This window comes from Macaca nemestrina, chromosome 8 (genome assembly GCF_043159975.1).
Source record: "Macaca nemestrina isolate mMacNem1 chromosome 8, mMacNem.hap1, whole genome shotgun sequence".
NCBI lineage: Eukaryota > Metazoa > Chordata > Mammalia > Primates > Cercopithecidae > Macaca > Macaca nemestrina.
Genome location: NC_092132.1, coordinates 63,526,822 through 63,643,895, shown reverse-complemented (window position 1 = coordinate 63,643,895; position 117,074 = coordinate 63,526,822). Strand labels below are relative to the sequence as shown.

Below are 117,074 nucleotides of genomic sequence, written 5' to 3'. Positions count from 1 at the left end.
CTGAAAGAGTGCTTTTAGCATTGGTATCTTTTAAAGAAAGAGAAGAAACTGAGACTGGATAGAGGAAAAGTTGCATCTCAAAGGAGGCCTCTGAGCTGACTTCATGAGATGTTCTGAATTGACAACCCAGTTGAGGTAATCTCTCCTAGGGGTCAGTCATTGAACTTGCCTAGAGGGCATAGCCTTGGGTAAAGAGTACCATGGACAACAGTTCACACAGATGAGGCAGTAAGGCCTTTTTTCTTTCCTTCCCTTCCCTCCCTCCCTCCCTCCCTCTCTCTCTCTCTCTCTTTCTTTCTTTCTCTCTCTCTTTTCTTTTCTTTTCTTTTCCTTTTCTTTTCTTTTTTTGTGAGATGAGGTCTTGCTCTTGTCGCCCAGGCTGGAGTGTTATGGCATGATCTCAGGTCACTGCAACCTCCGCCTCCCAGGGTTAAGCAATTTTTCTGCCTCAGCCTCCCGAGTAGCTAGGATTACAGGTGCCCACCAAACTCCCAGTTAATTTTGGTATTTTTAGTAGAGATGGGGTTTCACCATGTTGGCCAGGCTGCCTCAAACTACTGACTTCAGGTGATCCATCTGCCTCGGACTCCCACACTGCTGGGATAATGGGCTTGAGCTACCATGCCTGTCTGGTCTTTTCTTGAAGGAGGATTTGGAAGGTACAGTACAGCTTCCACCATGGTGACCTCAGATAATTTAACTTTGTTGACCCTTTGTTGACTTTGTTGGCCCTCATTTTCTTCATTTATAAAACAAACGTTAAAAATATCTTCATAGGGTCGGTATGAAGATTAAATATAGCCATACATGTAACATCTTTGTAGTGCTTAGCAGAGGGTAATAAGTGTTCTCCATTATCATATTTTCTCAACTTCTCCAACAAATATAACAATCTCTCTGTAGGGCATTAGGTTTTCAGAAATGAACATCAACAGTTTCTGCCCTCAAGAAATCTAGTAGGGGAAGAGGCAGACACATAAAGACAATGGAATGCAATGTAATCTGTGTTCTAATGTTGCCTGCATGCCTTAAGCTGACCTCCTGGATGACCTGTTGCCTAAGCTGAGGACTGAAGGAACTAGCCTGAGGAAGTGGTGAGCAGTAGCTAAGGCAAGGAGATGTGGAAAGGAATGTTGATGTCTAGGATGGCTGGAAGCTTGGGTGAACAATGGCGAGTGGGAAGAGATGAAGCTGGGAGGTTCTAGGAGCCAGACGATAAAGGTCTTGATATCCTCATGTAGAAGTTTGAATTGAGGTTGAAAGCACTGGGGAGTCAACGATGGATTTTTAGGTGGTGATCAATTTGCATCGTACAGAGCTCAATCTATCACCGAAAAACAGAATTTACTGGAAAGGGACAACAGGGAGAACCACTGAGAAACATGATGTAGAAATCATCATGGCAGAAGATGATGAAAGAGTGAACTGAGAGTGGCAATAGGATTTGGGGGAGGTCAACGCGGAGGGAGGAATTATAGTTATCCCCCAATTCCGGTTTGGGTGGTGCAGCAGATGGTGGTACCATTTTCTATGAGATAAAGGATTTTAGGAGGAGAAGCAGATGTACGTGGGAGGAAGAGGATCCGTTTGGTTTTCAACATTGAAGTGGAGATGTTTAATGCCAGTTTATTACTGTAGGGCTGGCACTCAGGGGATAATCTGTAGAACAGACAGGGTTTGGAGTCAGCAAATTACTTCTGTGTAGAGAAGAGGATAGAGTGGAGGGGGATGGCTAACATCCAGTTAGTGGAAATTGCAACCAAGGAAGAGAAGTTGGATAAGTAGTATAAAATCCAGCAAGTTTCTCAGTTTCTATGATGTGTTTTGACATTATAGAAAAATGTCCAGTTTTCAGCTAGTCAAGTAGCAGCTTTCTATATTTAAAATTCTTTGAGCAAAATCACTTCTTTCAATATACTCTTCCTCTAAAGAAAGGTACGGAGTAAATAAGAGAGATTTTATTTTTCCAAAATAAGGTGACAAAAAGTTATTAAATATAACCCTTTCAGAAAACTAGTTGAAGTAAAAAAAATTGAGCTAAAGAATAAGGAAAATTTTCAGAAATTAAACAGAATGTGAGAGAATAGAAAAGGGTAATATAGGGAATAGTTCTGCTATAGAATTATTAAAATCTGTTTGAAACAAACATATCTCAATGGTGTGTAGCTGGATTCCTAGTGAAAAACAGATAAAACAATAGAAATGAATAAACTTAAAGTTTATTAAAATTCAACATTCTCAGTAATAACCTTTAATATTTCGAATATGAAAATTTCTAAGGAAAAGGTCAATTTCATGTTTCTGCCTTATGAAAATAAAGGGGGAAAATTTACCAAAATATTCTACAGTAAATGAAATACACTACTATTTAGGATGTTTGAGACCTAGATAAGATGAATATCCTGATGCAACTAGGACGCCTTTTTAGATGAGCTAGTCACCTTGGGATATGGCTCATTTAGGTCAAGCAAGCGCATAAAACAGCAGCCCATCACCAGGACCTTGGGACTTTCTATTTATAACGTTCCCGATGTCTCCCTTCATAGTTTTTTCCTCTACAAAATGTTGTCACTGCTGCCTCTCATTGTTCCCACTAGGCGGCGCTCTAAACTCATCGTCAATGCGAGGACCAAGCGCCAGCTAAAACCGGCTGCAGGCATCTCCGTTGTGCAAAATTGGATTTATTCATCGAAACTTTAGAATGGAAAATAACTATTTCTAAACGAGGCAACAAGGCAGGCCATATGGTTTAACTGAGTCTGAGAGTATATGGTCTTTGGAATCCTGTTACTGGTCGTCTCCCTCTAGAGTGTATCATCTCAGACCAGGAAGGCAAAGCTGCAGGGGCCAATAACAGGGCTGCGGTGACACCTGGGGGTGGCCCGCTCCTCCTCAGTGCTGGTGCTTTGGGACTATAGAACATGGGAGATGCCTTGGTCGCCTGGGAAGTCTACTATTGCTTCTCAAACAGTTTATGAGACCCAAGGATCTTGCCCAGCCCTGCGCATGCGAATAGAGGTGACTTCTCTAACCAGCATCCTCAGAAAGAACGCTTTTCACCCCAGGAGAACAGAGGGGAGGCCAACTACGGGACTGTAAGTGGCTGTGGGGCTCACATCCCAGTTAATTCAGAGAACAGCTCCCCTCACTTCGGAGGTTGCAGGCACTGAATTAAGCTTTCTGCATTTTTCATTGCATTTCATCTTCACAGGAGTCTTTTAGCGTGTATTATCTCTACTTTTATAGATGAGGAAATGCAAGTTCAGAGAGCTTCCTTCTAGCTTGTGAGTTGCTAGGGTTTGGGTTATGTATGGTTTTTCTGTTGTTGCTATAACCAATTACCGCAGACATAGTGGCTTAAAACGACACCAATACATTATCTGACATCTCTGTAGATCCGGGTTCCCTTGGCTAAAATCAAGGTGAGGTAGCATGCATTCCCTAGGGGAGGATCTGTTTCCTAGGGCAGGATCTGTTTCCTGGCCTTTTCCAGCTTGTAGAGGACATCCGCATTCCTTGGCTCATGGCTACTTCCTCCCATATTCAAAGCCAGCAGCTCTCTGAATCTTCCTTCCATGGTCATATCGCTCCACAACCATAGCCAGGAAATGTTCTCTGCTTTTAAAGACCTATACAGTTTAATGAGGCCCACCCAGTTAATCCAGAATAATCTCTCAATCTCAAAGTCCTTAACTTTTATCAAATTGTCCAAATTCCTTTTGGCAAGTAAGGCCACATATTTACAGGTTCTGGGGATAAGGATGTGAACATCTATGGGGGGGAGGAGACATTATTCTGTCTACCATAAGCAGGAACGGTTTTTTTTTTTTCTTTTTTCTTTTTTTTTAAATTTTAGAACTTACTTCTTAAAGCATATAAGCATTAAAATCGAGTCATAGAAAGAAAACCGATAGGGTCAAATCTTTTATGCCAACGATGAAGTGTGAACAAATAAACAGGAAAATTACAAGATCCTGTAAGTAAAATACATGATACGACTTGAGTACAAATCACAAAAATTTGAAGCAAGAATAGGATAGCCAGGAAAAACTGAATTCATTTGTGATTTAACGCTCAGTCAAATGTGGAGGAATTGACTGTGAAGACAAAAACAATTATTCTCACAATTTAAATATATTTAAAGACGAGGTCCATGCAGAGAACAACACATACTGGTCTTCAATCTTTCTTTCTTTCTTCTTTCTCTCTCTCTTTCTCTTTCTCTCTCTTTCTCTTCCTTCCTTCCTTCCTTTCTTTCTTTCTTTCTTTCTTTCTTTCTTTCTTTCTTTCTTTCTTTCTTTCTTTCTTTCTTTCTTTCTTTCTTTCTTTCTCTTTCTTTTTTCTTCCTTCCTTCTTCCTTCCTTCCTTCTTGCTTTCTCTTTCTCCTTTCTTCCTTCCTTCCTGCTTGCTTTCTCACTCTCTCTCTCCTTCCCTTCTTCCCTCCTTCCTTCCTTCCTTCCTTCCTTCCTTCCTTCCTTCCTTCCTTCCTTCCTTCCTTCTTTCCTTCCTTCCTTCCTTCCTTCTTTCCTTCCTTCCTTCCTTCCTTCTGACTTTTACGTTCAGAGGGTACATGTGGAGGCTTATTTTATAGGTGAGTTGTATGTCTCAAGGATTTGGTGTACAGAGTATTTCATCACCCAGGTAATAAGCATAGTACTGACTGGTAGTTTCTTGATCCTCACCCTTCTTCCGCCCTCCACCTTAAAGTAAGCCCTGGTGTCTGTTGATCCTCCACTCCTTTTTTTTTTTTTGGCCTTGTGTACTCAATGTTTAGCTCCCATTTGGAATTGAGAACACAGTTACTTAGTTTTCTGTTCCAAGCAGTGAAGTTTAAACAGAGAATTGTAGTTTATTTTCATGAGTTGTAGTCAGTTTATGAGAGTAAGATTCTGTTTAGTATTTTGATTTTATATAAACATGGAGATAAGATGTAAGACTTATTTCTTGTTAACATGAAAGCTTCTAACCAATCTGTATAGTACCTTCTGAAAATCTAGCTAAATGTGATTATACAAGATTTATTTATTAAACTCCTACTGTCTCTCAGGTATATTAATTAGGTCGTGGTCATACAATGGTAAAAAGATAAGGTCTTATCCTTTAATACAGTTGAAAAAAGGGAATTATATAAACAGATAAGTGTAATGAAGTAATATTGGTGCCACAAGAGAAACCTGCACTAAAGAAAGTTACATCGAAAGAGAGTTTAAGACTAATATTCTACAAGTTCTCACTCAACCATCTTCTCACTGTGCTTAGTCAACGTCTCACTTGTAGCCCCTGTGACAAGGAGGAATGAACCTTCCCTAGAATGTGTTATATCCACCTTAAACTATCATAACCTTTGATTACTATGTCTCTGTTCTAAATGTTGAATGTCCTGTCTGAATTTGGAAGGAATCTCTGCAGATTGATAAGAGGGTGGAAGGTTCATCTTCTGGTTTGTCTGCAGGAGGAAAACAATTCTTAGATGAAGATTCCTTCACTGAGATAAGTCATGATCCACCCATGGTGTGCCTCCTGCATTTGTGCCTGTTGGGTCTTTGTTCTTCAGCTGAGGCTATGACGTGCTCATGGGGCAACCACTACATTGGCTTGTTAACCCTCTCCCAAGACCTGGCACAGAGAGGGTGAAGAGCACTGGCTCACTCTCTGCTGCTAAACCTGAAGAGCAGGGGCCTCAATCCTTCTTCAGGAACCTGTCCTGGAAGTGAACGTTGAGTCTGGGGACAGAAGTGGGGAGTTGTGAAGAGAGAGACCTTTTTAAGAGTGGCTGTGAGGCCGGGCGCGGTGGCTCAAGCCTGTAATCCCAGCACTTTGGGAGGCCGAGATGGGCGGATCACGAGGTCAGGAGATCAAGACCATCCTGGCTAACAAGGTGAAACCCCGTCTCTACTAAAAATACAAAAAACTAGCCGGGCGAGGTAGCGGGCATCTGTAGTCCCAGCTACTCGGGAGGCTGAGGCAGGAGAATGGCGTAAACCTGGGAGGCCGAGCTTGAAGTGAGCTGAGATCCGGCCACTGCACTCCAGCCTGGGCGACAGAGCGAGACTCCGTCTCAAAAAAAAAAAAGAGTGCCTGTGATGTCAGGGGAGGGTGCTGGATATCGTCTTGCCCCACCTTTTTCCTATGTCTGGTGGAGTTTCCTAAGTAGTCATTTTATTCTGCTGACTCACCCTCTGACTCCTGGCCTTATTCCATCCTGGCTCAGGGTCCATGGTGTAGTCATAGCACCTAATGAGGTAGCGTTTGTTTTAGTGAGATCAGGATGACTCTTCATTCAAAAGCTTTTGGGCCAGTGCGTGCGTGAATGGCATTGGAATGGGCAGCAGTTTCACTGTAGGGAGGTGGGTATGATGCCTGCAGCTTCCTCAGGCTGGGTGGAAGTTGTTGACCCTTGGTTGATGGTATTAAAATGTGACTCACCAATCTCCTTCATCATCCCAGGCCCAAGAGGTAGAACTGGAACCTGGAATCAGGGACAAGACTGAGAACTCTCCTTCCACTGGCTGTGGTGGGAGTATAATTCACAGATAACTGTCCTGATCCATCACCCATGAAATGTTCACAGATATAACCAAATACAGGAGACATTTGTATGAAATAAAGTATCATGAGGCTGGGAGCCAGAGAGCTTTGTTTTCCACTCACTGTGTTCATGTCACCTTGCTGGTTTGTGATTTCATCTGTAAAATGAGAGGTTTGGAGCAGAAGACTTGGCAGGCTTCTCAGGCATGACTGTTCTAGGGTTTGAATCTGGCAAGGTAGATGGTGTCGGCAAACTGTCACCCTACAGCCACTTCAGGAGAACTTTCCAAATCACAGTTACTTCTGTGGAAATGGCAGGTTTGCTATGAAAGGAATTTTTGCCCTGAGGGTCAGTGTTGACATCTACTTTCTAAACCATTTCTAGTTATGAGAGCCCCTAGATCCATGTTACTTGAGAGCAGATTATAAAGTATTAATTGACTGGGATCTAAGACTTCCATATACCCTATTTTGAAATATTGGATACTGGCCACAATCTGCTTGTGTAACAAATATCTATTGAGCCTCTGTGGTGTACACGCCAGCACTGTGATGCAATAAGCAGTGAAGGGTTGCTCAGAGTCAGCCTTCAGTGGTAATGGACTCAAGATAAATGAGTTCAGCCCAAGGTAGTAAGTGGTCCACCACAGGAGGAGGTTACGGGTGCTACAGGGCTAACTTCCTGGTTATTATGGAGTGAACAGAGCATGCAGCACTGGGATACAGCATGTCCCGAGCTGGGGCGCTGGGTGAGGATTGGTTGGCAGAGGAGACTGGAGAAGTAGCAGGTTAACAAAGGGCCTTGTTCATCATAGCAAATGTCAAGCCCATGCCCTACCATGCAGTAGATGGTCAGTAATGTTTGCTGATTGAATGTCTGAATGTATACAGATTATAGAGTGTTGAGTAATTGAAAGCAATGCCTAAAATGTTTCTGAGGTCTTTGTAGACAGAACCCAAGGTCAGCAGACATTGTGTTTTTGTTGCCATCATTTTTCTAGAAACTCCATGCACATGAACAGTAATCTCAACATGTACAGGTATATTGATTGAATTGAAGGGAATTCTTATTTCAATATCTTTAAATTCAATTAACTTTCTTAGAGTGTACCCTTCCACTTCAACAGAAGCTAGTGACCAAAAAAGTGGAAACAAGTATACTCAAATAATATTTACTTTTAAACATTTTAAAGTTTAAAACTCCTGATGTAATTGGGTGAGGAACCAACTAATGCAGAAAGGCACACCGTATGCTTAGTCACAGTGACCATTTTGTATCTTGAAAAATTTAGAAAGTGCCTTCCATATCAGCTTTTTACGCCTTGACAATACACAAAATCAATATTATTTTTCTGATATGTTTGAAAGGTGAGACTGAGCCAAAAGAAAAGTGTTTCCAAGAAAAAGCTTGAGGGAATTTGTTACCTGACCTTAAATAGATCAACTTCCTTAATTTTACTATTTCTTTATGTCCTTAAATACCATTCTTGTTTGATGCATTTACATAGGAAGTTTCATTTTAACTTTCAGTTAAATAAAATAATTATTAAGCATCGCTTAATAAAACAAGATTTACTGGAAAGCCTTCAGAACCAGGAGGTTGAGATTTCCCTAGCTTTTTGGCTTTCTTCTTCTACAGAAAGAAAACGTACAGCAAATGTTGTGTTTGAGGGGTTTGAGGTGGGAAAATGTTTGGAACACCCATTGAACTGAAAAAGACTAGTATGGCCAGTGAATCAGAAAAAGCATGACAGGAGATGAGATTGAAATGATGAGCTCCAATGTATTGTCAACATGGGTGCAATGAAAATGTATTTCTGTGAAGTTATTTATTCAAACACAGAGACCATCATCACCAAGTAGGTCTACAAGCTACTATAGGACTGTGGATAATTCAGCATTGCAGGTAGCTTTTTCTTGTTTCCAGACTGTGACTGAATTGTTATCTTTTCATAGCAGCTTAGCGGGCACTGGATGAGGCATAAATCTCTGACTGGCAAACATTTTTATGTGGGCATGGAAAACACACACTGCCTCACTTAGCACATGCACAGCGTCCACACTGACCTGCGGCTGCAGTGCTGTTTCCTGAGCCACAGCAGATGCCAAGTGCTCTGTTGAATACTTTACATTCTCTTTACCTGTTCTTCTTTCAATAAACCAGACTGGTGGGCACTAGTATTGCCTCCCTTTAAGTGAGGACAGAGGCTCAGAAATGCAAAGGAATTTGCCCCACTTGTTAGAAAACAGAGTCCAGACTTGAAATCTGTGGAATTTTAAAGTATACTCTGAGCTAGAACTAGACTAAGAGGCAGGTGAGCTTGGAAGGTTGTGGGCTGTAAGAACTGGGGAAAATCAGAAAACAGTTTACAGACATAAAATGCTTAAAAAAGTAAAGTAAACTCAACAGATTTTTCTTTTTTTGGGGGGGGATGGAATCTTGCTCTGTCACCCAGTGTGGAGTGCAGTGGAGCAATCTCGGCCCACTGCAACTTCCGCCTCCCGGGTTCAAGTGATTCTCCTGCCTCAGCTTCTTGAGTAGCTGGGATTACAGGCCTGCGCCATCATGCCAGACTAATATATATACATATATATATGTGTATGTGTGTATATATATATATATATTTGTATTTTTAGTAGAGACAGAATTTCACCATGTTGGCCAGGCTGGTCTCGAACTCCCAACCTCAAGTGATCTTCCCTCCTCGGCCTCCCAAAGTACTGGGATTACAGGCGTGAGCCACCAAGCCTGGCCTCAAAAGATTTTTTTAAAAGGTGTTGAACAAGGTATTGTAAATATATCCATGTAAGCAACATCAACCCTTAATGAGTAATTATCATCTAGCTGAAAAAGAAAAGGCAACTGCCTTTTATTTTATTTATATTTTTTAGTACATACAATAAAGGTCTTATTTAGAACGTAAAGTTGTTAACATACTACTAAAGCAATTTCTCTAAGATCCTACTAAATAAATCCCTGACACACCAAGTTGAAGGATAGAGGGCTGGCACATACCGGATTATAAACTTTCCGGACTGAATGAGTGCTCCCTTGCTTTTGTCTGGCGCAATTTTATCTGCCATATTCTCCTGGTCATCTTTCTTTTCTCGCAGCTGCTTGAGTACACGTGATATTGTAACTTTTGTCTTATTTTACCATGCATACTTTTATTAATTCAATTGGAGGCAAACTCTCACTTCTTCCTCTGTCTTCTAACTCCTCTTCAGCCACCACAGGAATATTTTTATTCCATTTTAAGTAAAGGCACAGCCCTCATTTTGATTAACAAGCATAAAATTAAAGCTAGTGATTGATAGACTTATGCAAAAAAAAAAAAAAAATTAAAACCCTGTGCGATGTTTTCATAAGCCCCTGTGCAGCAGACCATGATATAAAAGAAGCCCTTACAAGGCACTAGGTCAGCCCTTTAGGGTTGATATGCTTCACCCCAGGCTCATTACACAAAAGGCAGGGAAGGACGCAGTGGTTGCGTTGCTTCTGTGCACTGTGGGAACCACCAAACTTGCAGTCAGCTTCCATGAGGAACCAGGAAGGATTTGGGAAGCTATCTCTTTGCTTACTTGTATCCTCAAGGCCTAAATCTTTTGCCTTGTTTGTTGAACTATTAAGTTGAGGTGGACAACTCTGCCCTACTGTAAAAACTCTTTGTGTTTGACGTAGCTTACTCTGAAATCCCCCATTAAATTCTTCACACAAGTCTCCACTTACCTTTTATTTCGAATTAAACTGCTTTTTCCAAGCCTCATGCATCTAGATAAATATCTGTAACTATTATTTCATTATTCTTGTTTAATTGCTAGTTCAAAGCCATTGTGTCCTATTGAAAACATTACACAGATTTCCAGTATTTCATAGATTAAAAAGGTGTTTTAAGTTTAGTTTGAGAAAGCACTATTTACTAATGTGTAACTTGGAAATGAAGTTAGAACAAAAGTCATTTGTAACCTGGGTAGACCCTGTTTAAGCCTTCAAAATTTAAGATTAGGGTGAACAACTGAAATAAAATGGTTAGTTAATGAATGACATTAGATCTGTTCACCAATATCAGTTTAATAAAATATTTATGCCATGTAGTTTAGGCATACAGATGGACGACTCTTCTGAATGGCCAAAGATAATGGTAGTCAGGACAGGCTGAATGTCAGATTCTACCCATTCGTGAGTGCCTACCATGAGACAGGCTGGGTTTAGCATATTCACACTTTATTTAGGCCACAGCAATGCTATAGCTTGGATGGCATTATCTTCCTTTTATAGGAAACAGACATGTTGAGGAATTTGCCATAAGTCAGCAGATGGTGGGGCAATATACATATTAGTTTTTATTAGTTTAAAAGTAATATTTACAAATTATGAACATGCATATTGTAGAAATTGAGAAAATACAGATTTATGAAAAGAAGAAAATAAAACTTCATAATTTCATCAAGTGGAGATAACCACAGGTATTATTATATTTATTCTTTCTGTATACAAATATATACATGTATATCTTTTTACTTGTAAAACTGAAATTATAGTTTTGTAACTTGCTTCTTTAATTTAGTGGTTGTCTTAGTCTGTTTTCTGTTGCTACAACAGAATACCACAGACTGGGTAACTTATAATGGAAAGAAATTTATTTGGCTCGTGGTACTGGGTACTAGAGGCTGGGAAGCCCAAGAGCATGGCACTGGCATCTAGTAAGAACCTTCTTGCTGCATCACAACGTGGCAAAAGACATCACATGGCAAGAGAGAGCAAGGAATTAAATTCAACCTCAAGTCCTTTTGTAATCAGCATCAATCTATCAATGAGGGTGAAGCCCTCTTGACCTAAACACCTCCCATTAGGCCCCACCTCCTAACATCATTGCAGTGAGGATTAAATGTCCAATGACTGCTTCTTTGGGAACACATTGAAACCACAGAAGTAGTGTATCGTGAATATCTTTAATCCTCATTTTTTATTTTTTAAACTTTTATTTTAGGTTCGGGGGTACATGTGCAGGTTTCATGTATAAGTAAACTTGTGTCATGGAGGTTTGTTGTACAGATTATTCTGTCATCCAGGTACTAAGCCTAGTACCCATCGTTATTTTTTCTAATCCTCCCTCTTCTCACCCTCCACCCACAAGTAGGACCCAGTGTCTGTTGTTTTTCTCTTTGGGTCCATGTGTTTTCATTGTTTAGCTCCCAGTTAAAACTGAGAACATGCAGTATTTGGTTTTCTGTTCCTGTGTTAGCTTGCTAAGGATAATGGCCTCCAGTTCCATCTGTATTCCTGCAAAGGATATGATCTTATTCTTTTTTATGACTGCATAGTATTCCATGGTGTAAATGGACCACACTTTCTTTATCCAATCTGCCATTGATGAATATTTAGGTTGATTCTATGTCTTTGCTATTGTAAATAGTGCTGCAGTGAACATACACATGGTATGTCTTTATGGCAGAATGATTTGTATTCCTTTGGGTATACACCCAGTAATGGGATTGCTGGGTTGAATGGTATTTCTGTTTTTTCTTTGAGGAATCTCCACACTACTTTCCACAGTGGCTGAACTGGTTTACACTCCCAACAACAGTGTATAAGCATTCCCTTTGCTCTGCAATTTTGCCATCATCTGTTGTTTTTTGACTTTTTAATTATAGCCATTCTGACTGGTTGAGATGGTATCTCACTGTGGTTTTAATTTGCATTTCTCTAATGATCAGCGATATTGAGCTTTTTTTCATCTGTTGGCTATATGTAAGACTTCATTTTATTGGGTACAAAAGAGTTTGCAATTTTATATGCCATACAGTATTTAACAAATCCTCTAAATTCTTGCAACTTTTTAGTTGAAGTATTTGTGATAAATGTAATACACATCCTTTGAATTAAATCTTTACATATCACATATATGTCATTAGTTTAAGTTCATAGAAATGTAATTGCTATGTTAAGGCTATGAATGTTTTTAATGGTTTTGCTACATATTGCTAAATCAGCTCCAGAAATATACTTAAAGAAATTTGCACTCCCATCAGCAACGCACAGAGTTCATTTCCACATACTCTAGTGAGAATACTGTTTTCACAACACATTCTTGCCAATGTAGTGTCTTCTTGTAGTTGCAATTATATTTATTTGATTGCTAGTGAGATCAGTTTTTTTCATTCTTTAAATTTCCTCTTTAAAGTTTGCTTTATTTCTTTATTGATACATTGCAATTATACATATTCATGGAGTAAAATTTGATGTTTTGGTACATATATGTTATATAATAATCAAAACAGAGTATTTAGCATATTCATTTTTACCTCATATATTTATCATTTCTTTGTGGTGAGAACATTCAAAAGCCTCTCTTATAGTTATTTTATAATATACATTGACTTACTCTTAACTATTGTTAACTATTGTCACCCCGCTTGCAATAAAACTCCACAACATATTGCTTCTATCTAATTGTAACTTTCTCCCAGTTGACCAACAGTTTTCTGTCTTCCTTTGCTTCCTCTCCTCCTCAGTCTCTACTTCTAGGATATCAACTCCTCTTTTTTTCAAGATTCCACATATGGTGAAACCCCGTCTCTTCTAAAAATACAAAAATTAACTGAGCATGGTGGCGCGTGCCTGTAGTCCCAGCTACTCGAGAGGCTGAGACAGGAGAATAGCCTGAACCAGGGAGTCGGAGGTTGCAGTGAGCCGAGATCATGCCACAGCACTCCAGCCTGGCGACAGAGCCAGACTCTGTCTCAAAAAAAAAAAAAAAAAAAAAAAGAAAGAAAAAGAAAAAGAAAAAAGAAAAAGGAAAAGACTATTGTAATCGTTCATTTGAGATAGTTTTGTGACAGTGGAGATGAAAAGAAATGGATCGATTTAAGGTATAAGGGAAATAATCCCCACACTCTCCAACCCTGAAATACACACATAATAGGCCTGCCACAGTTTTCCCTTTCTCTATAAAACATGCTGCTCACACTCATGGCACCCTGAATGCTTGTGACTAGTAGCATCCTTTTTAGGACACCTAGGTATTCCTATTCCCCCCAAGAGAGATGGATGATTACCACGAATTTGGTTTGTTTCCAAATTTATGCATATCAGCTGTATTTTAAAAATTTTAAATAAGTTTATTAATAGTATATGAACAATACTACTTGAGTAGACTGGAGCCAAACTTTCTGCTGGGTATGGTCTTCTATCTTTTAAGAAAGTAACTAAAATGTGCTAGAATTCTGCTTTTTGACAATCTTTGTCCTCCTTTTTGGCCCTCACATCTCTATAGTTTACCAAGCTTACCTCTATGAATTTACCATGAATATCTGTGCCACATTAACCACAGTGATGCACAGTCATAATGTGGTTTGCTGGAAAGACTCTCAGAAGTTAAGGCACCTTTGATTAGTCTAAAAGATATTTTGCTTTCCTTTGGCTTTCAAGAGAAACAACTTTTCTCCTTCGCTAACAAAATGTAAACTATTTTCCCAGACAGATGTTTGTTTCACATAGATTATCCTGTAGAAAAAGCCATATCTGAACTCCTTGAAGGGATCATGTGTTTCTTAATAATTTTTATTAAGTTGTGCCAAAACATGTTTGTTGAATGAACAAATAAAGGAATAAACTAATCTTTGGAACTGAGAAACATCTTTGTAAACATTTAACGATGCTATATGCATACTCTACTGTTACGGACTGTTTATGTCTCCTCCCCAATTTTATGTTAAAGCACTAACCTCCAGTGTGACTGTATTGTAGATAGGGCCACTAAGGAGATAAATAATTAAGGTTAAATGAAGTAATAAGGGTGGGTCCCTGATCTGATAGGAACCATCTAATTATAAGAAACACAAAAATGTTTGTTCAACGCTTCACTCACACAAAGAATAGATTATTTGAATGCACAGTAAAATGGTGGCGGCCTACAAGCTAGGAGAAGATAGTTCAGAATGAAACTTACCTTGCCATCACCTTGATCTTGGACTTCCCAATCTTTAGAACTATGAGAAAATAGATTTCTGTTGTATAATCCACCCAGAATGTGGCATTTTGTTATAGCCATCTGAGTAGACTAATACACATACACACATACACACACACACACACAGAAAATACAATAGACTGCTTTCTGTTTCATACATATTTTGTTTACCAAAAGGAACCTCAGAGGTAAGAGACTTTGAATGTCTGATATTCTCTCCTCTTTAGCTTTCAAGAAAACCATTTTTTTCCCTCCTATTGTCTTTGCTAACAAAATGTCATAGACATTTGTCATAGACAAAATAGACTTTTTTTGAAAAACTTTCTTTTTTCTGAAGCTTTAATCAAAAATACAATTTTAAGATAGTCTTTATCTTGGTACAATTGACAAAAAACCTACAACTTCCAGCTGCTTGGCAAGTGGCCAGAATCTTTGTGATTCTCTTACCCTTCCCTCAGACTCGTCACACTCATGTTTGCAGATGGTTGCCATAGGAGCTCTGAACATCATCTGAGATCAAAATGAGAGGAAGGGGGAAAGGCTGTATCAGCAGCATGCTTGCCTTATGGGAACAGACTTCCCAGAAGCTACCAGCAGACTTCCATTTATCTCATTGGTCGTAACTGTGACAAGGTCAAAGCTAACTGCAAGTGCAGCTGCAAAAACGAGTATTTAGTTTTTCTCATTCCTATCTAAGAGGTGGCAAAGCAGAAGAGGAATATAAGTATCTGTAGTGTTAGCCAGTGAACAGTCTGCTATTCAAAGGAACTGTTATAGAAGCGTGGACTAGCAGATCAGCTCATTCTAGAGTCCTCCAGAGTTATAGGCTTAATAACCCAAATGTGGGGCTTTATATTTCACACCTTAATCACTATTTGACTACTGCTAATGTCTTTGATTACAATTAGCTAGGCTGCAAACATTATTTAAGGTCTATACTTACTCTCACCATGTCTACTATAATAAAACATTATTGAGTATACATTGGTTGCATTGCTTATTATTTTATGTTGAGATGACACTGATCTAATTTTCTCTAATTATATACATAAGAAAGTGACAAGTGAGGTCTGTTTTGATTTGAGGCTGAAAACCATGATCGTGACTTCATACTGTGTTCTAGTCAAAAATCCACCTATAGCTTACCATTAGCTAGCATTTCTAAGTGCATTCCATATTATTCAGTGATCTTCTTTCAAGGCGTTTTCTTTTTTTTTTTTTTAATAGTATTTTGCTCTGATGCCTGGGCTGGAGGGCAATGGTGCAGTCACAGCTCACTGCAGCCTCAACTCTGGTGCTCAGGTGATTCTTCCACCTCAGGAGCTGGGACTACAGGCACAGGCCACCACATCTGACTAGTTTTTTGTAGGGATGGAGTTTCTCCATGCATGCTATCCAGGCTGGTCTCCTGAGCTCAAGCAATTCACCCACCTTGGCCTCCCAAAGTGTTGGAATTACAGGCATGAGACACTGCACCTGGCCCCCAAAATATGTATGTTCTAATAGAACTAAAATAGGGGGAAAAAATGGAAGAAGATAAAAAATAAAGTCATGATTACAACAGAAAAGCATAACCATACAAGTGAACTACAATTTGGCCTAGAGCTGCCCAAAAGAGAAAGAGGAGCAACAAAGAGAGCTGCCCAAAAGACAAAGAGAGCAACCAAAAGACTCTTTAAGATGAAAACAAATCCCAAATGCCCATCAATGATAGACCGGATAAAGAAAATGTGGCACATATACACCATGGAATACTATGCAGCCATAAAAAAGGGGTGAGTTCATGTTCTTTGCAGGGACATGAAGCCGGAAACTAATTCTCAGCAAACACGAACAGAAAACGAAAAACTGCATGTTCTCACTCATAAGTGGGAGTTGGAACAATGAGAACACATGGACACAGGGAGGGGAACATCACACACTGGGGTCTGTTGGGGGGTGGGAGGCTAGGGGAGGGATAGCATTAGGAGAAATACCTAACGTAGATGATGGGTTGAGGGGTGCAGCAAACCACCATGGCACGTGTATACCTATGTAATAAACCTGCATGTTCTGCATGTGTATTCCAGAACTTAAAGTATAATAAAAATAAAATAAAAAACTGCTAATAGAAAAAAGAGAGAAAAACAAATTAGGCTGGTTGGAGTGGCTCACACCTGTAATCCCAGCACTTTGGGAGGTTGAGGCAGGTGGATCACCTGAGGTCAGGAATTTCAGACTAGCCTGACCAATATGGTGAAACCCTGTCTCTACTAAAAATACAAAAATTAGTTGGACATGGTGATGTGTACCTGTAGTCCCAGTGACTTGGGAGGCTGAGACAGGAGAATTGTTTGAACCTGGGAGGCAGAGGCTGCAGTGAGCCAAGATTGTGCCACTGCACTCCAGCCTGGGCGACAGAGTGACTTCGTCTCAAAAAAAAAACCAAACAAACAAACAAACAAAAAAAAAACAAAGAAAAAAAACCCCACACTACCCCCACTGAAAATCAACTGTTTAGGAGAAGCACATATTTTGCTGAGATCAAGACCCAAGAGAACTTTCTCCTCTGGGTCTTCATAAAAGGCACACTATGTGATATATTTAATAGTAGCCATTAGCCTTAAAAACACATGTCTTGAAAATATGTTTTGATGACTGTGTTTGCTATTAGGAGCCAACAGCATAGAAACAAAGTGTAACGCAGTAACAGTAATTCTATGAAGAGCCAAAATGGGGATCACATATGTAGCTCTCTGAAGATTTCCTGGAGGATAAAATTTAGATTCCTCTCTCTGCTAGTTGGGAATACAAACTTGTCTTATCATAATCTCCAAACTCATGTGTTTCTATAAGTAACAAAATCCATTTCAAAACCAAATTATTTTTTATATGTAAAGCCACTATTCCCTTTTAATATCACAGACTGAAGTAGACCACATAATTTATCTAAGCATGGTTTTCTAAATAAATGTGCTGTAAATGGCTGATCTCAGTGTAGTAGATATATTTTAAAATGCTGTCTTATGGTTGTACTAACTATATGTAAACTTATTTTTAAAAGGTTAAGTTAAAAGATTGTCCACAAAAATGTTATGTTTCAGTTGCATTCAATTTTTAAAATTATTAATACAGGTTATGTTAAAGTGCATTGCAACTATTCACAAAGACTTTCAAAAAATGATCAGCAACATAAAGTGTAAACCTAGAAAGAAAATCAGACTCATTCCACATCTGTGAAATTCACCACTTAAATATAATTCAATTTACAATAATTGTAAAAGATAGGGAGAATATAGAAAATGGAGGGGGAAAACGGTATTCAACATATGAACAACACTGCTACTGTTGTAGTGAAAAAATAATTTATTAAATGAACATAATACTGGGAGTAAAATGCATTACAAAAGTAAAAAAAAAGTAAATTATAAATATAAATAATAGTGGTTTACCTAATTAACAGATTTTTTTCTTCATCCTTGCAGAACTTTAAATACAATCTTCCAAAAAGCCAGATTGAAAAAGTAGGTGGTTCACTTTAGAACAGTCAGTCAACACTATAATATCTAGAATTTGGCAAAGATCTGTTATATAAGATTCAGAATTGTACTTATTAAATGATTGTTCTTTTTAAGCCTTTTGCAAGTCCAGAATAATAATTTTAATAAATAAGCAGATCAACTTGTTATATTCATTTCTGTCTCTAAGGATAGCAAACATATTTCTAATATACATTGTGAAAAATGTTCTGAGAGCATACCTGTGCACTTTGATAAAGACTAAAAATTTTTGGTTATTTGGTAAAAAGTTATCTCCTTTTTACTCCAAAGGTTAACAACAGCCATTGGATGTGTTGATATATGTCAGTAGAATTTTAAACAGCCACACCTTAATATATACATCAAGATACTGATAAACTTTTAGATAGTGAAGAAAAAAATGGAGGTTGTTATTCTACTTCTTCAGTAAGTTTCCCTCAGTTTTTAGAAAGCATACCGACTGGGACTGCAAAATGCCAGCATGATTACAATGCATATTAACAGCAATATGCAAAACAGTGAAAACAGAAAATAAATAACTTCACACTATAAAAATCAAACAAGGCACTTTCAATGACTGTACACAAAGCTGAAATAAACAAACATTTTTTCATAAAGCTGACTCATAGACTCTAGGAGACTTTTGTAGAAAGTGAAATAGTAAAGGCACTACATAATTCTTTCTCCTAACTCTACTTACTAAAGAAATCCACCAATTAAACTTGGCACAAAAGAGTTTAATGATCATAAAGTGCATCACTTGGCTAAATATATTAAAAAGAAAATCAGCCATAATACAGTATAATAACATCTTCACATATATAGAAATAAAAATGCAATGTCAGGAATCAAGCCAGTTAGGAACTTTGCAGTATATATGGCTTTTTATTTTTTTTGTATAAGCCCCTATTTATATAGAATCTATATTTTCAAAAGAATATGCCTTAACAAAAGGAGGTAGTATTCTGAAAGAGGCAAACTCACTAAATCTAGGTAGGTAGAGATAAAGATTATGTGGAAACTAAACAAATGCAACATATTAATAACCATGACACTTATTAAAGTATTTTGACATTAATGAATCAGCTTTTAAAATCAAGGCTTTCTTATCATGTTAGCTATATGATCACAGCTCTTTCAAGTAGTTTTCCTTTGGTACTAGAAAGTCATTTTTTTTTCTGAAGAGCATTAACATTTCAAATAAGCAAATTTTATTTAGAGATGGTAAACATGTAAACATTAAAAACTCAACTAAATTTTATCTTTACTATGATGGTCACTGATTTATACCATTAATGAAAATATGTCATGTCAGAGATATAAAGAAGAATATATCACCCAGATAGTAACATGCAATTAATTTCCATTTGATTAATATAATTGGTGATTTAACACACATACATATATACACAGTAGTTTGGAGCAATATATAGGCAAAACACCATAATAATTTATGCACAGTATTTAAGAATGTGGGCCTTGATAACAGAATTCCAACAAGATTTTTTTTTAGTGTATTAAATATAATTGGATAAAATTAAAAGCAGCAGTGAATATATTTCCTATCTTAATAACTTAAAAAAATTCTTTATGTAAACTTCATACATGTGCATTCTTGCTCTTTTCTATATGTTTTACAGTTCTTTTTTGCTTTTAAAATAGTATTTGCCACTCTTCTAAATTTGCTGAATAGTCTAAATGGAGGGAACCGCTTGTGATATATTAGTCTTCTTCAACATCATATGCCACTTCTGCTACTTCTATCTCTGATACAGCATTTTCAGGTTCACTAAAACTTAAGCATGGTTTATTATCAGCTCTGCAAAAAAAAAAAAAAAAAAAGCAACGTGTCAATGACAGGATTGGATGCATGCTATTATTTCATTTCACTATTACCTTTAAAAATCTTCTACCTTATAGAAAGAATATTTACGTATTTAGTGTGAAAGTATTTAATGTAAAAGAATATTTAAACATTCAATCAGAAATTTAATATTTTTAAGTTGTCATTGCCAGGTAAGACCCTTGGAGATAGGTTTTAAACACTTTCAGCTCTCCAAACTACCATTTACCAATAAAAATCTACTTGGTAATTACCTTTATCAACATAAAATTGTTCTCAGAATTACAGTCGACCATTACCACTAAACTATTAACAATTACCTTGGATTTGTATGCAATAAAAACTCTATGTGCTTTTAAATACATTACCTTTTCATCATTCCTATTAGGTAGGAAGGGTAGTTTGCTATTATAGTGTCCTATTTTTTGAAAGGAAAAAGGGTGATATTGAGGGAGATTAAGGTAATCTGTCAATATTTTAAAAATTAATTAATTACCCGAGTCAGAGGCCAGTTAATGCAGACACAGCTCTAAAGTAAGTAATGAGAAAACTTACAGCCTGATGTCAAAGATACTTTTTTAGGAAGAGCCTAAAATATCTCCAATCATTCTCTGCTTGCTTAGTAGATTCGTGATACAGTAACACTGAGTTCATAAAAAAATACTCTATAGAGTATCAGAATCACTTTCCTCCAATTATTCAAAGGATTAACCTATCATAAACGAAATATTATGTACCTAGATTCTTCATCCAGGACATCCTGATCAACCTCAAGTGCAGAGGACTTCACCTTTAGGATCTGTTCACCTTCTGTTTCTGACACATCCAGTGATTCTTCAGGTTCTACAGACAATGTTCTAAAAGTATGTTATAGCAACAAGTTATTTTCTATGAACAAAACAGGCATATGTTTAATGTTGTGAATACATGTAGCTATCGCAGTCTTTAGCTGTTAAGGCTTAATGTAGTCACATAGCTAATAAACAGCTTACTCTGGAAGTCAACAGAGAAATTAGTAGCTGTGATTAATTTAAAATGACTTTAGCATCAATTCAAGATATGCTGATGAGATGGCAAACTAGAGCTTTCATATGTGAAAAGTTGGCATAAATGCCTAAAAACTAAAATATTACTTAAATAAAATAATGGTATTCCATTTAATAGTGATTATTTATTTAATAATGATTTAACAATGATTAAAATGAATAATGTTTATCTTGTTGAACAGTTAGCGGCTTATTTTCCTGATGTTTCCCATCCTTCAATGTTCAAAATTTATTTAGCAAAATTAAATTATGCTAAATAAAGTATACTTTTCCCAATGAAGTATGCCAAAAGCCTACAACTTTCAGAATCAGAAAATTCCTAAATCATATTAAAATATAAAGGGCATTTAGCCCAAAGTATTAAGGGTTGAATTAGTTAGAGTAGAAATTCAAGTATCACAACACACCTGATTCTGTTCTCTAAAGTGTCTATATGAAGTTGCTTCTCACTGAGCAGTTTCTTTAGTGATTCCATCTCCTTTTGTTTTTCAAGTAGTTCTTTCTGTAAGCGGTAGTTAGTCTCTTCTAAAGTTTCACAGAATGCCTTAAAAAAAACAACAAACAAAACTAAACACATGCAGAAAAAGAATACAATTAATTACAAATGCAGTATCTTTCTCAAGGGCATTATTGAAGAGTCAAAGAACACAGATAATCAAAATAAAGTATGAAACTCCAAATGATTTGTTCTCTACTCTCATCTTTTTAGGTCACTGGTATGTTAACTTTCTTAGCCCCATCCAGCAGGGGGACATAACTACAAGTTCTTTTTCTTAAGATTTATAGTAGTAAGCTAGTGTGCCTGAAGTGAGTATGTGATATCCCTTTAGTGTAGAACTGGGATAAAAAATAATCAGCAACTATTGCTTTAGTTTTTATTCTCCTTAATCTACTTTTGCCTAGTCATACATGATTACACTTAAAAAAAGTCAATTGTGGTTGATTCCATCTGTATTAGCTCAGTAGACATACTACTGTAACAGCATTTTGGTAATATTGACACTTGGGATGCAGTAACAGGATGGTGCAAGAAATGAGGAGTCAGGTACATTTTGGGAAGTGAGTGACAAAAAATGGTAGATTCAGGAATAAAGCAAAGAACCTAAAGAGCAAAGCCATTAATAAAAGTCACTCAACAACACAGGAATACATCAAGAAAGACTGTTTGTTTCAATCTGGTCTCTAGGTGGGCGAGGTAAAGTCTCTCCTGAAGAATCTAATCTAAAAAGCCTCGTACGGATTTTGGGAAAAATAATGTATCCCAAGGAAGACAAATAAAAACAAATACATACATAAATACAGGATACTGAAATTGCAAATACCAAAATCAAATAGAAGATCTCTAAAACACCAGGAAGACAAACCAGTTTACTATAAAATTGTAGGACAGTAGGGGACTGAGAATAGATGTCATAAAACAGTCTATGTCAAAGGCAGTGGAAAACACTTTAAAGCACTGAGAAAAATAACTATCAAGGTAGAATTCTACACTCAGTTAAATCACACTTCAGGAATGAGAACAAAATTAAAACACATTTGAACATCAAAGATCTAAACATTACCAATACACATTCACTGAAAGAACTATTAAATTACATACTTTAAGACGAAGTTAACTGAATCCCAAAGGAAAGAGAAAGATGAAAGTAGGAATGGTGAGGAATGAAAGTGGCAAACACTCAGGTAAATCAAAAGAAACACTGTGTGAAATGATAATGATGGCCAACTTTGAGGAGGGCTGTAAACAATCTGTTTCCAAAATATGAGAACATATGACCATTAAATAAAAGACAATGACTACAGAACTTAAAAACCAAGAGCAGAGAACAAAGAGAAAAACTCATTAAATAACATGAAAGGAAAGAAAGAAGGAAAAAAGCATTTTATAAAGCAGAATAAAAAGCACAAAATAATAGAAATAAATACAAATATATTGGTAATTGCCATATATAAAATAAACTCAAAACTTAACAGATTTTTCAGATTGTATTAAAAAAACTATGATGTTTAAAACAGACATATTTAAAATACAAAAGTAGAAACATACTTATCAGGCAACAGACAAATGTTAGCCTTTTCTCCCCTACCAAAAGTAGTTTTCTTAATATCTGACAGAATGCAGTTCAAGATGATAAACATTATTAGGCACAAAGAGTCTCTATCTAATAGTAAGAGTAATAATTCACCAGGAATATTTTAAATGCATAATTACAAGAAATTGAACAAATCCACACCATAAGGGGTAAATTTGACATAACTCTTGGCAATTAATGGATTAAACAAAAAAAGAGTTAAGATTAAAAAAATTTAACAATACAAATTAGTAAGTTTGATCTGATGAACATATATTGAACTCAGAGTCTAACAATTAAGAAAGAAATACATATTCTTTTGAAGCACACATGGAAAATTTAGAAAATTTATCACATATATGCAGATCCCAAAGACTGCAGAACACTGTCAACAATAACCAAAACTGGTGTCAGAGAGAACATAATCTCTGAAAAAAATGCAGAGACTAAAAAACAGTCAATAATGTATGAAAAAAATGTTTGAAAAATTAAAGAGAATTCTAAATTTATGGAGCAAACAAGATATTAGAAGGAACAATATAAGATATGAATGATAATGAAAATATTAAGACTTGTGAGATGCAATTTGACTGTTATATAAAAGAACTGTATAATACTAGAAACAACTGAGAAAGCATCCAATTCAAGAAGTCAAAGAACATACTAAAACCAAGTATAAGAAAGGAATTAAGAGAGAGGAAAAGAATTTAATCAAGAGAATCAAAAAGGCAAAAAGTGGTTCTTTGAGAAGACTATTAAAATACACCCAACCCAAGGAAAAAAGACCAGTGGAAACAATAGTGAGATTGAAAGTGTATATATAACTAAAGATAGCTTAAGAGATTTTAAAAAGTCATGTGATACTACTAAGAACAACAGTCTCACGGTGGCTCATGCCTGTAACCCCAGCACTTTGGGAGGCTGAGGTGGGCGGATCACGAGGTCAGGCGATCAAGACCATCCCGGCTAACACAGTGAAACCCCGTCTCTACTAAAAAATACAATAAAATTAGCCGGGCATGGTGGCTGGCGCCTATAGTCCCAGCTACTCAGGAGACTGAGGCAGGAGAATGGCGTGAACCCGGAAGGCGGAGCTTGCAGTGAGCAGAGATGGCGCCACTGCACTCCAGCCTGGCGACAGAGCGAGACTCTATCTCAAAAAAGGAAAAAAAAAAAAAAAGAAAAAAAATGTATTTTAAAATCTAAACAAAATGGTCAATTTCCAGAAAAATACAAATTTTCAAAGCTGAAACTCCCGCCCCCAAATAATCTGAATACACCACAGACATTAAAGAAACAATCAGTTGTTAAAAGTCTACTATAAGACAAACTAAAGAAAATATCAAATCCAGATTGTTTTACAGGTGAATTCTAACAAACATTTAGGGAACAACCAATACGCATTTATTCAAATGGTTCTGGATAACAGAAAAAGAGGGACTATTCCTTGTTTTATAAAACTGGTATAATTTTGATGCCAGACCCAACAAAGGGTAGTAACAGAAACAAATATTATATACGCCAAAATTCTAAATAAAATCATTACAATTCAAATCCAGTAATTTAAAAAATGCTGAATTTGAGTTAATCTCATAAATGTTTTATCATCTGAAAATCTATGAATGTAATTTACTACACCAATAAAAAAACCCATATGATCATCTATACAGATGCAAGTGAAAGCATTCACACAGACACACGCATACACACACACACACACCCCTACAACCTCTTAACTAGAAATAGAACTTCTTTAATCTAAAAACAACAAACATGATAAACAAATCAACATAACTCACAACTACCACTAGCCAAGAGAAAACACCATATCCAACAGCAAAATACAGGATCATTTTCATTAAAGTTAGGATGAGAGGAAAAGGATGTCCACCTTAATGGCTTCAATTAACGTTGAAAGAACCTATCTAGCAAAATAATACAGAAAAATGAAATGAAAGATATTAAGTATTAGGAAAAAATACATTGTTTTTTTTTTTGTTTTTTTTTTTTTGAGACGGAGTCTCGCTCTGTCGCCCAGGCTGGAGTGCAGTGGCGCGATCTCGGCTCACTGCAAGCTCCCCCTCCCGGGTTCACGCCATTCTCCTGCCTCAGCCTCCCGAGTAGCTGGGACTACAGGCGCCCACAACCGCGCCCGGCTAATTTTTTGTATTTTTAGTAGAGACGGGGTTTCACCGTGGTCTCGATCTCCTGACCTTGTGATCCGCCCGCCTCGGCCTCCCAAAGTGCTGGGATTACAGGCGTGAGCCACCGCGCCCGGCCCCCAAAAAATACATTGTTAATATTGTAGGGGATATGATTACCTATATGGAAAATCCAAACAGATCTATAAACTAATGAGAGAATGAGACATACAAAATAGATATATAAAAATCAATAATAAAACCAATGGCTTACAATGCAATAAAAATACCAATTATTTCATCAACAAAAATGATGAGAAATCCTATGACTTTCTTAAACTTAGAAGTTTAAGAAAAAAATGTAAACTTTTATTGAAGAACTTAAAAAAAACCTTCTATATGCAAAGATCTATTAATAAGAGGATTCAATACTATAAAGATACTCTTCAAAATTAATAAATAAATGAATTAAAATTCCAAACAAAATGGCAATAGGGTTTTTTCATGGAACTCACGAAGTTGTTCTAAAATTCATATGGAAAAGTGAATAACCAACTTGGAAGAATAAGGGCACCCTTGTTCTGCCAGTTAATAGGATTATTTAATTATAGTACTTAACACAATATAGTACTAGCAGAGGGATGAGACTACTAAAAATGAACTGAGTGGCCAGGCATGGTGGCTCATGCCTGTAATCCCAGCACTTTGGGAGGCTGAGGCAGGCAGATCACCTGAGGTCAGGAGTTCAAGGCCAGCCTGGCCAACATGAAGAAACTCCCCCTCTACTAAAAATACAAAAATTAGCTGGGGGTGGTGGTGCACGCCTGTAATCGCAGCTACTCAGGAGGCTGAGGCAGGAGAATCACTGGAATCTGGGAGGCAGAGGTTGCAGTGAGACAAGATGGTGCCACTGCACTCCAGCCTGGGTGACAGTGAGAGACTCTGTCTCAAAAAAAAAAGAACTGAGTGATCATAAACAGACCTGTTCACACTGAACTATTTAGAATAGAACCATTACTAATCAGTGAGGTAGGGATGAACTTTTAAATACATGAGGTTGGGATCACTGGTCATCCATACAGAAAAAGTTAAATCAATTAAAAGACCTGAGGTCAGCTTGCTCCTTTCTGCCCGTCGATGCTGCCGAAGCAGCATCATTAAAGTCTCTCTTCTCCCTGCCGTCATGTCTAAGTCAGAGTCTCCTAAAGAGCCCAAACAGCTGAGGAAGCTCTTCATTGGAGGGTTGAGCTTTGAAACAACTGATGAGAGTCTGAGGAGCCATTTTGAGCAATGGGGAACCCTCACGTACTGTGTGGTAATAAGAGACCCAAACACCAGGCGCTCCAGGGCTTTGGGTTTGTCACATATGCCACTGTGGGGGAGGTGGATGCAGCCGTGAATGCAAGGCCACAGAAGGTGGATGGAAGAGTTGTGGAACCAAAGAGAGCTGTCTCAAGGGAAGATTCTCAAAGACCAGGTGCCTACTTAACTGTGAAAAGGATATTTATTGGTGGCATTAAAGAAGACACTGAAGAACATCACCTAAGAGATTATTTTGAACAGTGTGGAAAAATGGAAGTGACTGAAATCATGACTGACCGAGGCAGTGGCAAGAAAAGGGGCTTTGCCTTTGTAACCTTTGACAACCATGACTCTGTGGATAAGATTGTCATTCAGAAATACTATACTGTGAATGGCCACAACTGTGAAGTTAGGAAGCCGTGTAAAAGTAAGAGATAGAGATGGTAAGCTACAATGATTTTGGCAGTTATAAAAATCAGTTTTCAAATTTTGGACCCATGAAGAGAGGAGGCTTTGGAGGCAGAAGCTCTGGCCCCTATGGTGGTGGAGGCCAATACTTTGCCAAACCATGAAACCAAGGTGGATATGGCGGTTCCAGGAGCAGCAGTAGCTATGGCAGTGGCAGAAGATTTTAATTAGGAAACAAAGCTCAGTCGGAGAGGAGAGCCAGAGAAGTAACAGGGAAGCTGCAGGTTGCAACAAATTTGTGAACTCAGCCAAGCACAGTGGTGGCAGGGCCTAGCTGCTACAAAGAAGACATGTTTTAGACAAATACTCATGTGCATGGGCAAAAAACTGGACGACTGTATTTCTTACTAATTGTATAACAGGTTATTTTAGTTTCTGTTCTGTAGAAAGTGTAAAGCATTCCAACAAAGGGTTTTAAAGTATATATATATATATATATATATATATATATATTTTTTTTTTTGCATCCAGGCTGTTGATTGCTAAATGTAATAGTCTGACTGTAACGCTGAATAAATGTCTTTTTTTAATGTGCTGTGTAAGGTTAGTCTACTCTGAAGCCACCCTGGTAAATTTCCCCAACAGTGTGAAGTTAGATTTCCTTCAGAGTCATGACAGGTTCTATTTGGAATTTATACACAACCTGCTTGGGTGGAGAAGTCATTGTCTTCAGAAACCTTGTTGTAGTTAAACTGATGGTTACTGTTGTGACCTGAAGTTCACCATTAAAAGGGATTAAAGCAAAATCGTGGAATTATTGGTTATAAAAATGATTGTTGGCACATCCTATGCAATATATCTAAATTGAATAATGGTATCAGATAAAATTATAGATGGGAATGAAGTTTGTGTATCATCCATTATTAGGTGTAATCAATAAATGATTTAATTCCCTTAAAAAAAAAAAAAGACCTAAGTGTGAAAAGCAAAAGTTTACACTCATGAGGAGGAAATTTAGGAGAAATATTTTTATGTGCTGGTGTGTAGGGAACAACAGGAGCCATAGAAAATGTGACAAAGAATGTGGAGCAGGATATTTACAGAAGTCTCAAACAGCTACTATGGAAGATGCCAGAGCTGGCTGGTAATCAAGAAAATTAGGCTAAAATAACAATAAGATACTATTTTATACCCATCAGACTGACAAAAATTAAAAGATTGACAAACAAATTGTATTTGTGGTGATATAGAGCAAAAGGAAAATATATTGCTGGTAAAAGTACAAACTGCTATAACCAATGCACTCTTTAGCATATGCAGTGAAGCTGAAGAGGAAAATATCTAACAATGAAACAATTGTATTCCTAGGAAAGTACCTTATATAAGTCCTTGGGTTTTTTCCAAGATTAACATCCATCCCTATGAGGGAGGTACCTTAGGAAAGATGTATATAGAAATGGAAACTGTCCTTAGAATAATCATTGGAAGGCTATATTGATATAAATTTCCTTCTGGGATAGAGATCAAACAGTTCCATTAGGACTGGAAAATCTGCTAACAAGTGATTCTAAGAAAACAGCTTAATTATATATTACAATTCTCACTGCATTTTTAATCTGCCTTTCTGGGTTTCTCACACTTAGGAACAAGAAAATTAAGTTCTTAACCTGTAGCATAACTGAAGATTAAAATTTAGGTAGAGGATAGATGGCTTAAGAATTCTGCTTTATTTGTACTTATAATTCATATAAAATATTAAAAATTATAATTTTTTAAAATTATAATCTATTCATTAATGCTAATACAGTAAGACCTCATTTCTTCCAATTATATTATCTCCATACAAGTAATATATTTGAATTTTCCCAAAAAAAGGTAGACTAATTTATATCCCTAACCTTAATTCCCTCTTTTAGTACAAGTATATGAGGGGTAGAAATGACTACTTTAAATAGAGAACAGAGAAAAGTAGGTTAAAGATTTGCTGAACTGAGGATCTTTTGAATAAGTTTAATTTTACACTCCAAGAAATGTGGGTTAATAAGTCATTTTGGGATTTTTCTTAAAATGAGAGGCTGCTTAAGTAAGTCTGCAGACAAAAGAGATATATATCTCATTAGGTTACTGTAGATTTTACTTTGAAGCAGAGGAGCAAGCACAGAATTTTTTCATTCACTGTTCAAACAAACACATATTTTCAAATACACCTGTAGGAAAATGCATTTATTTTAGAGAAAGAGTCTAGGAGATACATTCCACAGTACTCTGTTGAGTATATAAACTTAATATTGCCTTGGTGATTTATTTAAATCAGTGGTTCTACACCCGGAGTGATTTTAAACTCAGAAGACACTTGGTAATGTCTGGAGACATTTTTACTTGTCATGAGTGGGTATGCTATTGGTGTCTAATATGTAGAGGCCAAGGATGCTGCTAAATATTTTCAAGGCACAGGTCAGGCTGTGCCCTAGCCATGGCCACCAAAAAGTTATCCATCTCTAAATGCCAGTATCATGGATGAGAAATCCTAACTCAAATCAGTTAGGATTCCACTCTTCCCCTGCCCATTATGATACTTGACACTTACTAACTAGCATATATTTTGAACTAAGAACACTAAAAAGATATTCAAATTATTATTATTTTTGTAAAAGGGCTAATTTAAAAATTAAAAATGAACTAAAGGCTGTCTTGCAAGAAGAAAGAATACTATACTTTAAAGGAATAAAAATCCTGGAATCCTTGAGCTGGAAAGGAGTGATAAACACTTAGCTTCGTTAGCCCAATGTTCACTTAAAATATAAGTCAATTTTCTAAACAGATTCTGAATTGAAGTGACAAAATGGTAGCCAAAAGGCTGAATGAAACCTAGAAGCAATGATCTAGCCAGGATTTAACAGGGAGTTCTGGAAAATGATATATCTATGGGGCCTTGATAAGCTCTCCACAGATCCTGGGACCACATATCCTAGGACAACAGAGCCCATATATGTGTATAGAATAGGAGATGGGAGAGGATTCAGCAGAAACTAAAATCTATGGCATATCTGAAAATGACCTTAACCTTAAATGCACTCCTTAGACTATATACAGATCCATTACCAGAGTGTAAAAATCTTACTAGTTCAAGGTATATAAGCAAAATTTATGACCAACTGTTGACTGAACATTAAGCTATGCAGAAACACAAGAAAGGCTTAAAAATAAAATGAGGAAAAAAACACTGAGAAAAGACAACAGTGACCATACATTGCTGAGGAGACAAATTTCACAGATTTAGTCCAGTCAAGTTACTAAACAGACAGACAAAATAATAACAACCACTATAAGAGGCAGAAATCAGAGTCAAGAGTTACTAGAGTGTATCACCAAAAACATCTTGTATTCAAAAAAAATGTATAAAACACTCAAAGAAACAAGGTCAATCTAAGCATACTCAGGAAAAAAGGTAGTCAGTTGAAGCCATCTCTAAATGGTCCCAAATGTTAGGCATATCAGGCAGTGATTTTTAATGCAACCATTATATACAGGAAATACACTAGAAAAAATTGAATTAATGATAAGGATAATGATAATGACTCAACAAATAGAAAAATCTCAATAAACAGAAAGAACAGTTAAAAAATAAGCAATTGAGAATTCTGGAGTTGAAAAGCACAGTAACTGAAAAACTAACAAGAGGGGCTCAACAGGAGATTTAATATGACCAAAAAATAAATCTGTGAATCTGAAGATCAATAGAAATTTTCCAATCTGAAGATCAGAGAAAAAAGCAATTGGAGAAAAATGAACACCACTTCAGAGACATTTTGCACAACATAGGGTGTACAAATATACAAGTAATGAGAGTCCTAGAAGGAGAAGGGAGAGAAAAAGGGAGTGAAAAAGTATTTGAAGAAATAATGGCTAACAAATTCCAAAGTTTGATAAAAAACATTAATCTGCCAAGTCCAAAAAGCTCAATGAAGCCAAAGTATGAGAAACAGAAAGAGATCCACATCCCAATACATCATAATCAAACTGCTGAAAGTCAAACAAACAGAATATCTTGAAAGCAGCAAGGGCAAAACGGCTCATCATGCACATGGAAACAATATAATTAAAGGTTGATTTTTTTTTTCTCAGAAATAATAGAGGCCAGAAGGCAGTGGAATGACACATTCAAAGTGCTGGAAGAAAAAAATCTGTCAGTAAAACTATCTTTCAAAAATGATCATTTCCAGATAAACGAAGACTGGGAATTTGTTGCTAGCAGACCTGTCTTACAAGAAAAACTAAAGGAAGATTATGAGACTGAAAGGAAGTGATACCAGATGATCACATCAACCTACATGAACAAATGAAGAGGGCCAGAAATAGTAAACATGTGAATTAAATAATAATCTATGAAATATATTTTCCCATTTCTTAAGTTCTTTAAAGCACAAAAGATTGTATAAAGAAATAATTATTGCACTGTATTGTTAGGTTTATAAGATATACGTAAACTAGATAACAATAGCAACACAAAGAAAGAGGGAGGAAATGGAGATATATTGGAGCCAAGTTTATATTTCACTGAAATATAATACCTTGAGCAGTCACTGAAAAATAAGAAAAAGTAAAAAATTCTATAGAAGAATCAAAATGGCATACTAAAAATTATTTTACACAAGAAAAAAAGAGGAACAGGATGGAGACAGAGAAACAGAAAACAAATTGCAAAATGGCAGATGTAAAAGACAGATGTCAGAAAGAATAAAAGATCAAGACCCAATTACATGCTATGTAGAAGGGATGGATCTCGAGTTGAAAGATACAAACAGACTGAAAGTAAAAGAATGGGAAAAGATATGCTATGCAAACAGTAACGATAATACAGTTGCAGTAAACAAGACAGTATCATACTGGCACAGGGATAGGAAAAAAGATCAATAGATAGAACTAAGAGTCTAGAAACAAACCCTTCTTTTCATGGTCATTCGATTTCTGACAGAAGTGTCAACATAATTAAACAAAAGGAACTAAAAAAAAATTAAGATACATATAGGAACTTAAGTCCCTTACTTAACACCTTATAAAAAAATTAACCCAAAACAGACCATAAACCTAACTGTAAGAGCTAAAATATAAAATTAAAAAAATATGAGAAAATATTTGTAATGTTGGGTTAGGCAAAGAGTTTTTATAATACAATAGTAAAAGCATAAGCCATTTTAAAAAGTGATAAAATAAACTTCATTAAAATTAAAAACTTTTGCACTTAAAGAATGCCATTAAGAGGATGAAAAGACACCTACAGACTGGAAGAAAATATCTACAAATTGTATGTCTGATAAAGGATTAATATCTAAAGTAAAGATTTTATAACTGAATAAGATAAACAGTTCAAGTTTTAAAAAAATGGGCAAGACGTGAACAGATATTTCATTGAAGAAAACATGAATGGCTAAAAAGCATGTGACATGATGATGAATATCAAAAAATCATTAGAAACATGAAAATTAAAGCTATAATGAAATATCAATACCTATCCAAGAGAATGGCTATAATCCAAAAGACAGATAATATCAAATGTTTGTGAGGACATAGAAAAACTGGAACTCTCGTACAGTACAAGTGAGAATGTAATACAGGAACTTTCAAAAACTTTATTGGTTTCTTTAAAAAGTTAAACTTGTTACATGATCAAACACTCTACTCTCAGGGAAGTAGAATTTCTCAGTCCATGAGAAATAAAAACATATGTTCATACAGAACATTATATGAAATTGTTCATAGCATTACTCATATCACAAAACTGGAAACAATCTAAGTATCCCTCAACGGGTGACTGGATAAACAAAATCTGGTATATGCAAACAATGAAAAATCATTTAGTAATGAAGTAATTATAGAGGATAACATGGAATACCCTAAAAAGCATGCTAAGCGAAATAAATCAGGTGTAAAACATTATAATACTATATATTAGGCAGAATGTATATCTAAAAGTTATGTATATGGTAAACTAATACACATATACAAACACACATTGTATGATTTTATTTATATGAAATATCCAGAAAGGGCAAATGTAGAGAATGAAAGCAGATCAGTGGTTGCCTTGGGCTGGAACTGCAGACTGTAAAATGGCTTATAGGAATTCTTTTTGAGGTGATGAAAATATTCTAAAATTGGGTTACAGTGATGATGGTGTTAACTGCTCTATAAATTTACTAAAAAGTATTAAATTGTACCTTTTCAGTAGAATAGCAAACAACAAATTAGTGAATACTATAGATGAAAATCTTACTCCAATAAAGCTGTTTTAAAAAAGGCCATAGCATTCAATCTAACACAAAGAACTGACTCAGCTTGAGTGAAAAACATCACAAACCTACCAATTAAATCTGTTCCATTTAAATACCATTAAACATTTGGGGAAAAAACTTGCACAAAATCCTAGGTAATCTACTATTACCAAATCTGTTTTGTGAATCTAGGCTACTGCTTCAAGAAATAGGACACTTTAACATGTCAATTAATGTAATTTGAGAAGCATCAGGCATGAGCTAAACCGATAAGACAATCACTCCTACCCCTGAAGTTTTAAATTTGATTTTAGCTGTAGGTTCCTTATTTTGACACTCAAATGGAAGAAAACTCAGTTTGCACATAGTATTATTAAATATAAAAAGGTTCCCCAAATCATTTTATTTTGAAACAGTAAAAATAAATGAAAGGGGATTTAATTTTAGAGCTTTATTGACTATATGACATGTATGAATTTTTACTTTTTCCTTGAACTAAGTCTATGTATTTCAATGAAAGAAACCTTTGACTCAAACATTGAAAGCTTTCTGTGCAAAACTACCATAGCTTGAAATTATAACATTTTGCTGTTTGCTATTCCATTCAAGAAACAATGTAGTTATTGTACTGTATTATTTGTTCCTCTTTTCATGTGCTATATAATACAGCACTTACCCTGCTTTCTTCTAGGCTATCAAATGGACCCGGTGGATCATCCAAACAAAGAAATTCTCTCACTGCAAGGCTTTTCAAAGGAAAAAAAAATTATCTGAAGTACAAGTAAGTTTGCAAAAGACAGCAAAAAGCAAAAGTTACTTTGAAGCAATACAGTGTTTTAAACAAGTTGGTTATGTGCTTTCATACAAGTAACTAAATATAAATATAAAACTATAGAAGATGCAAAGATCTTAAGGTGTTTTGTAAGATCTTAGAACATAAATATCACAAATTTATTGTTACATACAAACTATTGGACATAAAACATACTTCACAATAATGGTTCAAGAGACCAACATAGTGAATAGCCTCTTTATGATTTTTCAAAGAAATATCAGTCTGAACTAGTCTAACAGTCATTATCCTTTTATGAATAAATGCAATTTCTAATTTATACCTCACTTGTTTTTGTTTGAGTAGATGCTTCTAAAGTGACTGAAAAGCATTTATTCTTAAACAAGTTAAAGACTGACCTTGCTATCATGTTTATTATATTAATTTCCTTATTTTCCCCAGATAGTTCGAGAGAAAAAATTCTAACCATCCTATCTCTAAATGACCACAAATTTTAAAATTATTATTAAAAAATGATATTGTTATGCTTATACTTTGCTATTATCAGAGAAACAGGTTAAGGAGGTAGATAACCAAACTTCCTTATAATAAAAATGCTTCCCTGCCTTTCTAAAAAGCAATTCTGGACTGAGAGACAATTCTATGTACACATCAAAATATAAATGTGGATCCTTATTTTAGATTTGCAAAATAAAATCTTTACAAATTTCCTTTCACAAAGGTTTTTTTTTTTTTTTTTAAGACCAAGTCTCGCACTGTTGCCCAGGCTGAAGTCTGGAGTGTGGTGATGGGATCTCGGCTCACTGCAACCTCTGCCTCCTGGGTTCAAGTGACTCTCCTGTGTCAACCAGCCTTCCAAGTAGCTGGGATTACAGGCTCCCATCACCATGCCCAGCTAATTTTTGTATTTTTAGTAGAGACAGGGTTTCTCCATATTGGCCAGGCTGGTCTCCAACTCCTGACCTTGGGCGATCCGCCCGCCTCCACTTCCCAAAGGGCTGGGGTTACAGACGCAAGCCACTGTGCCCAGCCAGGATTTCTTGATATACTACACAGGGGATGTCAACTTATTCTGAAAAGGGAATGGGGCTTTTGGGATCAGATTAGGCCAGACAGTTTGATGATGTCAGGAGGTGTCCATGAAGAGATAAATGGAATTTTACATATCCTATTGTATTTAATATGCTCACGTATTCAACTGCATTTAATTTTCACAATAATCATGTAAGATTCGATAAGTATTGGATCTCCATTTCACAAATGATACCAAATTTCAGAGAGGTGAAATTACTTGCCTATTGTCAAAAAGTGCAGGTGGTAGAGCTGTACCTTCAATCTGTTCCCTGAGTGTGAATATGTGTCCTTTTCTACCTTTAAATTCTTTTGTCTTATGCTTTGGTTCATTTGGATTCTCCTTGCTGGACACTTCTCTCTGAAAATATTCTATTTATCTGCATCCCTCTCTAGTCGTGGCCTCTAGTAGAACACTGCAGTTGGTCTGATAGCACAGAGTAGAACAAGGTCTTCTGATGTAGATATTATACTTCTATCCACCCATTATTTATACTGGGACACCTGCTATTACATACAAATGACTCCTAGGAAATCAATTGATCTGGGATTGAGAGGTCAAATTTGTATGAAACCCTGAGGAAATAGCACTTAAGACTGAAAGCAAACTGCTAAGAAATATATGGAAGGGTCCTGTTTAATACTTTCAGTATATGACAAATGTGAGACATTATTTTCTTACAGTTTTATATCCAAATTCCCTCATGCTTTAATGTTGTTTTTATGTTTACAAATTACTCTATTGGACTGCTGCTGCTAGGAAAGAAAAAGTGGGTAAAGGAGTACACATATATCCCTTTTTATATCTTTGGTTTACAGTAGAAATTTAGCCAAGATCGACAGTGAATGTTGACCATGTATCCAGCTGGAGAAATCTGTTTTTGGAGTGGTTATTCTGTTTCATTCACCTTCCCTAAAAATCTTTACAATGTATGGCTCACTAGAGTTCTACTTAAACGAAATCCAATGGATTCTCTAAGTTTTTATCCATATAGTTCCAAGGTTATAGTCTATGCTTTACTTTCTTTAATCAGTAGCAGAATACAATTTGAAACTGGCTTTACAACTTTAATTTACATAAAACCTTTTCAGTGGTTCATTACATTTCCTCTGCTTCAGCAAGACTCAGTCAGAAAAGGAAGTAGTCAATACCCTCAAACTCTATTTTCTATCTAAGGAGAGGCCACACAAGAATCTCTGGAAGATGGTAGTATTTGAGAAAACAATTCATTTCTTCTTAGAAATTCTGATACATTTTTTCCCCTAGGAAAGGAAACCCTCATCCTTGCTTGAGAATCACTGACTACATAACTTTACTTAGATCCAGTGAATATTTATTGACTGTCTATGTGTGCCATTATTCCTTTTATTACCTGGAATACATTTTTACTGTGTTTGGGAAAACTATTTTAAAATTGGGATCAGGTGTTGACTTAAATTTACTAAAGGTAGATAAGGAAACCACCTATGGTATCCCTCAGCATTGTTTTAATTATCAGAGCAAATCTGTGTTGTAAGTTCACCTCTTTCTTTGAGTCTCTTGAAGTTTTTTTTTTTTTTAAAAGAGTTTTACTGTATTTTCAAATTATGCTCTTAAGAACAACATATTTGACTTTATTGCAAATTTTATAACTATCTGTAATTTAATTTCTATCAAACTAACATTTTGTAACAAAAACCATCCAACCAACCTTGGTAATGTGTGGATTCTCATGAGATAGCATTATATGAACTACTGTATAGATAACTGAATTCTTCTTTCATTTTATATAAATACTAAGATTAACTTCCCTGAATATCTTAAATTTTCTTTTTTTAAATTAAAAAAATATAAAAACAACTTAGAGACATTAATGATTACATTTCCTGTGAAAAGATAGTTCAGGTTGCAAATGTACAAAAGTTATCTTTAAGTATTCTTGTTCAAGTAGAGAATTATTGAATTTTAAGTAGAAGAGACCTAACTTGTCATCTAATCAAACATATTCCATTTAATAATTCCCTCTTTGATACCACTGATAGTTATTTACTCTCTTCAAATAGTTAAGATAAAGAGAAATCTACTTTTTCAAAAGGCAGAACATTTTTATATTGGACAGCTTGAAATGACGGTAACTTTTTAAAATCTGAGCTGATAGTGCCTTCCTCTAATTTCTTGCCATTATTCTTATTTTATATGTTGGCCTTGCTATTCAAAATGAGGTTATTAGACCAGTCAGTCTCATCATCAGCTAGAAACCTGTTAGAAATATAAAATCTTCAGTTCAAGCTTGCTGAATCAGGGTCAGCATTAACAAATGCCAGGTGATTCACAGTCACACTACAGTTGGAGAAGCACTACTCTTAAATATACATGATAAATCCTTCCTTCCAGAAACAATCTTTCAAATCTTTCAAACACGTAAAGATAGCTATCATATCTCCCAAGCAGTTTTTTAAGGCGGAGCTTGCAGTGAGCCGAGATCACGCCACTGCACTCCAGCCTGGGAGACACAGCGAGACTCCGTCTCAAAAAAAAAAAAAAAAAAAAAAGGATATTCTCATTTCTTTCAATTGTTCTGTCATATTAATGTTTGGATACTATTTTCTTTTCTTTAAAGTCATGAACCGCTATTAATCCAGATCGATCCTGAACTTTTTTTTTTTTTTAAATGTAGAAATAAAAATACTGAATTTTGGTACTGAACCCCTTACAGATAAATGAGAATGTGAAGACAAATACATAAGTTTAACTTTTGAATTTTGAAAAATAAAAAAGAAAAAAATGGCAAATAAGATATATGTGAAGTACTTCTAAAAATGGAGAATTGGAAAATATTTGCTGTGCTGATTGATGTAATAATTTAAAAGTAGTTCAAGGCAGTGTAAAACAAATAGCTATACTTTAACTAAGACTGTGCAATGTAAGGCTATATTCAGCTTGATAAACTGACTTGTGTGTTGTTACTGGTACAAGACCTGTACCTTCTTGCTTCTGAGTTTTGATTATGATATTTCCTATCATTTGCAAAGTCCTTCTTCATCTTTCCTTGCTCGTCCAATTATCACTAATTCTTTAAAGTGCAGTTCAACTATCACCCTCTGCGAAGCCTTTTCTACTTTTCCTAGTCAAAAGTTCTCTTTTCCACCTTTAAGAGGTCTAATTCTCTATCCATTATGATTTCTGGGGGTATGTCTTCTTTCTATTCAGTTTCTTTTAATAGGATGAGTATCTAACTCATTTTTATATAGTCAAAACATCTTTTAAATAGTAAGTCCTAAATAAATATTTATTGAACAGATAAAATCTCTAAATCTGTTTATTATGTAAATGTTAATATTTTTATCTGCATCCTTACTTTGAACTTTCTAAATAAATCTGGAAACAACATTCTTTTAAAGTATTCAAATCAATAGTCCTTAATATTCATTCAGTTCGTATTTTCTTCCATTTCTGCTTTGTTAAGAGTTGGAGAATATGTAACATTAAGAGTTGCCCATTGTGTAACGGTAAGTGCTTAGCCAAGAGGAAGGTTAAAAATTAACCTTGTAAGGTGATAAGGATATAAAAAGTGAAAGAACAATTAATAAACAATTAATATTAATGTATAAACAATATCAAATAATTATTTGGCCAGCTAAAGATACTGAGTTTTTTCTATGTTGCCATTCCAACTGTACCAAAATGCTAACAGGCATCCCAGCAGGTAAGTGCAACTAACTGATGTTTTTATGTAGTGATTCTTACATGCAGTTTTATGTTTTCATAAAGAAATGTTGAGATTTTGTCTTTTTTCCTTTTCTCCCTTAGGAGGGATTTCCCCACTTCCTTTTCAATTGTAAAAAATGAGAGAATCTTCTTTCACTCTTCTCCTACATTGTTGGATACAAATAGTAGTTGGAGCTTTTGTCTGATGAACTACCTTACGCTCCAACTACTATTTGAATTTAGATTGCAGAGATAGTTAAAATCTTGGCTATGCAGTACAACAGTAATACTGATGACAGAATCACTGCAATAATTTAGTCTGTGATACATTTAGAATTAGGTATGTATTTTATAGAAGCAACAGTACTAAGGGATGAAAAGATAAAATCTCAAAAAATGTAGGCAAGTACTCTGCTAGTTTTTTAATGGATCAACCATCAATTCATAAATATTTGGCAACCTCAGACTTTCTATACACTTTCTAATTATTTGTTTCTGACTCATATCCATCTTCCTACCCATAATCTTAAGCATTCCAGGCTCTCAAAATCCCACTCCCAGTATTGCTTGATCATTGCAAACAGCACTGATCTCCCCGCTTCTTTGAGTTCTTGTTACTTTTATAAACTGTATCATACCAGTAGCAATTCCCAAATGTCATTATTTTGTTCAAACAGGAGTCTATTTTTCTAAGTGATTTTTAAAACCACTGAGTATATCCCCTCTTTTATACCCTATGATACAGGGCAAATGCATAAGATTTGCTCTGTATCAGTAACCCTTCCTCCTCTTCCCCAACTCACATTTTAAGCAATATGTTATTAAGAAGTTTCTAACATTGTGAAATAAAAAATGCTACCTATCACCTATAAAAAAGATAGTGGGTACCAAGGCACAAGTACCATGTTTTTAATTGAATTGAAGTTATCTTCCTGCATTCCCTAAATATCTGATGATATATGACAAAGGCAGGTAGGCAAACAAATGCAAGGCATATTAGATTCTTTCATGCAAGATTTTTTAGAACCTTTAATCCTCTAGGAATATCAAATGAAACCCTCCCCCAACTTATTTGGCCAATAAACCTTTCTTTCTCTAAAACGCCTATTTTATGAATTGAGCAAGACCATTACCACTGTTCTGAGCTATGCAGCTTTAGAAATGACAGGATCTCAAATGGCCCTAGTAATCTCTACTTTAGCAACTAAGATCTATTATCAGTATTTTAAAAACAGAGAATTCATTTATAGAATACATTTGATTTTAATTCGCCACAACATCTTAAATATAGAGACATAAAGGTTTACTGAACAAGGGGAAAGAGAAAAGGGGAGAGGATATGTCGATTTCTTGGTGGTAGTAAAAATCCTCTTTTATGGTATGCTATCAAATATATTTTCTTCCAAGGCTTTTTCTATAAGTTTGGTGTTTACTGGTTTTTATTCCTGCTTTGTGTGTCTGAATTAACACTAATCTTTTCTCTTTTTTCCTTTGAGATGTAAAAAGATATACATATATGTATAGAAAAGTGGGGAGCACTATGTTCTCACCACCTAGACCACATAATCGCTAACTCTGTCACACTGGCTTCAATTTTTTTTTCTAATACACAGTATATCAGTGAATATCAATAGTTCTATCATTCATTCAAGAAGTACTTATTGAGAACCAACTATGTTAGCACTGTGCTAAACATTAGAGATTGGATGGTGAAAATAGCCACACGACCTGTTGTTATACATCTTATAATCTGGTGGGAGAAAGACAAATATTGACAGAAAAAATTATAAGCTGAAGTGCATTGACAGTGAAGTACCAATTAGCCTTTCTCAACTGAGATTCCAAGAGAGAACTGACCCCTACTGATAATGATTTAAGTGATTATTGTCTCAATTCTATTGAGACTGGCACATAGCTAGTATCATCTTAGAATACAGGAAATAAGTTAATTCATTACCTATGGGTGATGAATGGTGTCTTAAAGCATCAGAGCCAGTTGAGAAGGGAAGGTACAGACTCTGTGATAAAGAACTGACCTAGTGTTTGGTGGTGGTAGTGGTGGTGAGTGGTCAGTCAGGAGGCCAGTTACCTAAGGAAGTGAAGTTTGTGTTGAAAACTGAAGGATGGGTAAGGTATGAGGTCAGGGTTGGGTGGGGTAGAAGTGTGAAATGTTGCCTTTTCAGGAAATAGCATATTTGAAGGCTCTGAGAGACAAGGAGCAAGCTGATTTTGGAGAATTAAAAGAAGACCAATATGGCAAATATACAGAGAATGGGAGGTGGGTAGGAATAACAAAACCCAAGGTTGGAAAGAAGGCAGGTAGGCAGGGACCAGAAAGAATACTTTAAGTCAAACTGAAGCACAAAGATCACTGTGGCTTTACTGGGCTATAGTAATAACAGTGGAGGAGGAAAACCAGTGAGAAAGCATCTACAGTAATTAAGGTGAGGGATACCTGCTTGGACTAGGGTAGTGATGGCAGGGATGGAGAAAAGTAGACAGACTTGAGTGGTACTTGCAAGGGAAATGTTAAGGGTAGTGAGGGATGTGTTAAAGATGACTCACAGGTTCTGGGTAGATGATGCTGCTTGTGCAAATTGGAGGAAAAAATGTCTGCAGACTAAACTTTCAAATGTATTTTATGTTTGAGGTAATTTTCAGATATCTGAAGGAGATGTCGAGGAGGCAATTGCATGTATCAATCTGGAGTAGAAAGAAAGGGTTTGGCTTGCAGTTCCTTCATTAAGAGAAAAAGGAGGATGGGCAGAGACCTTGAGAAGCCATCAGGCTTATGTGGCACACATTGACAAGTAAGATGTGTATATATATATATACATATCTGTATATATATATATATGTGTGTTTGTGTGTGTGTGTGTGTGTGTATATATATATATATATCGCATGTGTGTTATGCAGGAAAAAACTTGATACATGCAAAGGGTGAGAAAAAGAGATAGAAAAAATTAGATAGAATGGTTTTCTTAATTTGTTTTCCATCCTCATGTAAAAAACTGCTCAAGACAGTTATGGGCCCAAGTTATCTATAAGCTATTGCTGCATTATAAATGCTCTCTAATTTTTTTTTCGAAATAGTTTTAATTTATCTGCTAACATGAGTTCCAAAATTAGATACTCAGCTAATACTAAACCACCATGCAATTTTCTTGTAAATATACTCTGAAGCAAAAAACCCATATAGCTCTGTTCTTTTCCTTTTTTAACGCTGTTTGGTATTTTCACTCTACCTTCTATGTAAATTAAGCCAACTTCACAATTTTAATATTTTTGCACTACTTTGGAGAAATATAAAGAATATTACCCTTACAATTACATATTATCATATTAACCAAAATTTTACTAATATGTAAGTGGTTTTGTTTAAGTCATTGCTAAAATACAAAATACTAAAAGTTTACCTTTGGGTGGTTTTAGTACATGGTACACTGGATTTTTCACTTTACTGACTGTTTAAAATAAGCTTTGATAAAAATGAAATGTCAAATGATAAAAATGAAATGTCAAATAAAGTCCTTATTGAAAGAAAGCAAGAAAATCCCTTGTAGTACTTTGTTAAAGAAGACAATTATACTCCAACTCTGTATTTTTGTTCTTAAATAACTATGATCATAGATTTATTCTTTAATTTACACCAGTTATTGGGATGCTTTTATAATTTCTTATTTTAATTCGTTACATACCAGTTAGCAATGTCCTTGTGAGCTACTAAATTTTGAAGAAACGCTTGTAATCCTAATTGTCTATCTTCTAAAAAGTCGGCATTGTAATTGTCTTTAAACCAGCGTTTTGGAGGAAGTGCTAGTCGAAAACCAGGAAACATCTCTTTTAACTGAAAAAGAAATAAAGAGCAAATACAACGTTTAACTCAAGCACTATCAATTCTACAAAATCTATCCTGTTGACTACATGAATTATTCATGAAATAAGTTTAAAATAAAAGAATTAAATTCAGTTAAGCTTCGTATGCCTTATTTCTTGTTTTCTACCAGTTGTGTACACAGAAGAGTTCCAGTCTTTCCACATCCTTGCCAGAACTTGGCATTGTCCATCTTTTGAATGTTAACCATTTTATTGGGGGTGTAGAACCATTTCATTCTGGTTGTAATTTGCATTTCTTTGCTGACAAATGTTGTTGAATATCTTCTCATCTGCTCATTTGCATTTGAATATCTTCAATGGTGAATTATGTATTAAATTTTGTAGCACCTTACCTTTTAAAAAATTAGGTTGCCTTTTTATTAAGTTAGAAGAGTTCTTTATATATTTCAGATACAAGTCCTCTGTCAGATATATGTATTACAAATATTTTCTCCCAACTTGCCCTGACTTTTCAATTTAAGTCTAAACAGAGCAGATGTTTTTTTAATTTTAATGTTATTTAATTCATCCATTGTTTCTTTTATGGTTTATGCTTTTTTTTTAATCATAAAAAATTTTTTGCTTACTCCAAGGCTGTAAAGATTTTCTTCTATGTTTCTTTCCTAAAAGTTTAGTTTTAACTTTTATATTTTGATTATGACCTATTTTATACATTCGGCTTAAATTTTACTTTCTTAGGGAAGACTTTCCCAACCCTGTAAACTAGGTTAAGTCTTCCCTTCTACATTCTGCTCAAGTTACCACAATGTGTAACAAATTACCTGAAATCTCAGTGATATAAGATAACCACTTATTAATATTAAGCTCACAGATTTTTTTAGGCCAATAATTCATATGAGGTACAGTGAGAACAATATATCTCTATCATACAATGAATTCAGGCCTCAGCTGAAAGACTTGAAAGCTGGGTGCTGGAATTGTCTGAAGTTCACTCACTTACATCTATAGTGGATGATGCTGGCTGCTGGCTGAGAACTTTGCCAAGGTTGTCAGCCATAAGCCTAACACTGGCCTCTCCAGGTATCCTGGACTTTTCTTGCAGCATGGAGGCTGGCTTCAAAAGGGAGCATTCCAAGAAAGCAAGCCAGAATGAAACTGTGTACTTCTTGTAATCCAGGCTTAAAAGTCACACAGCATTATTTCCACTGACCTCTATTGGGTTGAGTAGTCGCAAGACCATCCAGGTTCAAGGGGAGGGGAAATGTATTCTACCTCTTGATGGGCCGTGGCAAGATTCAGGAAGAGCATATGGGACTGAAGATACTGCTGTGGTAACTTTTAGAAAAGACAATTTGATACACATTGTCAAATCATAAATTTATTTCTTTAATGACATCATTCACAATGTAAACAGCACATTTAATTTAGGCTCTCTTATTAGACCAGTGATTCTAAACTTTGACTGCACATTAGAATCACCCAAGGAGTTTTAAAAGATATTAATGATTGTTTCCCATCTCTGATAGATTAGGATTTAATTAGTTGAAATGAGGCCTGGGCATTGTAATTTTAAAAAGCTTTCCAGGGGAATCCAAAGTGTAATTAAGATTGAGAACCCTTTTACTACACTACAATTATTACGCATGCCTTTGTCATAGTTGCATCTTTTATGTCTAGTATAGTGACTGTGACATAACAAGCAGTCAACAATATATGTTCAATAAATGAATGACTGAAATGAATCCGTGTACATTTGCATTTCTATACTTAAATATAAAATGAATATCATAACTAAAAAGGAAAAATGCACTGGATAAAATAGTGGAAAAATGGAAAAATTATAATATTCTGTCTATATTTCTATACACATGTGAAGATAAAACAAATAGGGCAAAAACTACAGAGTAACTTAGATAACTAAAAACCTTAATTTGATTTCAAGATGTAACTAGATATTTATGGCCTTGGAGCTTTGTTATTTAATGTATCTGGAAAGAAAATAAAATGACAAAAGTCATAAGGGAAATGAAAATAGTCTTTTTATTAATTTTAAGCTTTATAATTTAAATGGTTAGATTTTTTTCGCCCCTGAAAAAATTATCCGCAGAAAAGGAGTTGTCCCACAATTGGGTAATTCAAGAAGAGGAAGATAAGGGATAGAGAAAATAAGATCCAACAAAGGAGACAAATGAAAAAAAAATCACCAGAAAGACGGTGATTTTTTCAAGGCAATCTCAGGATGCCACTTATGAAGCTCATATGGTGGGCAGATCAGTTTAAGAGAGAGCAGCGTGACTCAAGAGACAGACATGTGGAAGAATATCACTGAACTTGTTTTTAATGTAAGGACTGAATGCCTGGTTGAATCTGCCATGGACTTTTTATATGAACCTGGAATGTCTTGACAATGAGTTGGTAAGGTCCTGCTCTCTCCTCCCTAAGCTCTGCTGCCTGGAAGCAACTGAGAACAGTAATTTTACCTCACAGAAATGTTCAGCTTTGTCCTACTGCTGTAACCTGGAAGTAGAAATATTGAGCTTAAATTTTAAATAGAATTTAGAGAAAAACTCACTTCTTATGGCCATATTTCTACAATCAATACATCTCCCAGCCCAACCTAAAACCCTGCCTGGTTGCCCCAACTCTGATAAGCCCTGTGCATTCCAGAATTTGCTCATGACTTTGTCCTCTGACTTCCTCAGCAGAGGCTTTTATCACTCCCAGAGAAGCTGAAGTCAGACCATAACCCAGGAAATAAAAATAAAACAAAAAGAAAATATTAATGTTCTATATAAATGTTCTTTTTCTAAGCAGTGTTATTTTAGTTATGTTCAATAATGTTTGTATCACCAATTAGCTATTTTTACTTCATAACTATATAACTGTGAAATGTAAATTCCTTAAAGTTAGTCATATCTATATAGTTTCTACATAACAGTAACTCCAAATTCCTAGCACAATGCTGAACTCAATCTACTCATTTCATAAATACTTCATGATTGATTTTATAAAATGAAAGATCCTAAGCTTTTATTTTTTACAATTATGTCAATAATAACTACAATTTAAACTGTGTGCCTCTTGGTGTTTGACATACTTTTAAAAAATATTGCCACTAAAAGCAAGTGACAGGTAGAGCTCTTTCTGATACCTATAACACCGACATAAACATTTGTTAATTTTAAATGCCCATCTTGGAGGATCAAGGAGATATTTACTAAATTTAAATTAAACTGCTATCATCTTTTTTCAAAAAGATTTATCTAAATTTCAGCTTGCCTAAGAAAATATTTCAGCAATAAAGATGAAAACTAAAGAGATAATAGGAAGTAAACACTAAATAACAGTGGAGTCTGAAAAGAAAAATAATGTTATATAGGGTTAAATAGGTCTACAATGAAACTGTTTGAAATCAGTCTGCATGATAAAAATTGTAATAATTTCATTAAAAGCTAAGTATTCCACTTAACTATCAGGTAACTTCATGAATTGCTTTTATCTTTCTATTTATTTAGTCATTTCAAAAAATTAACAGAAGTACAGAATTATAAATTTTAAATTCATCAGTATAATATATGAAGCTCAGGAACAGTAAATAAAATACATACATAATGGTAGGTATGCATTAGAAATAACACTTTATTTTGGCATATTACAAGAAAGCATCTTAACCAAAACTTAAAATGGATAAAATATTTTAGCATTCTATATTTTACCTTTTCATTTAACCTGAGGTTTTTAGAGTGGCAGAAAAATTTGGCAGCTAAATAACTACAAAGTTACATGGGTTTCCCATCACCAAACACTATAAAAATATACTAACTTTAAAGTTTCAAGGAGTCCAAAGAAGGAGGAAAGGAAAAGTGGCAAATGGGAGAGAACAGGACCAGTAAAACTTTCTTATTAAACACCTGTCAAAATTGGAGAGTAATTTCTGTATGTTCTAAGATCATCTTACGTGGCCTCTCAAAAGCATAATAAATGGCTTGCTTCTTTTAGATAAATGATTTTTCACTTGGCTTCCAAAATATCACACTCTCTGCCTATTGCCCCATCTAAATTTTCTCTAGCTCTGGGGACAAGGCAGCTCTTCTTTTGCTATTAAATTCTAATAATAATTTACTTAATTCTTCACTTTGAGAAATTTAGGTTGCTTCCAACTTTTAACTACTAAAAACAAAGTAAAACATAGATAAACGAAACAATATACAAAACAATGAGGTAAGTGTCCTTAAAGCTAAATATTTCCCATGTTTATGACTACTTATATAGGATAAATCCTAGAAATGTGATTATAATGTTAAATTATGCAAAACTTTTGGGTGTCCTCTAGGAAGATTCATACTTCTAACACTGGGTATTATCATTTAAATATCAGTCAGCTTGACAGGTGAAAAACAGTGTCTTAATTTCCTTTTCTTGGAGTATCTGTGATATTAAGTGTTTTCCAGGTTTATTGGTCATTTATATTTCTTCTGTGAATTATCCTGCTCATACTGTTTGTTGCATTTTTTACTCTGGGGTTCACTTTCCTAATTTAGTTTTAAGGGTTCTTAATACACTGAGGTTTCTTATTCTGTTTCGTAAGCACAGTAGACAGAATTCTAGATGTTCCATGACCTTTGCCTCTGGTATTACTTCTGTGATTTTATTATGTTACATAGAAAAAGGGATTTTGCAGCTGTAATTAAGGTTACTAATCAATTGACTTTAAGATAGGAAGATTACCTGGGTGAGCTTTATCTTACCACATGACTCCTTTAGACTGTTTTCTCTAGTTGGTGGCAGAGAAGAAAGCTGGAGAGCTTCAAAGCACAGGAAGAACTTGGCTCACTGTTGCTGGCTTTGAAGACGGAGGGGCTATGTGCAAGGACTGGAGGGCACCCTCTATGACAAACTATGAATGATTTTTGGCTGACAATGAGCCAGGAAACAGAAATTTTGGCCCTACAACTTCAAGAAACTAAATTCTGCCAACAACCTGAATAAGCTTGGAAGGTAATTCTTCCCCAGAGCCTCCATGTAAGTGCCTAGCACAGCTAACAGCTTGATTTTGACCATGCTTGATGCTAAGCAATAAACACAGCTGAACCCACCCAAAAAACTAAATAATCAACAGGTGTCATTTTAAGCAACAAAGTTTATGGTAATTTATTATGCAGTAATAAGAAAATAATATAATATGTTAAATATGTTTTTGTTCATTATCTTATAGACATATATAATTTTATAATAATTCAAAAGATCTTATACATGTCTTTTTCAAACTCACAATTATTTATATTTCTGTTGGCAATTTTAAAGTTTCATATTTTTATACTAAAAATTTTTTATAAAAAATTTTTATTTTTTAAATTTTTAATTTAAAAATTTAATTTTCTTATGAACTAGAAAGGATTTGATTGACTCAATTAAAAAGAAGAAAAAATATAACAGAAGTATAGGAAATAGAAAAGAATTCAAAACTGAAATGTTAGTTTGGATTTATTATAGTACTTACTTTGTCATTAAGCCTAGAGAAGTCAGTGTATCTTCTGAAAACTACCCAGCTTTCTTCTGGGGTTTTCTTTACTAGTATTTTGTACACCTATGCACAGGAAGAAAAAGAGACAGAGAGAAATATAAAAGTAAAGATATTTAAAAATTCAAGCCAAATATTTTAAAAACTTTTACTTGATAACCCAGTCTATAACAATTATTATGTAAAAAATATCAAAAATCATTTAAATCATCAAAAGTACAAATAATCAATGCAGGCACCAAAAGCCAGATTTTTTCCTTAAGTATATAAATATAACAGATTTGAGACAAAATGCTTTTTCTGTGCACAATAACAATAAACTCATCAGCTTCCAAAACATGATTTATGTCAACATATTCTAAAATTGATAAAGGAATTACACTTGAAGAAGCTATGAAAAATAGCCACTTTTGTTCTACACAATGTTTAAACTTAATAACTTCAAGCAAAGTTTTCAAATAAGTGTAATGTTTTTATTGTCAAGAATAAAATATGGAAGTCCTAGCCACAGCAATCAGGCAAAATATATAAATAAAAGGCATCCAAATAGGGAAAAAAGAGGTCAAACTATGTGATTCTATGCCTAGAAAATCCTAAAGACTCTGCCAAAAGTCTCCCGGAACTGATAAAGGACTTCAGTAAAGTTTCAGGCTATAAAATCAATGTTTAAAAATGAACAGCATTTCCATACACCCATAACATTCAAGCTGAGAGCCAAATCAAGAATGCAGTCCCATTTACAGTAGCCGCACACACACACAAACACCTAGGAATACATCTAATCATGAAGGGGAAAGATCTCTACAAGGAGAACTACAAAACATTGCTGAAAGAAATCACAGACAACACAAAGAAACAGAAGAACATCCCATGCTCATGAATTGGAAGAATCAATATTGTTAAAATGGCCACACTGCCCAGAGCAGTCTACAGATTCAACAGTATTCCTATCAAACTACCAACATCATTCTCCACAGAATTAGAAAAAAACTACTCTAAAATCCACATGGCACCAAAAAAGAGCTGAAATAGCCAAAGCAATCCTAAGTGAAAAGAACAAAGCCAGCGGCATCACATTACCTGATTTCAAATTATACTATAAGGCTACAATAACCAAAACAGCATGGTACTGGTACAAATACAGACATCTAAACCAATGGAAGAGAATAGAGAACCCAGAAATAAAACTGCACACCTACAGCCATCTGATCTCTGATAAAGTTGACAAAAGAAAGAAACAGGGAAAGGATCCCCTGTTCAATAAATAGGGCTTGGATAACTGGCTAGCTCTATGCAGAAAAATGAAAGCAGAGCTCTATCTTTCACTATATATAAAAACTAACTCAGTATGGATTAAAGATTTAAAGGTAAGGTCACAAACTGTAAGAATCCCAGAAGAAAACCTAGGAAACACCATTCTGGACATTGGCCTTGGAAAAGAATTTATGACTAAGTTCTCAAAAGCAATTGCAACAAAAACAAAAATTGATCTAATTAAAATAAAGAGTTTCTACACAGCAAAAAAACTATCAATGGAGTAAAGAGATAACCTACAGAATGGGAGAAAATATTTGTACACTATGTATCTGAGAAAGGTCTAATATCCAGAATCCATATGGAACATAAACAATTCAAGGCTGGGCACAGTGGCTCACACCTGTAATCTCAGTTCTTTGGGATGCCAGGGAAGGTGGGTCACTTGAGGTCAGGGGTTTGAGACCAGACTGGCCAACATGGTATGGTGAAACTCCGCCTCTACTAAAAATACAAAAATTAATCAGATGTGGTGGGTGCCTGTAATCCTAGCTGCTCGGAAGGCTGAGACGGGAGAACTGCTTGAACCTGGGAGGCAGAGGTTGCAGTGAGCCAAGATCATACTACCGCACTCAAGTGAGTGACAGAGTGAGATTCTATCAAAAAAAAAAAAAAACAAACAATAAAAATAACTTAAAAAATTCAACAAATAACCTCATTAAAAGTAGGCAAAAGACATGAACAGACACTTCTTAAAAGATACACAAACAGCCAAGAAACATTAAAAAATGTTCAACAATACTACTCATCAGAAAAATGTAAATCAAAACCACAATGAGATACCATTTCACAGAAGTCAGAATGGCTATCAGTCATTATCACAACAGATGTTGATGATGTTATGGAGAAAAGAGGACACTTATACACTGCCGGTGGAATTGTAACTTAATTCAGCCACTGTGGAAAGCAGTTTGGAGATTTCTCAAAGAACTTAAAACAGAACTCCCATTTGACAAAGCAGTCCCATTCCTGGGTATATACCAAAAAGAAAATAAATTGTTCTACCAAAAAGATACATGCACTTGCATGTTCACTGCAGGAACTACTCACAATAGCAAAGACATGGAATCATTCTAGCTGTCCATCAAAGATGGATTTGATAAAGAAAATATGGTACATACACACCATGGAATACTAATGGATTTGAAAAAGAAAATATGGTACATATACACCATGGAATACTATGCAGCCATAAAAAAGAATGAAATCATGTCCTTTGCAGGAACATGTATGGAGGTACAGGCCATTATCCTAAGCGAATTAATGCAGGAACAGAAAACCAAATAAATAATGTTCTCACTTATAAGTGGGAGGTAAATATTGGGTACTCATGGACATAAAGATAGCAACAATAGACACTGGGGACTCTTAGTCGGGAGGATGAGAGGAGAATGAGTTGAAAAACTGTTGGGTACTATGCTCACTACTTGGGTGATGGGTTCACTAGTATTTCAAACCTCAGCATCACGCAATATACCTATGTAATAAATCTGAGCATGTAATCCTTGAATCTAAAAATGAAAGTTGAAATTATTGTAAAAAAGGGCAAAATATAAGCTTGAAATACCAAAAAACCCCAACTGAATAAAATTTACATTTTTGTAATTATGTACTATTATGTAGGCTACTGAATAGAAAAACCTGAAGCAAGTCAATATATTTTTAAAAGCGCTTAAGAAAAAAGTGGATTCTATTTTTTAAAAGCATAATTTTAGAACGTATTATGAGAAAGTGTTATTTATGATAGAATCTCAGAGAAACATCTAGTAGTTTTTGATAAGGTATTTTGCACTAAACTAGATATAGGCACATACGAGATATTCAATAACTATCTGCTGGATAAGAAAATCTCTTTTAAAAAGTAACTTCTTTCCTGGACATTTGCTGTCCAATAATTTCCAAGTGTAGCTCTAGGGCTGCACTTTTGGTCACACATGGCAATTCAGCATTCAATGTGTCACTAGTCAAAACTAAGATGTGCTAAGAGTGCAACATATACATTGAATTTCAAAGATTTAATGTGAAAAAAGATGTAAATGGCATTTATTAAAATGGTCTAATACTAACTACATGTTAAAATAATATTTTGGACATATTTGGTTGAATAAGATATATTAATAAAATAATTTCACCTATTTGTTTTTAATGTGGCTCCTAAGAAATTTAAAATTACAGATGTGATTCACAATTATGGCTCACATTATACTTCTATTGGACAGTGCTGCCCTAAAGATAACTCATTAGTTAGGGACTACAGATTATCCTTATCCTTTGATTTTTCTCCCATACAAACTTCTCTTTCAGCTTTTAAGGGGAGAATAAGGAGGAGTTAAGGATTAATCATTTAGCTTTGAAGTAAAAAAAATAAGCAATTTATCTTTGTAACATATAAGGGTGGGAAACAAGGTTATTTGGATACTCTTTAAAGTCAGCAGAAGGTTCTGATCTAAAAAAGTTGCAATCGGGATACAAAAGAAATTCTTTTTAGTAGTCACTCATTAAAAGAAGAGAGAAGTCGACTTTAAAACTTTTCAGTATGAATGACTGATACAGCATAAAAGTGCATTTCATATAATAATTAGGTTTATCTACAAATAATACATACTGACTTTATTTACTTGTCTTAGAAAATGAACTCCCTCTTCTAAATAAGTTACTCTCCACTGTGGCCACTGAATACCCCTGTTTCTCTAGGCAAGATACAGACTTTTGTGTTTTATCTCTTCCAGAAAGTGCTCTTTCTGCTTGTTTGAGTAGTGCTTTCAATGAAAACTTTATGAACAGTACTGATCATTCCCTTCTCTATATTCCAATAACTGTTGTTTCTACTTTTTACTTGAAGCTTCCTATGTATTCTTTTACTGTTTTTATTTTAATGTAGTTGTTTTTGAATTACAAAATATATACAAAAAAGTATGCAATTCATAAGCATACAACTTGACAAGTTTTCACAAAATGAACACACCTATGTAACTAGTACCATGAGCGTATTAATCCATTTCATGTTGCTGATAAAGACATACCTGAGACGGGGCAATTTACAAAAGAAAGAGGTTTACTGGACTTACAGTTCCATGTGGCTGGGGAGGCCTTATAATCATGGCAGAAAGTGAAGGCACACCTCTTTCGAAAGAAGAAGGCACATCAGACGAAAGAAGAGAGTTTGTGAAGGGAGATTCCCATTTTTAAAACCATCAGATCTCATGAGACTGTCACAAGAACAGCATGGGAAAGACCTGCCCCCATTGTTCAATTACCTCCCACTGGGTCCCTCCCACAACATGTGGGAACTCAAGATGTGGTTTGGGTGGGGACATAGCCAAACCATATTATTCTGCCCCTGGCCCCTCTCAAATCTCATGTCCTCACATTTCAAAACCAATCATGCCTTCCTGACAGTCCCCCAAATTCTTAACTCATTTCAGCATTAACTCAAAGGTCCACAGTCCAAAGTCTTATACGAGACAAGAAGTCCCTTCTGTCTATGAGTCCGTAAAATCAAAAGCAAGCTAGTTACTTCCTAGATACAATGGCGATACAGGCATTGGGTAAATACAGGCATTCTGAGTGGGAGAAACTGGCCAAAACAAAGGGGCTACAGGCCCAATGCAAGTCTGAAATTCAGTGGGTCAGTCAATCTGAAAGCTCCAAAATACCCTCCTTTGACTCCATGTCTCATTCATGTCCAGGTCATGCTGATGCAAGAAGTGGGCTCCCATGGCCTTGGGCAGTTCCACCCCTGTGGCTTTGCAGGGTATAGCCCTCCTCCTGACTGCTTTTATAAGCTGTGGCTTTTCCAGGTGCATGGTGCAAGCTGTTGGTGGATCTACCATTCTAGGATCTGGAGGACGATGGCCCTCTTCTCACAGCTCCACTAGGCAGTGCCCCAGTATGGACTCTGTATGGGGGCTCTGACCCCACATTTTCCTTCCACACAGCCCTAGCAGAGGTTCTTCATGAGGGTCCCACCCCTACAGCAAACTTCTATCTGGGCATCCAGGTATTTCCATACATCGTCTGAAATCTAGGCAGAGGTTCTCAAACCTCAATTCTTGACTTCTGTGTACTTGCAGGCTCAACACTATGTGGCAGCTGCCAAGGCTTGGGGATTGCACCCTCTGAAGCCATGGCCTGAGCTCTATCTTGGCCCCTTTCAGCCACGGCTGGAGCAGCTGGGATGCAGGGCACCAAGCCTTCTAGGCTGCACACAGCACAGGGACCCTGGGCCCAGTCCACAAAACCACATTTTCTTCCTAGGCCTTTGGGCCTGTGATGGGAGGGGCTGCCATGAAGACCTCTCATATACCCTGGAGACATTTTTCCCATTGTCTTGGGGGTTAACATTGGGCTCCTTATTACTTATGCAAATATTTATAGCCAGCTTGAATTCCTCCTCAGAAAATGGGATTTTACTTTCTATTGCACTGTCAGGCTGTACATTTTCTAAACTTTTATGCTCTGCTTCCCTTATAAAACTGAATGCCTTTAGTAGCACCCAAGTCACCTCTTGAATGCTTTGCTGCTTAGAAATTTCTTCCACCAGATACCCTAAATAATCCTTCTCAAGTTCAAAGTTCCACAAAACTCTTGGGCAGGGGTAAAATGTCGCCAGTTTCTTTGCTAAAACATAAGAAGAGTTACCTTTGCTCCATTTCCCAACAAGTTCCTCATCTGTAACTGAGACTACCTCAGCCTGGACTTTATTGTTCATATTACTATCAGCATTTTGGGAAAAGCCATTCAACAAGTCTGTAGGAAGCTCCAAACTTTCCCACATTTTCCTATCTTCTTCTGAGCCCTCCAAACTCTTCCAAGTTCCAAAGTCGCTTCCATATTTTCGGGTATCTTTTTAGCAGCACCCCACTCTACTGGTACCAACTTACTGTATTAGTCCGTTTTCACACTGCTGATAAAGACATACATGAGACTGGGCAATTTACAAAAGAAAGAGGTTTATTGGACTTATAGTTCCACATGGCTGGGAGGCCTCATAATCACGATGGAAGGTGAAAGGCAAGTCTCACATGGTGGCAGACAAGAGAAGACAGCTTGTGCAGGGAGACTCCCATTTTTAAAACCATCAGATCTCATGAGACTTATTCACTATCATAAGAACAGTATGGGAAAGACCTGCCCCAATGACTGCCTCTTGCCCCTCATCTGAGACAAGGTAAGTCCTTTCTGCCCATCAGCTTGTAAAATCAAAAGCAAGTTAGCTATACTTCCTAATTACCTCCCACCAGGTCCCTCCCACAACACGTGGGAATTAAAGATGAGATTTAGGTGGGGACACAGTCAAACCATATCAGTGAGCAAGAAACAAAACATTACCAAAGAGGTCTACAGCATGCTTCCTTCCCAATCCTACTCACTACCCATCCTAGTCAATTTTTGTCTTTAAACATCCTTTTTAAAGACTAGACACTTTATATATTATCAGATCAACAATGAGTCCTAATACTTTTTTAGTTACGAGATCAATTCAAAAGACTACATCTAGAAAAAATTATTTTACAAACCTAACATTATCAAGCTTGTATCTCCAGCTCATACCACTCCCTTAAACTCAGCTTATGTGTATACACACACACAATACATATATGTGTACACATTAACACATGTAACGTCTCCATTTCAATGTCAAACAGACATATCAAATTTAGCATATCTAAAAACAAATCTTGATCATCCCCTCAAAACCTGTCATTTAATTAAATGGCAGCCATATTCTTCCCATTGCTTAGGCCAAAACTTTTGAAGTCATCTTTGACTTCTCTTTCTTCCACACTCCACTTCCAAATCATTAGGAAATATTGCTGGTTCTACATTTAAAATAGATCTAGAAACTGATTACTTCTCAGGACCTCCTCCACCATCCCAGTTCACAATACCATCACGTCTCTCTTGGATTGCTACAAGAACCTACTAACTGCTTCCTGCTTTGACTGTTCTCCATCTTGACCAAACCAGTCTCAATTCAGTAGCCAGAAGGAACTTTCTAAAACATTAAGTCAGATCACATGACTCTTGTTTTAAAAACCTTTTCAAAGATTCCCATCTCATGCAGAGTAAAATCCAAAGACTTTACAGTGCCTCCTTCCCTATGTGATCTGTGTGCCACACTTCCCTGCCTGTCATCTCATTCCCTACACCTCCCACAGCTTACTCTGCTGTCAGCCACAAGGATCTTTGTAGTTGTCCCATCTGTGCTGAAAACACATTCTCATGGCTCATTCCCTGTTAGTACTAACATCTTTTTTGTGAGGCCACGACTGACAGTGCTATTTAAATCCCAACCCCAGATTTGAGGAAATTCCCTTTCTTTCTTCTCTATCTTATTTCTCTCAATAGTGCTTATCACCATGTGACATATCAGGCGTCTTGTTATTTACTTACTTATCATGCTTTCATTCAAATTGCTGTACCACTACTACCCAGAACAGTGCCTGAGGCATAATAGGTAATTAAAAAAAAAGTTGAGTTAATAAATGAATATGACTAATTTCATCTCTGTCATTTACTTCCTCCTCTCCAGTCTCTTGAAATGCTTTATGTAATACCACCTTGTATTTGGCCACATACCTGCATCTTCACACATATCATCTGTCTTAGTCTGTTAGGTCTGTTATAACAAAATACGACAAATTCGGTAGCCTGTAAACAACAGAAATTTATTTCTCAAAGTTCTAGAGTCTGAGAAGTCCAAGATCAAGACAGTAACAGATTTGGTATCTGGAGAGGGCCTGCTTTCTGGTTTATAGATGGTGCCTTATAGCTATGTCCTCACATGTGGAAAGGACAAGAAAGCTCTCGGGGGCGTCTTTTTAAGGGTCCTAATCCTATTTATGGGGGCTCTGCTCCCATGACCTACTGGCTTCCAAAAGCTCCATCTCTTAATACTATCACCTTGAAGGTTAGGTTTCAACATTTGAATTTTGAAGGAACACACATTCAGACCATAGTATCAACTCAATAAATGCCTATTCCTTAATTCAGGAAATTGGCCATCAGTTTATTATAATTTCTAAAAATTTTCTAAAAAAAAGAGAGAGAGTTCTCTGCAGATTTCCTATATCACAGTCTTATGATAATTTTAAAGACCATCTCTTCATAAATTATCAACAATTTTTCCTTGGAGGTCATCCTATCGTGTCATAAATTTGCAGCAGGAAACACTGAAGTAAACATAAAACTTTATTAAAAGAACAAACTCTTACCAAAAAAGTAAACCTCTTGAGTTAATAAGTGAGTTAAGCAAGGTTGCTGGATACATAAACATAAAAGGTCAAAATATATAAAATAGCAGTAAATAGAAAACAAAAATAGATGTCTCTCACAAGAACATCAAACAACATCCATAACCTGAAACAAATCTAACCGAAAGATGTAAGAATCCTGCACCAGAAACAACAAAACATTACTAGAAAAAATTAAAGCCTTAAGTCAATGATGAGGTTCATAGATTTAAAGACTCAGTATTGTAAAGATGTCAGTTCTCCCCAGATTAATCTATAGATCTAACAAAATCTCAATGCAAAGGGCCAAGAATAGCGAAGGCCATCCTGAAGAAAAAAGCTAGAGTACTTACACTGCTAGATATCAAGACCTATTACAAGATTTTACTAATTAAGACAGTGTGAAATTAGTAAAGGATGGAAAAACAGAACACAGAAGCAGACCCATGCATTTATGGTCACATGATTTATGACACAGACAACACTGAAAATGAAGAGGAGAAAGAGGTATTTTAAATAAGTCTGATTAATTGATCCTATCTGGGAAAAAAAAAAAATACTTGACCCTCATCTCACACCATGGACAAAAATCAATTCCAGTGGTTTACAAATGTGAAAGGCCCAACAGTAAAGATTTTAGAAGAAAACAAAGGACAATATCTCTGTAACCTTGGAGTAGGCAAAGATTTCAAAAAGTGATAGCCATTCAAAAAATTAACAAATCAAACCAAATTAAAATTAAGAACTTTTGTTTATCAAAGGTATTATCAAGGAATTGGAAAGGCAAAGCAGAGTGAGGAGGATAGTCGTAATACATTATCTGAAAAAAACATATCCAAAATGCGTAGAAAACTACAAATCAAAAGGGAGACTTCGCAAAAGAAAAATCAACAAAAATCATGCACAGATATTTCACAAGAGAATATCCAAACAGCCAAAAAAATTTTTTAATCCAAATTAATTAGTCATTAAGAAAATTCAAAAACCACAACCAATTACTCTATACCCATGAGAATAGCTGAAATGATAAAAATGTTAAAATATCACATGTGAGGAAGCTATGGATCAACTTAAACTCTTATATACTGCTTTTAGGAGTATAAATCAGTACAACCATTCTGAAACACTGTTCATCAATATCTTTTAAAGCTGGGCATGTAATTTGGCAATGCTAAAGAAAAGAGACCAGATGCAAAAAGAGTATGTAATTCCATTTAGATAAAGTACAAAAATAGGCAAAATTAATCTAGGCTATACAAAAGTATCGGGTGAATGGGTCCTGACTGGCAGAAAACCCAGAGCATTTAAGATTCTAGTAACGTCCTTTTCCTTGATTTATGTGCTATTAATAGTTACATAGGTGTGTCTGGTTTGTGAAAATTTATTAAGGTAAAGCAAAAGTTTACAACAATATGATAGAATTCCGTGGTGTAAAAACCATTAGAATTTCATATTCAAGAAATTATAAGTACAGGTTTACATTAATTTAACACTGGTTTAAACACACAGATTAGCCAATCTTTCACTTTGTACTGGTATACAGCAGAAGTCAATACTTACAGTAAATTTAGCTCTTTCTTCCATCACTTCATAACCCAGTATAGTAGGTGTAGATGGTCTATCTTCCCAAATCACTGTTTCCGGATTTTGCTCTTCAGTTTCTCTTGGTCTAGTAGAATACTCAATGGAAGAAGCTGCACCTGTAAATTTAGTCCTAATGAGGGGACTGCTACAGACAGGTGAAGTATTATCCATTTGATCAGGAACACTTGTCTGTTTAAAATTACCCATATTTGCGTCTTCTAACTGGCCTTTAGAAGAGTTTGAGCTTGTTGAGACACTGCCAAAAGAAGAACTTCTTTGATTTCTGTTGGTCGTAAAACTGGAAGCAGAGTTTCCTATGGGCATAGGAACTGGGACATAAGGAGTTGCCATCTTCTCTTGGCTTTTGCAACAAGCTTGCACACTGTTGAGTCCACTTAGAGAATAACTAATATGCAATCCATTATTTTCTTCTTAGGAATTCACTATCTAAAAATGAAAAGGACATATTAAAAGATTAGTCTTTAATCTGCAGCAGGATCCAAAAGAACAATGTTCTTTTCAATTTTATGACACTCTATTATTTTATTTGGAATGAAAACATACCTCAAACCCCTTTTTTTAATCCCAGTTGTCTTTAAGGACTCCTATTTGCAAGGTAGAGAGAGCAAAACTGCTTCATACTCTTTTTCCTTCACCCCATGTTACATGTTATCCCTTTTCCCCTACTTTATTCCATTGTGAAGTATTTCTGTAATGTTCATTTTAACCTGATTTCATCTATGTAAAATTGGTAGGAGAAAGATTGGTAAAGACCCTTCTGAAGCTTTATTCCACGCTTATCATCCTGACAGTATTACATTTCAGTACAAGAGAGAAAAAGAGAAGGAGGAAAACTATTTACATTACCTCTGGATTTAATCAGAAAGAGGGGAAATCTATTCACATTATCTTTCAATTTAATTAGTGAAACTACGAAAACTTACACAGAGTAGTAACAATGAACCTGATGCTTACATGCTACATAGTATAATTTTATAGAACCCAGGATTAAAAATACACTTAGTCAAGTTACTAAAATAAAACCCAGTAAACATTAAACTTATACGCATCAAAATTAAATAGCGAAAAGTGTAACCGTTCTTCACAGCTTACAGGTCATCACTAATTCTGCTCTGCGATAAACTGAGGGTATTTAAATCTTTATAACTTACACTCAAGGATCTGTTATCAAAAGGACTAGTATATCTTGTGTCAAAATAGTATCATAACACAAAGAAGAAACGGTTTGCTATTACGTTGTTAAATAAACTCATAAGAAACTGTAATAACTACAGACCAACAAAATGACAAGACTACACACAATAACTGCCCAACTTTTCATACGAAACTCTGCTAGTGGGAGAGGTAAGAAATGAGTCGCCTGGACTTGGAAAGATGCTGAAATAAGATTTTTAACTCTGGGCTGGGCGCGGTGGCTCAACGCCTGTAATCCCAGCACTTTGGGAGGCCGAGGCGGGTGGATCACCTGAGGTCAGGAGTTCTTGGCTAGCCTGGACAACATGGTGAAACCCCGGCTCTACTAAAAATACAAAAATTAGCCGGGCGTGGTGGCGCGCACCTGTAACCCCAGCTACTCGGGAGGCTGAGGCAGGAGAATGGCTTGAACCCTGGAGGTGGAGGTTGCGGTGAGCCGAGATCGTGCCATTGCACTCCAGCCTGGGCTACAAGAGCGAAACTCCATCTCAAAAAAAAAAAAAAAAAAAAAAAAAAAGATTTTTAACTCAAGTGACTCGGTAACCTTTCCCCATTATCAAAGATTTATGAAACTTTAGCTGCTGATTCACCGCTCCTCAGTTCCGCCTGACGGCCTCCCCCAAAATAAGTTAAGTCTGAAATCTCAACCTTCTCAAGGTCCGAGGGATCCACCTGGCCTTTGCCACTCTTCTACCTGAGGCCGCCTGGCTGGGGGAGGTCGCATATCAATACAACCACTGACGTCCGAAGATGTGAGCGCTACCCAAGCGTTAAAAACAAAACAAAACAAAACAAAACAAAACAAAACAAAGCAAAACACGTGCTGTGCTCATTAGGGGCGTCTTCGCCTCTGCCCTGGTGCGGAGTTGCTCCCAGGACGACCAGTTCAGTCTCACTCTGGAAAACCTCAGGTGAGATGGCCCGACTCTGAGCAACCCCGTGGGCTGGAGGAAAGAGGCAAATACCCGGCATAGTTCGACCCTCGGAAGGTAAGGCCGGGGTCCGCGCCGGCCACGGGTCTTCCACACTGCAGGCGGCGAGACCCGCCGCTCCCCGGGCTCCCAGACTCTCCCGCCTCCGCTGCCCGGTGCGCGCCCAGCGCCTCCCAGACGCACAGTGGGGTCGGCGGTGGCCTGAAGGTGGCTGGGCTTCCTGCGGCGCCTCTCCACTCTCCCGCGGAGCCTCTCGCCGCCCGCCAGACATCGAGGTTGCAGGTGTCACCCGTACGAGAACCCGGGACAGCGACCGCCTGTCCTGAGGTAACGACCCAGTCCTTACCTCAGCCCACTCCGCGATCCCGAACGAGCTCGCTTCCCGGTGACGGTTAAACCGGACTCTCCTTAACCGCAGCTTTCCACCTCCTCCCTCAGCAGCGAGAAGCCTCACGTGACACCCCCGCCCCAAAAGCAGCTGCTCCCCGCCTCAGCCTGTCTCTGCCCGGCTGCCGGGCCCGAGATCCCTGCCGTGTGGAAGGAGGGGCCGAACTTGGGACAGCTCTGCCGGAAGTGATGTCACGCCAAGGGTGCCCGCCCACCAGAGGCGCGACTGGAGTTGTCCGGCCGGGCCCTCAGATAGCGAAGATAAACGTAAACCTGTGGCAGGAAGTCGACATTCTCTGCACTATCTTTACTTTTCCAACCGAACTTCTGAGAAATGGAGGCTACAATACCTAGTTTGCAAAACAGGAGATTAGAAGACTACAATTCCCAGAAGGAACTACGAGCAACATTGGTCCGCGCTCATACTTTGCATCATGGGACTTGTAGTTATCACCAGCTTGCGCTGGTTCTAACAGGTTATAGATTGTTTTCTAGAATTAGCAGCGCTTTAAGGGATAACAATCGATTAGAAGAATAGGAAGATAGAACACTGCTTAGTAGCTGCTCCATTCTACATAATTCAAAAGTCCTCACTGGCAGAGAACCCCTGAAATTCTGTAGTGTCTTTTTACTACCTGGTGAGCAATTTGATCCGATGATGGAATATTAGCCTTGTTAGACATGCGCTTCTGAAGACCTATGAAGTCGGGAAAGCCGAGCTTTTTGATAGGCAAATTCCAAGATTCAGACCGGTCTACAGGTCATTTCATCATTAGAATCAGATAATGTGGTTGAAAAATCATTCCATGATTTCTGAGGCTTTGGTGTAGTCCCAGTGTTACTCATGGAGGGTCTTGACTACACGTCGTCCAGGTTCTTGGTGTTCTGAACAAAGAATTGGACAAAACGCACAAAGAAAGCAAGGAAAGAATGAAGCAAGGAAAGCAGAGATTTATTGAAATGACAGTACATACACTCTACAGAGTGGAAGTGGCCTCCAGCAAGTGGCTCAAGAGCCCTGGTTACAGGATTTTCTGGAGTTTAAATATCCTCTAGAGATTTCCCATTGGTTACTTGGTTCCCACCCTCTGTAAATTAAGGAGTAGCCTGCAACCAATCAGAGGCAAAAGTTACAAAGTTATTCTCCTATGCAAATGAAGACTAGGCCCAGATACCAGGGGCCTAGAAGGTTGGGCAGGGGGTTGCAAAGGGAATTGCCTCTGGTCCTTTTGTTACTTGAGCTTGGAAAGTTGGAGTTTTCCTTTTGATTTACTTTTAGAAAGTCAGCATGAATGGGCCTTAGGTTCCCTGCCTCCAGACCCTATTCTACTGCCCAACTAAGAGTAGGAAAATATGATAGTGGTCATTTTGAAATGAAGGTTGGAAAATAGTCTGGTTTGTGACATGATGATGGTTTTGGTTTGAGAGATTCTGCCCTTTCAGTGTGAATGAAATAAAAATAGAATTCTATAGAAACAATGTTAGGTAGGAGAATAGGGTCTGGAGGCAGGGGACCTAAGGCTGATTCATGCTGACTGGATATCAGAGGCGACTCCATTTTCAACCCCTCCTTTTCCTGCGTGGCAGTCGCTGCATGGCAGTTGCAACCCTCCTTTCTTCCGGCGGCAGTTGAAAAATGAAAGTACCTCTGATAGGTCCCCTCCCACAACCAATCAGACTGGTTGAGGGCCTACTTTTCACTCTCATTGGTCTCCTTCCACAACCACTCCGATTGGGCATGGGCCAATGGGACATCTCTAGAGGGTATTTAAGCCCCAGAAAATTCTGTAGTTGATGCTCTTGAATCACTTGCTTAAGCCTGTTCTCCCTCTGTGGAATATACTTTCCTTTAAAATAAATCTCTGCTTTCCTTGCCTTGTTTGTGTGTTCTGTCCAATTCTTTGTTCAAAACACCAAGAACCTGGACAACTACCCTCAACTGGTAACATATTTTGGCGAGCCAGCCAGGAGGTAAGCCCAAAGTTTGGGATTTGTTTTTTTCTTTTTCCTCTTTCTCTCTCTCTTTTCCTTTCCAAGTTGGGACCCTTGACGGGCAGTGCCTAAGCATGGAGGCAACTGCAGGTTTCTGGCTGGGGCCACTCTCTGGTGAAACTAAAAGGTCTATGTGGAAGCACCTGACTACCACCACCTGGTTCAGATGAGGAACCTGAGTCCTTTTATTTTTGTCTTTCAGTGGGTGTTTCCTAGTAGCCCCTTGGTAATTGAAGGCAACCGGGGCCACTCTCTGGTGTTAACTGAAGGCCCAGGAGTGAATGGGGATAGCTGCCTTGCCCAGAAGGTGGAAGGACTCTTTTCTGTCTTTTCCAGTTACAGTCCCTGATGCCTGTGAGTGATCCAACTGGCAGTGGCAGCCTGTCCAGGGAAAATTCACACACGTTTCAGATGACTTAAGCCTTCTTTCCTTATGTTAAATTCTTCCCTTCCTCTACTCGACTGGCTAAGGATAAGTCACAGGGTTTGGGCATATTTGTGGTCTGTGTAACTCATGGAGGGGATTCATGAAAGGGAATCTATGTACAATTTAATCTTGTCCAAATTTAGAAGGTTAAAGAATTGTTTTAAGTGGGATAGGAAAAAAATCCAAAGGTTTGTCTGAAAGTTAATTCTAGAAGTAGAGACCTACATCCAGGGGCAAGAGGGAAAGCTCATAGTGGGTCATCAGTGGTGATCGGAATGGGTCCCTGGCACCCATCTAAGGTCAGAGACGTCTGATGGACTAAGAGGGGTCCCTGGCACTAGAGGATTGACTGCTCCCGCTCCCAGCAAGGGGCTCAGTTAGGCAAAACTCTAGCAGTGTGAAAGGAGGAATTAGATGAAGACTGAAGGGGCCTAGAGTCTTCCTCACTGGTCCGGGAATATCATAATTACTATTGCAGAGCTCTGGGTAACTAGATGTCATGGGCACCTAAATTCAGTATTGTTTTTCCCCCATACAGGGGAGAATTACTCTTTCCTTACTGCTTATGCAGGAAAACTTTCCTCCCAGTCCAAGAGTGTTATGGGAACGGAAGGAAAGCCACAAATGAGATTCTTTACTCCTCCTTTGTCAATTTGAGAAACAAATCTTCCAACAGAAATCTTTAGTAGTTCCAAGCTGTCCCATCCATCTGTTGGGAAGAGATATTATCATTAAAATAGGGGTACTAATACAATTTAAGCATCACCCAGTAAAATTGCTAATAGTCAAAAATACAGGCAATATCCCAGACCACATTAATAAACACGTTAACCTGCTAGCATGGTATGCTGGGAAACCAGGTGTATTAGTCCATTTTCACACTGCTGATAAGGACAAACCTGAGACTGGACAATTTACAAAAGAAATACATTTAATGAACTTGCAGTTCCACATAGCTGGGAAGGCCTCCAATCATGGTGGAAGGCAAGGAGGAGCAAGTCACATCCTACGTGGATGGTAGCAGGCAAAGAGAGAAGTTGTGCAGGGAAACTCCCCCTTATAAAACTTTCAGATCTTGTGAGACTTGTTCATAATCATGAAAACAGCACAGGAAAAACCTGCCCCTATGATTCAATTACCTCCCACTGGGTGTCTCCTATAACATGTGGGAATTCAAGATGAGATTTGGGTGGAGACACAGCCAAACCATATCACCAGGGAAAGCTAAAACAGTAGTGCCAGTCAAAATACCCATTTAAAGACCTCAGCTATTTCCCCAATTGAAAACAATGCCCAATTAAGCTGGAAGCAAGAAAAGGCCTGACATTGATAGTTGAGATATTACTTATCCATGGGCTCTAAAAACCCTGCAATTCTCTCTTAAAAAGCCGCATCCTAACCATTCTAAAGCCCTTGAGGGAATACCTGCTAGTACAGGATTTCGGAATAGTTTGTGAGACTGTTATCCCTGTCCACCCATTGGTGGTAGATCCATATACCCTCCTGGCTCAGGTGCCAGGGGATGCAAAATGTTTCTCCTAGACCTAAAAGATGCTTTCATCTCTATTCCTCTGGCCCCAGAATCCCAATACCTTTTTGCCTTTGAATGGGAAAATCTTAATACCAGAAAAAAATAATGCACTTGGACAGTGTTCCCTCAGGGCTTTCGGCTTAGCCCTGATTTCTTAGCCTGATCTGTGGAGAGGGATCTGAGGGATCTGCAATTGGAGAACAGGAGTATATTCCAGTATGTGGATGAACTTACTGTGTGTAGCCCAACCCAGGAGGCTTCTGACCAAAATACTGTAAAAATCTTGAATTTCCTGACTGACAGAGGATATGAAGTATCCAAAAAAAAGGCTCAGATTACCTTCCAATGGGTCCAATATTTAGGGTATGTCTTAACACTGGGAACCCGGCAAATATCCCCAGAATGAGTGTAAGCCGTATGTGGTTCCCCCGCTACCACCAAGCAGCAGCTTTGTTCTTTCTGGGAAATGGCTGGGTTTTGCAGAATACTGGTACCAAATTTTGGGCTTGTAGCAAAGCTCGTATATGAAGCAAAAAGGAGGCCTGAAAATGAGCTAATGGAATCAACCCCAGAAATGAGAAGCCTTCACCAAGCTAAAACAGGCCCTTACCCAGGCTCCTGCTCTTGGCATCCCAGACATAACTAAGCCCTTCTCCTTGTATGTAGCTGAGAAGGGCATAGCTGTGGGAGTGCTAGCCTAGAAATTAGAACCAGAACCTAGACCAACTGCCTGCTTTTCAAGGAAGTTGGATGGAGTAGCCTTGAGATGGCCAAGTTTCCTGCAGGCAATAGCCATTGCTGTGTTTGTGGAGGAAGCCACTAAAATCACCCTGGGTCAGCCACTGGACGTTCTAACCCACCATCAGGTAAAGCCAGTCTTAGAGATAAAAGGACACATGTGGATGATGGAGGAAAAGTTAAACATATACCAGGCCACGCTCCTAGACAATCCAAATGTAGCCCTTAAAACCTGTAACACCTTGAATCCATCTTTATTGCTACCCACAGGCCCAATAACTGATCATTCCTGTGAGCAGGTCATTGTACACACATATATTAGCTGGCCTGATTTAAAAGATTAGCCTCTCCCAGATTCTGAGGATAACTGGTTCACAGATGGCAGTAGTTTTGTGTCAAATGGGGAGCGCTGAGCTGGATATGCAGTAGTAAATCACAACACCATTATTGAAGCAGTCACTGCCCCCTGGCACATCAGCACAAAATACTGAAATCATTGTTCTTACCTGAGCATTAATGTTGGGACAAACGAAAAAGCTTAACATACATACAGATTCTAAATATGAATTCCTTATGTTTCATGCGCATGCTACAATCTGGAAAGAAAGGGGATTACTAAATAGCAAATACTCTCCAATAAGGCATGGGCCTGAAATTCCTCAGCTATTGGAAGCAATACACCTGTCAAAGGCTGTAGCTATAATCCACTGTAGGGGCGTCAAAGGGACTTACTCCCTACAGCACAAGGGAACAGAAGGGCTGATAGAGAAGCCAAAGCCACATCCCTCAGGGTGCAATCCCAACAAATCCTAGCACTGCTTCCTTTCTATGATTCCCCAATGGATCCTGATACACACTACAGGAAGAACAGTTAATAAAGGAACAAGGGGGACAAAAATAAGAATCCTGGTGGTATATGGAATCAAACTAAATCTCCCTCAAACAGCCCAATGGAGATGCCACCCTGACCGTGGTTAACAGGCTCTTCATTGGGCCTATCTTAGATTCAGTGGTTAAGCAGGTCTGTCAAGCCTGCTCACTGTGTGCACTTAACAGTCCAGGAAACAAAATGCTTCCTCTAATAGAATCAGTCCTGAGGAGAGGAACTTACCCAGGGGAAGACTGTCAATTAGACTTCACCCAAATGCCCACTTGTAGAGGATACAAGTTTTTGTTGGTGCTAATAGATACCTTTACTGGTTGGGTTGAAACTTACCCTACCAGAATAGAGAAGGCTAATGAGGTTATAAAGTTTCTCTTACAATAAATAGTCCCCTAGTTTGGGTAACCTCAGGGTCTCCAAAGTGATAATGGCCCATCCTTTAACTCCCAAATAACTCAAGGGGTCGCTAAGACCTTCAGGATCAAATACTATTTACATTCAGCGTGGAGGCCTCAATCCTTCGGGAAAGTAGAAAGGGCTAACCAAACTCTAAAAAAAGCATTAGGTAAGCTATGTTAGGAAACATCAGAAATTTCACTGACTATATCCCTCTTAAGGATCTGCAATACCCCTGGAGCAAAAATTAATATAAACCCATACAAAATGTTATATGGGAGGCCATTCTCAACTAACGATCTAATTACTGATCCAGAAACAGCTGGTTTAGTAAAATACCTAGTTAACGGACAATTTCAGCAGGCTTTAACAAAAGTTTGGAACTCAAAGACTCCCCATACCAGGAGCTAACCAGCATCCCAAAATCAGGCCAAGAGATAAGGTACTCGTTAAAACTTGGAAGGAGGTATCACCTGCTCAACAACTACAGCCCAAATGAAAGGGATCATTTTCAGTGGTACTGGCCATGATTTCCATGGTCAAAGTATTAGGATTAAATAATTGGATACAACTTTCAAGGATCAAGTCTGTGATCCTGAAGCCTTGGACCTGGAACCTGAAGTTTCCATCAGCCACTACACCTGTGAACCAGTGGAAGACCTGAAGTACCTGTTTAGAAGACAGCCAAAAGGTAAGTAAATGCCTACCAACTTTCCTTGGTGTTTTTGTTGCATAGTTACTGTAGGCTGGATAATAGTAGCCATATTTTTATATATTTTTGCAGTTTTTCTTTTTTCAAATATTTGGAATCACTTCCTTTGGAGCAATTAAGCAGAATGTTTGAATTTCTCCCTATAACAAACATTCCTGATAGCATAGGTATCAACCCCCTGAAGTTCCCATTAGATCTTTTAACCAAATACATTTCCTCTCACCTAGAGACCATCGAGCTTCATATGATCATGCAACAAGATTGCCAGGCAGTTTTAAATGAAGATTTAGCACCCCCGGCGATCAATAAACTACCTTGCCTCCACTAGATAGAGCAGGGAAAAAGTTCCATGATCTCCAATAGGTAGGGACTGCTCCCCAAGTTAACTTGAAGCAGTTACAGAAGAAAGACCATCAGTCCCTCTGCTTCCCATAAAGATTTATGGCAATCACATCTCTCAGGGGGAAAATAGGGTCTGGAGGCAGGGAACCTAAGGCTGATTCATGCTGACTAGGTGTCAGAGGCTACTCCCTTTACGACCTCTCCTTCTGTGTGGCAGTTGAAAAATGAGACCAATATCCCTGATGAACATTGATGTGAAAATCCACAATAAAATACTGGCAAACCAAATCCAGCAGCACATCAAAAACTTATCCGCCACAATCAAGTCAGCTGCTTCCCTGGGATGCAAGACTCATTCAACATATGCAAATCAATAAATGTAATCCATCATATAAACAGAACCAACGACAAAAACCACATGATTATCTTAATAGAAAAGGCCTTCGACAAAATTCAGCAGCCCTTCATGCTAAAAACTCTTAATAAACTAGGTATTGATGGAATGTATCTCAAAATAATAAGAGCTATTTGTGACAAACTCACAGCCAATACCATACTGAATGGGCAAAAACTGGAAGCATTCCCTTTGAAAACTGGCACAAGACAAGGATGTCCTCTCTCAACATAGTGTTGGAAGTTCTGGCCAGGGCAATCAGGCAAGAGAAAGAAATAAAGTGTATTCAATTAGGAAAAGAGGAAGTCAAATTGTCCCTGTTTGCGGGTGACATGATTGTATATTTAGAAAACCCCATCGTCTCAACCCAAAATCTCCTTAAGCTGATAAGCAACTTCAGCAAAGTCTCGGGATACAAAATCAATGTGCAAAAATCACAAGCTTTCTTATACACCAATAACAGACAAACAGAGAACCAAATCATGAGTGAACTCCCATTCACAATTGCTACAAAGAGAATAAAATACCTAGGAATCCAACTCACAAGGGATGTGAAGGACCTCTTCAAGGAGAACTAAAAACCACTGCTCAACAAAATAAAAGAGGACACAAACAAATGGAAGAACATTCCATGCTCATGGACAGGAAGAATCAATGTTGTGAAAATGGCCATACTGCCCAAAGTAATTTATAGATTCAATGCCATTTCCATCAAGCTACCAATGACTTTCTTCACAGAATTGGAAAAAACTTCTTTAAAGTTCATAGGGAATCAAAAAAGAGCCTGCATAGGCAAGACAATCCTAAGCAAAAAGAACAAAGCTGGAGGCATCATGCTACCTGACTTCAAACTATACTACAAGACTACAGTAACCAAAACAGCATGGTACTGATACCAAAACAGAGATATAGACCAATGGAACAGAACAGAGGCCTCAGAAATAACACCACACATCTGCAACCATCTGATCTTTGACAAACCTGACAAAAACCAGAAATGGAGAAAGGATTCACTATTTAATAAATGGTTCTTGGAAAACTGGCTAGCCATATGTAGAAAGCTGAAACCGGATCCCTTCCTTACACTATATACAAAAATTAACTCAAGATGGATTAAAGATTTAAGTGTAAGACCTAAAACCATAAAAATCCTAGAAGAAAACTTAGGCAATACCATTCAGGACATAGGCATGGGCAAAGACTTCATGACTAAAACACCAAAAGCAATGGCAACAAAAGCCAAAATAGACAAATGGGATCTAATTAAACTAAAGTGCTTCTGTACAGCAAAAGAAACTATCATCAGAGTGAACAGGCAACTTACAGAATGGAAGAAAATCTTTGCAATCTACCCATCTGACAAAGGGCTAATATCCAGAATCTACAAAAAACTTAAATTTACCAGAAAAAAACAACTCCATCAAAAAGTGGGCAAAGGATATGAACAGACACTTCTCAAAAGAAGACAGTTATGCAGCCAACAGACACATGAAAAAATGTTCATCATCACTGGTCGTCAGAGAAATGCAAATCAAAACCACAATGAGATACCATCTCATGACAGAAGAGTGATCATTAAAAAGTTAGGAAACAACAGATGCTGGAGAGGATGTGGAGAAATAGGAATTATTTTATACTGTTGGGCGTGTAAATTAGTTCAACCATTGTGGAAGACAGTGTGGCGATTCCTCAACGATTTAGAACTAGAAATATCATTTGACTCAGCGATACCATTACTGGGTATATAGCCAAAGGATCATAAATCATGCTACTATAAAAACACATGCACACGTATGTTTATTGCAGCACTATTCACAATAGCAAAGACTTGGAACCAACCCAAATGTCCATCAATGATAGACTGGATTAAGAAAATGTGGCACATATACACCATGGAATACTAAGCAGCCATGAAAAAGGATTAGTTTATGTCCTTTGCAGGGACATGGATGAAGCTGGAAACCATCATTCTCAGCAAACTATCACAATGACAGAAAACCAAACACTGCATATTCTCACTCATAGGTGGGAATTGAACAATGAGATCACTTGGACACAGGGCAGGGAACATCACACACCAGGGCCTGTTGGGAGGTGGGAGCCTGGGGGAGGGATAGCATTAGGAGAAATACCTACTGTAAATGACGAGTTGATGGGGGCAGCAAACCGACATGGCACATGTATACCTATGTAACAAACCTGCACGTTGTGCCCATGTACCCTAGAACTTAAAGTATAATAAAATAAAATTTAAAAAATAGATTAATGGATAAAGGAAAAAAAAAGGAAAAATGAAAGTACCTCTGATTTGTTCCCTCCCACAAGGAATCAGACTGGTCATGGGTCTATTCTTTATTCTGATGTGTCCCCTCCCACAACAAATCAGATTGGTTGTGGGCCAATGGGAAATCTCTAGAAGGTATTTAACCCAAGAAAATTCTGTAACAGATGCGCTTGAGCCACTTGCTCATGCACACATCCACCCTGTGGAGTGTACTTTCATTAAAATTCTCTGCTTTCACTGCCTTGCTTTGTGCATTTTGTCCAGTTCTTTGTTCAAAACATCAAGAACCTGGATAACTACCCTCAAGCAGTGACAAGTAGACTAAAACATAGGTAGTTTTCAGGATAGACTTAGCAGTCTTGGCCTTGAGGTGGCAATTATATCCTTGAGTTCTGTGAGTAACTAAGAGTAAAAGAGACCAGGCGCCGTGGCTCACACCTGTAATCCCAGCAGTTTGGGAGGCTGAGGCTGGCGGATCAAGAGGTCAGGAGATGGAGACCATCCAGGCTAATGTGGTGAAACCCCATCTCTACTAAAAATACAAAATAAATAAATAAATAAATAAATAAATAAATAAATAAATAAATAAAATTATCCAGGCATGGTGGCATGCGCCTGTAGTCCCAGCTACTTGGGATGCTAAGGCAGGAGAATTGCTTGAACCCGGGAGGCGGAGGTTGCAGTGAGCCGAGATCACGCCACTGCACTCTAGCCTGGGCGACAGAGTGAGACTCCATCTCAAAAAAAAAAACAAAAAAAAATTAAAAAATTAAAAAAATAAAAATGAGAGAGAGAGTAAAAAAAAAGCGAAGATAAAAACAAGCCTTGGAATATGTCCTTCGTTTGTGAACAGGAATGAATGTGGTAGCAAAAGAGACCCGTGATGAGGAAAACTTGATAGTCCAATGTCTAGGAAGCCAAGGAGAATTATACTTTCAAGAAGTAAGGGTATACAGATAACAGGAGGAGGATAAAGATCTAGGTCTTTGAAACTGTCCTTCACAAACTATTGAAGGGAGTATAACATACATACTACATGTTTTCTTTATCTTTCTGAATATCTGGTATTGATAAATGTTTTTGATTTTACTTTCAAGAAATGAAGTAAACACCTTTGGTAATCAAGAAAGATTATTCTGTGATTGGTCAAAATTATTAGACAAATTTATTATTATAAAAGTTATTAGATTTTCATAGACTATATCTGATGATTAGTCCCTATCTTTGTAATATTTTAGTCTAGCTTCTGGATGCCTCTGTATGGTACAATCAAACATAATTGTTTATATTTTCACTTATAGAATAACAGAAGATTGTTTATTCTGCCCCTTTCATTATTTTAATTTTATATAAAATATATACTTCTAGAAGGACAAGGTACAGTTTTATACAGTTATATATAAATATGGATAACTGGGGAAGGGAAGAAGGAAGTAAAAATCACACCAGAAAAAAACCTGTGCAATGGGCAGGCATCGTTTGAGGTGCTTTGCTGGATACCAACATTTCTCCCTTTCTCAAACATTGGTGTCTTCTACAAGGCACGGTTTCTGATGGCCGTGTTTGTAATATATCACTCTTTTGATGTATGTTTTTGTCATAGTTGGTTGTGCTTGAGCAGGACATTTGACCCAAGTTGTGTTCAACATATGCTCTTTCCTAGAAATTAAAATTTGGGGACAGGAGGAGAGATACAGGAGGGAGTCACAGAAACTAAAGTCAAACTAAAGGAAAATCTGTGGCAAGAATGTCCATGAAGTTCTACTGCTAAGGTCCCTGAAGCTGATCTGATTCCTCCCACTTCTGGACCTTTCCTTGGACTCCATGAGATAATCTAATGTTTTTTCAATAGATTAGCCTTTGCTTAAATCTAGCTGAAGTTGGTTCTTTTGCTGAAAACCAAAAGTACAACTAATGCAGCCAGTTGGAATGAGGCAAATTGACAATAAATAGTAGATGCTAAGAAAATACCTTCCTAGTTTTTGCAAATAGCTGTCAGCAATTTATCATCTAAGATCTTAAAACAAAGTATGGTATTTCATAACCTGTTGTCTGTTTATAACATAAATAATGCTTCCATAATTACTAAAATAACACAACAGTTTCATTAATTATTTTGGTTTAATTCCATAGATTCTTTAATTCATGTATGTTGTTTTTCATAGGCAGTCTTTCTTTAATCTTAATATTCAGAATCTGTAGTCCACCTGCCTCTATCTTCTTACTACCGTGAAATTGCAGGTCCAGAGGAAGAACCACAATCTATTTTTAATGTTAGCGAGGTAACCAAAACAGTAACAGGGTAACATGACAGTTGATATTTTCTCAATGAACCTGTGACCTATGCAACTCTTGAAACCCAGGGTAAGAGTTATATTTATAATGGCACAGAAATGATACTCTTCAATAGTGCTACCATTGATGAGTGATTTTATACTGATCATATTACACAGAAAAATTCTGAAAACGTGTGGAAATCCTACTGGAAACATAAGAGATCACATTGTTCTTCAAAGTCAGAGTCATAATCTTAGAATTGAAAGGAAGCATAATGACCATGAGGATTAAGTATCCATTTTTCTAGCTAAGAAAACTGAGGCAAACACAGGCTAGATAATCTGCTGAGGTCACAGAGCCAATTACTCCTTGACTCCCAAATCCATAAATTTCTCACTACACACAAGAAAACCATCTTTCCTGAGCACTTCTACACTCTGCTGTGTCATATGTGTCTTTCAGCTTTCCAGTATATCCAGCCTCTGGTATGTTCTCAATTAGCATTTGGTACCTGGGAAGTCTTCAAGGATTTTATGGTTGAGGAAGGTCTGCACTGGGTCTTTAAGGGTTGGTAAAAATTGAGTAAGTAAAGAAGGCAGAGCACACCAGGCAAAGTGAAAGACTTGAGAGAGGACATGGGAGTGTGGGGTGTTGCAGGACAGTTAGGAGACAAACCTGATTGGAATGCAGGGAGTATGTTGGAGTATAGCTAGAAATAGATAGATGAGCTTCTGCTTATTCCTCAAGTACACCCAAATAAAATATCAGTAATATCTTCCTGCTTCCCTGAGATCAATTAAGTAAGCCCTTCTCTATGATCTTATTGCTTTTGGTACATAAATGGAGACAAATCATCATGTTATATTGTTTGTACTTATTTATGTGTGTAGCCTAAGTGCCAGGAGTATGTATGAGACATTCATGTGTTGACAATAGTAAGGTGTAGTCTTCATAATTACTTTCTTTTTTACACCTGGCCAACTTATTCACATTTTTCAAGATCCCTGTAGACGTTTGCATTTTCAGGTCCTAGATTAGAGAATAAATCCAAATTATTTGGGTACACCCGTAAGCCCCTTCATGAACTGACTTTCACACGCTTATTTCCTCCAGAATAATAATGTAGTTGGTAAATGAATTAACCAGCTATTTATTGAGGGCTTACCATACGCAATTAACCTCAAAGTACAGCTACATCAATTATTTCCCATTCTGAGCTCTCTGTTTTTTTCTGTTGCTAGCTTTTGTTGTTGCTTTTGTGTGTAATTCTTGCACTTCTCTCATCGTATTAATTAGGCTCAGCCCTAGGTCATATCCTTTCTGAAACTTTGTCCAAATCTCCCTCCACCATGTCCTCATAGTGTTACTGGTGGATGGTCTTGACTACAAGTCATCCAGATTCTTGACATTTTGAACAAATAATTGGACAACATGCACAAACAAAGCAATGAAAGAATGAAGCAACAAAAGCACAGATTTATTGAAATGAAAGTACACATCACAGAGTGGAAGCAGGCTTGAGCAAGTCACTCAAGAGCCCTAATTACAGAATAGAATTTTCTGGGGTTTAAATACCCTCTAGAGGTTTCCCGTTGATTACTTGGTTTTACCCTATGTAAATGAAGATTTGGCCCATGACCAGTCTGATTGGTTGTGGGAGAGACCAATCAGAGTTACATTCCATTTTTCATCTGTGCACAGTGGAAGTGGGGGCATGTTGCAAAGGAGTAGCCTCTGACCCTTTTGTTACTTGGGTGTGGAGAGGTGGGATTTTCTTTTTGATTCAGTTCTAGGAAGTCAGCATGAATTGACCTTAGATTCCCTGCCTCCAGACCCTATTCTCCTGCCTAAATTATTTCTTCGGTAAGCCTCTGCTATGGCCTTACTCCCATCAATACGGTTATCTCTGTATGTCTGCCTTCCTGACTAGAACAGTAAGGCCTTAAGGCTGAGAGAGTGTCTTTTTTTTTTCTTCACTAGCTGAAAGAAACATGGGCACTTAGTGGTGCTAAACTGAATGATTAAATAAATGAAAATGAGTAAAGTTTTCTTATTAGATCAGTGTGATGGTTTAATATAAATAAACCTATACACACACATTCTCAGTGAAATTATGTTTGGTGAAACAATAAATGGAAGCTCATTCCATAAAACAAAAGTGAAGCAGCTCCTGTTAAAGAGAAAGAACACCTTTAATTATTTGAGTAATCTGTAAACCAGTGGACTATATAGATACTTTCTAAGGTCCACTTCAGATCTAACTCTTGAGTTTATGTCTATCAATGGAAATCTGAAGTCAATAACAAAACAAATATTACAGCCTAGTTAGCATTGCTAATATCCGTAAAAGGCACTAGGAAGAGCCAAAATAAAATTTTAAAAAAGTTTAAACTTCTGAAATTAAATAGACCAATGAATCAGACATTATTGTATATTTAAGTATTTGTCTTAAGTAAGTTTGAGATAACTCGTGGCATATGTGTAGAGAATAATATATACATTCTCTGAGTTCCCAGTGCTAGGGGTTTTAACACCCCAGTTTATAAGAGACTCTTCCAAAAAAGAAAAAAAAAGTTTCCAAGGAGAAAACAGCCGTGAAAAGGAAGCAAGTCTAACCCATCAACACCAGGATTCCTGCTTATCTTCTAGAGGAGCTTGATACCTCTTCAGGGAGGACTTAACCATCTGGCTTACCCACAGGTCTTTTGTCTGGGTTACTTTTGATGTTTTTCATGTGAAATATGGGGCAATAATAGTTCTTATGAGGTTATTTTGAAAAATAAAAACAATCCTGCTTGTTAAATGCTTAGCAAAGTGACTGCCAAAAAAACCCAATAACTATTATCATTACCTCCTGAGTCAACTAGGAAACTCAGCTACTTTAAAAGATGTAAACAATATTAGTAATAATGTATATAGATATTTGTTAAATGAACAAATAGCAATTAAGAGCAGAGAACTGTGCTGTTGACCATGTCCATTAATTTTTGACCTATATTTCTGTTTTTTCCTACTGACTTTTATTTATTTGTTTTTTTCCGGTTTTATTTAGATTCAATGGACAAATAAAATCATATGAATTTAAGGTGTACAACATGATGATTCAATATTTGTATAAGTTGTGAAATGAGTTCCATAATAAATTAACACATTGCATTGATTTATTTAACCCTCACAATAATCCAATGAGATGGTACTACTAATATAATTGTATTTCACAGATTTGAGTTGCTGAGAGGTTGATTAGCTTGTCCTTTGGGAAAGTTATTCTGAGCAGTTATCTTGTTTGACATCGTTAGGACTCAAAACCAGTTCTGTCTATCTCCAAAACCCATGCTCAGATTCCCACTCCACCTTACATTCTCCTTCACTCTTGGAAGTGGAGCCTGTACCTTTAAAAAGCCACACTTGGCAAGACACTGGTTGAAAACTAAGTCTCTGAACTTAATTCCAGGAAGCCCTGGGTTCTGCACACCATTTAATACACATGGTATCTAGCCCAAATGATTTCAGTTTTTTTCTTTCACTTTGACTATTAGTGAGTTCTAGCATAATTTATGCACCCTAGCTTTGGCCCCTTATTTCACCTTGGTAAACTGATGTTATCCTGTGCCTATTCTGTCCTCTAGTCTTCTGCTGTTTTTCTGACTTACTCTCTGGTATTAGTTCTGATGTCTCACTTCTTTCATTTTCCATGTTGAAAGATTGGATTAACTGGACAGATTGGAAGATGTTGATCAGACGAAGCATGTTTCTGGAGAGGAGATGAGGAATATAGTTGGGTAGCAGAGTGTCCCAGGCAGAAATCTGTAAAGGATATTATATAGAAGTTGCTTAATAATGAGACAATATTGTTTGAATTGAAATAAAGACCTGCAAGCATAAAATTGGAATTTTTATATGGTTATAATAATGGACTTAGTTCTATGAGGAGCCAGATCCTAATATTCATTTAACAAATATTTCTCAAGCGTCTACCATATGTGCCAGTTATTGTTCTAAAACTGCAGGAATTTACTAGTAACAAGATATGCAAGTTCACTGTTCTCATGAGGTCCATATTCTGGTGGACTCTGGTGAAGGCTTATGCAGGAGCAGTCATAAACATAATAACTAAGTTTTAAGAATTTAGATTCATATTCTTTGCAGAAAATAAAATAGAGTAATATAAGAGTTGCTTAGGTGGGGCAAGTGAAGCAATTATAGATTGGGGTATCAAATCAAGTTTTTCTGAGAGTGTGTCATGACTGCTGAAATTTTAGTTTCTACAAGAAAACAACTTTGCAAAAATCTGGTGGCTGAGCTTCCAGAAAAACTGCCTCACAAGAAAAAGGGAAACTTTTTATCAAAAGTGCTCCCTTTTCCTTCTTGTAAGAGCTCTGATTCCAGGAAGTAAATGCTAGATGTTTTTCTAATCACATATGTGATACATATGTCCCTGAGACATTAGATTTCTAAATTTAATACCCAATTCCTTCTCATTTCAAACCCTGACTTCCTTGTTAAGGAATTCAGGCCCTTGTAGATTTTTCTTTTCCTGAGTATTCTTGGCATCCCTAAAAGGCATATTCAATGCTCTGGGGAATCTGTTCTGGTTATTGTTCCCTGTCACAGTTGCTGGATGAGCTGCTGTCACTGCCTTTGCTGCTGGCTGAGTCACTGCTTGCCTTGACAGCTCTGCACTGGCCTTTGCCCTAACAGAGATTAGTCATGCAGTGTCTCTTGAGTTCAACTCTGACACTATGGATGCAAGCTGGAGAGCTGTCGTTAATGCTACCTACCTCCACTAAGCTGGAGACTCAGTACAAGTCAACTGAAATGGAGAAGCTTCTTTAATTTTTACATGAATCCTAAAGTGTTACAGAGTTTGGTGAGCCAGTTCTTTCAGTTCTGTTCACAATCCTCTTTTCCTCAGGGAGCACCATACTATGTGGGTGGCTGAATTGGCAGAAGCTTCTGTAACAACTGTCAAATGGACCTTATTGGCAGCCAACTCTCTGAATCCTTTTTTGTGTCTAGGGAATACTTGCCCTCTCTATTTTGGTAAGAGGTCAGAACCCACTTCCCACTATAAAATTGTAAATTGTAACATACTTGCTTTCTCAGCCTCCTCTGAAGCTAATGTATAATAGATACATGCCCTAGGCATTGCTAATCAAATGAACCTACTTGGTGTCTGAAGTACAGGGTCTAATGTTCAGTGGTAAAAGCATCCTCACAAGACTAGTTTGTGGTTTGGTTTGAAGCTTTGTTTCTGGCTGCATTGTCCCCAAGCTTTCTAGAATTTCTATGAGCTAGTCAATATCTTTAATATCTTCTTTAAATAGGACAGAGCCACTTTTCGCTGCTTGTTACATAAGCTTGTGAAGAAAAGAGCCAAGAAAGAGGCTAAGAGAAGGGAAGTACTTATTTCTTGTGCTTGGGGGAGAATATTCTCCTCTTCTCTTCAATTGCATCTGAACAAAAAAAGCACAGAGTCCTGATTGCCTTTGGCAGTCATCTTGCAATTGCAAGGAAATCACTTCCGAATGAAGCCAATATGACGACAGCAGAGTGAAGAATGATAAAGCATTTAGATAATATCATTGAGCCTTTGATTGTACTGTACCTAGAGTGTACTCTGCTTTTGAATTTGAAATTACATGAGATAATATGTTTTCTATTGATAAGCAAGCTTAAGTTAGGATTTTGTGCTGTAACTATCTATACTGCGATAGATACAATAGATGCAAATAATAATGGCTAGCCTTTATTGAGAATTTAAAATTTTGCAGGAAACTTTTATTTATCTGACAAATATTAATTGAGCATCTACTTATATTTAACTTTATTTAACAGTTATTATAGTTCTAATGTTACAACAATACAGGATAGTCATGTGTCTCATAACAATATTTTGATCATGATGAACTGCATATCTGATGGTGGTCCCATAACATCATTTTGGAGCTGAAAAATTCCTATCACCTAGAGATGTTGTAGCCATTATAATGTCATAGCACAACACAGTACCTTTTCTATATTTAGAGATGTTTTTATATACAGACACCATAGTGCTACAATTACCTGTATTTAGTACAGTGACATGCTGTATAGGTTTGTAGCACAGGAGCAATAGGCTATACCATGTAGCCTAGTTGTGTAACAAGTCTAGGTGTGACAGAAGCTCACATAACAACTCTCTAACAGACCTTATTGGTAGCCAACTCTCTGAATCTTTTGCTGTGCCTAGGGAATTTCTGCCCTATGTATCTTCGTAAGAGGTCAGAGCCCACTTCCCAATATAAAATTGTAAATTGTCATATACTTGCTTTCTCAGCCTCCTTGCTATTTAGGTTTGTGTAAGTATACTCTATGTTTGCACAATGACAAAATCACGTAATGATGCATTTATCAGAATGTATATCTGCTGCTAAGTGATGCATAACTGTATTATGTATGCAGCTGGATGTATATATTTATACATAGACATATACATAAATATGGATATATATGTGCATAAATATAGACATGAGCATGTATATGGATATACATATAGGTATAGGTATGGCTATGGCTATAAGTATAGATAAACATATAAACATGGAGATAAAGATTATGCAACTAGGCGACAAATGAGATTTCTATGTTGTCCTGAAATAACTAAAATACAAACCTGAAGATACAAGTTGCTAAGCATCCCCATGTCCTAAGAGTATAGTGCATAAGTAGTTAAATCTGCCAATATTTTCCAAAATTTGTATTGAGGAGTGCCAGTTCAGAGAACTGGCCCAATCACCAACATCACCCAGGTACTGTTAGAGGAGGTCTTAATATAGGCTGGTGTGCCCTTTTGGAGGATGCAGTATTTATAAAGTATGGCTATTTCTTCCCCATCAAAGCAGTTAACAGTTTAAACAACAGTTATTTTTTCTACCTCATAATCAGGATAGCCTACTACTCAATAGAAGATATTGCCCTGTACCCTGCCTCTCTCACTGAGCCCATTTCATCTTTTAATACCACATCCTGAATTAGTATGCTTTGGGGCTGTAAATAATAGAAACTATGGCTTAAACTTGCTGAAACATTAGTAAGAAAATTTTTGGTTTAATTCTCTGAAAAGTCCAGAAATAGGACAAATTTCAGGTTTGGATGATTGTGAGACTTTCTGTTCCCCTTTCTGTGGTGTTAGGTTAATTAGCCTCATGGATGTAGAATGACTGCCAGTAGTAATCAAGCATATGTGTTTCTCTGGTTAGTCCAGTGAGAAAGAACTTTTTTTCTAAATATGCCAACCAAGAGTCCTGAGATTCATGCTGACTAAACTGTTTAAGTCACATGCCCAACAATACACCAGTGACTTTGGTCAGGGGAATAGATCATGCTTGCTGTTTTAGGTCAACCAAAGTCTACCCCTGAGGTTGGAGAATCTGAATCAGCTTTACATAAAATATGTAGGTTACATGGGCACGAATATGGATATCTAAATTAAAACCTGAAAGCTGTTAGGAAGGGAGAATAGAACATGAATGTTGAAAAACAATCAATAATGTTTCCTCCAAGGAGAGTTAATGACCTAATGAGAGTGATCAATAGTAAGAATCTATGTACGCCCTAGATAAGAGGCAGAAAAATTCGGTATCTCAAATAATAGGTAACAGATGTGCAGCTTTTAGAGCAAGGTTGGGATAGCTTTGAAGAATTCTTTCTCAATAAAGATCTTGTTACCCTTTAGCTGGCATCTGTATTTATTTGTGGAAAGTCAGGTTAGGTGGTATCGAGAACAGGTGGAGGAAGGCTATTCCTTATAGTGATCCATTGGTAGAATCACCGACTTTATTGTAGCTGCTTAGTGATGAGGATCATCTGCCCACTCACAACAGTTCAGCTGGAGAAACGGTAATGTTGGCCCCTGCCTCCAGTTTTCTCTTCTCTAGAAGAGAATAGGCACACTCTGTGGAACAGAACAGGAAGGAGCACACCACCTAGGCTTATTTCCAAAAGCTGGTTGAATGTTTCTGTCTGAATGTTCCATCAGTACTTTAAAGTAATCATTTCTTTAGTGCCCTCTCCTCTCTACCTAGCTATTCCCTCTCCTCTCTACTTTGGTGATGATATCGCTGCCTACCAGGCCACCCAAAGTCAAAAACTTGGGAATTGTCCTAGATTTCCCTACCTGTATTACTTCCCCTTGTCAGAAGCAATCCCTGTTGATTGGTTTCTAAATATCAGCTAAAACTATTTTCTCTTCCAGCATCACCACAAATACATACCTTAGGTATTTACATATATTGCCTTGGACTCATACAGTTAGATCCAGATTAATCTCCCAGACACTGGATACCCTTTCTTGACTTTGCTACTAAAGTGAGCATTCTGGATTCTGGAACACAAACCTACATGCATTATAATTCATCTCTCAAAATTCTTTATTATTTCAGTCATTTAAGTTGGAGCCTCTACCAATGAAGATAAAATGAAAAACCCTTTATTCTGGCAGCTGGCACCCAAGGACCTTTATAATATGGCTCCTGCCTACCCACTCTAGCCATATCAATTCTTATTTTCTTTTTCTCTCCTCTTAGTCCAGGTCCTGGATCAATCACTTTTCATAAATGTGAAATGTCTCCTTTCCTTGGTCTGTGCTGTTTCTTTCCTATTCTCTGAAGACCTCCATTTATAAAGCTTACATTTTAAATCCTCTGTGTGTGTGTGTGTGTGTGTGTGTGTGTTTCACAAATTTTCCAAGCTTACTTGACATTTCTTCTTCTATGTTCCTGTTAGCTTTTGTAGAGAGTTTGGTCTTTGTCACACTGCATTGAAATTGTTTCCATGTTTGTTTCCCCATTCAGTCAGCCAACATTTCCTGAACACATTTTGTCTGTGAAGAATAATTCTAGGTGCTGGTCACATAAAAGTAAATACTTTGTACATATTGACTTCAATCAGCAGTTAGGTAGAGAAAGGCATTTAAATCAGTAAAGATGATAAAAGTGTTCTAGATGCTCAGATGTGTCTTTCAACAGAGTATCTGGTCATAAAGAAGCATAAAGAAGATAGGGGCAATTTTGCTTGGAGTTGGAAATTGTGTATCAGATCAGAGCTAGTTAACTTTACATGTGTTATCTCATTTATTCTTTTCACCAACAAAAGATATTTAGTGGGGATTGGGGAAAAGATGGCCAATGAGATGCAGCCAGCAGGTGTCACTCCCTCCAAGAAAGACCAAATTGTTGAGTAAACCAACATAATTTGGGCAGATCTTCAGAGAGAAAATGCCAAGAGTGGATGGAGAGATGATGCTGAAGCTGTAGCTGAAGGAAGAGGAAGCTGGGAACCCTGCATAGGGCACCTGAATGCGAGGGCTAACTCCCAGCCTTGAATGGCTCCTGGGAAAGTGGTGAGTGAGGGAACTGATGGGTGGCTCACTCTCACTGCAGACATCTGGGATCCTAGCTACAGGGGAACCCATATCTCCATGGGCATGTGAGCCATTCTCACTGCAGACATCTGGGATCCTAGCTACAGGGGAACCCGTATCCCCATGGGCATATGAGCCACTCTCACTGCAGACATCTGGGATCCTAGCTACAGGGGAACCCATATCCCCAAGGGCATGTGAGCTGGCAGGTGAATTGCCCCTGGGAGAAGGCAGAGACAGGATTTTGGACAGTAGAGATCCCAGGAGTTTTTGAGTGCTGGGAAGCTCTGATGAAGCATAGTCATAGGTACCCATTCCCCAGAGCTCCCAATCATTTTCTGGAAGGCTCTGGCTCCAGCTGACCACCAAGCCAGGAGAAACTGGGGCTGGCTGCCTCATGGGACTGGGACATGTCTGTTCCATAAGCCGTCCTGCCCACCAGCCTCTCCCAAGGCCCATACCTAGCCACCTCACAGGAGTGGGTACCAAACACAGCCTCTGCAGCCCAACCTGAATCCATTGCCCCACCGGAGTACTTTTCTGGTGACCTGAAAGCACATCAGATTCCCCAGTGCAGTTGGAGCCGAGCCCCAAGCCACAGAACATCCTGGTACCCCCAGAGCTTGGGAGTACCAAGCTGAGATCTGTGGCCAGCAATTAAGTGGGGGTGGAGCCCTCACTCTCAGAGCACTGAGATGGGCAAGACTTGTGGGTTTCTAGAACAGGGCAGGAGTGGGGCATACCTCCCTCCACAGGACTGGCCCAGAAAGGGTGTGGCCTATCTTTCAATTGTAGCCCTTGCCCAAGGGAGCCCCATGGCCCAGAACACCTAACAAAAAATATGCAAGTGTGGCACCAGTGATTGGAGGAGGCTTCCCCAAGGCTAAGAAGCAGACCTGGTTGGGGGGCCATCTCTCTCCCATCTCTACACTGGAGAGTATGCCTTTGAATGAAAGGAAGTCCAAAAAGGCTGTACAACTAGGTACTAGCCTAGCTACCAACCGTTACTTGTAAGCACCATCTACTGGATCAGAGCTCAAACTATAACACCAAAAATTACTGGGCTAATATGTACATTGTTGAAACCAAGTACAAGAATTCACTTACATATAAAAATTCTTTTTTTTTTTTTTTTTTTTTTTTTTTTTGAGACGGAGTCTTGCTCTGTCGCCCGGGCTGGAGTGCAGTGGCCGAATCTCAGCTCACTGCAAGCTCCGCCTCCCAGGTTTACGCCATTCTCCTGCCTCAGCCTCCCGAGTAGCTGGGACTACAGGCGCCCCACCTCGCCCGGCTAGTTTTTTGTATTTTTTAGTAGAGACGGGGTTTCACCGTGTTAGCCAGGATGGTCTTGATCTCCTGACCTCGTGATCCGCCCGTCTCGGCCTCCCAAAGTGCTGGGATTACAGGCTTGAGCCACCGCGCCCGGCCCATATAAAAATTCTTTACAGAGCCCTGGCCTTCTGAAAGTATCCAGAAATGAAGCCAACTGACTATAGTCAACTTACATCACAATTAGAGGAAAATCAACTCTCCCAGATGAGAAAGAATCAGCACAAGAACTTTGACAATTTAGAAAGCCAGAGTGTCACCTTACCTCCAAAAAGTCCACTAGCTCTCTAGCAATGGTTCTTAATGAGATTGAAATGTCTAAAATGACAGATATAGAATTCAGAATCTGGGCAGAAAGGAAGCTTATTGAGATCAGAAGGAAGTGGAAACCCAATCCAAGAAATCCAAAGCATCCAGTGAAATAATACAAGAGTTGAAATACAAAATAGCTATTTTAAGAGAAAACCAAACTGAACTTCTAGAGTTGAAAAATTCACTACAAGAATTTTATAATACAATTGGAAGTATTAACAGCATAATAAACCAATCTGGGGAAAGAATCTGAGCTTAAAGACTGGTTCTTCAGATCGACTCAGACAAAAAAGAATTTTAAAAAATGAACAATGAACAAAACCTCCAAGAAGTATGGGATTATGTAAAGAGACAAAATCTATGACTCATTGGCATTCCTGAGAGAAAAGGAGAGAGAATAAGCAACTTGGAAAATATATTTGAGTATAGAGTTGATGAAAATTTATCTAATCTTGCTAGAGAGTTGGCATGCAATTCCAAGAAACAGAGAACCCTAACTATACACTATACAAGGAGACAATCCCCAAGGCACATAGTCATCAGATTCACCAAGGGCAATACAAAAGAAAAAAATCTAAAAGGCAGCTTGAGATAAGGGTCAATTCCTGTACAGATGGAAACCCATCAGGCTGGCAGAAGACCTGTCACCAGAAACTGTACAAGCCAGAAGAGATGGGGGCCTACTTTCAGTGTCCTTAAAAGAAATTCTAACCAAGAGTTTTATATCCTGCTAAACTAAAATTCATAAGTGAAGGAGAAATAAAATCTTTCTCAGACAAGCAAATGCTCAGGGGATAATTTCAACTAGACCAGCCTCACATTAAGTCCTCAATGGTATACCAAATATGAAATCAAAAGAATGACACTTGCTACCTCAAAAAGACACTTAAGCACATAACTTACAGGCACTATAAAGGAATTATCCAATCAACTCTGCATAACAACCAGCTAACAACAAAATGACAGGATCAAAAGTTCACATATCAATATTAACCTTGAATGTAAATGGGCTAATTGCCTCACTTAAAAGGCTTAGGGTAGCAAGCTAGATAAAGACAAGACCCAGCCATCTATTATCTTCAGGAGATCCATCTCACATGTAATGACACCTAGAGGCTCAAAGTAAAGTAATGGAGAAGGATCTACCATGCAAATGGAAATAAATGAGCAAAGAGCAGGAGTCACTATTCTTTTTTTTTTTTTTTTAAGATAGAATCTCGCTCTGTCACCAGGCTGGAATGTAGTGGTGCAATCTCGGCTCAGTGCAATCTCTGCCTCCTGGGTTCAAGTGATTCTCCTGCCTCAGCCTCCTGAGTAGCTGGGACTACAGGCGCCTGCCACCATGCCCAGCTAATTTTTTGTATTTTTAGAAGAGACGGGGTTTCACCATATTGGCCAGGATGCTCTTGATCTCTTGACCTCGTGATCCACACACCTCGGCCTCCCAAAGTGCTGGGATTACAGATGTGAGCCACCGCAGCTGGCCAGGAGTCACTATTTTTATATCAGATAAAACAGATTATAAACCAATAAAAATTAAGGACAAAGAAGTGCATTACGTAATGACAAAGGGTACATTCCAACAAGAAGACTTAATTATCCTAAATTTATACACATCCAACATTGGAGCACCCAGGTTCATAAAACAAGTTCTTCTTGGCCTACAAAAAGACTTAGATAATCACACAATAATACTGGAGGAACTTCAACACCCCACTGACAACATTGGATAGATCATCAAGGTAGAAAACTAACAAACTCTGGATTTAAACTTAACACTTGACCAATGGGACTTAATAGACATCTACAGAACATTGTATCCAACAACCACAGATACATTCTTCTCACCTGCACACAGAACATATTATAAGATTTACCATATTCTTTGTCAGTCTCTGAATTAAAAAAAAAAAAAAAAAAATTGGCCAGGCACAGTGGCTTACACCTGTAATCCCAGCACTTTGGGAGGCTGAGGTAGGTGGATCAACTTCAGGTCAAAAGTTTAACACCAGCCTGGCCAAAATGGTGAAACCCCGTCTCTAGTAAAAATACATTTGTTTTTTTTTTGCACCTGTAATCGCAGCTACTGGGGAGGCTGAGGCATGAGAACCACCTGAACTTGGGAGGTGGAGGTTGCACTGAGCCCAGATTGTGCCACTGCACTCCAGCCTGGGCAACAGAGCGAGACTCTGTCTAAATAAATAAATACATTTAAAAAATTGAAATCATACCAAGCACACTCTCAGATCACAGTACAAAAATACAAATCAATATCAAGAAAATCTCTCAAAACTACACAAATACATGGAAATTAAATAATTTGCTAATTAATAACTCCTGGGTGAAACTCAAAATTAAGACAAAAATCAAAAAGTTTTTTGAAGTTAATGAAAATAGGGAAACAACTTACCAAAATCTCTGTGATGATCTAAAGCAGTGTTAAGAGGAAAGCTTATGATGCTAAACACCTTCATCAAGAAGTTATAAAGATCTCAAATTAACAGTGTAACTTTGCACCTAAAGGAACCAGAGAAAAATGAACAAACCAACTCCAAAGCTATCAGAGGAAAAGAAATAACTGAAATCAGAGAAGAACTGAATGGAATTGAGATGCAAAAATCTGCGTGAAAGATCAATGAAACCAAGAGTTGATTCTTGAAGAAACAAACAAGGTTGATAGAACAATAGCTAGATTAACAAAGAAAAAGAAAGGGAAGATCCAAATAAATACAATCAGAAATGACAAAGATGACATTACAAACAATCCTGCAGAAATGCAAAAGATTCTCAGAGAATACTGTGAATAACTTTATGCACACAAGTAAGACAACCTAGATGGAAATATGTGATCCACCAAGATGGAATCAGGAAGAGACTGAAGCCCTGAATAGACCAATATTAAGCTCTGAAATTGAATCAGTAATAAAATACCTACCAACCAAACCACCCCTGGACCAGATTAATTCATAGCTGAATTTTACCAGATGTACAAAGAAGAGCTCATATCAATACTACTAAAAGCATTCCAAAAAATTGAGCAAAACGGGCTCCTCCTTAACCTATTTTATGAAACCAGCATCAGCCTAATCCTAAAATCTGGTAGAGACACACACAGTAAAACAAAACTTCATGCCAATATCCCCGATGAACATACATGCAAAAGTCCTCCACATAATATTAGCAAACCAAATCCAACAGCACATCATGAAGTTAATACACCATGATCAATTAGGCTTTATTCCTGGGATGCAAGGCTGATTCAAAATAACCAAATCAATAAGTGTGATTCACCACATAATCAGAATTAAAAGAACAATGCGATCATCTCAATGGATGCAAAAAAATGCTTTGGATAAAATTCAATATCATTTTATAATAGAACCCTCAATAGACTAAGCATCAAAGGAACATACCTGCAAATAATAAGAGTCGTTTATGAAATCCCCCCAGCCCACATTATACTGAATGAGGCAAAGCTATATTTCCCTTGAAAACTGGAACATGTCAAGGATGCCCACTCTCACCAGTCTTTTTTTTTTTTTTTTTTTTTTTTTTTTTTTTTTTTTGAGACGGAGTCTTGCTCTGTGCCCCAGGCTGGAGTGCAGTGGCGCGATCTTGGCTCACTGCAAGCTCCGCCTCCCGGGTTCACGCCATTCTCCTGCCTCAGCCTCCCGAGTAGCTGGGACTACAGGCGCCCGCCACCTCGCCCGGCTAATTTTCTTGTATTTTTAGTAGAGACGGGGTTTCACCGTGTTAGCCAGGATGGTCTCGATTTCCTGACCTCGTGATCCGCCCGTCTCAGCCTCCCAAAGTGCTGGGATTACAGGCTTGAGCCACCGCGCCCGGCCTCACCAGTCTTATTCAACATAATATTGGAAATCCTAGCTACTGCAATCAGGCAAGAGAAAGAAGGCATCCAAGTAGTAAAAGAAGAAATTATCTGTCTTCACTGATGATATGATTCTATACCTAGAAAACCCTAAAGACTCTGACAAAAGGCTACTAGAACTGATTAACAATTTTAGCAACGTTTCAGGATACAAAAGCAATGTACAAAAATCAGTAGCATTTCTATTCACAAGTAATGTCTAGGCTGAGAGTCTAATCAAGAACATGATCTCATTTACAATAGCCACAAAGAAAATGAAATTGAAATAAAAATTAAAATGAATTTAAAACAACCTCCATTTAACCCATTAATTCCATTCTTGGATATATACCTAAAGGAAAATAGGTATATATAAATAAATTATACCAAATAAACCACATTCACTGGTATATTCATTGCCACACTATTTTTAATAGCAAATGGAATCAACCTAGGTGCCCATCAATAGTGGATTGGATAAAGAAAATATGGTATATATACACTTTGGAATATTACATGTCCATAAAAAGAACAAAATAATGTCCTTTGCAGCAACATGGATGGAGCTGGACGCTATAATCCTAAGTGAATTAATGCAGGAACAGAAACTGCCTACCACATAGTCTCATATATAAGTGGGAGCTAGTCCCTTGTTTTCTCATAGCAGTGTCTGGGTCCCAAGGGCGGGCATCCTAAGAGAGACGGAAGAACATATTGAAGTTGTATCACTTTTTCTCATTGGCCTTGGAAGTCCTTGCATTCTATTCATTAGGAATGCTTCACTAAGGTCAGCTCACATCTGAGTAAATGGGAATTAGACTTTTGATGGATGGCGTGTCAAGGAATTTGCCTATATGATTTAAATCCACTACAGCACCTAGTAATAATAGCTACCACGTACGAAACACTTAAATATAGCGAGCATTATTCTATAGCCCTTACTTCTACTCAGTTATTTAATCCTCATGACAATCTTATATTATTATACCTATTTAACATATAAGGAAATCTAGGTGTAATAAGTTAAGTATTTTACTAAGACCACACTGATAATAATAAGTGTAATCACTATTGAAGGGCTGACAGTTTGGCTCCAGGGTCTATGTTCTTAACCACTATGCTGAACTGTCTATCTATTGTACTGTCTGGAATATAGGCTAGACCAATATACATTTGTTTAACGGATAAACACTTTGTATTTGGGGCTTTCATCTAATGCTAGTAAAGCCACTCCTTAAGTGAATGATTTCATATGTCATCCTTCATTGGATATTGAATGGGAGATATGCTCCTATACAAGTGAAGAAAGAGCAATCATGGATTGCCAAGTAAGTGATCAAAGTACCTGTTCAGGGTGCCTTTCATTTAGGAGCTGCTTTCCTTAGGAGGTATCACATTCTGCTACAGTAACTAAAGAGCCTGGATATCTTCTAAATAAATACATTATAATGGCAGTCTCTCTCTCTCTCTCTCTCTCTCTCTCTCTCTCTCTGTGTGTGTGTGTGTCTCACACACAGTCACCAGAAATCATTGAAAGAATCCAACTATTTATCTTAGATTTTTCCTCTATTCCCAAAACTTGTTTTAAATCAATAATACTCACTTTAAAAGAACATTTAGGAGATAATACAGTCTTTACGGAAATTTTTAAAAAGAGCTGCTTAGATGATACAGTTAGAGTCTATGAAGAGCCACCTTGTGGCAAAAGTTAGCATTTCACATTTCTGTATTTTTAAAGAAAAAATTATTGAATAGCAAAAAGTATTGATATTGTATACAAGTCAGATAAAATGATTTCTGAGATATATAGTGTTGATTTTAACAGCAAATATTATTCAAAGTCACTTATTGAGAATTTAAGAAACCCTAGAGTAACACATGCAGCAGATGTTACATCCACCAATGAATTTATATTTTAAATAATAATGATAATAAACTCATCCACTAGTTTATATTTAAAATGTAATTTCATTTGTATTTAAGAGGCCCCAGTTGCCTCATAATACTCTGTTTCAGCACTAACGTGGGCCTTAAAAATGAAAACTTAATAAGTATATTCAATTAGATTTTTTGATATTTAATTTTAATAAAGCTTATATTGTATATTTCAATGTATTTACATAACTTCAATTGTAATCCTGTATGAATAATCAAGAATATTAAATTTCATTTTTGGTTCAATTGTACCATTGATACCTTTGCAATTTTTCTTCATTTCCTTTCTTATGCTTTGGCAACTAACTAAACTTTTCTTTTTCAAATTAATTCAAAATTTTTAAGTTTTTCATAAAACTTTCCCATTTAATTGAATGTGGTGGGAAGTTTGCAATTTTAATGAGTATTCATAATGTCCACTCAAGAATAAATAGCCACACCGTTGTAGAGCTATCTTTCTCTTTTCCTTTCTCCACGGGCGCTTTGAAAACTTGCTGGAAGTGCTGAGGTTAATTCAGCATATTACTATCTGCCCTTCCCTTCTCCTACCCTATCTAGTTTCCTTCATTCCCGGTCTCCAAATTTCATTTGATATTAGTGCTTGGCTGGTAATGGTGGGGGATGGGGTCAGGATAGGTGATAATGATGTAGGTACTGGCATGGAAATATAGCAGGGAGATTTGGAATCTAAATATCATAGATAGCAAGAAGCATAGCACAAGAAGCAGGAATGAATTGGAATGAAAATGAGAGAAAGAGAAAACAATGGGTCATGCTGTTACTCCTCACTAACAAAAACTCTCTGTGGTTCCTGCTTCTTTTCCATTCCTCAGAACTCTTCTTCCTCTAAAACCACCTCTCTCATCCAACCTCCAGTCTTAATTATTTTCCTTTCACCAGCTCTCAGTTTACAGATTATTCTTAGAACAGTGGTTCTCAAACTTTGGATTTCAGGACCATTTCATGCTCTTTAAAATTACTGAAAGAATCCCAAAGAGCTTTTGTTTTTGTGAGTTATACAGCAGCTCTTTGTCACCATCATATTGAACTTGTTTGGTCTCGGTACGGAATTCGCAAGTTATCATGTCAGGCCAGTCGAGTGATTCTTTTTGTTTTCTTTGTGTTTTTGTTGCTGTAACTGGAGTGGGACCCTGTGATGCAGTGTGGATAGCTGCATACAAGCATTAAGACTCTTGAGAAAATACAGTGCACCAGGAATACTGCTGTGAAAACTATCAGAGAATAATGGCAAGAGAGTGAAGTACACTTCTAATAGGAACTCTCATAAACTAAACAAATTAAAATCAGACAAATTTTAAAAAATAAGCCAGAAGATGAATCTACTTGTTTTAACCAAGTAGCTTGTTTGTTGATTTCTTACAATGGAGCTGCTGTCCTACAAGACACATGTATCTAAGTGCAGCAAGAGATCTTAGCCATCACCCCCCACCTTCTGCCAGCCTCCCCACCCACCCCGCCCCAGTTCAGCCAACAGGCAGTCCAAAGCAATGCTGTTATCTAAAAAAATCTTAGCAGGAGGATTTTAAAAGTTTGCTGGGCAACTAAAGCCTTTGCAGTTGAGTCAGATATAGTAGCTAATGTTTAAGACAGAATTTTAATCATATCTTTACTTACATTTATGCCAAGCCAGGGAAGGAGTATTCCACCAAAAATGCTCTCTAAATCTCAAAATCTCTCTACATGAGAGATTTATGACTGCTGACAAATTCCTCTTTATTTTATAGAGCAAATTAAGAGTTGTAGATCAATATTTAGTTTCCAATTGGATATGGAGTGACAATGGTACTGTTAGAACTTCTAATCCACATTGGCCTCTTATTTTCCACTTGTTGAGATATAAAGTTGTCCATGCATGTAGTTGATGATTAAATGCTCCACATATAAAATATCTCCTGGAAGGACACAATAGGTAGTTCCCTGCGGGATGCCTGTGTGTTAGGGGTCACCAGTAGGGAAGCAATACTAGTAATATTTATCCAAGGCTTCTTTTTCTTTCTTTCTCTCTCCTTCCTTCCTTCCTTCCTTCCTTCCTTCCTTCCTTCCTTCCTTCCTTCCTTCCTTCCTTCCTTCCTTCCTTCCTTCCTTCCTTCCTTCCTTCCTTCCTTCTTTCTTTCTTTCTTTCTTTCTTTCTTTCTTTCTTTCTTTCTTTCTTTCTTTCTTTCTTTCTTTCTCTCTTTCTCTCTCTCTCTCTCTCTCTCTCTCTTTCTTTCTTTCTTTCTTTCTTTCTTTCTTTCTTTCTTTCTTTCTTTCTTTCTTTCTTTCTTTCTTTCTTTCTTTCTTTCACGGAGTTTCACTCTCGTTGCTCAACCTAGAGTGCAATGGTGTGATCTCGGCTCACAGCAACCTCCACCTCCCAGGTTCAGGTTCAAGCAATTCTCCTGCCTCAGCTTCCCCAGTAGCTGGAATGACAGGCATGTGCCACCATGCCCGGCTAATTTTGTATTTTTAGTAGAGATGGAGTTTCTACATGTTGGTCAGACTGGTCTCGAACTCCCGACCTCATTATTGCATGATTAGAAGCCACTGACAATTAAGGAATTGGGGTTATAAATTTGTCTATAAACTTTCAAATTATTTCTCCTTTGGTTTTCTTATTAAGTTTCTGGCATACTTTAACTACAAAACCCTCACTATGGGTCTTACCTATTGTTAGATCTAAACAGTTGGATTTAAACATGGAACTTGATTATGTGACTCTAAAAGCCTCACCTTATAGAAAGTACCAGACGTGAAATTTGAATAAATAGTCACACTGAAAATAATGGTGAAATTTGTTACAGGGTAAACTTAAGGATCTCTAAAATCATGTAAGGATTTAGGTTTAACATGACATATCCAACATTTAGTGCATTTCTCTGTAGAAGCTGTTGATTATCACAGAAGCCTTAATTATCACATTAGCTTGCCACATATAAGCAGAAAAGAAACACAGGGCAAACTGGAAAAATAACAAAGGTTGCATGATGACAGAGGAGAGAAATTTTGATCTGTGACCTTGGAAAAGCTGTCCACACCTAGGATGTTGTCTGATTCTGAGGAGAAACCTCTCTGGTAAGTTTTACCTTAAGGTCTCCAATAGGAGTACAGTCCCAAGAGTTTGGAAAGATTCTCTTCAATTAAGAAATGTAGACCTAATACTCAAGACCCTAAAATTTTGCTACAGTGTGGCTGGTGAGAAGAACTTGGGATGGTCCCTTCCAGTGGGGTTCAAGAGCAGTCTTTCTCTGGTGTCATTTCCAAAAGATCCAGTCTCCAAGTTCTAGGTCATAAAAGGTTTGTTTGTCCTCAGTTGGTGGATCATGAATGTTTTCTTTTACTTGGTAAAAATATACTTTGGCATAACAATAATCATTGTTTCTTGATATATTCGGGTGTTCCAAAATATATGTAATAGTGTTATATCTAGAAAAAAGCTATGGTTTTTCTATATTTTATTTTCATAGCCAATGTACTCCTTTACAGAACTACTTTAAAATGCTGGAGTTTCCACTCCAGCCTGGGCGACAGTGTGAGACTCCATCTCAAAAAGAAAAAAAAAAAAGCTGGAGTTTCTACCTGTTAATATAAATTTTCCCAAGAAAAAGATAAGGGACAACATTAAAACTTCACAATTATACTGTAACCCTTGATTGTGTTTTCAGAAGTTGTTTGGGATGAATGAAATTGTTTAGGTTGTAATGAGTTTTAGAGAAGATGAGGAAAATGGATGAATTGGAAAATAAAGTATGTCTCTTAATTGAAAAGAGACTATGATTGTTTCTTTCCAATCTAAATCAAATTATTATGACAGTGGTTTCAGGCAATTGGAAGGAGGAATTATTCTCTGGAAATAATGACCTCGTTATATAACAAAAATACAAGTAAAAAAACTTCAATTGTCTTTCTGCTAAAATAAATGATTTAAAAAGGGAAAATATTTGTATTGTTTATCTGCAGAATTCATTTATTTCCTCAAAATAATATACATATAGACATTAGAAGATAGTTGTCTGGATTTTTTTTATTTTTTATTTTTTATTTTTTTTTGAGATAGTGTTTCATCCTATTGCCCAGGTTGGAGTGTAGTGGCGTGATCTTGGCTCACTGCAGCCTTGACTTCGTGGGCTCAAGCAATTCTCCCACCTCAGTCTTCTGATTAGCTGGGACTATAGGCATGTGCCACCACACCCAGCTAATTTTTGTGGGGTTTTTTTTTTTTTTTTTTTGTACAGACAGGGTTTTGCCATGTTGCCCAGGCTGGTCGCAAGTAATCTGCCTGCCTTGGCCTCCCAAAGTATCAGGATTACAGGCATGAGCCACCGCAACTGGCCAGGTATCTGATTCTTTACCAGAATTTTCATTTGGGCCACCATGATATGTAAACTACCTAGGCAAAGGAAGTTAAACTATAAAAATACATAAAATATTACATAAATATTTAGGGTAAAATGTTTACGATTTTATGGGTTTATTTTCATAAAAGTTTCAGGAAATTAATTATTAAATTTATAACTTGAATGTAATTTCAGTTTTTAGAAATATAATCTATATTTTCATAACATACATACTACTAAAAACACAATCCCAGAACATGAATGAAATACTACATTGGACACTGAGTGTCCCAAATATTGATGCTTTTATAAAGATGCCATCATGTGCCATCTGGGAGAAGAAATACTTTCAACCATTTATTTTTTAACTTTTAGGGAAAATGATCTCCCTAAACTCCAGTAGTCACTAGACTTTTTAATAATGTGAAAAAGTACCAATTTATAACCTCATGAACAAATACTAATTGTCCAAATCCAGATGTTAGAAATAATTCCTAAAGCCTTCAATCATTTTGCTTTTCCCATTTACCAGTACATGGACCATGCAAATATTATTGAGGCATAGCTTTTCAACTCATGGAGTTATCTTGATCATGACTTCCACATTTTGGAAACTGGGAAATTTGGTAAAATAATGTAATAATACTTACTTCCCTGTCTATTGATCCATCTATCTAGTTAAAATATCTATCGATTGATCTGCCAATCTATTAATATCTCTTATCAGTCTACCTATGGCACATACACAGTGCATGCTGCTCTTCCTTCTACTGAACACATACTATCTTCTGCATATATACCGTGTTAGCTATCCTTTTCTATTTTTGTATAACGTTCTATAGATTGAATATTTAGAAAAGAGGAATTTGGGGATTAAATGCTCATAGAATCATGTCAAGTCAATTCATCCTTAAATTGTGGTTGTTTGAAATATTTTCTTTGTTTTGAACCAGAACTTCAAATTCTACCCTTTGAGCCTCATTGTACTAAAAAGCAGACTTAATCTTTCCTGAAATACTGATCTTGTTTCTAGCCCTAGTGTTTGTTTCTCCTTTCATCTTTAACCCAACCCTCTTCTACAGGCTTTCACATCGAGCTTTGGAGCTTCGTTTTAAGTACGTATCTCTAAACAAAAAATATGTGTGTGTGTAAATACACATATGTACCCTCTCTTTATGGTCACTTTTCTTTCTGTGTTTTGGCTGTTAATCTTATTCTCCACAAGTCTTAGTTGCAAAGAATTCCTAAAGTTGTCACATAAGTTTATAACAATGAGTAGAAAAGGGGTAAAACAATAAATTTGAGGTGATAAACCAATATGATTAAAAACAACCTTATGATTCTAATTCAGATTCTTTCTGTATGCTGCTTTCAAATGTAAATCTTCCAAAAATAGCCTTGCTCAAATCAGTTTCTCAAAACTTTTCATCAGCTCCACACTGTTTAAGGAATAAAGTACAAATAGTATAAAATACCCTTTCATTCATCTTGGCAACTTTATCTACTACAATTTTTTTCATCAAAAACATTAACAAAATATATCTGGTCATTATTCCCTGATAGTCAGGCTATTGCAGAGGAGTCAGGGTGCCTATGTTTAATTTTTGCTTTGCTGTCTCCTCACTGCATACTTTTTATACATTTGTTAAATTGACTCTATTTAACTAAAAAATTATGCCACACTAAAAAACTAGTAATAATATTTACTCTGTAGGATTATTTTACAGAGTAAAAGTGGTAATACATGTAAAAACACAAAATTGTGCATGGTACATGGTAAGAATTCAATGTATATTAGCAAAAAATGGCAGGTATGCCTCATTGAGTTTACTTTTAAATACCATTCATTTTTCCCATAAAATCATTACTTTTTTCTCTTTGTTTAAGCCCTCCCTTCCTTCAAGACATATTTCATCCTTCAGTGAAGGATGTAATATCTTTTATCCTTCAGCGATAACTCCTCTTCTGAACTTGTGGGTTTCTTCTCTGTGTCTTTGATGCGGTGCTTAGGTAGGTTGACCACATTATTTTCATTGTTCAGGCTGGGACTGTGGATATGGAAAGTGAGTACTATTGACTATTACACTGAAATAACAGGCATAGATTGAGTCTGACCTGGGCAGAGGGACAGATGGTTACCCTATGAATAATGGAACCGTAAGTGATCAAACCTGTTATTACCAAATCAAGGCAAACTTTATCTTTGTATGCAAATTATTATGGCAAATATCCCATCAACTTAATTATCAGGAAGTGAGTCATCAAAATGAACCTTAGCTGTTTCTGGCTATTCTCAGAGTACTGGTTCTCATCTGGTCCAGCACAAACCCTTCCGTTTCTCCTGTTCAAGCTTCTTCGTTTGATCCTCATGCTTCTGTCTTCTTGTCCGCTGATCTTTAGTAGAGGGCCACTCCACCTGGTGCGGCTGCATTGGCCAATTCCACTGACTCTAACTCTCTCCTCCCCACCCTCACGCTCACATGCTTTTCCAGGGTCTAGAGAGAAGAAACTTTTCTCACTTGTATCATTCCTTCCCAAAATGCAAATAGCAGGCCTTTCTTAATTATCCACAACACAACTGAGACCATTATACTATTTGTTTAGGCTTTAATGAAGCATCATGGATAAAAGAAGTGTTTATATCAGAGAATTCCTAACAACCATTGCCCCTAAATATGCCCACATCTGTAGTGACATGGGTCGGCTGTGTACTCATCTAAATCTCATCTTGAATTGTAGTTCCCATAATCCCCACATGTCATGAGAGGGACCAGGTGGAGACAATTGAATCATGGGGGTGGTTTCCCCCATCTGTTTTCGTGATAGTGAGTGAGTTCTCATGAGATCTGGCGGTTTTATAAGGGGATTTTTTTCCACCCTTTTGCTCTGTACTTCTCCTTGCTGCCATCATGTGAAGAAGGATGTGTTTGCTTTCCCTTCTGCCAGGATTGTAAGTTTTCTTAGGCTTCCCCAGACCTGTTTAACTGTGAGTCAATTAAATCTCTTTCCTTTATAAATTACCCAGCTTTGCATGTCTTTATTAGCAGCATGAGAATGGACTAATACAATGGTAACTTATAAGCTTGTTTTTTGCCTTGTTTTCAGCCTTTCTCCTCTGACCAGGGACAGCTCAAACCCTACCATTTGAACCACTCCATAATTCTCAGATTTTTTTCATTCATCAAAGGGTGCTTCTTAGAAAGAGGCAAGTTTCCTCTATAATCCAGCTCTCCGCTCACATTCTCTGGTTTAACCCCTTTTAGGATCATTGACAATAGGAAAAATGCTCCTTTTTGGAGATACTCTACCCTATTCCCTAAAGATGTGGTCTGGTTCTATATCCTTGATTAGATAATCATAAGAGCCTAACATCATTATAGTTTTGCAAACTTCGGTATTTAACTTTATTCATCATCACCTTGTTACAAATGTCTGGTACTTCATTATTTGTCTTTTCATAGATAGGATCTGTGGCCAGGCATAGTGGCTCACGCCTGTAATCCCAGCACTTTGGGAGGCCGAGGCCAGGATGGATCACTTGAAGTCAGAAGTTTGAGACCAGTCTGGCCAACATGGTGAGATCCCCCGTCTCTATTAAAAATACAAAAATTAGCCAGGTGTGATGGTGGGCACCTGTAATCCCAGCTACTCGGGAGGCTGAAACACGAGAATTGCTTGAACCTGGGAGGCGGAGGTGGCAGTGAGCCGAGATCGTGCCACTGCACCCAGCCTGGGCGATAGAGCAAGACTCAAGCCTCAGAAAAAAAAAATATATATATACATATATACATATAATATATATAATCTGTATCCTCTACTATATTGTCCTTCAGGACAGTTATTTCCTTTGGGGAACTTGCTAGGGCAAGTTTCCTGTTGCAGAGACTGTGCTAAATAAAATTTTCTGTGGTTGATGAGTGTTAGTACGGTAACACGAAACACTCTCGGCTTATGAAATATCTATTCCTCCCTCAAGTATTGTTTCATTTTTACACAGTGGTTCACACATAGAACAACTTGCCATGAATCTTCAAGAGAACTCAAGTTCTCTTGGCAGAGCCATGTAGCTTACTGATCTACTCCATGCATTCTCCTTCTGGCCTGTGCTACTTATGTTGTAACAACTTCCCTCCTGGGACAAGTTGGTCTTATACTGTTGACCTCAAGCACAGGGCAGCACAGACCTTGGTGAAAGGAAGGTTTCATTGGAAAGTGAAATCCACAAGAGATATGTGTCACAAAATCACCAAGACTGGTGCTGGGCTTACCATGGTGATTGGCGTTAGGAAATCCACCCCTCTCCCCACCTCCACCTGAACATTATCTTTCTCTGAACATATCTGTCAGTAAAACTTCAGTGGCATGTTCTGGCAAAACCTCAATTGTTTAATACAAAACTATTTCTCTCAAGTATACATTTTCCTCTTTCAACTGTGATAGTGTTCACATAATAATATATCTTTGCCAACCAATACTTTCTGTATGTGCCCCTTTGGATATCAAACATGACACAAAACCAGGAAGGTCTTGCTCTTTTATGAGTGCAATGTTTCCTTCTATCATTCATGCTGACCTGGTGTCAGCAGCTCTTTTACCAGACACCATCATCAGCACTTACAGTTAGCCACAGAGATGTATTCTCAGATTTTGACCTCTGTTTCATACACTGAGGATAAAGGAGCAGAAACAGAAAATGATGAAAAGATGGAAAAGATAACTCTAAATGAATTTTTTTACTATTTGTTATAATTTAATAGTTTTTTAAATGTACATATTTATTTTAGTTAAATATATTGAAATCTTCCAAACAATAGCAAAACTATTTTTCTTTATTTCACTGACTGCTATAGAATTTTAAGGCTTTGCATTTTTTCTGGGCATGATAGTATTTTTGGTTTTTAAAATAAGTAATTAAATCACAACTTAGTTTTGGTGATAAGTTTATATTTTTTATTTTATTAAGAATATTATACTGAAAAGTATGGAATATTATACTGAAAAGTATGGAATTTAATTTGAGGGAATTTTAAATTAGTATTTGTTGGGGATCATTGGGAGGAAAAATAAATATTACCTCTTTTCCCCAAGAAGCAAGGCAGCTGGAAGTCTGAATATTACCTTTATCCCATGTAAAGCTAGTATTCAGAATGTGCCCTGTATTTGCAGACAAGTCTATTTTTGAATACTGGATTGTGCAATTACGCAAATTTTCTCACCAAGTTATAGCTGTCTGGACTAAGGAAGCCGTCCTCTCCTGCATACATACATGCCATAAACCAAGAGGCAGGAATCTGGCTGGAGCTGAGCTGACTGTCCAATCGTTGCAGGCAGGGTCTTCCTAAGAAAATGGAAAGAGCAGGCTGGGCACGGTGGCTCACGCCTGTATTCCCAACGCTTTGGGAGGTCGAGGTGGATGGATGACCTGAGGTCAGGAGTTTGAGACCAGACTGGCCAACATGGTGAAACCCCGTCTCTACTAAAAATACAAAAAAGTTAGCCAGGTGTGGTGGCGCATGCCTGTAGTCCCAACTACTTGGGAGGCTGAGGCATAAGAATCGCTTGAGCCCCGGAGGCGGAGGTTGCAGTGAGCTGAGATCGCATCACTGCACTCCAGCCTGGGTGACAGAGTGAGACTGTCTCAAAAAAAAAAAAAAAAAAAAAAAATGCAGACAGGGATTTGCATACCCAGTTTCCCCTTCCAGACTCACCTGTCATATAAGTCTCTCGAGGAATTGATGAGTGAGGGGGTGGATAGAGGACAAGAATATTTTACAAATGGGATTCCCTCTGCATCAAAGAAAACATCAGGAGTGGGCAGTAAACAGCTGTCACTATCAAAATTTCTTTTGCTCTCTTAATCCATTGGGCTTAACTATTAAATCTTTGTTCAACCAAAGGTATGAACGTGCCCTGGTAAAGGGAAGCAGCAGCCTCTCAGGATGACCCTTCCTTCCTCCACTTCTTTGAGGCTGCTCTGAAAATACTAGTCATTGCTCCTTTGAGTACCTACTGGGACCACTGGTAGGCCCTGTGGATTTTACATACAGAGGCTTACAATAGGTCACAGTGAGAAGCAATTAAATTAAGTCCTCCAAGACCACCATGTACCCAAGATTGAAGTTTACTTATATGCTACTTGACATCCCAAATATGTTCAGCTACATACCCAAAATGGCCTATCAGAAGTTCTTCAAAGACAGCAAATGACAAATCATACAATACAACCCCTTTCCTATTATCAAATTCCTAGGGAGAGGTTTTAAACTCAATTTCTCTTTCAAGTTGTATCCACCAGGTCCTAGTAGGAAGCAGATGGTACACTCAAACTGGGCAGTTGAGTTTAACAAAGGGAGTTTTTACACTGATGTGGACACAGTGTAGGGAAGCCAACAAGGATGGACATCGCTCTTGGGTTATCAATAGATAGTGCCTGCTACCACCTTAGGCCTGAAGAGGCATGGGGAGGAAAAGATTTTTGGAATCTAAACAATGTAGTTGTATGGAAAATGATGCCTTAAATAGAGGGATGCCACCAACTCCTGGTAAACCAGCAGAGAAGGAACCAAGGGGAAAAAAATACCCTGATCTACTTTTCCTCCTATCCTGTTGGTGCTTTCCACTGACTGAATCCAGTGGGTAGTCAGAGGGAGGGAGACTGCAGCCTCTGGGGCACAGAGCAGGGTATAGAGTAGATCTATCTGTAGGAGTAAGCAGAAAAAAATCTGGCTCATACATTCAAATTTAAGAAGAAGAGTGAAGGAAATAAAGTTCAAAAATCAAATTCTCTTGCCCTTGTGTTGTAAGATGCTAAAGAAATCCATTCTTTTTAGCTTAATATTCTGCTCAGTCTCAGCTAGAGGGCTTCTAAGTGCTTGGTAAGGTTGGAGTTCTGTTAAAAGCTGCAACTTGGGCTATCTGTTACTGAAATGGGTGTAGGACCTTCAGGGCCTCAGAAGTTCTATTAGCTTAATGCCCAATGATTGGCGAACTACACTTTAAAGAGTCCAAATGATAAATAGGACACATCAGATGATCACAGCCCTAGGCCCATACCCAACACATTTTGAAATGAGCCAATCTTCAGTCCCAGAATGCAAGGCAAATAATGTTTCCAGAATCTAGGACCTGGGATCTAGTCTAATTAAATATTGTTGCCAAATACCACAGCATAGGCTCAATGGTATTTGGGTGAAGGAGCTCAGGCTGAGAAAATATTCCTGGTTTACCTATAATGCTAGCCAGTTTATGCTGGTTGTCCAGAGTTTGTAAACTCAATGAGGAGGAATCAGCAAGAGGTTAATTTTAGCATGTACATGGTGGAAACAATTTACCTCGTTGAGCTATCTCCTCTCCCAGATTTCAGCATTTGAGATACTGCTGCTGTTTTTCAAGGTTTAGAAATTTTTAATGATGGAAGCTCCAGAGAGCAAAACTTATTTGGGAACACCCTCTGCCATCCCATATTCAGAGCTTTTTATTTTTGCATGTCTCTTTGTACTGTTCATCTATGTCTGACACTGATAATGTAAACCTAGAACCTTACAAGTACAGTGTAGTACATGTAAAACTCAGATTCAGCATTGCTAACTCCTTTCCACACAATAGCAGCAAATGTTGTTCTGCCTCCTAATGTTTAATAGGCCTAGGTATAAAAAGAATGTTTCCTACGTTCGAATTTTTGCCTCAGCTACACCTGTTTAGGAAGCTGCACCTGAGTGGTTGAAGCTGAAACAGCACTATCTTTTGTCCTGAATCAGCCCAAGTTTGCTGTAGATCAAGCGTTTGATGAAGCTCGCAAACCAACCTTTCTTACAACAATCATCCAATTTGGTCTTGGTGTATGTGGCACTGTCCTTGAAGAAAGAGCTTCCATAGGCTGTGGTTACCACCAAATGAAAAAATGCCATGGAACCTAAAACTTAAAGCCTTTCAAGCCAGGGCAGAGGAACAAAACAAAACAAAAAACAACGACAAAAAATTGCACAATTGCAAACTTCTAGATAAGCCTGATATAAATTTCTATACATCACCAAACTCAAAACTGAAGCCATATATCACAGCTACCCTAGAAGATCCTCAGTCACTATTGCTGTTACGTCTGTTCCCCAAATTCAATTCTTATTTTGGTTACAAAGACCTTGTCCTCATGTACTAGGTATTTCCTCCCTTAAAAACAAATGCTGACCCCTTTACCCACCTTCGTAATAGTAAATCTTACATGTTTACTTGGAGTGGTAAAAAGCATAATCTTTTGCAAGGAATTCAGATGCCAAAAGGAGAGAAGCAGCAGCTAGGTAACACATGCTGTTTCTCCTGTGGCAGCCAGGAAAATGCACTGCTTGCATCTTCTGCAGCAGGGAACATAATTGACTGACTGCCCCAACTTCTGCCCCTCTGGATCCAACTCTGCAATTGCTCAGAAGCTATGCTAGTTGTGGGCTACTCCCAGTCAGTGACTGAGCACTGCTTAGGGACTGTGCTAGCCCGTTCCTGCAGACTCCTCTAATGGGCCCATTATGAGGTCCCACATTGGCCTTGTCAATCCTCTCTTGGAAATAAGAGGCTGCAATCTGAGACTCTTCTTACCCAATTCTACCAAATAAGCACCAGACTTACATCTCTACTTCCTTGGCTCACTTCCCCTCATCCTTCACAGGCGTTTCCCCCAAAGTACCTCTTGCATGTTTAATCCCATCTTAGGTTTTCTTAGGATTTGAACTAACACAACTTCCAAACTCATATTGTTGGGTAACTCCCCATCTCTCCTGGGACCGAGTAAGGAGAGAGAGGGACAAGAGTGTGAAGCTAACAAGTGTTCCACCACATGGAAGATGATGTTAGAATTTGGAAATAATCTGTTCTCCCTGCAGTTTCATTAAGAGAAATTAGAGTATATACATCTGATCTTTTGTCTACTTCAACTATGTCTACATCAAAATATGTCTTAACGGGGTTGCCAAGAGCAGAATATTGAGCAGGTCCTTGATATGGCCCCACATAGCTTTACTTAGTCATGAGAAAATACATCTGATTAAGCAGTGAATAAAAATCAAATAAGTCAATTGTTGAGTTTTCAAATTTCAATTGTCAAATAATTACTATTGCATCTTGCACATGCTGTGACCTTTGGATTCTTTCTTTTTAGTGTACTTCCATCTATTTAATTAAAGTTGTTAGCATCCATTAAGTTGTCCACACCAGACTTTTTTTTTTTTTTTTTTTAAACAAACTTATGGGGTGTCTGTAAAATTTTGTTACATGTCTATAATGCGTACTGATCAAGTCAGGGGGTTTAGGATGTTCATCACCTGAGTGCAATACTTTTTTAAAATGTTTATTTACTCTACTCTGCTATCAAGCATTGAATTTATTCCTTCTATCTCATTGTATGCTTGTCTCCTTTAACCCACTTCTCTTCATCCCCTCCCTTTCCCCAAGTACACACTTCCCAGTCCCTATTATCTATCTTTCTACTCTCTACCACCATGTGATCAATTTTTTTATCTCCCATATATGAGTGAGAACATGTGGTATCTTTGACATTTGATTCATCTCTTTCCTTAGTGGCCCATAATTAATCAATTATCAAGTCCTTTAGCATGTATTATTCAAGGACATCCAGGATCTGTTCTCTCCTTTCCATTCCTTCTGGTTCTGCTTGTGTCATCTCATTTGACCGACTGAAATAGCCTTGTTACAGCTTTTCTGCCTTCAGTCTCTTCATTATTCCACTGATTCTATTTTAATGTATAAATCAAATTATGTATTTCTCCCCTGTTTAAAAATTACTTCCCATTACCTAAAAGATGAAGTTAAAACTCTTTATCATGATGCAAAAAGTCCTTTGTAATTTGACTCCAGTCACTCTTTCAAGAATCATGACAATAAGCACCCCCATGTTCATATTCTCTGTTGTAGTCACATAAAATCTCTGGATATTCCTTATACTTGCTGGTTGTTTCACTTTTCTGTATAATTGTGAATGTTTTTTGTTAGATTCTGAGTTTTGTTTCTTCTTCTCACCTTTCTTCATCTGATAACTTCCTCTACATTCTCTAAAGCCTGGCTCAAAATCACTCCTCTAAAAGGTCATCTAAGGTTTTCCCAGGCAGAATTAATCATTTATAATATTTACTCTGAAAATACTGCATATAGAGCTATCACAGCACTTTAAAATTATATTTTAATTATTTTTTGTATGTGTTTTTGTCCCCTTTGATTATGAACTCCAGTGAGGGTAGGCAATTCTGGTTGGTAGATAATATTATTTAGGTAAAAATTTCAAGATTTAATAGGAAAAGGGTCTGGATATAATGAACATTAAATGTATTTCCTCTTTAATGTATATATTTCTGTTCAATAAATAGTAAATAAATAGTAAATAATATGTAATAAGTAATACAAATTAAAGTAACAGAGTCTTACTACAACCTAACTTTCAATGTCATAAAATTTCTTAGCCTTTAGCCTTTATCTAAAGGCTTTTAATATGCGGAATTACTTAAGTTATATGATTATACCCAAGTGTCTCTCATATTAAGTCCCAAAGAAAAGTTTTAGTTTAGGGTATAGTAAAGTCATAAATCTAAAACTGATTGCATACTTTACTTGGATTACGTCTTGTTGTTCCCTCTTTTATGTTTTTAGCCAACTCTTTTAATTAGAAGCAAAAATTACCAATGCAAGCTGAAAGAACCTAGATGTAGTTGGGTGTACTTGTCAATTTTAAACTAAATTACCAGAGCAAATACTAAAAATGTACATGTAGCTGATAAGGCATTGACATGTATAAACCACATTAATGAAACATTCATACTGAGTACAGATTCATTTTAGCAACATTTTAGTTGTTCTGAGAGAGGAGAGAACACATATATACATGACCTATTTAGGTCTCAATTTACTCAGCTATGAATAAAAGGGCTGGACTAGGTTTATTCATTTATTCAAGAAATGCTTTTTTGCCAAATGCTAGTGCTGGAAACACGAAGATGAGATAGGTAGAGTCCCTGTCCTTGGGTGACTTAAAAGACAGGTGAATTTAAAATTCTCTAAATTTAAATTTTAAATTCTACTCTGGGACCTCATAAACATGAGTTCTTAGGGGCGAAAAAAAAAAAGAATTTTTGAAAAGTTAAATGAGATAAATAATGAAATGTTACTCATATTTGGTTTTGAACTTATTTAGAAACATATTTTACTGAAGTTTATATGATTAAAAATTCTTTTTGGAAGACAAGTATTGTTGGGTTATGATAAACATATCGTCACTACTTTGTTTCATAATTAGCTTTTAGCTTTAAACCACAGAAAATTGGTCAATGTATTGACCACGTATAGACTATGGTTTAGTTAGACATAAGCACTTTAATTCCCAACCAGAGTACCTTATAGGGATTTCACTTTATATACTGATACTTACTCAATTCCAGGTTGGCATTATTGTCTATGGCCTTGCATACGAGTTGGTAATAGGAACAAGATTTTTTTCTGTTGTTTTAAATAGTGTACAGAGGGGATATTTCATTCAAAAATATAGATCATCTAGCCCACTTGTTTTGGTAGATACAATGTTTTATTACTCTAAATATTATATATGCATTATATAAATTCTGTTGTATATAGCAAATATTTTGTAAGTTTTGTTTTTTACAAAATGTACTAATTTATACACTACCAGGTAGCTATATGAATGTGGTAGTTTCACCACGTGCTCACAAAGATTGATGATTACTACTCATTAACATTTTTACTTCTTTATTCAAGTTCAGTCACTGTCTCTTGATGGGTAGTCAAACAGGTTTTTGAGTACCTGTGAATTATTTTCCATTTCTTGAGGTGTTCAGAAGTTCTTCATCTTAAACACTGGTCTCTAATGTCTTTGAAAATACATGTTTTCTTCAATTGTGAGCACACATGTTTCAGATTCAACATCATTTGTATTTGCTTTTGAAAATGATGTCTTTCTTTACTGGTCTCCAAGTGATTATCCCTAATGTCTTCCGCCCCCAGCGCCAGGTGAATTTTGTGTATGCTATCGTGTCTATTTACTAAATTAGACTTTCTAACTGTCCACTTGTCTGTTGAAAAAATTCTATCTAGCTATAGTAACAGAAACACAAATAAACATAAACATATTTATTTATTTTTTGACACCGAGTCTTGCTGTGTCGCCCAGGCTGGAATGCAGTGGCGTGATCTTGGCTCACTGCAACCTCTGCCCCCCAGGTTCAAAGGATTTTCCTGCCTCAGCCTCCTGAGTAGATGGAATTACGGGCGTGTGGCACTCCACCTGGCTAATTTTTATATTTTTAGTAGAGGCAGGGTATCACCATATCGGCCAGGCTGGTCTGGAACTCCAGACGGCAACTAATCTGCCCTCCTCGGCCTCCCAAAGTGCTGGGATTACAGGTGTGAGCCACTGTGCCCAGACAACATATTTATTTAAATTGGGAAAATATATGACTGTTAGAGTGACCAAAATGGGTGTCATACAAATACATTTTTTCTCATAGGTTTTGGGATGGAATGGGAGAATCAAGTACCCAAATGAGAATGCACCCATGATGCATATGCACATTTTCTGAAAGCTAGAAATGACTGCTACATTAAAAAAAAAAAAAAAAAAAAAACAAAAAACAAAAAACTGGTTGAAGTGGCATATGCCTATAGTCCCAGCTACTAGGGAGGCTGAATCAGGAGGATCACTTGAGCCCAGGAGCTCGAAGCTAGCCTGGGCAACATAGTGATAACTTATCTCTAAAATAAAATAGAAGAAAAGAAAAGAAATGACTCCTATAACCAAAGCCCTGGGAAAGTTAAGAGATCCAGGAGTGCCACAGGAAAGAGCTAGTGCCTCATGTAGTCAGTGGCGAAGGGAAGCCAAGAAGCTGTTTGTCTCTCTCTTCATTTTGTCCCAACTGAAAGACCTTCCAAAAATGATAAATTTTGCATGGCATAAGCAAAAAGGGTCTGGATATAATCAACATTAAATCTATTTCCTCTTTAATGTATATATTTACTGCCTTAATGCTTATTGTTTTTAATTTGAATGTTAATGACAACTTATTTTTAGAATCTTGCATAAAAACATTTAAATCGAATGTGTACTATGTGTTTTAATTATTGTTTTAATTTCTTGGGGAAGAATTCAAGGAAGCCTATTTAGACATGCAGCTACAATTCCTTATTATACATATATACCTACCTGTATATACTATTGCTTATAATATTGTGTTCCAAGATGATGTTGTTAAAAGGGCTTTAGATAAAAGACTTTGTTTTGGTCACAATATTACTATTAAATAGGAAGTAATTTCTCTTTGTAGGGCCTTTAGCTTCTTTATGCTAAACAATAAACAAGTGTGTTAGGCAAAATAATTTCAAAGTCTCCATTCAGTAATATGAATTTATTAGTTTGTCTTAATTTAAGAAGGTGGTAAAGAATAACAGAGAATCTATAATTTTACACAAAATGATTCTCATGTACATGTACTTTCTACTTGGTCACACACTGAAATTTATGATGAAATTGCATTAGGAGGTTTTGAATATTTCTTACCTATATAACTTGAAATAGATTGTGAAGAATCAATAAAATTATTGAAATAGTTTTCATTATAAGGTGGAAAAATTTTCTGTATGATAACATAACATTTCAAATAAATTTAGGAATACTGCAAATGAATTAATGTAAAATTAAATTATCATGGAACTTCAGGCAAATTATATAATTTCATTTTTATTCATGTGGAAGAATAGAAACATAAACTAGTGGAGACAGTAGAATATTTTAGAGAGAAATAGCCAATTTAAGTGCAAGTAACTAAGAACGATTGTTGATAGGTGTTAAAAAAAAGAACTTCCCCCCCTCCAATTTTGGTAATTATTGTGAAAGGTAATATACTTATTTGAGAAAACAGTATCTAAATATTTATCTTTTTTTCAGATTGAGAGTATATTGTCTTAAATTGTGACTCAAATATTTTGTCATTCTTGATTACAGTTGAGATTTTACTTAATATTACATTACATAAACCATTAGCTGAGAATAACTGAAGCATATTGCAAACCACTAAACATAATAATCTTTTTTAAAGAGTGAAGACTGGAAATGAGCTTTCAATTTTTTATGACAAAATTCCATTAGTGGTGATTTTTATATTTTTAGCCAGAAAGAATTTTTTTGCCAAATAATACCATATGTAAAACTGCAACTTAGAAATAGTTTAAAAAATTGATTAGAGTGATGCTGGTGGACCCAGAGTCCAATTTTCTTGGACACTTAGTTCTCTCCTTTTTTTCACCCAACGAGGCTCAATAACCTAGAACTCTGGGCATTGGAAGAGCAGTTTGAAAATCAATACCTTATTGCATAAAGTATGTAACTGCAGCATATGCAGTAAATTATTCTATAAATGGAGACATTAACTTATAATGAATATTTGAGAGATATTATTAAAATTTTTTCATTTATGTATATAAAATACAAATGATTGTTTTCTTACCAATAGAAATTAAATCTTTGCATCCTAAGGAGAGTTTAGACTAGACTATGAAAAAAGGGTAGTCTAGTTTAAAATGGTGCTCCTGATTACTTAGAAATAATCAAATGAACTATGGAGCGTCTATTTAGGAAATCAATGTGCATTCTCAAGCAAATGAAATAAAGTATTGCTTCTAAGTTTGCTCAAACTGCTGCATTAAAATCCTGGCTAGAATCAGATGGTTGTGAAAAACACCACACTGTTGATTTATCAAAATAGTAGAAAACATATTTTATTTTGGGGTCTTTTTATTGAGTGTCTCACTTTGGAAAGATTTAAAATGACTGGAGTTTCAGATCTGGATGTTTCTCTGGATGTTAATGAACTGCTCAGATGTACTCAGGCGAGGTTAGCTGGAAATCTCTCTAACATGTTTGATGGCATTTATATAATGTGATTATCTTCATAGAATGTTTACCACTGAGCATCTTCCCGAGAAGCAGTCAATAAATACTTAACTGATAGTTCACAGAGCTGCTAAGCTAACAGATGTCTCTGTTGACAGTCTCAATATAGCCAAAGCAGACTTACTCATCATTGTTTACAAGTTTTCCCATCTTCCCCAGTTTTCTGTCAGGCTGTCATAAACACTGTACCATCTTCTCTGAGCATGTAATCTCAGATGCACCTTACTTTTTCACTTCTCATATTCTAGTAGTCAACAAATCAAGAAAAGTTATCATTTCCCTAATTCTACAAAGCCGTAACTGTATTTTTCAACCAAAATGTGCCCTTGAGTCAGAATTGGATTATTCCACTGGCAAACCAGGCAAAGGTCTGTTGGGCCTCAGATTAACTTGTATTTTTCTAGAAAGGGATGTCTTGATAATGACATCACACTGGATGACACCAATCCTTGAAAACCTTCAAGGTAACTTGATGTTATGGAAATTATCCATGCCCCTGAGCAGATTTCATTAGATACTTTTGTGAGCCAATGGGATAATTACATTGTGCTAGGAACCACTGGAGAGAAAGCAAGCATGCATAGTCTATCACGTTAAGAACCTAAACAAGGCTCGATTGGCAGTATTGTATTGTGATGAAGAACACAGACTCTAGAGCCAGATAGCCTGAGTTCAGATCCCTCTTCTGTTACTTACTACATGTGCAACCTTGAGCAAGTTAAATCTTTTATCTTTCGATTTCTATGTCTTAAATGAGGATTATGAAAATAACTATCTCATGAAATTGTGATAATGAAATTAGTTAATATAGGTGACTTATAGGTCTCAAGTGCCTGACACATAGTAAGCCCTATGTATATTTGCTACTGTACTTGACAGGGCATTTCTTTGTCTCGTTATTTCTCATTTCCTCATGCCACATATATTTTGAATTCATTGAGTTGAACTCCAAAAGCAGTAATGCAGAAAACACCTCTCTAGTATTCATTTGTACTAACTGATGTATGTATGTATGTGTGTGTGTATGCATGTATGTATATGTTGCATTTGAAAGAGAAGGAGCTGAGACTAAAGCCAGTGGTTTGGTATTTATCTGCAGGTCTATGGACTGGGTTTGAATGGCCATGTTTAAAACACTGACAGAATGATAGCTGTAAGAGCGATCTGGGAAGATGCCAAGCAGGCTGTGATGGTCAGAAGCTGAAGAATTCTCCAGTGAGACTTTGTGAATAGCAAACAGTTACTCAGGAGTGTTGAATAACTTCTGAAGGCTGACTTTATTGATTAACCATCACTATTGCACTTTACTTTAGTCTACTTGCCTAGTTCAAATAAATCAATACCCCCTTTAATATTTGGCACTTGAACAAACAAACAAAAACATCCTATTTAGTTGGCACAAGCCCATAATAGGAAAAGCTAAGACTGAATAGTTTTTCAGGCCTCATTCTTCCACTCTTGGCTTCAGAGCAGAAAACCCTCAGTGATAGAATATTCTATCCCTGGAGCTTGGTCAGCTCCAGTGTGGTTCCTCCTAGGCCATGAGTAGCCTGGATTGATATCTTTCCAGTCCTGGGACAGTTGGAGAAAGGTCCATTCTGATGGATGGGTAATACCAACTGTAGCAGGCCAGCCAGTGAATAGAGCTCAGACCTTTCAAAGCATTTCCCCTACTGCCTTTCCAAAGACTTCTGTCTGTCAGGATCTTGCAGGTTCCTATCTCTTAAGGCTGTCACAGTGAGCTAATGCCCCATTGCCTTATTTCCCCCTAGAATCGAGAAAGAGAAGAGAGGCCTCAACTACTGTGACAAGCCAGAAGACAGTAGCTTCTTGTTATTTGTGGTAATTGTGTTCTTATGTTTGAATTTTAATTGATCCAGTACATGTACATAAGTAAAAATCAGTTTAAAAACTTATAGCAAACACAGTAGCTTTCTACCCTGCTCCTCTCCACCCCAGATCTTGTCCCTTAGAGGAGAGCTGCATGCGCTTCTTTGCATCTGTATAATTTCCACTATTTCTAAAGAATCTGCTTCTGCTGCTAGCTTTTGTTTTATTAATTTTAGGTATCTATTGGCTTCTGTTATTGTAGTTAAAGATGGATCTTATTTACATGACTTCCCCTTCCTACTGCCTCTCAATGTAGTTTTATCACTATTTGTGATTTTCACTATCAATCTTTAGAATATTTTGACCACTGAACTCCATGTAGATTGTAGCATGATTATGTTTCATATCTTTTATGATAATTTTGACAGTTCTTGTTTGTTGTTCTCTACTCTCCTGTTTTCTTCATTCTTAGGGAATTATATTTTTTCATTTATTTTCAATCTTGAGTAACTTGTTTTTGCTCTGTGAAAACTTGTAAAATTTTCTCTTTACCTTCTGTGTTAGTGTTCGATGGTTGCTGTAATAAATTAGCACAAATAGGGTGGCTTAAACAACAACAAAAAAATTATTTTCTTACAGTTCTGGAGAATAGAAGGCCAAAATCTGCATCACTGGGCCGAAATCAAGGTGTTGGCAGAGGTGCACTCCCTCTAGAGGCTCTAGGGGAGATTCCACCCTTTGCCTCTTCCAGTTCCTCAATGTGCTACAGACATTTGCTTTAAATGTTTAGGGGATCATTAAAATAGACGAGCAATGAATAGCAATTAGAATAAATCTTATTTTCCAGGCTCTGATGGCATTCCTTGAGACTGGACATCACTCCAATCGCTGTCACTGTGGTCACATGGCCTTTTCTTCTGTCTATGTGTAGTGTCTGTCTGATGCTCTCTTATATACACATATGATGGCATTTAGGCCCCATCCAGATAATCCAGGATAATCTCACATCAAGATTCTCAATTTAATCACAACTGCAGACTTTACTATTCAAAGTAATATTCATAGGTGCCAGGGATTAGGAATTGCTATCTTTGTGGGTCATTATTCAGCGTACTACACCTTCAAATTCCATTATTGCCATGTATGCCCTGCTGTGTGACTTGTAAAATCTTCCTGATCCTCAGTAAGAACCTTAAACGTACAGATTCAAAACATTTTTTAAAATCACAACTTTTTTCGTTATAATTTCTTTAATTTTTTTCTTTGTTACTTTTTTTTCCCTGAAATTTCATGATTTATTTATTAGGTATTTTAGATCTATTTTTTTCTTTTTCCTTATGATTACCTTCTCCGTAATTTTTTTTCTTTTGAGATATGTCTTCCTCTGGATCTTTAAAGACACTAATTGGGTTCCCAATAGTGGCCATTCTTTCAATTAAACTATTTAATTTTTTAAAGAAAAATATCTAGTTATTTTTGACTCACAGAAATCTTAATGTATTTAAATCATAGGTTCTTTAATTTTGGATGCTGTCTGATCTAGTAGTTTTGATGTTCTATTTGATCTTTCTCTTCTTTTTATGCTTATCGTTACTTTTTTTTTCTCTGTCTTGAGTGCATTGTGCTTTTATTATTTTTATTTACCGTTGGGGCTTATGTTTAGCTGCTGGGATATCTTAAAGTAGCCTCTGCTGCTATGGTCTTATTTCTTCACATCTAGTAGTTTTTGATAGTGTACTAGATATTGGAAAACATATTTATAAAAGTCTGATTTTTTTTTTCTTTAAAAGTTTTGGATTTTGAGCTGGCAGGCAGGCAATTTACTGGTGGATCATCACAATTCTTTGAAACCTGTTTTTAAGCTATATCAACTTTATGAAAGGTCTAGGGCAGCTCTTCTTCTATAGCTAGAGTAGTTCTACTTCTAAGCTATGGCCTTTGTAAGAAGTCTTAACTGAGTGCCTGGGATGTTTAGCAAGGTCTTTCCATGGTGGCTGGTCAGAATTTCTGTTTCTTCCAGCAATTTGAAACCACAAGAATATATATTTTACTTCACAAATACCTAGTAGTTGTTCTCTACTATCTTCCTGAGTCTCATCATGTGCATGCATGGCTTTAGAATTTAGCCAAAGTAGTAAGAGGACCCCTATACAGATTTGTGAGGTCTTTGTCTTCATGGCTTCCTTGTCTGCAGTAGCCAGTTTCATACACTTCAGCCTCCTTAGCAACTACAAACATTGATTTCTGCTTCCTCAGCTCAATGATACTGCTGTGTTCTGCTTAACTCGCTTCCCTGCATTATAGTCTGGAAAGATTTCCCATGTAGAAATTCCGGCCAATGATGGGGCTTATTTGTGTGTTTCCTCTTTCTCAGGGATCAGAGTTTTGTGCTGCCTTTTCACTAATGTCTGACGATATTGCTATGTGTATTGTCCAGTTTTACAGTCATTTACCATGGGAGGAATAGTCTGGTACCACTTACTTTATTATATTTATAATCAGACATTTTCCTGCTGCCAACTTAATATATTCACTTGAATATTTTAAAGGCATTTCAAATGCAACATGTCTAGGCAAAAAATATTAATGGTCCTCTTTTCCCAAATCTGGTTCAGTTATACAAGTTGGAAACTTAGAAATCATCTTCGATGTTTCCTTCTTTCTCATCTTCCACATCCAGTGAATCATCAAGATACCTAAGTATCTCTTGAATTTATACTTCTCTCCATCTTCACCACTCACCTGTTAGATGAAGCATCATGTTGAAATAGCTTCCCAACTGATTTATTTAAAATAGTTAACTCTTGACTCCTCTATCAGTTTATCTTCTCATTGTAGCCTGGCTGATCTTGTCTAAAAGTAAACTGGGTCATGTTTTTCTCTTCTCCACATCTTGGTTTGAATCCTTCAATGGCTTTCCATTGGTCATAGAATGTGGGCAAAACTCCTTAACATGGTCTTGTAATCTCTGCATGATCTGTTCTCCACCTACTGGACAGCTTTGTTAAAGATCTCATTTACTTTATTCTCTTCACTCCATTCCGTGAGATTTTGCTCATGCTATTCTCCTAGGAATGGTTTTCTTTCATCTATTTAGTTAATTTTCTATCACCTTTTAGGACTCAGTCTTATTACTTATCTCTTCTTTACAGAAAATTACTGACTAGGTCAAATTCCTAAATTAATATGTGCAAATTCATATATATCAATTTAAATTTCACATTTGTGTGACTTCTTTAATGTCTTATCCTCTGCTACAGTAAATACTATAAAAGCAGTTTCATTAATATTTTTTGCCCATACTTAGCAGAATGTCTGAAATAGAAGTGATAACATAATATTGCTTGAATAAGAAAATGTGCTCAAAATCAAGAAGATGGTATCTGTAGGTACATTACTGCCCATAGCTGTTATCATATGAGAATTGCAGGCATAGTTTCCATTAGAAACATAAAGTTCATATTTATATCAGTGTCAGAACTGTCACAATACCAATTTCTAAATTGGATGGCAGCTCTCTTTTAAGTAAATTCTGCTAATATCAGGTCATAAATAATTACTTAAAAGTTTCTTGCTTTTTTTTCAGAATTTAAATACTAAAATCCCAAAAGCAGGTACAAAAAGTATTTCTAACATCATACAAGTGTTAAATTTACACATAAAATGAACAACATCTAAAGTTATATTTAGTAGCTGTATACTATTATTCTATCATACTTATATTAACTTATGCTGGTTTGCTTGTATGCCAGACACTATTTGAAGTGCTTTGAAAGTATTAACTCATTTAACTATTAAAGCAACGTTATGAAGAAGGTATTATAATTATTATTTCCACTCTATAGATGAAGAAACAGAGGTACAGATATATTAGATAATTTTATAATGTTCAACTACAGAATCAAGATAAAACCCAGGCTTGTTGGCTTTAGAGAGTTTAATAATTTTGTAGATTCTTTTTGTGTGGCTTCTGGATTCTAGCCAGTTTCTTGAAAGTCACAGTAACTTGACAGTGAAAGTTTGGCCCATTTATATGACAGAGTTTTATTATACCTAGTCTTTGAAAATCCATATGTCCTTCTACATCTCAGTAAAGAAGGAGGTGAGACAATTGAATATGTATGTGGAGATAGGGATAGGTACATCGTTAACATTCTATGTGGTATGTTTTTCTTACCTCATGCTTCCCTTGAAGAAAAATAGTGTTGACTCTGAAATATTTGTGGGGGTTGTAAAATGGGCAGAATTTAAGGATTTCAATATAACCTATTAGATTGAATGAGCACAGCCAGAAAATTAGTTAAATACACTCAATTTGGTAAATGGTCTGTCATAGGACTCAATTTAAAAAATCCTTTTAAGCAGAATTTAGGTTTTGTGGATTTGGCAAGGTATCAAATCTTATGAAATATTTGGAGGTCTTAATTCAGCAGTGGACTCAAAATAGATTCTCCTTAATGAGAGTTAAAAGATAAAAGGCAAAAATCGAAATACAGCTTGCTGTAATGTTTCATGAAATTGCCAGATTGCCAGATGATACTTAATTGGAAGCTCAGAAAATAATGATGAGCAACCTAATCAGAAAAAATGTTTTTCGTCTAAATTCCAGAAGAAGGAGGTTGCACACACAGTAGACTGGAGACATCTAAAAATGAGTTTGTGAAAAACAAAACACTAGTTCCTCTAAACAAAAACAGGCATACAAACAAAAAATAGAAACTAGCTATTTACATTAACATATCACTACATTTTTTGAGAAGGACAGAATTTACTCAGACTGAAAAATGAAAAGTAGCTCTAGTGCTTCTGTGCAATAGGGTGTCTCTGTACTTAGCAGGGACTGCTGAAAGTCTTTCATCAAAGTATATAATATAATTGCTCTATTTAAGAATTACAGCTTGGCATCCAATGTGTCCAATTTTGTCCTTACTTGAGGGAGAAGAAAAAGTGTGATCAGGATACTAGAAATCTTGTTCTGGAAATTCAGAGTTGCATTGCTTTTCTTGTAATTACCATCTTAACCTCTGGGTATATTTTATTAGAGGGACAAGAAAAATTCCAGGGATCCTGTAAAGTTGTACCATCTAATACAAGTGGCAATTTAAATTCAAACTTAAATAGTTAAAGTTAAATAACATTACAAATTTAATTCATCAGTTGCATTGGCCACATTTTAATTTCTCAATAGCTTCTTGTAGCTAGTTGCTACAGTATTGAACAGATCAAATATATAGAATATTGGACAGCACAGACACTAAGCATTCCCCCATCATCTTAGAAAGTTATATTGCACAGTGCTACTTTTGAGTACTTATATTTGGTCATCTCAGTTCTGTTTTCTTATTTTTATTTTTATTTATTTTTTAGAGATAGGGTCTTGCAATATTGCCCAGGCTGGCCTTAAACACCTGGCCTCAAGTGATCCTTCCACTTCAGCCTCCCAAATCTCTGGGATTACGTGTGTGAACCATCGTGCCTGACCTCAGTTCTGTTTTCAGTTTCCATGGTTTTATTCTATTTGTCTGAAACTCATATTAATTTTCTATGTGGATATATTGTAGCAAAAATGTCTTTCCATTATTCATTTCTTAAAACTCACCACTAATCTGTGGATATTAAGACTTAATTTACAGGGTTTTTAACGAGCATTAAAGTGAAATAATATAAGAAAACCGTCTGGCGCATAGTACATTTGCAATGAATACTAATTTGCATTCTTTATAATATAATCTTTTCTTCAATGATAATAGATCATACTCCTTGGGGAATCTGGTGAAGGTTATGAGAACTAAGCGCTGATTTTTTTTGTCTTACGCAAATTCCTATCTAAGGGGTTTGGGGAGTCATGCCCTACAAACCGTAAATTCTTATCAGATGGGTTTTATTTAACTCTATTTATCATGACTTACTTTCCAACCTGACTCTGGCATAATATTATGAGACGAGAAAGAAAATCAAAAATTTTAACCCCAAACCATATTTCTTTGCCATATCTTAAAATGGCCCTGCACAGCTGACCTTTGTGGGGGAAAATTTGCATCTGTAAAGAATCTCTGTTAACATAGCTAGATCTTTTTCTTCCAGGCCCTCCCAATCCTAAAGAGATTAACTAAAAGTCTAGCACCTCTTAAAGATCTGAATAGGAAACACTTGTCATCTATTGTCTCTAAGGGCAGCCATTGTAAGACTTCAAAAGAAACTTGGTCGCCACAATCTTTCATCTTAACCTGAATATTTACTTTCTACTGATCCCAGGTCTTTAGACAAACTCAACTAATTATCAACTAGAAATGTTTAAATTTACCTATAGCCTGGAAGCCTCCCCCTACCCCCCAGTGCCCTTTTGAGTTGTCCCACCTTTCTGGACCAAAACATTGTATTTCTTAGATGTATTTTGATTGATGTCTCATGCCTTTCTAAAATGTATAAAATCAAGCAGTGCCTGAGCACC

General features: G+C 37.0%; 1 protein-coding gene and 1 long non-coding RNA gene across 5 annotated transcripts; one reads left to right on the top strand and one right to left on the bottom strand.

Annotated features, from left to right (window-relative positions):
* The first annotated feature begins 7,007 nt into the window (after positions 1-7,007).
* Positions 7,008-47,509, top strand: LOC105483506 (uncharacterized). Of its 2 annotated transcripts, XR_988358.3 has the most exons (4): positions 7,008-7,379; positions 20,604-20,725; positions 33,795-33,884; positions 47,274-47,509. It is a non-coding gene; the product is annotated as an uncharacterized lncRNA (long non-coding RNA). The 2 variants fall into 2 exon arrangements; XR_011606930.1 differs by lacking the exon at positions 47,274-47,509 and having other exon boundaries at positions 7,018-7,379; positions 33,795-34,565.
* On the bottom strand, positions 17,829-60,836 carry LOC105483507 (sorting nexin 16). Of its 3 annotated transcripts, XM_011744390.3 has the most exons (9): positions 60,643-60,836; positions 58,353-58,596; positions 58,126-58,265; positions 47,996-48,082; positions 42,357-42,505; positions 33,780-33,849; positions 21,316-21,452; positions 20,600-20,719; positions 17,829-19,838 (listed from the first exon to the last, which is right to left on the bottom strand). In XM_011744390.3, exons 2-9 carry the CDS (start codon positions 58,498-58,500, stop codon positions 19,742-19,744), a joined length of 948 nt encoding a protein of 315 aa, XP_011742692.1. In that variant the 5' UTR covers positions 58,501-58,596; positions 60,643-60,836; the 3' UTR covers positions 17,829-19,741. The 3 variants fall into 3 exon arrangements, with proteins under 3 accessions (XP_011742692.1, XP_011742691.1, XP_070924154.1); XM_011744389.3 differs by having other exon boundaries at positions 58,126-58,596; XM_071068053.1 differs by lacking the exon at positions 60,643-60,836 and adding an exon at positions 60,013-60,121 and having other exon boundaries at positions 58,126-58,596.
* Between the last annotated feature and the right edge of the window lie 56,238 nt (positions 60,837-117,074).

Bases quoted from the DNA above. Each gene is read 5' to 3' on its own strand.
- LOC105483507 (XM_011744389.3), bottom strand. From the start codon at position 58,500: ATGGCAACTCCTTATGTCCCAGTTCCTATGCCCATAGGAAACTCTGCT. The intron at 42,506-47,995 runs GTAAGTACTATA...TTTCTTTTTCAG, and splicing joins TCTCTAGGCTTAATGACAAA to TTAAAAGAGATGTTTCCTGG. The intron at 20,720-21,315 runs GTGTGTTGTGAT...ACATACTTTTAG, and splicing joins ACTTTAGAGAACAGAATCAG to AACATTGTCTGTAGAACCTG.